Source organism: Anoplophora glabripennis, unplaced genomic scaffold (genome assembly GCF_000390285.2).
Source record: "Anoplophora glabripennis isolate ALB-LARVAE unplaced genomic scaffold, Agla_2.0 scaffold176, whole genome shotgun sequence".
In the NCBI taxonomy this organism is placed as follows: Eukaryota; Metazoa; Arthropoda; class Insecta; order Coleoptera; family Cerambycidae; genus Anoplophora; species Anoplophora glabripennis.
The window spans coordinates 770,774-897,735 of record NW_019416336.1 but is presented as its reverse complement, the minus strand read 5'-3'; the positions used below and the strand labels follow the sequence as shown (position 1 = coordinate 897,735).

The window sequence follows — 126,962 nt, the reverse complement described above, 5'->3', positions numbered from 1 at the left end:
CAAGATTATGACTTCTATGAATATACGGGGTGTTCTGAAATCCTGGAGCTCGCTCGAAGGGTGGAATACGACATATGAGTATTAATTTTTTAAATAAATATAGTAAATTGCTCAGAATTAATTAAAAAATATACCTATAGTAAGTATTTTATGTCAAAATGATTGTAAACACTAAAAGTTTGTAAAATTAGTAACGGACTTGATCAAACCAGTGTTTAATTTATTATACTGTCGTAGGTACATCTTATGAACGGGAGATGCATCCATAATATTTCCTAATAAGTTACTGAAAAAGAAGGCAATTTTAAGTTAAGTATTTAACTCATAACATCATTTCCTATTTACTCTTTCAATTTTCCTATAAAAGAGGCCAATCATCAATTGTAAATCAACCCGTACGTCTTAGAAATAATATAAAAGCTACTTCGTTAATACGTTAAGTAATTATTACATTTTGTTAATCTGTACTAAGACAATTGTCCTAAAACTGATTTGAAATCCAAAGAAAACGACTGCCTTTTATTTATCCCCCAACCCCGCTGTTAACAAGAGTAATGTAAATAAATTAAAAATTTAATTAGACGGATATTTTAGTATCGAATTACCAAAAACCCAGCCGCAACCGAGGAGTGGCTTTTAAATATTCCGTAAAAGTCAAGGATCGGTTCCGGATAGTAAAACTTTTTTAATTTATTGGCTTACTTCCGACGGCGCCAGTGCCTCAAGACACTCATCTACCTGGACGTGGTGTGGTATTTCCCGTGCCGTCATCCACCGAGGGACGTTAGGAATTTGAAATGACAATCGGACATTATGAATGGAGCGGTATCTGCTACCCCCCCGTCGACGGCCAACCCCCTACCTGTAGGCGATGATCACCCTAAACTGTTGATGCTTGCCTTTCGGATTTAAACAAAGTATTAAGATTTGTAATACTAATCTGTGGCTTTGAACCGTGGCTTCAGATGTTGTTCTAGGATTTTATATCTGCTTATTGACCTAATGACATAGGTACTCTTGGAAAGGACCTGTTTATTATTTTGTAGGCTTTAATTTAATCCTCACTGTATCAGATTTAAAAATAGTTTTTTGATAGTTCCACTAATGAAAAAAGGAGTTTAAACACTGAAAAAACAATTAGTTTCCATTAAAATAACCCGCTGTTTTGAGTGCAGTCAGGTTACATCTATGTTAGTGCTACATTACGATAAGCCATTTGTATTTAACACAAGTCATTTGCTTTGTTCGAATTAAAAAGTAGCAACAGTTTAAAACAATTATTTTATATTAACCTATCAGACGTTGCAATTAAACTTTACAATAAAATTATGCCAAATATATAATTTCTTAAATGTAAACCATTTGAACATAAGATTTTCCATAGTAAAAACGTAACTTCTAACTATAGCGCATTAACAATAATTAATATAATGTTTTAAATCTGGACTGATAAATACTTATTTAGATTTAGTACAAACAAACACGCTTTAAAATAGATGTGAAAATGAGGATCCAGATAGTATTGACGAAAACTATTGCCGGATAGAAGTGGAAATAAACATAAAGATCATAAATACTTTTATGAAGCTATTTCATAATGGGTTGTTTGCCACCTTTTCAAATGTTGCCATAAACTAAAATAATGTGACACAAGTGAAACGAATTTGCTTACTATGCCTTAATTGATCCATGTGTTAACAACAAGCTCAACTAAAATCTCATATCACTGACCTTATTTTATTTAGTAATATAGAGATAGAGAGGAATTACACAAATAAGATGTTTTCTGTAGGTCTATAATCTAGCGCGTTACAAGTCGATAATAGTGGCACAAGTTTTAAATATTTTTTATCAAATGGAATTTCATGTAAGGGGTTATACGCCAGGAAAAAGAGCTGGGAAATTACCATTTCGCGACTTTTTGTTTCGGTAAACTGAATTTATCATTATAGCTGCAAAATATTATGTACAATAACATATTAGTTTCCATAGTCATAAAAATAGGGGGCAGATTTTTTACAGGGTGGTTAATTGTATAATTTTTACGTAAATTCATGTTTTTCGCTTATAACTTTTTCCGTTCATTTCCACGAGAAAACAGTCTTCAAAAGACCTACAAAACTAGACTTCGAGCGTCAAAAAATATTGATTAGATCAAAAGTTATAAACAGAAGAAGTTTATTTATGACTTTTGTTCTTTGAGTAAATAAATATTGAAGTAACGCATACAAAGGGAATTATTCACTATCTTAAAATTGTTTGCCAACCTAAATACCAAATATTAACACTAATTAGTTCCCATTTTTTGTGCATGGTTTTGTTTTCTATTAACTTAAACAAACGTTTGCTTCAGTGGCGGGTAGTAAGTTTTAAATTTTAAAAGATTATATTAAATCGTAAAAACCAAGAGGTTTTTGAAAAATAATTATTAGACAAAAGTTGTTACTTTTGACGAGTTAAATGCGCTATTAAAATTTTAGAATTTATTTTTGGGACACCTTGCGTGCATCTGAAAACTTATTAAACATTTGTCTTTTAAAATTGACTGTAATTGATAAAATTCACAATTCACACAAAAGCTAGATACACTTTTAAACATTACAAATTATCAAAGTTGAAAGATTTATTATGTTGTAACTTTTTTGAACATCAATTTGAAATATATTTTTCCGATATAGAAAAGGTTCTTTATAATTGCTATGTACCTACATATTTTTTAGTAGCATTTATTAAAAATGTGTAAAAACTTTCATACAAGTTATGATATAGTTATGTTAATATTCGAAAAAGGAATATAATTTCTTGTGTTAGATATAGAATTTCAAAGTCAATAATTAACAGGTCTAGTTGAATCACCTGTAATAGAGAATTTAGGATTATTTATGTTATCTCTGATAATAAAACTAATGAGCTCTTAACTTACCAGATTATAGGGATCTGGAAAAACCAACGATTTTCTGTAAGTCAGGGATTGTGGTTATGACAAAGGATAAATCTCACTTCCGTAGGTACCTGCCCGTTTGAAGGTAGAAAAGTAATTGTAGCAAATTGTTGAAGTAATTAGGTACAGTACCTAGTAGTACTTCTTAAGTTCCTACTAACATTAGGTATTATATACCTACTTATCTTCTTTATTTTGTGGTATATCTAATATCAAGAGATGAGTTATACAGAATAGAACATAGGTTTATTTACCTTTTATTGTCCTTCAATTAATTACAATTTTTAAATCGCTTTGAACTTTATCGGAATGGATGGAAAAGGGATTTTCATCAAGATACTTTTTATACTGGATGGTTAGATACAGAGGATTAACTCACTATTTTTTTAACTGTCACTATTACTTAATTTACAGTTTATGTTTCTGGTGACTCAGAGGAAAAATATCAACTTTACGTTGGAATAACACTCCAAGTGATTCGTATGTGTCCAGAATCACAAGTGCTATAAGCATTTGACTCAAAAATAAAATTGGGTAAAAGTATAATAACATTATCATTTACTCGAAATTGAAATTACTAATTATTTGTATCATCATTATGTAGACATCATTTTTAACCTTAACTGTTAATATGAGATTTAAACAGGAATTAATTTTTTATTTATTTTAATGTAAAATCAGATATTTTGACACATAATATATGTTTCTCAATATACACGACCTCGCGCTTTGCATACACAATTTAACTGTAATCAGCGAATAAAAATATTTGTTGAGAATTTTTTCACTTCTACTAAATAAAGTAGTGTATTAAGAAAGTTAAGTACGTCAATGGTATAAATTTAGTATTTCTTGCTTTACATTGGTTTTTGGCGATTTGTTATCACTTTCGTAAAAAAAACACAATTGTAAAAAACAGAAATGAATGCTATACACGCACAATGAATGTAAAATTAGTGGATTCCAAATTATTTTCTAGTATTATTTGGAAGCGTTGGTTGGTAGTTTATTTAATTGTGTTTTTGAAAATTAAACACTATGGTTTATTCCATTGCGGAAAGGGTAGATATCATTTCGCGTTACTTTATGAACAATAAATGTGCGAACAGAACAGCTCAGCTATTTAATGAACAACATCAAGATCGACATGTCAGGAGGAAGTATGTTCTAGAGTTAGTAAAAAAAATTCAAAAGACTGGGAACGTAGCCAATAAAAAACGAGAAATTGAAAAACCTATAGTTAATAAAGCTAGTGAAGTTGCAGTTTTGGGACAAGTTCATCTTGATCCTACATTAAGTACGAGGCAGCTGCCATCTGTGTCTAGAATCAATCGAACTAGCATACAAACCATTTTGAAGAAGAATAAATTCCATCCATACAAAATACATTTAGTCTAGGAACTTCATGAGGATGATTATGACCGCCATTTGCAATTTTGCGAAATAATGAGTGAGCTAGCAGGGAACGATCCACAGATCCTTTTTAACATCTGTTTTTCTCATGAATGCAGTTTTTTCTTGAACGGGACTGTAAATCGTCACAATTGCCGCTATTGATCCGATTCAAACCCAAGAGTTTTTCAAGAGGTGCATACACAGCAACCGGAAAAATTAAATGTATGGGCTGGAATTTTCGGTTCCTTTTTTCCACCTGGTAATTTGACTGGTCAAATATATTTGCAATTACTGGAAGACGCTATTGACCCTGCCTTTACTGATATTATTGAAAATGTTTCAGAGTATGATGAAGATCATTTGAATTTTCAACAGGACGGTGCTCCTTCACATTATGCGTTAATTGTCCGTCAGTATTTGGACCAACGTTTTCTACGGAATTGGACTAGGAGAAGAGGCAGCATTGAGTGGCCTCCACGATCACCGGATTTATCGCCCCTTTATTTCTTTTTGTGGGGATACCTAAAAAATAAAATCTATAAAACACAGCTAGCGTCGCTGGAAGATTTGCGTCAAAGAATCGTCGACGAATGCCGTCGAATCACTCAATTGGCCACCCTGTATGTTCCCACATCCAAATATCATGATTTGGAAATTTATAGATTGTCAGTCAACAAGATACATTAAAATATACACTATATTATTAAATTCCATTTCTTGAATCCCATTCACAGTGACAAACAATAGGTAGTTATAAATTCAGTTGGCCTTAATACCGACAAATTACAATTTTTGTACCTTTGCATAAACCTTTTAATTAATTCTAATAGATTGTTATTAATTATTAAGAATAGAATATCATATGAATGTATTATTTACTGATGGTTTTAGAGAACATTATGTGTAAAATCAAATTATTTCACAACAGTGGAATTGAAATTTTCATAACTTTATGAAAATTTGGAATAATATAATGGAGGTTCAATCCTATTTAAAGAAATTATATAATACCTACTTGTACTTAATTGAGTACATGGTCTACCAAAAAATACTTTTCCCAAAATATGACATTACATAGGTACTCAATGAAAAACAAAGGCAATTGCAATCTTTATAATCGCAGTTACCTAAATTATAAATATATAATCAGAAACAAGTAAAATTGATAAAGTATAATATACATACTATTTACTTTAAATTGACAAGTCTGGAAATTGTCAAAAACGTATACCAATGAAGTATTTTAAAAGATGAAACGGGATGTTCCGAACTTATCAATAATGAAATATTTTATTGCTTCGTAAAAAGCAACAAGATCTTTTTACATCTAACATTTAGAATTCTAGAATTTAATGAGAAAACTACACATTTATTTATACTAAATCAATCAAATTTTATTAGCATGCACCTTCATACATTAAATAAGTATATATACTTAAAGAGCAACTGAGGTTGCCATAAACAAATAATTAGTCGAGTATCCATGACCTGGAAACTTTAATCATTCTTTAATGTTACTTTTTTCTTAACTTCAGTAATAGAAGGGTAAAAGGTATAATTCATTATTTATATACGGTTATTAGCCACTTATAGATATTTCAGAGTTAACTTAATGTTATGTTCACTAAACTTGAATAAATATCGGCATTTTTAAGTTTTTAGAACTTTCACTTATCGCCATTTGTAAATATCGACGTTAGTGTGTGCAGTTGGGTGTTACGAAATGTTGAATTCAGATTATTTAACTTAAGTAAATACCTAGCACTTATACCTGAAACAGATAATATGTTTACGACAGCAAAGATTGTAAAAGCAATTATTTTATTAGTATGCAAAATTTAGTATTATGGTTTCTATACTTTTTCTCAGAACTCACAACAAAATATTAAATTAGTTAAGAAAAAAAAATCTAGGCATTATTATTTTGAAATATTTTTACAAAAACTATCTTTGTAATTTAATATTTTTCCGAGACATATTAAGACGTACTTAAGTGAACAGAAAATAACATTAAAGCTCGAAAAAGATCTAAAAAAAGATCTAAATGACACTTATTCTCAAGAGTAATATAGGTCTTACAGTAAGCTACACTCTAGATGTCTATGTGTAAAGGACAAGCAAAGTTCAATATGGTTATTATTGATGTTTATCATATTCTTCAAACTTTAAATGAAAACATACCGAGAAATTTATATAATTTACATAAAGCCATACTATTTACTTACCTCAGTATTTGTTTATAACATTATATTTACGTAGTTAAAACACCGTGATAATATTACGCCACAAATGAATCTAAACATGCCTACTGAACAACTAGCACTCCGCACACGCGCGGTAACATCACACCGTTAATCTGATTGGTTGAACCAAATCATAAAATCAAATATAGTAAGAACATATAAAAAATTTGAAATAATATATTCTAAAATATAAAAGTGCAACGTAAAAGTTAAGAATACATCACAAAAAGAAAATCCACACTCAAATGTGTAATTCTATATAATGGATGGTGTATGTTCAGTTCATTTACATTTTTTGTGTATAACATCCTATGTGAATTTCCACAACTTTTATCAGTGTAGATTTGAAGGAATGCCAGTAACATATTTCAATATTCCGTAAAATTTGTGTCAGGTTATTATAGGTTACAATATACAGGGTAGCCCATCGAAAACGTACCGCAAGGCATTACAGGGTAGTAATGAACTTTTCGGCAAAATCCAAATACAGGTAAAGTTTGCTTCTGAGGGGGACAACTTTTGGCGCAAAAAGCATAGCAAAATCTTCAACCCCCTAAGTGGGGGATGCCATCCCCCAAATTTTTTTAAATGGGAATGGAGGTCAAGTGGGGGATCATTAGAAAGGGCTTTTAATTCTCTATACATCGATTCTTACTTTTTGAAAATCGATCCATTATTTTAGAAAATATGCAGCTTTGAAAATACGAATAATATTTTTGACGAGAAATGCGAAAATAGATTTAATTTTACTTCAAAACTTACGGTATAAGCTTGGTAAATTCCTTCAAAAGAATTCGCTGTTTTTTTTTCTGATTTGCGAATTCTTTAGCCTGATTTTGGTGAGCAAAAAATTGTCCGCTTTTTGTTTCGTATTTTAGATAGGCCACAAGAAGTTGCTAGATAACTGTCTTGTGACTTGTAGTTGAATAGTACCAATACTGCCGAGTCTTTTAAATTGATTAATTATGGTGTACTCAATTCCAGAAAGAGTAGAAATTATTGAGCTTTTTTCAAAAACAATGAATGCGGAAATCGGGTCGCCGAACTGTTCAACCAACGGCATCCTGAGAAACATGCGTCTGAAAAAATTGTTCGCGAATTGGTGGCCAAATTTCGCGAAACTGGCTCCGTTCAGAACAAAAAGAGGCAGGTTGAAAATCCGGTACTAAATGAACCTACGGAAATAGCGGTATTGGGGCAAGTGGCAATGGATAGTACGCTGAGTACAATGCAATTGGCTACTGCGACAGGAGTGAGTCGTACAAGTGTCCAACGAATATTAAAAAAATTCAAATTCCATCCTTATAAGATTCGGCTAGTGCAAGAGCTAAATGAAGACGATTTTGATCGTCGTTTGCAATTTTGCGAAATAATGACTGAACGAGCGATAAACGATAATTTCCTCTTTAATGTGTGTTTTTCGGACGAGAGTACGTTCTTCTTGAATGGTTTAGTGAATCGCCATAATTGTCGTTATTATCCAAGGATTTTCCATGAGACACACTCCCAACACCCCCAGAAGTTGAATGTATGGGCAGGTATTTTTGGAAATTCCATTGTAGGTCCTTTTTTCCTTCCTGGAAATTTGACAGGCGATATGTACTTACTACAAAATGTCATCGACCCAGCTCTAACAAATATCATAGAGGACGACCTTGCTTACAATGAACACGAACTGATTTTCCAGCAAGACGGAGCTCCTCCACATTACTCGCTCAATTTGCGCAATTACCTAAATGAGACGTTTCCAGGACGCTGGATAGGACGAAGAGGTGCAATTGAGTGGCCCCTCGGTCACCCGACTTAAATCCTTTAGATTTCTTTCTCTGGGGGCACATTAAAAGCAAAGTTTACAGCACTCCACGTGATACCTTGGAAGATCTGGGGGGACGAATCATTAATGTATGTCGCGAAGTAACACCGCAAGTGCTCCAGAATGTTCGACAACGGTTTGAAGACAACATGTATCATTGTATGCAAGTTGGCGGAGAACATTTTCAGCATTTACTTGACTAATACCGTAAGTTTTGAAGTAAAATTAAATCGATTTTCGCATTTCTCGTCAAAAATATTGTTCGTATTTTCAAAGCTGCATATTTTCTAAAATAATGAATCGATTTTCAAAAAGTAAAAATCGATGTATAGAGAATTAAAAGCCCTTTTTAATGACCCCCCACTTGACCCCCATTCCCATTTGAAAAAATTTAGGGGATAGCACTCCCACTTAGGGGGTTGAAGAATTTGGTATGCTTTTTGAGCCAAAAGTTGTCCCCCTCAGAAACAAATTTGACCTGTTTTGGGTTTTGCCGAAAAGTTCTTTACTACCCTGTAATGCCTTGCGGTACGTTTTCGATGGGCTACCCTGTATTTATCTGACAATTTTTGTATTATAAAAAATATCAGACGACATGCCGTTTGTTTGGGGCATCGAGCGTTACTATCTTCATTATTTTCATTAATCACGAATAATTATTAAATTTAATTTTATGTTACAAATAACGGCTTTTATACCGGATGTATTAGTCTGCCCCGAATATTTACGTATACAATGTACCTACAGAATGTCTTAATTTAACATAGGTATTATAATTGGGGCAATTAAGATACATAAACCAAAAAATATTATAATTCCATGCATTAATAATAAAGATCTCTACGGTGCAGAGTACAATTGTTTATAAAAAATATGAATTTAGACTGCTTTAATGATATCATTTCGGTGAGATTAGTGCTTTGTTGTATTTTATGGAAAATATTTCGACTCAACGCTGATCCTTATTGATAATTTTTTTAAATTTTATAATACATGGTGTTGAAGGCACACTAAAGTAATTGCATTCTATAACACTACTTTAATTAAGATATCTATAATAAATGACCACAGAATTCATTCTAGAAATGTGTTTGTAAGAGGTGCAACTTAAATATTTGGAAAACTTTAATCACAAGTTAATGAAAAATGATTATATTAATATATATATCTGGAAATAATTCATACATAAGTACGCGTCTAAAGTATGGAATAAAATCAGTAAAAACGAAACAATTTTTTTTGGGAAAAATCCTCGAACAGGTCGATTTTTAATTTAAAAAATACATATACATGACGTCGACATTTTTTAAATAGTAACCCCCTATTTATTTTCTTGATTCTGAACGATCGTTTCATTGTCGATCTGACAGTATTAAAGTGTTGGCATCTTACATAGGAAAGTTTTAAAGTAAATGACGATTGAATGTTAGAAAACCCAAATCAAATAAAATAAAGCAAAAACATTATCAAATTTAGTTTTTCGAAATGCCTGAAGTTTTTTATGGATCACGTATGCGTAGGTGTAAATCTTTACAAAGTGTCACTGACATACCGACTTTCTAAGTATTGTAAAGAATGGTACAGTGAACCGTCAAACTTGCAGATATTGGAGTCGGGAAAATCCTCATTGGATGGGAGAGACACATACCCAACACAAACAGAAATTAAATGTGTGGGCTGGAATAGTTGATAACAGAATAGTAGGGCCTTTCTTTTTGAAGGAACCCTTACAGGAGATAGATATTTAGAGTTTTTACAAAATGACCTTGTTCCAGCGCTTGCAGTAATTTTTTCTAACGATAATGACCCTGATATTCCTGATGACACCATATGGTTTCAGCAAGACGGTGCACCTCCGTACTATGCGCGCTCTGTTCGAGATTTTCAGGACAATTGTTTTCCTAGGAGGTGGATCGACAGACGGGGACCCACGAGATCCCCAGATCTTACACCCCTGGACTATTTCTTATGGGGCTACTTAAAGTCCAGAGTGTACGTTAATAGACAACATAATTTAGAAGAACTCCAAAATTGTATTATAGATGAAATACACAGAGTTACCCCAGAAATATTAATAATGTACAAGAAGAATTTCTACACAGACTTGCGTATTGTCAAGAAGTCGGTGGGTAGCAATTCGAACACTTAATTTAGGTAGAAAACTTAATATACTGTATTTAAAATAATAATTATTATTATTATTGTCTTAATGAATTGTATTTGCTTGACAAAGGAATTGTTATTATTTTAATGAATATAATTTACGTTTTCTAACATTCAATCGTCATTTAGTCGAAAACTTTCCAATATAAGATGGCAACATTTTAATACTGTCGGATCGATAATAAAACGATCTTTCAGAATCAAGAAAAAAATAGGGGGTTGCTATTAAAAAAAAATGTCGATGATCATTACTCGAAGACAAATGACGGTTGAAAATCGCCTTTTATGCTAAAATATGTATTTTATAAATTAAAAATCGACCTGTTTTTTTTTTCCAAAAAAAATTGTTTCGTTTTTACTGAGTTTATTCCATATTTTAGGCGCGTACTGTATATTGGTGAGTGTTCAAAAAGTAATGAAAATAGTAGTTTATTATCGTTATATATAGTAATAACTTGATTTAAAAAATAACGTATTCTTGACATTTTCAGACCAGAACCTTTACAGGAAAGAATATTTTTCTATTTATCTTGGAAAGGGTACATTCTAGCCCCATTGTGTAAAGCAACTGAGGACAATCAAAAAATAAAGTTCACATGAAACTGTTTTCCTATCAATAATTAAAAAAATACAAATATTTCTTTAACATTAAACAATTACCATGCGCCGTTTTGGTTTTTTTAGTTATTTATTAGTTAATTCAATTTTTGTAAGATTAGACTAAAGAACGACAACAATACTGTTAATGTGGCATCATCTAACAACTGTAAATTTCTATATTTGGTACATAATAAAATAAGGTACCTTTGCAGACACAAATTTTTGCGGTTCCATCGATTGCAAAGTGACTTGGGTAGAGTAGATATCAAAATTTTATTAGGTAGTTTATTTTCTGCCCAAAATTCTATAGGTATCAATAAGAACCTACCTAATAAGACATAAATATAACTATAACTAATAGTACATTTACCGACCGATATCCTCTTTATATACAGGGTGATTTCACTTTAAACACAGAAACTGCAGAGCTACATTCATTATCAAAACATAAGTAGAGTTTGTTCTATACATTTTTCTTCCTGCGGGATTCCATATTCGAGACACCGGGTGTTAAAGCTTACAGAAATATATATTTTTTCTGCCATGCCCTGTATCTCACATACCACGTCCCCTATGAAAAAAGTTTATAGAGCAACCTCTACTTATTTTTTTTGGCAACTAATCTGTTCCTGCGTTTCTGCATTTAAAGGGACATCACCCTGTATAATGGCAATGTCTACCCTTTAAAAACAATTGCCAACTTTCTAATTAATACAATTTTTCCCTCATATGAAATCCTGCGTTTCATTTTTGATGCCCTATATTAAGCAAAATAGACTATAACACTAGTATTAAACAAAATTCTAATGTCAACAGTCATTTTTAACATAATACTTTTCAGGAGTCTGTGTTATAATCATGGAAAAAGTATTGCTTGCCCATTTTTGGATAGTACTCGCAAGTACACTGTTATGTAGGTATAGTTTTTAATTATGATTCGTTTTTGGAATTTCATGACTGTACATGTCCGTAAGTATCTCAGAATTACTCATTTGCCTGCATATTTATGAGTGTAGTTTGAAAAGTCGCACTCGGATCGTGGTTACTTGAAAATTCAAAATGTCGTACAAATATTATGCCCGGCTACATCACAAGGCATTGTCTTTCATATTCTTCTATTTACAGCTCATTAAAAGGCAGTTGGCTGCAATTTGAATTCCGTGTCATGCCTTCATTGTCTTCGGTGAATGGACCTACCGTATATAAGTAATAAATTAAAAACAAACGCTGTATTTTACAGATTTAAACAAAGACCATTATGAACGGCAGATAAAGTCGTTACAAAACATCCGTGAATCGCAGGTATTGTTTCGAAATTTTAATTTTTCTCGGTATCTTGTGAAGAAGGTCCGGTAATAACGATCCTCACCGTTGCCAAAATATACGCATGAAGTGTTTATATGGTTGGGAATTATTGTTTGATATTTAAATTTTATTGTATGTTTCCGTTTGCGATAAACGCTTTTTTGGGAAAAACATTAATTATGAAATAAGAACTGCATTGTTATAGGCATACCATTACCAGAAATGATTTATCACTAGATATTTTATGGTCAAGAGATTGCTAGATAGGTACTAAACAGTTATATTCAAGAATATTAAATTTCAATTAACTATACAATAAAATACAGGGTGTGGTGTGTATAATCTATAAAAATTAAATTACAGCTTTCTAACGATATTTGTAATAGAAAAGTCTTATACGAAAAAGTTCTATTTTTTGCATTTTTTTTTTCGTAAATTAAAGTTCAATTATGGATCAAAATATTTTTTCTGGGACGGTCCTGTCCGTGTGCTGTACGATGAGTTACGTGCTGTAGACTACCCGCGTAACAAATCGTCGTTGAAAGATAGAAAGATACTTCGCAATTTTCAATGAAAAAGTATAAACTAAGACATATAGATATTTAAAAAAAACTGATATTTTCTTATTATAATAATAATTAATAGTAATTACTATCTTAAATGCATTGTTGTTACTGCAAGAGTTCGCAAACAAAACCACATCCGTAAGCATCTGTAGTTGCCAACTGCGTGCACTAAACAAACTCCATTAAAATATGGAATAAAATGAAATAAAACTTACCATTTCTAGAAAAAATGTTGAAATTGATCCCCATTAGCGCGGATACAGGCATGGCACCGACGCACCCAATTTTGGCGAATATTTTCCCAAATTCCAGGTATTCCCCTAGTTGTGTCAGCAGCTTCAAGTATACGGTTTCGCAATTCTTCCACCGTAGCAATTGGACTATTGTAAACCAATGACTTCAAGTGACTGTAAGATAAAAGTCCATTGGAGTTAGATCGGGTAACCGAGGTGGCCAAGGCACAGGATCAAAGCGTCCAATCCATCGCTGAGGAAACATTTCATTGAAAAGTGTCGTTATTTCTCGAGTACTGTGTGGAGGAGCCCCATCTTGAAGATAACACATGTGTGCCCGAACTTGTAATTCCACATCGTCCAATAATTCAGTCAATCGGTTCTCAAAAAGTCAGCATATGTTTGTCCATTTAGTCGTCCTTCAAAGAAATAGGGACCCACAAGTACATCGCCTATTATACCAGCCCAAACATTTATCGAGAAGCGATGTTGACAATGAGTTTCCCTAATTGCCTGAGGATTTTCATCGGCCTTTATGTGCATATTATGGAAATTCACTTTATCACAAGTAAATGTCGCCTCATCTGTTACACAAACATAAGCAGGAAGGTCTACTTGATTGGCACATTGCCGTAAAAACCATCTGCAGAAACGTATTCGTTGATCACAATCCCGGGGTAAAATCTGTTGAGCTGGTTGCAGATGAGAGGGGTGCAATAGCTGGCGCCTTAATATGCGATGTACGGTACGAGATGAGGTTCCTATTTGCTGTGCGAGTTGTCGAGTACAAATTGTGGGGCCTTCGTTAAGATTTTCCAACACTGCATCTTCAACATTAAGGTTCATTTACTGACCACGTCCTTCTCCTCGAAGAATAACACTTCCCGTATCTCGCAGCCGCTGAACGCACTGTAGAATTGTATTTGAACATGGGGGGTGACGTTGTGGCCATCGTTCCCGGTACAATGAAGTCGCCGCGAGCGAATTTTCTCCGGCTGCACCATACACTAACACCATATCGACACGGTCGGAAATAGGGAAATAGTAAATGCATTGTTTTCTCGGTTCATTATAAAACTAGTTTGTGACAAACTAAAAAATTAAGCAAAGTAAGAAATAAGAATCTCGTTTTTAATGTAATCGACACGCTATTCTCATTTTTTACTTCTTTATAAAAATTACACTGTCACTATCGTGGAACAAAACAAAAACTTTTGTCTGAAATCTTTCACTTTTTAACATTGATGGGTCGATGGACGATGCTTAATATTTAATAATTAAGTGAATAATGAATTCAATACAAAATCAGTTGACTGCACAAATTTTTTGACAATGTAACCTAACATTCTTTTAGTATCATTAGATAGTATTAGATTTTACCGACTTAAATTATAAGGTTGCATCTCGGGTCGCATAAAAACAGTTTTTAATAAATAACATAGGGTCGGCCTTCAGTTTCGTTCAATAAAAATGAACTTTGATTTACAAAAAAAAAACGCGAAGATGGAACTTTTTCGTATATAACTTTTCTATTACAAATATCATCAGGAAGCTGTAGTTAAATTTTTATAGATTATACACCCCACACCCTGTATAATACTATACGTATATTTTTGAAGAACTGATAAGACTAGAAGCTACTCATGGTTATCTGCTTACCTCTGGTTAATTTGGCCATTACAAAATTTGTTAATCCAGGTATATGGTATAAAATCACGTTTTCCCTTTCCTATGCCGTCAAAAATTCATTACAAAGGAGAACACTTCAAGAATACTAAATAAACAGAGATAATATAGCAAACTCCTAAACCGATAAGAATGCCTTTGAAGTAAAAGGAAACTAATCTGAATACAAGGACATATACAGTTGTCGGTTTTATTGGTACAGTCTTCAATATTTTTTTGTGTTGTTCATCAATGGTTCAGATAAATCCGACCTTTTCAAAATGTTTAATAGCAAGAGGAAACTTAAAAATTCATGTTTCAATCTCCTATTACGTACATTAAAAGTACCTACATTATATGTAGGAGCTGTATCAGTCACGTGTTCGAAATTTATTACCCACTTAGTAATTAAGGCGACTCTGAGATCAGTACCTTTAGCAATTTGCATAGGTTATCTGAACACTTTTATTCGGAGTTCTAGAACGAAGTCGGAATTTGCATACAATAAGTTTTGATATCTTGGTATAGCTAGTTAACACGGTTACGTAAAATTTGATAGAAAGTCTTTTATAATTCAATGGATAGATCTAGCAAAACGATATTATTTCCATTTTTGACATTTTTTGTGTAGGTGTACTTATGTTTATCTAAAATGTAACTTAAAAACAAAATAGATAATAGTGAATTAGCATTTTTAAAGATTTAGATAAACAACTTTAGCGACTGTTTAATAAAATGGTTTAAATTCTTGGTCAAATAAGATAAATATTGTGCAAGAGAAATAAGTACCTATTTTCACCTGAACATCATCAAAATATTGTTAATTTTAGTTGATCACATAGGTACTCTTTTCGGAGGTTATACTGATATGATAATTTTCCTTGATGTTTTAAATTCCATCAGAATTATTTTGAAGGTTTCTAAGTGGTTGACACCTTTTCCAGATGTGCTTTGGAAAGCCTCTATAGACTTTTTAGTGTAGCGTCACATATTTAGGCAACCCACAACGAATTATCATAGTTGAAATTTGCTTAAAACTTACAAAAAACGATATAAAAGAATATTTCTAAATTTAAATGAAGTAAAAATTTAATATTAGCCTGTTATTCTCAATGCTCATGCTCGGAAAGAATAGCCTCATACGCAGGCGAGATATTGTTGATATGTTATCACTGTTATCAGCGTATTTTCTCTTGTTTTGTTTAACATTGGCATTTTCTAGTTCTAATAAGTTATTGTTTTTCTTGGTGTTGTGGTGTGTCAGTGTGTTTATCGAGTATTTTTTTCTTCATGTGGTTTATTATAGAAGTACCTACTCTTAACCATAACCAAACATTCCTTGAATAATATCCTGTTGCGAGGCTAGTCTCCTTACATTAAATTATTTTTAATGCGCATGCTCAGTAACATTGATATAATTTTAATTTATTAATTACTATAAAAGTCAATATTGTTCTATAAATTTAAATATATAATTTCTATAATTCTATCAGTTTGTCACTTAGGGTTTGAGCTTTTTAAATATTTCTAATATTGCCAGAATATCGCAATATTTAAGGTCACGACAAAGAAGCCATTTTTCTTTGGTCCAAAGTACATAAGGTCGAAAATCGATCTAGTAAAAAATTGAGAAATTCTCCATGACGATGTGCACTATTAGATGGTCTATTACATATTTGACGTAAGTGACGTCACTACTAAAAAGGTCTATTGTATTTCAGACTAGTCAATTTTATATTGGAAAAATGTAATCTGAATATAAGATTTGTCACATGCACTTCATAAAACGTAATATGAATATCAGATTATCCAGAGAGCGTCAGAAGAGCGTTTTAAAATAGTTAGTTTTATTTAATTCAAATTATGTAAATTTTAATTCAGGTTAGCTATTTCTATACCTATTAGAATATATCACTTGAAGTGCCAGATATAGGCTACAATCTAGACATATAATTTGATCAAAATCATCAAAATGTTGACATCAAGGAGCACAAATAATACGTTTTCTGTTTAAAGCACTGTACTGAAAGAAAATGTAGAGATGATAAAAAATCTTACGAACCAAATGATGACATGTTCTGATCACAGCGCTATCTTAAACTTTTTAATTGTTTCTCCAATAAATTGGTTTACTATACCTTCAATAATATGGTACAAATATCGCCGACTAATATCCGCATTTATGTTTACATTATATGAGTCAATTACAAGCAATAAAAAGCACACGAAATTAAATTAGAAGATAATGATATCATTATCATAGTCAATATAGTAAGTAAGACTGTTAAGCTGCTTTAATTGCTACTTTAAATATTTGTACTAGGTATATCTGATTTACATTCTAATGCAATTTGAGGTGCCTACTTGCTCAATAGTTTATAAAATGTTTTTTTTTTAATATATTCCCTTCATTATTTTGTAGTTTATTACTAACTTCAGGAATCATGACCACATTGTAAAAAAATCAGTGTAAGTGAAAGCAATAAAGCATTGAGGTAAATGATTGAGTACATTTTCACTCAATATTAAGTATTTTGATAATTTTAATCATTTGTGATAGTATTTGAATAAAAACTAAGTAAAAAATTACTTAATAATAATTAAATTTAAGTCATATTAGAGAAAAAGTCAACTCTTAATTCATTTTACATACTCAGAATAAAGTCGAAAGTCACTCACTTGATAGTTAGCAGAAACTCGGATTTGTGTAAAATTCACTCACTTCTGTTGCAATAGAATCACTCAGTTGTGAATAATATAATAAAGTGATTCCAATCGGGTGTGGACAGAAATTGATACATTACTGAGTAAAATTGAGTGAAACTGAGTGAAATTGAGTGAAATTGAGTGAAATTCTAGTTGTTTTCTTTGCAGAATACCTAATTACAAGCATAATCATGAGATTACAATGTAAACAAATCGGTCTGAGTGAAAGCTGAATGAATCCATTGAGTGAAATTATTGAGTACCTACATTTTCAGTCAATTTTGACAATTTTACTCATTTTTGATAATATTTGAAGTGACACTGATAGTTTCACTCATAAAATTTTAGGTTGTACTCATACTAATAGAGTGAATTTTTCAGTCAATCGGATGTGGACAGAAATTGATACATTATTGAGTAAAATTGAGTGAAATTGAGTAAAACTTTTATACGGCGTAGTTAAAATTTATCCAGTGATTATTCTAGTTGTTTACTTTGCACAACACCTAATTATAAGCATAATAATGATTACAATGTAAATAAATCGGTCTGAGTGAAAGCTGAGTGAATCCAATGAGTGAAATTATTGAGTCCCTACATTTTCAGTCAATTTTGATAATTTTACTCATTTTTGATAATATTTTTGAGCTGAAACTGATAGTTACTCATAAAATTTTAGTTGTACCTACTCATAATACCTAGTAGAAAAAAATTTCACTCAATCGGATGCATTATTGAGTGAAATTGAGTGAAAATAAGCCCAATTTTTCTTACAGTGTACACTTTTCTTACTCCAAAATATTAATGGAGCTAATCACTTTTGAACCATGATTGTGTTTATTCAGTTTTCTGCAAAAGAAGATGAATTTAATTATGAATAAAATATTCGGGGTCTGAATGGGCCAGGCAGTGAAACTCCACTAAAGATCGACCGATCGGAGTGGAAAAAGGGCAGGTCCAGGATCGCGCTTTATCAAATCGGCCCGAGTTTATGCCTTGTCCATTTAATAAACATATCTAAAGTATATGCCCTCCGTATCTTGAGCGCTGTAAGGACACGTGTGACAATAAGAGCCAAACGGCACGAGGTGCAAAGTGGGTTTCCATGTAAAAAGCGGAGCATCATTCGTCCGAATCAGAATACAAATGATGTGAGCGATTCATTCCGACAAACACCTTGTATCCAATAAATTCAGTTAGCGTTTTTGTTGCATTGAAGTGGGATTTGTCCGGATCTGTGGAGCCCCATAAACAAGATAGTCACGCGTGTTTCCCCTCACTTTACACATTTGGGAGGCCCAGAACGCCTAAAGGAGGTCCTGGAAGTGGTGGGGCACCAATTCTTCTCTTTGTTTGGGCTCAGGCTCCGGCTTTTCCGTGTAGTTAGTGGTTGTAACGTTCAGAAACGCCCAGAAGTACGGGTGAAGGGGGCGATTCGTTTCCGTCGCATTCACGACTGGCTCTCTGGCCCAGTCGCTATCAGATCGCCTCGGTGCACAACTCGCTTAGTGTTTATTGTTTATGTTGATGTTGCGACGAGGATTGTTTTCATCTCTCCCGAAGACATGAAGTTCGTGTTGTGCTTATGAATGGATTAAACTTGTGCTGTGAGTGACTTGTGTTCATTATCGTTTCTGTTTTCGGACTGTTTGGACATAACCGCACCATGGCTGCCTATGCTCAATTCGGCTACTCTTATCCGACGGCCTCTCAGGTATTTAATTTGCAAGCAACTTCAAATTTGACGTGTAAAATATGAATTAAGTGGCCATTATCTCTAAATGCTCCCATACCCTCACAAGCATCGGTAACATTAGAAGAAGAAAAAAAGATCCGCTACCACTTGAACTAATTATTCAATGAGTGGCAACTTCATCACTAAATATAGATTCAATGATACGCTTGCACAAATCTCTAGCCAGTAATCAGTATTTTCCCATTTCACGAATTATAAACGAAGATAAAAAATCAACTGAATTGTAATAAATGCCAGACTTTGACTTGGGTACTCGACAATGCCTTCTTCAGGGACTTCAGGGCACACTCGACTTGGCACACCCGTCGCTAACTAGTCACATCGCTGTACAATTGATTACTCCGGCAATTATCACTAACAATAAACATTGTGACGGGAATACATTTCACTCGCGTCACATAAAATCAATAAACATAACTAGGTGCGCAATTGCGGCATTAAATTAATTTAAATTATATTTATTAGACCGTGCTTCCTCAATGTGCTTAAGATAATCCGATATTATATCCGGCCAACACGGTTCACTTGCATACGTAGCAATTAATTGTATATAAAATAATTGCAATTAATCATAATTAAGTTATTTATGAAGACTCGCCAGAAGTGTTTTTTTATTTGAATAATACAAAGAATTGACACTTGACTAAACTCCAGATAATCATCATTGCTCTGACAAAATTTGAATTGGACAAAAATTTGAAAAATGTGATGTCTTATTTCACCAAATGAGTTGTAAGATTTGTATCCCCTTTAGCAATGGGAATTTAGAGCAAATTAGTATTCTCTCTATGTTATTTGACCTCTAAACTATAAGAAAATTTTGAGAACGATACGAAGAAATAAATTTGTATTTATCTTAACGCTAAGAAATATCTAGATATTTATTTCCTTTAGAATTAGGTCCTTTGGTCGATCAGTATCTATTACAAATATAGTTTAAAGAAACCGTGGTTATTGCAATGTTATAGTCAACCAAAATTTTTGACACAGAAATGGAACCTTTTAAATAAATAGCTAGTCGTAGGGCTTTCGTATTTCAAACGGATAAAATTCCGAGATAGCGATAAAAATATGTTCATCCTCTTTTATATAAGCCAGACAATTAACGGAAAAGTATGTACGACAGAAGCAGACATTCCCCGCGTTCGCTAGGAGCTTCTCCTAATACAGCGCAACCATGTTAGCGCTAAATAGTAGAATTGGATTCGTAGAATCATCGCGGCAGTCGGTATAGTAATTAGCGATTGGTATTGAGCTCACGTGCGTATAAGAGTTGAATAAACACACCGAGGGCCGCAAACATTTGCCCAGCACTTCTGATCCTGCCAATAATATCCATCAATCTGGTCTTTCTGTGCCTGCCGACGCAGTGTTGCGGCAAACGGCGTTTTTATTTTTAATTATTCACCTATCGATTTTGTTCCGAAATTACTTTTATTAAAATATGAATTAGGGATTACCAAAAAAGTACGTAAGAGAAGTGCTTTGTTCCAATAGAGCTAACTTTATTAATGAAAATAATGACATAAAATTTGATATCAGTTTAGTAGGCATTTTGTGTACAAAAAGGGAAAAGATAAAAATCCAGACAGTGCTATTTTATTAAAATTATATCGCGTCGATAAGCATTTAGATCAGTGTTTAATTACAACTACCTCATAGATACAAAAAACTAAAATAAAGGAGAACATTTTGTTTACTGATAAACGCACCAGTTTTCACTGTGTCTGATTAAGTCCTATAGAATGTTCTAAGTGGCCAAGTCGATTAAAAAATATATCGACATTTTATTATAAGTTGTTTTAATCCAACTTGATGACACAAAAGACTTTGAAAGCAATTGCAAACTTCGTAAAATTTTCATTTCGATTTTTGTCATTTAATTTTGCCAGCAATTTAGTCCAATTTTCTTTGCCAAAATCTCGAACGCGTAGAGAAATTGTAGCCTGCATTTTGCACAGGTATTCACATATAACGAGATATAAGAAATTTAAAATTCACGCACTTCTTTTTTATTGCTCTTGGATTTCTTTTTTGTGTATTTGATTTAATCGGTAAACTGCAAGTTGTGGCTGGTTAGTTACTACAATGAAATATCAGCTTTTTAAAAGTGATCGTCCGACGTTCGAACTTTTCCTACATTTAAACACGTCCGTATCTCAGCCATTTAGATAATTACGTCCTTAACATTTCCCATAACTTGCATATACCGTGTTATCATAAGCCATTAAAGATTTGTTCAATAAAATCTCTACATAATTTGTCTGTATTAAAAAACCTGGACAGCCATACATATCCAGTAATTTATATTTTGTATAAATAAGTAATAATTATCTTTCCATGCCCCGTACAAGCTTTTAGTAAACCTACGGTCCTGAGCTTTGTGAGATGCATCGTAATAATTTATTTGAAATATAGGTATTAAAGTAGTCATAAATTCGTTATTTACAGCCACATCAAATAATAAATCGACTGCTGCAAGCCAATGACAATAATTAAGAATCCTTTCGAATAATTATGGAAATTAATTCGACGGCAAAAATTGCAATCTGGTATGGGATCGAAAATTTTAATAAACAGGGAAAATATATTTACGTCGGTGATCGATAAATGATTTTTGTACTGGTGGAGTGCTATTATAACACGACGGGTAAATTTTATTTGTCGAAAATCCAACGAACAGATGTTACAACTATAGATTTTATCATTCATTATATGTAATGTGACATAAAGTGATGGAGTATCTTGCTCAAATGGGATATTGATGTACACCCTCTTCTGAATTTGTTTTCTGAACAAACACTGGAAGAGGCGTCAGAATGTATACTTAATGGAGTGATTTTGAATTATATTATTATTATGGTTGATAATTGGCTGATAAACCCATAACTTTCTGCCTCGTGTATGTTTAGTCATTATTAAAATATAGAAAATTAGCAAGCCTATGAATATCTTCAACCAATTAGAATTTTTGACATGCTCACAAAGCCAATACCCACATTTCTGATCATTTCAAGATTATTTTAGTTGTATCTAATTTATAGTTTGAGTAGATATATGAACTAGAATATGTACCATACATGTCTGCAAACTTGAAGAAGATGCGAAAACTCAATTGGTAGATTTTTTTACAAATAGAATATATAATTTTTTTAAATAATAATAATATATATATACTTACTGACTTACCAACAAGACATGAAGAACCATTTTTGGAAGCGCTAACTTCGCGGCAATAGAATATACATATATATATTTTTAAACCTACAGACTTACCACACTGATACGATAACTTCTTTTTTGGGACCGCTGAGTCCACCGATACCTCTACTTCTGTTTACAATTGCTTGCTTAGAGACTGCTGTACATAAAGATGTGGAGCTAACTGGCAATTTTCATCAGCGCTTGGATGTGTTCATTAATTTACTGATACTTTATTGATGAGCCTTTTTAATATGTTAAAACGCTAGTAAAAGAAATGATTTCACTAATAATGTTCACAATAAATACTCACGTTTCCATAATGAAAGCTGAAAGTAAAACTGATGATTCTCTGAAATACTTGGCGATTTCTCTGTTTGTAAGGACCCTGTTTAAAAATATTTTTAATATAAAACTGATATTGATAAAAAAATTTAAATACTAAACATTTCATTTCTGATCTGATGAAGTGGATAATACAAAGCATGAACTGTCAAAAATTAAATCCTACTATATTTTGTTTTTTTTAACCAATGTATTCGCTATACAGATAGGTACCTATATAAAAATTTATTTTAAATTAGTTGTAATATATTTGTCATTACTGAATCTTTTTATATTAATCTTTACATACGGGTTATCCAAAAATGAGTTTACTAATTAAATTAAATATGATGAATGATTAATCTTGGGGATATATTCGGCTAATTATGCTGGAATCTCAAATAAAATTATACACTTATGAACACATTAAACATACTTTAAATCTTCTTGTATATCATAGGATGTTCAATAAATACATTAACTTTATAAATGGTCAATTTTTAATAGCCTAATGAGTTGTCTGACTGGTTTAATTGCCGGTGAAACTAATTAGTATGGGTGTATACAGAGCCAACGAATTAGTGTGTTTTTTCTTTGGGAATTTTCTGATATTGGTATGGATAGATACAGACCAAATTATAGTGGCGATATAACTTTACGATTTTAATTCAAAGTTTTCATTTTTGGAACAGAATTATCTCCAAATATCTTCTAAAAAAATGGAGATATTGAATTGAATCTTTAAGAGTAAATAACTCAACTCAGTGGCGTAAATATGAATTAGGTATAGCGATTAAATTATCTCAAAATTTATGGCACGCTACTAAAGCGAAAAATATTTCTATGTTTGAAATTGTTGCCATTTTAATAAATAAAAATAGTAGAGGGCACTAATTTAAATTTAAAATCGATATCGGAAAGGGGTCGTTCAAAAAAATATCGTTGTTTGCTTGAAGATACCCTTCTATGTAGGTGGCATATAGTCATTTAAAAAAAATAAGTGTTATACGTGCCTATTTATTCATTTGCATTGTTACATACACGAACAAAAATAACTACATTATTCAGGATTGCTGTACATTTTCACTTATTTTTTTTACTTAACATTACCCAAAATTTATATAGGTACTATGTTATTAGCAATACCTACGAGAATTTTTTCCGATATGTTAAAAAAGACGTGGCAAATTATGAATTTTGAATAATAAACAGTTAGTATCAAATTAAAATTTAAGTACAACTACCACTAAAATTTAATTTTGTAAAAAGTACATAAAAATGTCTACCATTTTATGAATAAAGAATTGTCCATATATGAAAAACTTTCTTCGATATCTCAGGATCAACAACCCTTATTTTAATTAATTTCTCAAATTTTATTAGACATGAAAGTTTTCTACGTGAGCATATAAATTATCCCCTAAAATATGGTATTAATCTCATGCTCTGTTATCAAAATATGACCACTTCAAATTACACCAGTCGCTACTGCAAATATGACAGATATGTGCGGAAGAGGAAACAGCACATTATTATTCTGAGACCATAATCGTATAAAACTTTAAATTTTTTTATTCCCAGATTAGCTCTAATCAAGGGAAAAGAAATTCAGAGACAAAAGTTTGGTAAATCCAGTGGTGTAGTTTTTCGCGAAAATCTCATTTTTCGTAAAATTGTGTCAAATGACAGAATATGCAAATACATACAAGGGTTAACTTTTTGATTGACCAAATTCACTCGAGTCCTAAAATGCGTAAATTATCAATAAAGCGAAATTAAATTCCAAACTTTACGAGCTCAGTGTATAATTAAAAAAGGTGAAACTAATTCTCTTTTCTTCGGATACTAGACCAGAACATCATTCATAACTTTAAATGTCGTTTATAGAGGTATCTTGTTAAAAAACTTTTGGCAGTAATGGACACGGAAGAGATACTACAAATAGCAGAAAAGAGCATTACGGCATATCGATTTCAACAGTTTGAAAAAAATTGTTACCTGTAACGGTAAAAAAATCTGTTACCTAAAATGTGCTTAGTCTGTATGATAAGTGAATGCGATATAGACGATGATATACCATGTCACCAATTAGGTTTAAGAACATCATTGATGGTGATTTAATTATTGTAAATTCAGATGTCTCTATTATTGATTGTATTGATGAAGTCTATGTTCAAATCCAAATTGAGGTTGAAGAAGAGAAATTTGTAACTACGATTTCGAGTATTTCAGAAGCCTATAAAATATTAAAAGACCTTGAGTGAAGTAAACATATTTAACAATGAATGAAATGAAACAAGCAAATAAAAGGATTATTAAGCATTATTTCAAATAAGCAATTGATCTTTGTTTCCAGGGATATTATTGCCAAAACCATACACAATTGTTTTTTCTTCCATGTATGTACATTGTTTTTAAGGAGGTAAGTGGATTTTACCGTAGAAGTGGAAGTTATTGTGGACAACAGGAGGTACGTGAGGTACCTAGCTTACCATTTGATGATTATATTTTATTAATTATTATGAATGAATATTTATAGTAATTGTACAGTTATTGCATTTATAAAAACAACAACATTTATAAAACCTGGATAATGATTCCCCTCGCGTTTAGTAATTGTCACATTTTTCTCAAAATTCTTTGACCGTTCCATTTCGGTCACCGGAGGCTCAATATTATCTGATTGATCCATTAAAACAACACAATGCGACGTACTAATAGAACCTGGAGTTGAAGTGTCACTGTAAAGAATCATGTTGGCTATTTCATTTTTGTTACTTAAACTGTCAGCATCATCACTTTCTGCAGTTGAGACTGATTTCCATCCCCCATGTCTCTTGCTAACACATCAACTCCTGTAGCCAGTAACGTTGCCGATGTTCTTCGGAATGAATGGCCTGTATATGTTTCAGGATGTTCTATTTCAGAAACTGTGCAATCTTATTAGGAATCATAGAAGGGTATTCTTGCCGACTGATTGGTTGTAACATCTACCTGGTTGATAGCGCATAAAGAAGCGTGAAATTTCAGTTTTAATTTTCAATCTAATTTTGATATATTTCTTGAGAATTTCTAGGCGAGAAACAGAACCCAGACTAGAAGTAATTGTAAAGTACGTGACATACCATTTTTAGAATCTGGAATAGTAACTACAATAATGTCGTCGAAATTTATTAAATTGACGTTGTCCAAAGTAAGTGTACATAACTCATCAGAACGGCATGCTCCTGCAATACCGTCACTTCATTAGCAATCTGCTATTGGGTGCCTAAACGAGAAAATCGTTGACTTGTTCTCTTGTAAAAATGTTTGACTTTTTAGGTATATAGCCGTCATTCTTACGTTTGAAAAATGCTCTCAGTTGGGGTATTTTGATATATCCACGTTCTCCTCTATGAAAATAGTTGACTTAATCATTAAGTATTCACTCCACAAAAAGTTCCACTTAAAGTTCTTGACTTCTCCATCAAATATGCTAGCAGTGACATTTCAGAAACACAAGTATTTTTGTTCTGGCACCATTCTTTGAAATTTCTACATGCTCGTTCGTAGCACACTTTCGACTTCTCGGGCAACAAAAATTCGCAGGCACTACACTTTCTATTTGAAAATCACTCATTTAGAAATAATAATTCAAAACAATCAAAATTGTAAACTTTTATGTAGCTTTGTTCATAAACACCTTAGAAACGACAAAATTCAAACAACCAAGGCGACTTTGCAAGATTTCGAATAATGTCAGAATGAATTGATTAAGAAATGTAAAAAAATAAAACCTTATCTTTATTTCATGAACCATAAAGAATTGTGGGAGCAGATACAATGTTATACACCACGCAGCAGTTAAGTATAATTTACCAGTCTCGGACTCTATTGCCAGCCCTCGCTCCGCTCGGGCGTAAAATCGCCTTCGACTGGTAAATACTTACCTCCTTTATGGTATAAATAACTATTTAGTTACGGACATAAAAAGTGTATGCTATTTTAATTTTTTTTGTGTATTTTGTATTTGTAATTTCGTTATTTGTTGCAGCTTCTAGTGTCCGGCCAGCCAACCACGAACTCCGGTTCGTCGCCGGTGTCGGGCGGAGGCTCGCTGAGCCCCGGAGGCTCCGCTGGAGGCCCTGGCGCCCTGTCTCCGGGGGGCACCTCGAGCACCGGCCCAACGCAGTGCTGCGAGTCGGGCCGGCCCCTCGTCACCGACCCCGTAACGGGTCAGAGTGTCTGTTCCTGCCAGTACGACTCCGCCAGGTTGGCAGCCCTGCAATACCGGAATGCCAGCGTTGGCGTGTACGGAACCCCCTACCCCTCGACCGACCAAAATCCATACCCCAGCATAGGCGTCGAAAGTTCGGCCTTTTATTCGCCCTTGGTGAGTATCGCGCTCATATTTCACTTCAGTTTGTTTAAACTTGTAGTGTTTGGCTTTTATACTTGTATGGTACTTAATGGATTATGTCCTGTCCACTTTAGAGGCTTTTCTGGTGCCCGCAGACGGAATATTGATTTGTTTTTTTTTTTGTTCCGAGTCCTTTGTACTAGACCGACGTGGATATCGCGACGTGCCCGTCTGTGATTTTAACATAATTAAATATTTTCCAACGCTGGGATTTATTTCCCTCTATCTTGCCGAGTGTATGAACTTATAAAGATGGCCGTTGGAACTTTATCTTTTGTTTGTGCTCGATAACGTGTCATAATTATTAAGGTCGCAACGAACACATAAGCACAATGGTCGTAAAATATGAAATAGTTTACATAGTCCAGGAAATATAGAGTTGGACGCGACTTTTTGTTTCGGCAAACTGAATTTATCACTATAGATGCTAAATATTATGTACAATAACAATCATATTAGTTACTACAGTCATAAAAATGGGGGGAAGATTGTTTATAGGATGGTTAATTGTATAATTTTTACGTAAATAATAAAAAATAGTAAAAAATAATTTACGTTTTTCGCTTATAACTTTTTTCCACAAATAAAACAGTAAAGTTCTTTTTCTTCTTCAAAAGACCTACAAAACTAGCGTCAAAAAATATCGATTAGATCAAAAGTTATAAACAGAAGAAGTTTATTTATGACTTTTGAATTAAACATTTATAAACTACGTTATTATTATCAGAACGTTTTGGCATCGTATCCTCTCATTCCTTATCACTGTCTAATAACTGCAATCGGTAAGTTGAATAGTTTACAAGTTATGGCCTTATAAACGAATTAACTTATTATTAGTCTGGACGATCCCGAGGATCTTCCACAATCGCACTAATTTTTTTCGTGGTAGATTTCATAATAATATATTGAAATCTGTCTTTTTTTTAATTTCTAATTTGCAACCTGGAAATATTTTTTATTTTTTAACCTTAGTTGCAAAATACGGCGTACAAGCGTGATTAAGTTAAAAAAAAATTGTCAAGATTCGTCGAAAAACAACGGAGTTACAGACTGTCAAATATATATTTTCAAACGAATTTCCCTTATTTAACGGCAGGACTATGAATATTATCGTAATTTTCTTGAGAATCGCTGTCGTTCGCTTCCCCCACCCTTCCGCCGCGCCACGGCTCGCCTAAAATCCAGCGACCCACTATAATAATAATAATATCTCTACTCCTCATTCTAACTACGAGAATTTGCCCATATGTCGGGGACTTGTGCGGGAGAGGAGCCGGCATATTATTATTAGGCAGGCCGCATTTGCGCCCAGGAACGACTTATGTTGGTAGGCCCTAACCACACTGAAAGAAATGCGTTTTATTCTTTATTAGAATTCTATATACCATTATAAGACCATTGTATACTATATGTGACAGTTAAACAGGTGAATATTGGATATAAAACGCGTATTGCTAGCACAGTTGTACAGTGACTATAAACCTTTTTCTTTATTAAATTATTGTATAACTAGTACACAACGTTTTTTATAACCTTTACGAAATAATAGCAATAACTATTAAAGTGTTCCATATCGTTATTAGAACATCTAGTACTGGTTATAAGTTTTATAATAATAAATGTATTAAACTGTTGTATACTCTGTATGAGTTAAAAACATATGTCATTAAGTTTTCAGAAATTTTATTGGATAACTGTAATTACAAGCTAAGGTTCTAATGTAAACAAACATAAAACATACTTTTAAGCATTAAAAATGATGACAAATCGCTCCCAAAACTGTCCAGTTTATTTTCTTAGCAACGATGCACCCGTATTTTCTTGTATTACATGAGAATTTGCACTATAACTCTTCCACCTTAAGAATGAAGCATCCCCAGAAAGGTTGAGCTTCTTTCCATATAATTTTATTTCCTCTGGTTGATTGACTTTATACCCATGCTCTTCTTTGTCACCGTTAACCTTCTGTTCCTCCATCTTATGTAAAACTTAACATCAGCGATTTCTAATAGGACCTACAAAATAATAATTTTTAAGATTTAGACAAGATTTACATTTGAAAAAACAAAACAATTACAAGCCATAAAACAGTTAGATACTTACATAATAATTTTCCATTTCACACAACGCGATATGATCATGTATCCCACAAAACATGTGCATATACTGTCCATTTTCATCAAACTAGACGTGTGTAAGTCGATGCACAGCGGACTGTCGGAAATTTTACGATTGTTGTATTTTCTCTTCTTGAGTAAAGATAATAAAGACGTTGTGGTTTTGTGTGTTTATTTTGACAATGATTGAACATGTATGGACAATAAAAGTGGACTGTATAAGATAGTTGAGTACCGTTCTGCTTCATGCATAGCATGCTACTGAAATCTTAGAAGGGATGAGCTCGTGCGGCGAACCCTAAATCAGCGGCTGGAATAGCCAGGTTTCTTATTGAGTCGGCGCACTTCGCTCTCGGGTCTGACATATGATTATTATTACAAGACTATGAATATAACTTAACAACGATCATAACCGATTATGCACCGAGAGGTGACGATCACTTAACCATTATAAGATGCGTTTTACACGTTAAAAACGGAAACATATTCAGTATAAGAACGAATAATTCTGTTAATACAATTGTTATATACAAATTCGGATACTGGTCTTTATACAACAAATCTTCCCTACTATACAACTGGAATATAAAGTCTATAACACCTAATAATGTATAAGTAATTCATTATAACCTTTATTTCATAGATGCATAAGGTGTATTAAGCACCTTCCAGTTAAACTGATTGAATAATGAGTATGGAGATGATTGCTTTTTTTGACTGTGGAAACTAATATGTTATTGTACATAATATTTAGCATCTATAGTGATAAATTCAGCTTGCCGAAACAAAAAGTCGCAAAATGGTCATTTCCCAGCTTGTTTTCCTGGCCTATACAGAGCGCGGGGCAATTTTTATTCTGATTTATTACCGAATTAAAGCGGACTTAATCATCGCCTTTTAATTACCTAATTATTTCAATTAAGTATAAATGCACTTCTTGCGGCATTGAAATTGCGCCAACTCTAATTAAATTAAAAATAACCCCGTTTAATTGCACAGTTTCTTTTGCCAATCAACATCTGTTTATTAAAGATTACATTGTTAAGAACATAATTAAGTTAATTAAGGCCAGATCGGACGAATATCCTCTATTGCCCGGAAAAAACACCAACCGCTGTTCTCGTCGAATAAAACCACACTAACAATGGAGTTACGGCGCATGGTTCATTGTTTCAGATATTAAATAAAACATCCAATAATACTTTAACGGCGCAGTAAACGTAAACGCGCGGTGTAAATGATTGTTTAATAAGTCCGGTAGAACGCAGCAGGTCTTGGGTGGCCGATGGTTGGACGTAATTACTCTTGGCCACTTATTACCACTTTGCTGATTACCACTGATTACCAGCTCACGGATAATGCTATCATCCAGACGATAAAATGAGACAAAGAATGGAGTTTACGATTAACGGCCAACCGGGTGTCTTTATTTTATATCAGGACCATAGGAGGGACCTTTTATTGTCCATTATGTGGTTGTTTCCGCATTTAATTTAGTTTTTGTGGCGACTCATTCCGGCTCGATACCCAAGATTAACCCAAAACATAAAATGGCCGACTCAGTGGGATTAAGTTTTGTTTTTTTTTTTAATAACTTTTATTATATTTAAGAGCAAGTACCGGTTTAATATTATTTCCTACGCTTGATATTTACATTTGATGATCATTCAATCAGTGTAACATGCATGTATAAATATTGGGTGTTTATAGACTTAGGATTTTTTATGGTAAGCAAGTAATGTGTTATTAATAAACATTTTCATTAATCAGAATCGTTGAAATAGCGAAACTGTGCTTAAAATTTATAACAATTAAAATTAGTAAACTTATTGAGAACCCCTGGATACGTCCCCTACATAAAAACAGTCGTGGCCATAGATAGCGCGCATCCGGATTTATTTTGTAGTTCGGTTATCATCAGTTCTATTCTACTTTTCATTACCTGTTTTTGTTTAAATTTTAAACAAAATTACCAGTGACAGATGTTTAACTGAAGTTATTCATTTTTCTGAATTTTTAATTTTAAATACGTTTTCTTTTTGTGAACAGACGGTTTGTCTGTATATGGCCTATTAATATACCAACTAAAAATAAATGGATATGGTGTTAACACATGGAAATGCTGCTGAAAACTGTGAATTAATTGCACATTTATAAACAGAGTTAGTTGAGCTATCTTTGAAGTCAGCGGCTCCAAAAATGTTTTTTTTTAATTATTGTGGCAAATCAGTAGATAATAATTCTAGAAAAAAAAAGATTTGTTTTTCAATAACATTTTTACTAATAGAATTTTCGCAGTGGATTTATATATCCTTGGTTTTCGAAGAGGTACATATAAAAAAAGTGTTTTCTATAAATTGCAAATTGCAAGAAAACCATTGAAGGGATCAAATGTAATATGTTGCTTTAGATTTAGATAGATACCTATGCACATATTATAATTTTTTTAATACGAAGTTAGTCAGCAATTCTCGCTTTGCAGATTTTCGAATTTCACTATTAGGTACCTATAATGATAAATCACTAAATATTTTTCAAATACATATGTGTTTTTACTGCATAATGCTTCTTTTGCAACTTAAAATAAAATTTTAAAAATGTTTTATTAACACCTTGAATCTCAAAACCCATTCTCGTGAACATATTTATAGAATAGATATTAATTTGTGAAGTAGAGAGTTAAATAATGGACCAGCACTTCATTTTACATTCTGTTTTTTTTTATGAAAATAATTTTTCTGTTTTCAAATTTCGTTAAATAAATAACTTCCTTAGCAAACGAAAAGTTTAGAAAATCTACATAAATCACATTGCTTTGATTTCTCAGTATTACTGATTAAAAACAAAAAAATAATAATAAAAAACAAGAATAAACAGATAGTCGTGATCTTGACTTCTACTTAGTTCAATTAAATTGGCCTTTAAATCGCAATTTTGGTCAATTTTCCTGAATTTTTTATATAAGTTAGTTTGAGATATGTAATAATAATAAGTGACAGTAATTTTCTTTCAACCCCCGAGCAGGGGTGAATAAAAAGATAAAATAAAGGGGTTTTTCAAGATAACTCAAAAGGGGCAAGAGCTAGAAAAAAAATCTTATAACAGTGGTGGATCATAAAATTCTACATAAAAATGGTCTATTGGCTTTTTCTTGTACTATTAAAATTAGCAGAGTTAGGGTGGCTTGAAGTGAATGCATGATTTCAGTTATTAAAAAAATCATAGGCAGAAAAATGAATGAATTTTATAATTTTTTTTTTCAATCTACTTTAAAAAATGCAGAGAAATAGATATATTTTTATTTTTAATAAAAAATTTATTAACAATTTCAATTTTTTAATCGTTAATTTTTATGATTTAACACTAAAACACCTTTTTTCTATGCCATTCGATTGATTATTTAAAATAGTGAAAAGTTGCTTTCGAAATTTTTTTTTACGACAAAGATAAAAAATCACGTTCGCTTTGTGAAATTGTTATAACTTCTTTATTAAAAATTAAAAGATATATCTATTTCTCTCAAAAAATTATAAAATACATGAATTTTTCCGCTTATGATTTTTTTAAATTTCTGAAATCATCCCCTAACTTCTAGTCTCCCTAAGTTTGTTAATTTTAATAGTACAAGAAAAAGTTAATAGACCATTTTTATGTAGAATTTTATGCTCAACAATTTTTATAACAATTTTTTTTTCTAGCTCTTACCCCTATTGAGTTATCTTAAAAAATCCCTTTATTTTATCTTTTTTCTGTCACTCTGTCATAACTCTCACTTATTGTTATTGTATACCTAAAACTAACTTATATAAAAAATTCAGGCAAGTTGGCCAAAATTGCGATTTAAATGAAATGATGAAATGGACTATACTACGAGTACTTACCACTCTTACATAATTGTTGAATCTTTAGCGTATTTTAAAGTTACAGGTATATACAGTGTGTTTCATTAGCTTGCACCCAGCATCTATGGCTGTTATTTGTCGGAGTTAAAAAATGCCTGTAAAGGGCGTATACATTTTTTTAGAGGCAGAATTATGCTTCTGATCAATCAAACTAACATTGTATCGAGGTCAAAATAAATCTACTACTGTCTTTTCTATGGAACATCCCATATATTTCTTCACAGTTGGAAATAACCTCTATTACTAGTATTACCTCTATTACCACTACATGCGATTTGATTGGTTCATCACTTTATTATGTTGTCCAACATGAATCGTCTAAAAAATAGTATTTAGGTAATAAATATCTAATTTAAATTTAAAGTACAGGAAAATACAGGTCAGCTTATTTCATCTGACCAATGAGTCATACGTTATACTTTCTCGCAAAAAGTTCTGGAGCTGGTATACAATTTTCGCTTTCTTTCCCGATTGCCCTACCGCTCGATCGTCCGACTTTTTCTGTATAGTGCGCATCTCTCTCGCATTTATACATCTCACAGATCATATTAAAAAAAAACTAAGCCTTAGACTTATTTGAATGATTGCACAGAACAATATTTGTTTTCCATTATAATTTTCCGATAAATAAATTTTAAAAATAAATTCCCGATTTACTCTGTATCAGACACATGAATATTTGTTTCATTTTCTTCTTCATATAATTCGCGGTGAGTAGTTTGAAATATATTGGGTTTTCGTTCGAAAATATACGGCCTTAATGATGTTTCCATTAAATATACCTGTACTTGTATTAAATATGTACTAAAACCCTAAATCAATACGCAACTGCCTCCAATGAAATTTATACCTTGCGTTTTAATTAAATTTCGCTTAATAGATGGTACTCGGTATAATGTCCGCTCCTGGCTACAAGGCGATAATCAGTTACCGCGTCCTGATAAAGTTTAAGTAATTGGGCTCGGTGCCGCTGCAGTGTAATTTGCCATAATTCATAATTGATGACGGAATCGCAATATAGCCTGTAATTAGTCGCTGGTCGTCGAGATGCTCGAAACTGATTGGGCGAGGCTATAAATCATACGAAGATCTAATCGGGCCATTATCCACACAGACGAAGAATCAATAACAATTATAAATTGTGTTCGTGATAGTTGCATTCCGTTTCACGACTGATGACTTACTCGTATCGCAACCACTATACGATTGGCCGCGTTGTTACTTGTAAGATAAATTTATTTGAATAATCTCTTACATTGTCGTCACGTGAGAAAACCAAGTGATTTCGCTTGGGCAGGTTTTAGAAAAAAAACAGAAACTATTTTCTTGAAACTTATTAGTTAATCCCCAGCATGAATTTAAGGTTGCAAAGCTAGTAACACTAATCATAATTTATTATCAAAGTCAGACATACCTAAGTACACGCTTATGTAGTTAGCATAACCTTTAACCTTTACAATTAGTTACTTTCAATGTTACTACGACATTTACACAAATACGTATCTCTTCTGACATAATTTTAAAAACGACGTTCTTTAACATCTTTTCTAAAGCTGCAACAAGTCAATATTTTTGTAAAATGAGTAGACATACATTTAAAAATTTACTCTTTTCGTGAGTGGAAGCAATAAAGGTGAATCCATTGAGTGAAATGATTGAGTCCATTTTCACTCAATATTGATCATTTCGATCACTTTACTCATTTGTATTTTCACTCAAATATAGGTACCCGTTAAATAAATTCTCATTCTATGGTTGTCGTGCGTTGTCTGTTCCCATTGGCGTGGTGTATGGCGTGTAGCGCTAGACAAGTGTCTGTTTATCCGATTATTTTAATGAAAAGTGCGTTTAAATGCAGTGGTTTAATTACAATAATTAAAAACAATGATATTTAAATTAAAATTTAAAGAGAATATAAACCAAGTGTGAGTAAAAAACTAATCAATAATAGTTAAATTTAGAGAAAAAGTCAACTCTTAATTGGTTTTGCATGCTCAGAATAGAGTCAAAAGTCACTCACTTGATAGTTAGCAGAAACTCGGATATGAGTAAAATTCACTCACTTCTGTTGCAATAGTTTCACATAAAATTTTAGTTGTACTCGTACTAATAGAGTGAACATTTCACTTAATCGAGTGTGCACATCAATCGATACATTATTGAGTAAAATTGAGTGAAATTAAGTGAAATTTTGTTTACAGTGCAATTTTGGATGAAATAATAATTTTATTTCCTTCATGTTGGCAGTTAAATTTCGGTTCTAGTAAAACATCAAACTAAGGTAGTAAAATCGTATCGATTTCTTTGAATGTACAAATAAAATAGGATTTAACACGATACATTATTATTTTGATTTTGCTAAAAGGATGACTTTACGTGTGTCTATTTATAAAATTAATAAATCTTGCAAAAAATGAATGATTTACTTCATGTATTGTCTAATCTAACTCATTAAAAAAAACAATTCAAATCAGAACAATTGATATACGCTCTTATTTTTGGCGCAACAAGAACGTGAATATTGATTTCCTCATATACACTGAATTTGTTATGACTACGGCACTAGGTACTTATCTTATCGCACGGGTGTGTTTGATCACAACCGATGACTGCCAAGAAGCAACTGTAACTGTTAGGAAGCTGTAACTTATAGCACGACTTAGCTGCTGGTGGTGTGCACATTTCTTTCAATTGATATCCGTTTTCAAAGTACACCAATCTCGTCTACATATCGTCAAATGATGATGATTTCATGAGTCATCCTGACTTTTCCCATATTCCCAGCAAGATAGCTGGAACTCACTATTCATAACGATATTTTTGATCATTAATAAAGTGACTCAATGAGATATTTGGACCATGATGTATTTAAAAAAAAAACATCGATGTTACAATTATTTCTTATAGTTTAGTAGTCTAAGCATTATTAATTATATAACACTGGTTAGTGAGAAACAATTTTAACACTGATGTAACTTTAACATAAAGATCTATCGTGCTTAATGTCAAGAAATTATACAGGGTGATTCAGAACTTATCCAAAAAAAAAAAAAATCTAGATGTACAGGGGACCCATACAAATACAATTTTGTAAAGAAAAAATCAAAAAGGGCAGTTCGAAAAATGATTTAAAAGTACACTTCTGCACGGCACTGGAAACTGGTCCACTGTAAAACCTGACCTCGCGCAATGCGATCGGCATGGCAGTGTGATAAAAACAGACAAAAACTTTCGCAAGGAAAGAAATATGTAAATATATTTTATCGCACCTATTTTATGTCGGCAAATTCAACTGCTTTTGCCTTTATTAATTAATAAAATTAATTACAACAATTGTTCAAAATTTTATCCACCAATGTGTAAACACATTTGGGTCCGTTGTACTCAGTTTCTACGAACTAACACAAATGTTGTCTTGTTTCACCATAACACAAATGCTTCACCATTAATTAAAACTATATCCATCAACTCCCGAGTACACGCAAACCATTTTTTGACACAAACTACCCATTTTTGACACTAACTAATAAAAACCTATTGTAAACACCACAGATAACAAGTAAATATCGCAACGACGATTGCAAAATCCGAATTCAGTCGGAGTCGCTAAGGCCACGTGGCGAATGACGCTAGAGACTACAGTTGTCCAGCTGTGTAGTGGTTGAATGTACTATAACTTCAATATTTTTTTCTCGGAAATCCTTTTATTTTACAAAAAAATTTTTTACGATATTGATTCCATTTCTCATGCTGCATCTATTCCCAAATTTTTTTGGATAAGTTGCGAATCACCCTGCATAGAAAATTGGCCAAGATACAACAAATTAGAATGTTATTTACGGTTCAATAGATTGTTAGTCATTGAACTATCATGTGTTGTTATAATTTACATATTATATTTAATATTTTTCATTTACACTAAAAAAAGATACCTTTTAAGTAACCTTAGTGCGGCGTGGAGTTTAACAGGACCGTAGTCAGATTACGAATGAAAATATTAATATGTTTACAGAAAATATGTTGCAACATAGTACTATTACCAAAGAGCTAGACTACGTAGAGGATAAAATAGCTATAAAAAATGAGATCACTTACCCGATAAAACTTAGTGTTGAGACAAGGCTTTTGTGGCATGTTGGAAGGAATTAAAACATTTGCAGAGAGTTCATAAATGATTACAAGTAACAGAAATTTTATTTCCTTCACGTGGGCAATTAAATTTCGGTAAAATTAAAAATTATTAAAAGCACAATATAAAGATTAAAACACAACATTCTGTTTCGCATGCTGATGATTGGGATAATAATTTTAATAATAGATTTTTAGTTGACAATTCGAATCATGCAATGTTGGTTGCCTAAGCTCGGGGTCCACGTGGCTTGTGATCATTTAAGAAGGCTCTGTATAATAATTTTTAAAACTTGTGTGTGATTTATCTACTGACTTTTATGAAAGGTATTATTACCATTGCTTTTTTAGTCAATTTGTTTTGTTCGAAATCAATATTACATTCCAGTCGCTGACATTTCGCTTGTCCCGGTCCAAACCAAAGGAATGTGCCAATGACGGACGGGAATAAAAGTGATATCAAATTTAAAAATAACACTTAGAAACACGGGACATATATTATCCCTGATAGCGGTTGTGTGAATTATGAGTCCGAGTCTCTCACCGCGCTGGGCGACCGAAGGAGCAAAAACGATGAGTCGTTCGAAAAGGTGCGTTATAAAACAATGGTGTGACAATAAAAATTCAATTTCTACATTCCACCGGGTCGGCCGGTAAAGTCTGCAATCCGGCGACCGCATGCCTCGGACAAACTTCATTGTTTGTCGTTTTTCAAGTCCACGTCCTCAGACTTTTACAACGGATATAATTAGTTACTTCATCCATTATTTCAAGTCGCCGCGACATGGGTATATATGGCGACAACACTCGCACTATATGTAGAACATTGTTCAAGAAATGCGCTCTTTTTGTGGCTTCTGAAGTGTTATATATGAAGCTGAATGGCGGCGGCCGTTGCTGGTATTGTACGCCGAGGTTTTTATCGCGCTCATATTCCAGCGATGTTCGCCTTGGTGTCAATCCTTGTACTCCGGGAAATTGCTACGTGGATTTGCTACAAACGCCGCACATTACGCAGTGCAGTACGGCTCCGAAAAAAGTGCAATTTCGTTGTTCAAAAGAAATATATTTCTAACGTTTCAAAGGATTTAAACAAACTGCCTACCTATGATTTATTCACTAGATTTCCATTAGATACATTTAATACGACCGCCAAAGTGTGGTCTTGAATTTATCATCACTAGACATCGGAAACTTTGTGGCGAAAATTAAATAAATAAGCAGTAGTAAGCGGCAATACGCGATGTAGTAGCAGAAATAGGCTAAATCTGTGGTCAGGCCGTGTGCTGCTCTATGCTTACGATGCTACTGATTGCCATAAAAACACGCACCATACACTCACACACGCACAAACGACAATGAAATACACGTCCAACGTCTCTCAGCAAAAATCCTTGTTCACCGAAACGCCAGGCGACGGGGCAAGCATTAGGGTACCGCTAGATACGTATCGAATAAATTGATCGATGCGAAGCTTCATTACTAAAACGTGAAATAGTTGATGCTTCGCTACCATTACTAAAAATATATATTAAAAACTTATTTTACTATAAAATTTAGATATAAATATCTGCTAATGAAGAGTTTTCATGACTATATGATTCTTTGGTCATTAATATAATAATTTTATGAACATTACTTTTCACTAGATATCTATTAGTGGCGTTCTTTTAAATATTTAGTTTCCTTTACTTATTTTTACATTTGTGTGAATGTTTCTTTAGCTATAAAAAAATCTCCAGCCAAACATATTCCCCAGGGGTTTAGTTTTACAAACATAATTTATATGTAATGAAATATCACATATTGAAATAGACATTTTGTAAGTACCTACATAAAATTGAAGTCAATTAACAATTCACAAAAAATTGGTAGCAATTTAAAAACCAAATTTGTTGTTATTGCTGCTACTACCTGAACTTAAACTGTTCATTATTTCATTGAAATGAAATTAACAATTCTAATAAAAAGAAGACCAATCTAATGCTGTGAAAAATATTATATTTTTTAAATCCGGTATAAACAAATCCACATCCTTTACATTTTCGATACTGTGGATTAACAGGAATCTAATTTCAAAACTTGATATAATTTAATCAAAATTCGCTAATTCAAACTAGCTATAACACTAGCAAATACATTTTTTTATTATTTGCTGTTAAGATTTGATTAGGACAAAATGTAGACATATAAAATATCCTACGAAATCAGAATATATTTTGCTCCATTCTAATATGTACCTCAATAGCAATGAAATAAATCGCGATAAAAAGGAAAATCCACTTGATGATTCTCCAACATCCAATTGTTAGGCTGGCCTGACATAATATTTTATTTTATTAATTTTAAACACAAAACACAACTACTATTTACATTCCGTTCACTGTTACCAACTACAAACTAAATCCGCTGCACTGTACTTTTTGAAATGTTGCAGTGATCGACAACGCACTGAGGTTGCGAGAATTTGCGCCACACTATCACTCATATTTTCGATTGAACAGTCAGTACGAGGTCGGCTTGTTTTTTTATTGTCTACAACCGAACCTGTTTGTGTTCAAAGGCACCTAATCTTTTCACAGCTGTTTCATTCGGAGCGTTCCTTCTACTGAAAATTCCACGTAATTTGCGCATAGCCGCAGCTACACACTCTCCGTACTTGTAATGAATTTTCAGAATATTCACTCGCTCATCCGTTCTATAGCACTCCATTTTGTCTAACCGCATCATGTTTACTACAACATGTAATCCTGCACAATGCTGCCAACCCTTTTTTGTAAAAACATACTTAAACCATAATGCAACATAAGATAACTCAGTTCAGAGAACAGCACAAAAAGTGTTTGGCGTGTTGCAAATACCCTTTTTAAAAGTTTTTTGTTTGTCTTTCACACCAATTTATTTAATATTTACCCGCCCTAACACAAGTTTGTCGCAGTAACCAGTACCACCAAGCTCGCATAATTTGCTTATCATATTTACTTTCTTTACTTCGATAAGGGTAACAAAAATCTCAGCGTTTTATAAATCATGGTCCTCGTAGGAATTCCATATTTTTATAATACTCAGTCGATAGATAACCTGTTCGATAGTGATAATAACCATGGATATGGATAGCAGAACAGTTCGGGCAAGTGAGTGATGAAACTGTTCTACATATGGAAATTAATTTATGTAAAACTGGAAACCTGCACGTAGGTGTAAATAAACTTGTTAAACCAATTGCTAGGAACTTGTTACACTAATTTCAATTTTCTACATAATAAAAATATTTTAGTCGTGTTAGCAACTCGGTGTTAAACGTTACTAATGGAAAAATAATTACCCGGGTCTTCGCCTTTCTAAGACTTGCATGTTTGAATTATTATGCGAACAAATCGCGAACCGTTTACAGAATCACCTACTAATGTTGGTAACATAAAACATAAAATTTACAGCGATTAAGCTACAAAGCGGCAGAGCCAGTTGTTGTTACTTTTGTGTACTTAACTTTGTACAGAAAAAATGAAAATAACAATAACAATTATTGATAATAGTAATAATAACAAACCAATAAATAAAAAATCAAATGCTGGAAGTGTCCACCACCTACCCCAATACACTTTACTGTACACTCTCTTAAATATCTCTGAATATTAAACAAAATATCCCTATTATTTTTAAATGCATTCGCGGCTACGTGTATTTTCTGCCGCAACTCCTCAATAGAATTAATTTCTTCACGATACACCACATCCTTCAAGTTTAACCGTCCTGAGAAGTCCGGAGGGTTTAAGGTGGCCATATTCCTGGCCGAGAAATAGTGAAATTTCTGGCGTTTTTAGGTACTGAAATCTTTAAAAGTAAAACGTGTAGAACAAAAGTAAGCACAAAAATAAAATCCTTGATGTTTTGTTTATTCATTGTTACCATTTAAATTTACTCAAATAAAATAATAACTAAAAAAAAGCGTTTCTAAAACATGCGTTTGCTGTTATTCTAACCCCACATTTTAAGAATTATTTTCACGTACTTATAAATAAAAGTAAACAATTTCATATGTAGGACTAAGCAAGTAAATGTTATAAGAATATTTACATGTGGAATTATATATAAAAAAGTTAGTATTTTCGTAGATTTCAGTACCTAAAACCTTGATGGTCTAATCGTTTTCTGCACATGTTTATTCGTTTTACTGCGGCGCCTTTGAAAATCCTCAGGTGGCATGACATAACATTCCCATTATTTGATAAGCTTTAGATTATTCAGTTATTAAATGTTTGAAATTATTTGTCTTTGCGGAAAGCACTATTTAAAGAATATGGGGCTCTTAAGTCTGGACTCGGTGGCCAACTAAATTCACCCCCACGGCCAATCCACCGATGAAGAAAATGTTCATTTAAATACTGGCGTACTGGCAAGGAAAAATGTGGTGGCGCACCGTCGTGCATAAACCACATACTCTCTCTCAAAGCGAGTGGTACATCATCTAGAAGCTCGTTTAAATTATGTTGAAGTGGGTGGTAATTCAAAAGGTCCCATGAAAAAAAAAAACAAATTAAACCACACCAAATATTCGCCTCAAACTCATGCTGAAAATGTCTATCTTTTATAGCATGTGGATTTTCGGAATCCCACAAATGATTGTTCTTCCAATTGAAAACTCCCCTGTTGTAAATGTCGCCTCATCGGTAAATAGAATCTTATTGAGGAAATCTGGGTTTTCCGTTTGCATTTGTACAAACAGAGCAAATTGTAGGCTAGCTGGTAAATCTTGAGGCAATAACTGCTGAACCAGAGACTATAATGCTATGGATGGAGCATTTCTTTTCTCAAAATTCTACAAATGGACTATTGGCTTATCCCCGTTGCCGCTCTTAACCGACGAGTACTCATACCGGAATTTTCCGATACAGGAATTAAAATTTCCTGTTCTTCGTGGACTGTGATAGATTTTGGAGTACCGTGGTTATTTTTTGGTCGAAATAATCCAGATTCTCCTAAGCGGTTGTAAAGATTTCTGAATTGTTTATAAGTAGGTTGCAATCTACTTGGGTACAATTGTACACATCTTCGGCCGCCGCATCTCCATTAAAATTAGCCTGAGTAAAAACACAAATCATATCACGCACGTTGGAAAAATGGTTATGTCCTGGCATCTTTTGATCACTACCTAATAATTTTGTACGAATAATAAATCACACGCACGCAAAATACGCTGATATTTATCGACATGAAAATTTGACGCAAGCCTACTTAGACAAGAAATAACAATATCAGCGCCTGAAAGAAAATCACCACAAAATACATTGAAACTTTTAGATGCAAATAACTCAGAAACCGATAAAGTTAGACGACCTAAACAAGAGTACTTTTTTATGTAGAATTGAACGTTCTTTTAAATTTTTAATTTTTTTTAAAAATATGTTTTGATTTACTTAAATAATATGGTGAAACTAGCGCCCTCTAGGATCAACGTCAAAATAAGCTTTAAATTCGTAATTCTCACTCCAAAAAACCCAACACTGCCAATTTTCAGAGTCATACTGTCAAAATTTTCTCAATTATTGAGAAATTTCAGAAAATAAAATTTAAACCTTGAACACCCTGTATTTTTTAAACCAACGACGTTTGTACCTCTATAAGACGTGATGAGCTCAAACATAATATTTTGGTGTCTAGTATCTCCAGCTTAGTGTTGACCAATTTTTTCTGACTCAGCCTGTATATGGAAAATTTGCATGTTTGAGTGATGCAAGAAAATCACCTTCCAAACTTGTTAGTGAAATACACCACGAAAATTTATTGCGGTTGCAGTTGCAAAGCGGCAATTTGTAGTTGTTGTTCTTGTGTACTTATAGGGAAATTGAAGTGACTTTATGTGAATGCTTCGTTGGAGTTTTCTCCTTTAACACGAAATACGACCTTCTAAGAAGCAGAGCCCGTGTGAGCCGTGGAAACCGTGTTGAGTATAATCGATACCGCGTTGGATTTCAGGTTGCAGAAAAGGTGTTTGCTCCGGCTTATTTATGCTAATCGCAAACCTTTCGATAACTTTGAAAGATTCAATACTAATGAGATAAGATTTTTACACAACGGTGTTGAAATTTCAAATTTATACGGATTGTCCGGTTTTTTTTCTGCAAAAATTTATGCGCGGCCAGAATCCAGGTATACTCGAGACTTTTTGTTGTTTTGTGCAATAAAGGCGGCTGTGGCTATATTTTAGGTCACTTCGACGTAAGTGGCGGGCTCCCATTATTGCTTTCGGATAACTGAAATAATTGATTTTATTAGTATCTGCCTTCGAAAGTATGTTTTGGCGTTTTCTATTAAGTTGTTTTTATAATCAATCACGCATACTTATAATACGTTTGTAATATTCCCCACTTAAATATTATTGTTCATAATAGTACTAAAAACTCAATTTTTTTTTTTGGTATTTTGTATCCATTTAACGCTAATGAGCTGCTTATGGATTAAAGAAATACCTAAGTAATGAATATGATTTTTTTATAAAATGATTCACTATTTTTGCTAGCCTAAATATTAAAAATCACCAATTAGTTCTCACTTTTGTCCTTTGTGTTTAATAACTAATATGTAATTCAACTATACGTTCAATTTTTTTGCTCCAAATATATATATTTTTTAATTATCTTGAAAGGTATTCGAAAAAAGAATTAGGCCATTAGTCGAATTAAATGCGTGATTAAAATTTAGGCCCTTATTTCTCCCTGTATCTTTTGTACGATATGTAGTTTTAAATACATTACATTACTTTTACATTAGTCCAGTATTCTATTACGTCTCGCAAATGCTTTGGGTATATCTAGGTGTTGACAGAGAAGATAAAACGTTCCATATTAACTACACTGAAAAAATTATGGATTATTACTAGGCTTAGTGCGGCGCGGAGATTAACAGGACCGTAGTCAGATTACGAATGAAAATATTAATATGTTTACAGAAAATATGTCGCAACATAATACTATTACCAAAGAGCAAGGCAAGTAGAGGAAAAAAGTACCTATATAAATTTAAATGACGCCACTTACCCCATAAACCTTAGTGTTGAGACAAGGCTTCCGTTGTATATTGGAAGGAGTTAAAACATATTACTACGTGCTTCTCTAAGTTTTCTTTAGTGAAACGGCGACGTTTATCACTTAATATTAACTTGTGTAGGGAAAATGACCGTACAACGTCCACTGTTGACAATGGGACAGTATGAGAAATTGTTGAGGCATGAACTGGTGATATGTACCAGATATAACTTTAGACATGTTTTCCAAAATGGTGTATGCTGGATTTTTTTCCAACACTATTTGTCAAACCACATTTGAAATAATTCCCGTCTATTCCTTTTCTCTGTTGGTATTTTACTTCACTTTTTCCCCCAACTAATAGTTGTTAATGTTACTATTTATAAATAGTTATTTAAATACACAGGGCGGATACAATTCACAGCAGACGTAAAAAAGAAAGGTATCGACGCGACACCAACTACTACAAGGTTCCGTAAATAACTTAACAGTTCAAAACGCGAGTCAGCTGTGAAGGCCACCGACCCCCGCGCCGGCTCTGTCAGACTCTGCGCGTGCACTAAGCCTAATTATTACATCTGCATATCTACAACGCAACAGAAAATTAAATAAATTGTTCGCACATAATAAACACATACATTGTGAAAAATAAAGCGCTTGGCTATACTATTTCGTATTTCTGGGCATATTCTTACATTTTACTATATTGTATTATACAGGGCACTTGCAATTTTGGACACCGAAAAATATCTACAAGTGGCTTATTAACCTAAAATAGCAACAAAGTTCATATGAATGAAGATCTGCAAATGTTTCCGTTGCGTCTATAATTATTTATTTGTGTCTACAATATAGAACATTTACAAACCAACACAAATAAGTTTTCATCTGAGAGAGCTCCGCCTACAAATGGGCACTGACATTATAACACCAGTTTTTATTTTATCAATTTTTCCCCCTCTTTGTATTTCTAACGGCTTTTGGGTGATCACCTATGGTGATCACTGATCATTTCCAATAATAATTACTCATTTTTACATGACTATTTGAACGAGATATTTAGGAGGAACGTTCAAATATTTCTCTCATCGTTTTGTTATTTAGGTACTAAATTTTCCACTAGATAAAAACACTAGTATTTAATACATATCTCTAGATCTAAAAATGATATAGTCAAAATTGGAATACTTGAACGAAATTTGAAAAAAACTATATTTTAAACACTTATTATTAAATAATAATAATTAAGTAATAATTAAATAATAGAAGGCATATCTGCAGCTGTGTATTAAAAAAAATCTATATCTAACAAGTATTTAATAATATTATTTAGTAGATAGATACTTACTGGTATTTCCGATATTATTTATCTAACATATATTACATAGTTAATATTTAATTTAACTTTTCTACTTTTTGAATGGTGGGGTTTATTTAGAGTAGAACAAACGAGTGCATGTTGAGTTAAAAGTAACACGGATCAGGATATTTTCTTAAAAATAAAGGTTATCTCGTTCAAGTACCGAAGATAAAACACGTATCAGTTGTATATATTTTTTTTTTAGAAAGCGATCTATTTTGTAAATTGTTTATTCTGGAGTGTGTATCACCTGGAGTAAGCAATAATCGCACCGCTTATTGATAAGGCGAATGTTATCAGTGTTTGTTTAGTTATCGGGCCGTGATTGATTCCTTTGTCGGCATTTAATGGCGACATAACAACCATTATCGAGAACAAATTGTGTACAAAGCAAAGATAACTCGAAAGCTGGAGGTGTCTCCACTCTGTGTATCAAAATGGCGGATTCTTGTGACCGCATAGCAGTTTTTAAGTTCGTTTTTTGTAACTTTTTATTTGCACATTTTGTTTTAAAAGTAAAAGATATCCTTCTAAAATAATGTTGTCGAACCTATTTAGTTCCATAGTGTCATATAAGTCATTATGAGTATTTATTAGGTATTCGTAAATAAAACAAGTTTAAAATTTGCATTCCAATATTTTTTTCAAACTGCTACAGGCTGTAGTAGTACTCTATTGGGCTATTTTGCAATGATGGCCTAAGCAACAATAAAATACTTGATTTCATTTTCGAATTACAACTTCGACAGGGAAATATTCCTCTCAGAGGAGTAATATAATAGATTAACTAGGTTTAAAAATTTTTTCCAGAATTTTACACAAATGTAAGTTTATTTGAAAAGGAAATTTAAATATTTGCGCAAAAAAAATTGTAGTAAGACAACTTTTCCTCTATAAATTAATTTTTTTAGTTATATTTTATGAATCAAAATATTAAATCTAAAATTTTCAAAATCAAGTTCCATGTTATTGTCAAAAGTTCCATAGAATTATTTAAATTACCACATTTTAAAGTCACCAAGTCAGACCTATTTTTTGTAACAAAATGTTATTCCTACTTGTACTTATTTATTAAAATAGTTAGAAGTTATTTGTAAATTAAAGACGTTTAAAGTTTGCGTGTTGCATGTCGACTTATTTTCAAAACGGTAATAATTGCACTACGCAAAATTATCGCTAAACGTCGAAATTGACAGCACAAAGCTTAAAAACATGCTGTTTGTGCTTTGTGGTTAGTAAATGGATGAAAGTGTATGTCATTAGATATATAGGACAAGGGGGTCTGTCTAATTGTGGACATTGTCCACAGTATTAGGAAAGTTAGGCCGTCTGCAGACAGGGGGCGTCCCATCAACGTCGTAAGATCTAAGAAAGCATGTCTTAAAAAGAGGCAAATCGTTACTTAATGTGTTATAATAGGACAATAAAAGTATTACATGTAAAATTTCACTCAAATTTCACTAAATTTCACTCAATAATGTATCAATTTCTGTCCACTCCCGATTGAGTGAAATTTTCACTCTATTAGAATGAGTGCATCAGAAATGAGTGAGTTTTACTCAAATCCGAGTTACTGTTAACTATCAATTGAGCGACTTTTGACTCTATTCTGAGTATATAAAACCAATTTAGAGTTGACTTTTTCGCGCTAATATGATTTAAATTGAGTTATTATTGAGTCATTTTTTACTCAGACTTGGTTTTTAATTAAGTAAATATTGAGTGCAAAAATAAATCACTCATAAATGATTAATTAGGATATACAGTGTTGATTCACTTCGCGGGGGTCTCCTCCTATCCTGGCTGAGACCCGCCAGCTGAGACCCGCCGGCGCCGGCTAAGGCCTGTTCTCCTGGCGATCACGCTTTTCTGGAGCATCTACCGGACCCCTATCAACTGTGGTCGAGATTACAGAAGCAATATGTAAGTGGTGCCATCTTTACGACGCAGCGCCATTCAAATTACTCGAAATTAATATACATTTAATCTCACTCAGTGATGAGGACATTTACTCTGATTTAGGTACGAGTACACCAAATACGAGTTTACGTGAAGAATTTATTTAAGGAGTACCTCTATATGAGTGAAAGTACACAGTTTTAGTTCAAATATAATCACAAATGAGTAAAATGATGAAAATGCTCAATATTGAGTGAAAATGTACTGAATCATTTCACTCAATAGATTCGCTCCGAACCTTTATTGCTTTCACTCACACCAATTTTTCTAGTGTAGTTTTATATTGTTGTGTTTCTTGTTTCTGAAATAAATCAATAGTTAACTGATATTTTTTGTTTAATATCTATTTAAAAATTCATTTTGGTTAACATTGCAACAGGTGACAATGATTTGGTTGATCCAAAATAAATCAAAGAGTGGCATTTGATTGGCTGTAATGTAATGACTGTAATAATCTATATAATATACAAGCAATTTGTCTCAAAAAGTGGCATTTCTATACTCTATTTTTCTAATCAAAATTTCAGCTAAATATGCAATAGGTCTAAATACATTTCTGGAAATAGCTGTTTAAATGCAAAGAATTTATGTATGAAAGAAAATTATATAATAAATAATATGAATTATTTATGGAACCACTTTTATAAAAAATTAAGCTTGAACTTGTTCTGTGAAAATACATCTACAGTAATATGAGATTTTAGGATAATTTACCACCAAAACATAAGCCGTAGTAAAAAATCATAACACATCTGATGCGGTAAAATATCTAATAACGAGATTTTTCATTAAGGTGAAAAAAAATCACAGTAATTAGTTAAAATTAACACTCCTGAGTGTCAGTTTTAATCATTCATTTTAACGAAATTATTTTTATTTGAGGATATGATTTCTCGACTCCAAAATATCTTTTATCGTTTTGTAATACCTAATTGACACTAATGCATGTCGTACTGATACAACTAATTGATTTTTTAAATGCCGAATAAAGGTTAAAGTTGTTTTATTTTTAGCCACTTTTAGGTAAAATATTTATTACAGTCAAGTGTGTGGATAAATACGAACCACTTTGGCATTATTTCGATCTAAAGTCTAACACATGTTTTATTGTACAGGAAAATACTCACATTTGAGTGCAGACAGACCCAAATAGCTAAATCGTTCGTCAGTTGTCTCACCTATGACATACTGATGAGAACTAATTACTTTGAAACAGGATTGACGAATGTTCTTAGCTGTTTGTATGGCATTCTAGGTAGTAACTATCACTTAATTGGTATATTTTACATGTCGAGGTAAATTTTATACCGAAACAAGTGAGTTATTTATCCAGTTTGAACGTTATTTATTCGTGCGAAAGCTGCATTATAATTTACTAAACGTCAGAGAATGTAACTATAAGCTTGGATGTCGATGTAACGATACAAAGCAATTTAGAACGTCGCATATGCCTGTGTGCATTGTAAACACAATAACAATTATTGAGAATTATGTCATTAAAGTTAAAATTATATGCACGCCATGTCGGTAACTCGTGCATGTTTAGCACGGACCAAACTTTGGGCACTCGTGTCAAAAATAACTGCTACCGCTCGCAGTTACTTAAAAGCAGTTATAATAAAATGTTTCCCAATTGGCTTAAACAGTTCGTAATAATGAAAAAATTTAAACATTTTTCATAGGATATTACGTTATGATCTATAGGAATAACTTTACTTTGGTATTTCAAAACCATTTAATGTTTCAACATTATAACGAGGTAGCGGTAATTTCGTATCCATTAGATTTATATTATGCTCGTTTGAGTGCAGAGTCTTTGACAGGCTGATAGGTACGTAACTGATGCAACTTGATACCGCTAAGAGCAGTTTGAGAAAATCAAGTATGGTGTAATACAAGTAGGCAAGTCTCCGCGACTCCCAGGTAGAACCACACACATTATCTCGACGTGTTAATATGGCAATTTAAGTTCATATTCGATAAAACCATCGTAAATATTTTCAGAAAAGAGTATTAGGTGTTATTACGTTTTATTTTATCAGAAAAAGTTGCTACGCCACTGTCACCAGCATAAAGAACACATAACAAGTTTCTGTTTAAAACAATTAAATTCTTTTTGTTACAGAAACCTCTTGAAACGAAGAATTAAAACATCATCTATACTCCGCGGTCGAAATTATAGAGAGTGACTCAGACATAATATAGAAACACTATTATCATAATGCGTATAAAATATAAAATGATTTTTATACGGTTCAATATTATTTATCTTTGTGCCGCCCGCTACGCACATCGACAGAATCTATAATCGTCTATAGACTGAGTTACACTGAACGTCGATCTATATTCTATCTCTGTCTTTTGCACTTGGTAGGGAATAGGGAAATTATTTTTTAGTGGGTGTAAACGGACTTGATTTATCCGTCCTGAGAAACGTCATAGCATAAGCGTAGACGAGGGGTTTAGTTCCATGGCTATAATAAATTTATAAATTAAAAAAACACAACTGGGACGTTTTAAAATGCTGTAATAATTAAAATGGATCAAAGTGCCGGTTATAGCAAACCGTAAAAAATATTAGATGTTATGTTTTATTATCTTTTTTCAATATTTTCTATATCTTGTTGCCTTTTACTCAGACACTCCAATGGATTTTCGTTCCCGGCACGCTTCATCCCCCTTACTGGTCCAAAAGCTAGCGATGAGTCACTCTCTATAATTTCGACCGCGGAGTATAGTCACTTATACAGGGTGTTAGAAGTTTGACATCCTTAATTTTAACATACAATTGAATACATTAAAATAAACAAAAAAACCTTATATGACATGGGTCTTAAACTCAACCATTTCCGAGAAAAATATTATCAAAATCAACTTGATGAATAAAAGTTCGATTAATTAACGAATATTGACATAACTGTGTGCATAGAATACCATAAAATACAATTTTTATCACTTTTTTGAACTTCTTTATGCTTAATCCTAAACAATAGTTAGCGTAGTAATAAATTTAAAATTCCATAAATCTCATATCGAGCAATGTGACAACGGTGCGGCGCAATTCAGTTGGTATCTGGAATTAGACCGCGTCTGAGTGTTTTTTGCGTACCACTATTTCCTTTTCTTGAGGTGTTTTCCAGCGAGTGCGCGAAAATTGGATTCGAAGGTGTCGTGCGTGCATTGGTGGTGGAAATTTTGAGCATATGTTGTAGTTTGTTTTGTATTTGTGTGTTTAAAAATTACTGAATTTTGCTTTTTAGTAAGTACCAAAATTATTATTTGGATGTCAAGAATCTTTGGGTAGTTAAGTTAAAAGTTAAGTTCCTGTTTTAAGAGATTCATAATTACTAAAATTCGACCTAAAAAGCACAACACTATCATTTTATTTTATTTATTTTAAAACTGGAAAACAATTGTCTTGGAAATTTACTAAATGTTGTTTACATTTTTTCCGTAGGACAAGTCTGTCGTGTGCACACAGCTGTGTAGCGTCAGGTTAAGCGCTGTTGTCACGTTGTGATGAAACTCCCCAATATTAATATTCGCTGTATTTTGAAAACTGTTAATCTTACTCCCCTGTAATATACTTTTTTGTTCATTTATGATTATTCTATCACATGTTGAAGTACTGGCAGTCAAACTTCTTACATGTTGACAAGTTAATTAATACATCATGTAAAAAAATTGATTTTTTAAATTTTCTGCAACAAGGCTTGAAGCCAATAATTTTCAAGGACCAAAAACAGAGGCGTAACAGTTTATTGTTAAAAAATTCGTTATACATTTTTTTATTTATGTACACTTGTTCTTTTTGAATACGTGTAAACAATAAAATTAAAACATAACATTCTGTTTCAACGACTGTGATTGGTACAATTTTTCACGAGATACTATTCAACCAATCAGCGATCACATTATCTCGAGCATAGACCGGTTTGTCATTGTTCGTTGTAAACGAATCATTAATATTGGTGATACTAGGATTTAGGGAATTTTTGCTTGCCAGTACCAATCGTGCAATGTTGGATTGCCTAAGGTCGTGTCTTTTATTTATCAAGGCTCTATACAATTTTAATATTTCCTTGGAAAGGTACGATTTTTCTGAGTACGAAGATAAAAAAGGAGATGTTCTTATATATTTTAGTAAATACACATGTTAAGTAACTAGATCGCCTTCTTTTGAAGAAAAAAAGTGTGTATTTTCTTCTTTCACTTATTGAAATCAAATATCTGCTAAAATACTTGTATTGTAAGAATGTGCAAGAGTGAAATTTATGCATAATCCAGCTTCAAAGCGTATGTATAATGCTTATCTTTTCAGATATCTACACCACACTGTGTCATTTTTGAAAATCATATGTTTATTTTCTGGGATATTGCCCACTGATAAGAACTATTATTAATGTATGCATTAATACTTTTTCGGCGGTGCATAAAAAATTACACATTTGTTTCGTTGCTTAAAAATTAATTTAAATTTTTGTAGAACATGAAACCGCAGTGCAGTGCGAACAAAAACTATGTTGTAGATAGCAAAACAAAAAATTACATTATTGTAATCAGTTTTAATTGTGTAATACTATCATTTTAAAATATTAACGGAAGTTGATGCGACCATTGATCATGCGAAAACTTGTCTACAATTAAAGTGGCTAACTACTGAGCGAAAATTAAACTGTAATATCAGTGGATATAGGTAGGTACTAGTGGTTTTGCCCAACTATATCACTCATTGCATTCTAACCAGTCATGTCATGTTTCGATTCATTTTTGTCCAATGATGTCACTATTCTATTTAAAAAAACTTACAGTTTACTAAGGATTTATCGCTGATAAAACCACATATGACTTTATCAGTGACAAAAAGATCACCTATTGCTAAGCAACTGAATTGAATTTTATGATATATGAAAATAAATATTCATTCATTCGTGGGGTATTCATGTCAAACATCATTCGGAACAATAGTTTTGTCCAAATATTTTTCTTGACACTGTTCTACCGAAAAGTAAAATCACTCTGGGATGTGTATATTGTAACAAATTGGAAATACACAAAAAATTTATCACAATGGAAATATTACCTGACCGAACTTTAGATCAAAAATAAAATTAATTAAAATATAGCAGACAATAAAATAGCATAAAATTGTTAATACAAAGACTCTGAATATAAAATAAGTATCAAATAAGAATATCATATAGTATAAAGGAGATAATTTTAAATTTAACTCATAAGTGCAAAAATAATTTAAAAAAAAAAACATGACATCGATAATTGCCAGACCCAGTATAGTAAGAAAACAGAATTTAAACCCAGTGTGACATATATCAAAAGAAAGACAAATATCCATAGATGAATATGATATGCATAAATTAGGTAGACGATTAGATGTAGAGAAGATATTTTCAATCAACTGAATACAATGATGAAATTTTAATATCAAATGTCAAATTAAATTATAAAATTTAGCACATGTCAAAACTAAGGTTGGCTTTACAAGAACCAGAATATGACCTACAAAAGAAAGAACATAAATAAAGAATATTTCACAAAAAGTACTAAATTTATATGTTAGAAATAGAAAGACATTGTCACAAATGTATTAGATGTAAGTAGTGAGGTGAAAGTGTAGTGAAAAAGGTATGCCCAAAAACTGGAAACTATATGAAGGGACCTTAATAAAAAAGGAAACACTAGAAACTTCCAGAAGGCGAAAAAACAATTGTTTATTGATAGTTACGGCTTGGTTTTTTTATTGGGAAGAAGCCAGATATTAGAAGTAGCTCAGAAAAATCATAGAATATTTAAGATATAACAGGCAGAAAGTAAAATAAAACTTACCAGTGATCTTAAAAATCGTTTATCTTCAAAATCTACAAAGAAATTCATCAGGCAAGAAAATTTTTGTAACCCATTAAAAGGCAGTATCAAGAGTATTCCAGTGGCCCATAATTGGTAATAAAAAACCCATCGTTCCAGCAAGGAAAGCCGAATCCAACGATCAACAGGTACCTTTAAAAATAAAAATAAAGTGCACAAAATAAATAAAAATTAAATGCTATAGCTTAAACAATTAAATTGTGATATAGTTTACCTTATAAAAGAAAAAAAAGGTCAAACTAAATAACAGGACTTACCTGGAAAAGGCCAAAGATAAATAAATCCCAAAACCAGCTTTTAAAACCATCCTAATTTGAATGAGCTCAAATTAATCTCGAACATTGACGGCCATTTGTAATTAAATGTCAGTTTTATACTATTAAGGGTAGATATTTAAGTTATGCAATACAATATACGAGCGAGTGTTGAAAGTAGTATTCATAAGTAAGTCAGATAAAAAAATTTTTGAAAAGAAATTAAAAAACTACCAAGCTCTTGTATTGTAAAAAGTGTAATAGGATAAGGAAAAGTAATAGCAAATAAAATATTCTTTATTTTTGTTCAATTAGAAATTAAATTATATGAAAATATTTCTGAAGGAAAAGCCAATCAAGTTAAAAATTTTCTTCTGTTTTGTTTTTGTTATGATATAATCACGATAACTGATAAATTTTTTTAAAGAAAAATATAAATATTGTAAATTCTTAAACATTCTATTTTTTCTTGTTCTGTATGCTACAAGTCCTGAAGTAAAGAAAGTGAACCGACTCCTGAGATAAGACTTAAAGCAAAATCTAAGTGGCAGCTAGCAAGGGTATATAAAAAAAAATAATTAGATATACGAGGTAAGAAAGAAAAGAAAGGTGTATTTAACAATGTACAGTAAAATCTAAATAATAATTACAGAAATAAAACAAAAGCAAAAACACAACACTCAATACATTAAACACATACATTAAAATAAAAAAACTAAAATTAAATTCAATATTCAAAACCAAATATATCCATAACAATATATATTTTTAAATTGAGATAAAATAAATTAACAATGAAATAAAGGTTACACCGTGATTTTACCAGGAGTGACAATAATTAAGTTATAACGTCCTATGATATACCTATACGATAATTTGGAAATCAGCAGCAGACAATTTTTAACATTAAAATGACTTTTAGGTAGCGCAATTGATTATTTATTATTTATTTTACGTTTAATAATTAAATATTTATCGTGTAACTGTGAAATAAGTAATTAAAAATAAGTGTCTTTTTTTCAATTTTTTTTTAACCTGTTAGAACTGTTGTAAAACAAATTTCCGGCACTAATAAATGGAATTATGTGACTGAAGGTTGTTGTCGCGATTCTGATTGAGCGTATGTAAAACATTTTTAACCTAATTAATAACGTTTTGATTAGATGTGCATATTTTTTACACTTTATGACACTAAGGAAAAAATTATAATTGATGAACTGGCTCTGCATGGAAAAATTTTATACTTATGTCCTAATAGAATTTATTTACTAGTTGCCCCGTAATAATTGACTTTAGAGAAGAGAGTTAGTAACTAATGGAGTCAAATCCTTCGAAGTGGCACTAAGATCGCGGGCGGGAATATTATTTTATGAATACAGGAAATCAAATCCGTCAAGTGAAAATAGATTTTTTCTATTTTGTTGTTAAACTAAACATAAATACATAAATGTTTTTACTAAATATAACAAATGTTATGCTCTCATGCAAAACAAACTTTGTAATATTGAAAAAAAATGGAATATTTAGTTAACAATAATTTATTGTTAGATTTAATAATGATAATATTAGTAGAAGCAGTTTTAGAAATATGGTATTTTAAGTAATTAGTCATCGCGATTTACTTCTATAAAAATAATTCTGTCAATTTTACTCAATAATTTATTAATTTCTATCCGAACTCGATTAAGTGAAATTTTCACTCTATTAGTATGAGTCTAAAATTTTATGAGTGAAACTATTGCACAAGAAGTGAGAGAATTTTACTCAGATCCGAGTTTTTGTTAACTAAGTTAGTGACTTTTGACTCTATTCTGAGTATGTAAAACCAATTAAGAGTTGACTTTCCTAAAATATGATTTATATTTAACAATTATTCTGTAATTTTGTACTATGAAAATTTCCAAGGGGGAGCGGCGCCCGAAAACCCCCCGCGCCGGCCGCCACTGCATCCATTTAATTAATATCTGGACTGGTTTTGCACCACTTTATATTCTCTTTAATTTATAATTTAAATGTCATTGTATTAAAGTCATAAACTGATTAAAGGAATTGGTTAACTGATCGTACAAATAAATTACCATAACCTATAAGGTACGTACAGGTATGTAAGTATGGGTAACAATTTAACTATCCGTTTATTTAACTAAATATTAATCAAGACTATATAGGTATTGTTGGTATTGTTTTTACTTATTGTAATCAAACCACTGCTTTTAAACATAATGGGGACGATGGGAATAGACAAAGACAACGCACGACAACCATAGAATGGGGTAAGGTCACTCAATAAGGACATTTACTCCAATTTAGCTACAAGTGCATCAAATACAAGTTTACCTGCAGAATTCATTTAACGGATCTATTTGAGTGAAAGTATTCAGTTTTAGTCGAAATATCACAAACGAGTAAAACTATTTTGAAAGGCGATAAAATTGAAATTTTTTTCAGAGAAAAAAAGGGTAGTTTTGAAAAAATAACTGTTTTTAAGTGATTTACAGACTACACAAAAATTAATTAGAAATTTGTCTCAAAAAAAAACGGTATGAATTGGGATCGAAATCTGGTTTGGGTCATCTTCATCGTCAACTTTAATTTTAATTTAATTAAAAGTTGATGAACAGAAGCATAAGACGAAAAAGCCGAATCGTGCTGGAAACTATTGGATTTTGTTTTCTTCATTGTCCGGAAGATTTTTCAAAAAAACAAATAAAAAAACTTTTTAGAAATTTTTTTATTTTTATTTTTTTTTTTCATCAATTTAAACGTTATTTGCGGTAAAAATGTGAGAAAACCTGAAAATTTTTTTTTCCCATTTTAATCATGATTACGAAGTGTTAAAACTCAGAAAAACGTGACCCTTTAATTTTTTCCTAAAGTTTGACTGTTTGAAACAAAGAAACGGTTCCCCAGATCATAATGAAACTTCACATGGTTTTTCTGGGTATATGGAACTGTAAAAGTCATGCTTAACATTAGTCATTTCGTGAACATTTCTAATTTAGCCGTCAATTTTTTAAAAACCCGTATATTACCCTTTTTTTTCTTGTTTTTTAAAATACGTGTAAAAGATGGAAAAAAAACAAAATTTTCCGGAAAGTTGCGGCAGCACGTTATAGGAAATTTATTCCAGTTTTCGAAACGGCCCTTCAATTCTCTGTACGATCATTTGTCGAGGTATCGATGATTGAAGACAAAAGGATCCTTTTCCATTAAAAGTATGATATTTCGAAGAAAAATGGTTGCATCGAAATTAAAAAAAAAGGAAATTGAAGCTGAATAAACAAGCTATCTGGTCCATGCAATGGCTTAGCTGGAAAAAATTTTTCCAAGTCCGTGGACTTGCAAATTTGCAAAATTTTTTTGTCGCGATGTTTCTTAGAATTACATGATAACCGTAGCCCCTAAAGAATTTCGACCGAGAGATCTAAGAACTAGAATCTTAGAGCTTCATAATGCTTTTTTTTAATTCCCGATATGACCATTTTTCACCTAACTAGAGTCTGTCAAAAATCATGGAAAAATTTTGGAAATTCTTTTGACCCTTTAATTTTTTACATTACTGTATTATATACATCTCAAAACGAACAAAATAGAAGAAAAATATTTATGGTATCTTTAGTTTTTGCCAAGTTACAGGTATTTGAAAATTGTTTACTCAAAATATTCAAATGCTCATAATTTCTTGACGGGTTGAAATAAAAATTTGAAAAAATTCATGAACGCTACTCTAAATGGGGACTAACTAATCCCTAATTCAGGAAAATTAAAAATGGTTGGGCCACCACCTTAGCGATTTGCCATGAATGTCCTATATTTGTTAGGTAATAAAATTGGTTTAATTAATAGTAGGTACCTACCATAAAAATTAACTTTTTAAATTACCAAGCAGATGTTTAAGAGGCAGCGAGGGGATTAGAGGGAGAGAATCTCCTTACGGCAAAAAAAATCGGACCCCATCTGCAATCCCGGCTATTTGATAGATATGATTTCGAAATCCACTTTATATAAGTGTTCCGGCCCAAACCGAAGTTCTAAGGCCTACGAAGTGAAGCCACTCTATATTTATTCTGTACGCGTAAATCTTCCTGCGGAAAGACGACTTGGGGAGTACGGTGGAAGAGACCCCTAGGGATCCGAAAGATGGATGGAGGGTTTCGCGCCTCGCGCCGTTACGGCGTCTATAAAAAAGCCCATTCCAAACCACTGTTCAGTAAATTACCGACATTATACTACAGTAAACACCAGTCAATTGATACTGCTCATTTCGCTCGTCGTGCTCAAGTTGCTGTGCATTTACTTGCGAAAAAAGCACTTGTTGAAATTATTTGCTAACGGGAAATTCCCAATTACTTGTGCCCGGCTTTCTCGTTCTTTATATCTGCAAGAAACACTAGTTGCTCCGCTTGGGCTCACCCACACCGTTAAGCTATGTATAAAAATATAATTGCAGGAAGATTCCATAGAGACTTATCCAAATATGAATGGGCACTTCCCAATATTAACCAATTATATTTCACGTCTTTATTGACAATTTGTACCAATTAAGCAAAGAAATTAAAGAAATCTATGAAATTTATTGAAAACATTAAAGTTATGTAAAATAATAATTGAGTGTAACTTCACACACACATCACACTCAATAATGTATTACTTTCTGTTCACACGTCATGGAGTGAAATTTTCGCTCTGATAATGTGAGTATAATGGCAATTTTATAGTTGATACTATTAAAGCAAAACTGACAAATTGTACTCTAATTTGAGTCTCTGTCTCTCGACAGGTAGTGACTTTTGTGTTATGTAAGAGCTATTTAAAAGTTCTGTTTTATTTTCTAATTATTATTGAGTTAACTTTTACTAAGTTTTAGACGCCAAAGACACCTTATTTCATTTTTTATCAATTTAGTGAAATTATTTATCGAGACTTACAACAAATGCAATGAAATTGTTTGTGTAGAGTTCTAAAGTGTTATTGTAATCGTCATATCTTAACAAATTTTCTTGAAATATGTACTTGAAAAGAAAGGGAGTAAATAACCAAAAAGGAAACTCTAATTCAGAAAACTTTTTATTGAACAAAACTAATAGCTGTTTTACATTGACAATTTATTGATCAATTAATTCAGTCGCTTCATCAAGAAATTGGACAAGTGTAATGACCAAATCTGCTGTCAAATAACTTCATGAATTTATTCATCAAGTTCTTGACGAATTAGAGCATGTTCTAATTTTCGTCAATTTCTTCGTGTTCGGAAGTACCAACCCAACAGATTTCCACCCTCGGATAAGTAATGAGGTTATGTAATTGGAATATGTAAATAATTGTGTGGCCTCGTACTAGTTTTGCATTGTTTTTACTGATTTGTTACTTACAAACACTAATATTTATATATAATATGTGTCAAAACGGTACCGCTGTTGTATCACTACAATTATGAGTGGAAAGGTGACATTTTTGAAATTTATTTGCTTCTTTGATTGGTTGGTAGAACCGATTCATGCGTCAGAAAACTTGATAAAGGCTGTAGCAGTGTAAAACCACACAGTTTACCAATAAATTCGTCAATTAATTCATGAAGAACTTCGTCAATTTATTGTCAAAATCAATAGAGTCAAAAGTGACTCAATTGATAGTTAGCAGTAATTCGGATTTGAGTAAAACTCACTCATTTCTAATGCAATAGTTTAATTCATTTGTACTCGTACTAATAGAGTGAAAATTTCACTCAATCGAGTGTGGACAGAAATTGATACATTATTTTGATAAATTTGAGTGAAATTTTTTTACAGTGTACATTTTACAAAACAGAACTGAATTTAAAAGTTGGTACAACCAAAGCTGTTCCTTTACAGCACTAGGGACTGCAACATATTCGGCTTTAGTGGTCGTCAGAAAAACCCTACTTTGTTTACTTGACCACGTAATTGGACCATTACAAGTCTTCAAGATACATTCACTGGTAGATCTTCAGAGTCAGAGTGTCACTGGTAAAGTGAGTCAGTATATCCTTAATAGATACTGTTTTCAGTCTATTTTTCATCCCTGATAGAAATACTAATTAATATTTCACAAGTCGCTTCATATCATTCGAATGTATTTAAGTATATCTACGTACATATGGATTAAGAACTCCCATTGCAAGTCGTATATATGGTAAACTCGCTATGCTATGAATCAATGGCTTGTCGATAGGGAGCTTCATTTTATTCTAATACTGTTTCCGTTTCTAGTGATGAGTCGCAATGTGGATCTATAGGATTATTGTTTGTGTTACTATCTTCCAGTTCGAATCATTTAATAATCTGTCTCGCATTTTCTAATAAATGTTATTTACTTTTTTAGATTCATTGCCTTTCATTTCATAGCTCTTTTTGCAAATTTCAATTTCTTGAGAATTACCTCTTTGTTGAACCATCAACAATGTTCCAAAGCCTTAAGACACATTTGATTTTAATTTTTCGTTGCAGTTGTTCTGGTTAAACGTATTAATACTGTCGGTGTCGATATTTATTTTGTTAATTTTAATCACGTAGATCGAAAGTTATGAAAAAGCAGGAGCGACACTTTTTAGACTATATTTTTCAATTAGTACGACATGAACCTAAGCACATAACCAGTTAAAGTCCAGCAGAACACATTATTTTTGTAGAAAAGCTTTATGTCATGAACTAGATAAATTACAAAATACATAATTACTAATTCTGCTTTAAATTTCTTAAATGATTTCTCTAGGACTAAGGACTGGTGACGCTGCTGGTCTGTTGGAAATGGTTTTGATATTCTATTTCTATATTGCAGGCATTTTGAACTGTTTTAATGAAATTTCTAATCAAAAATATTTTAAATGTACGATTGATAAGGGCATCTATCAACACTGGGAACTTGCACGAAAAAAATACTGTTAGAATATTTAAAAAAAGGATATATATTCATACAGAACAACTTTTGTTAGATATAGAATATTCTTCGGAAGAAAAACAATTAATTTTACTATAGTATACATATACCTAATAAAAAAATTAGCAACCTTATGACATTATTATGTGAAATCAGTTCCATAAATTATTTAATTTATTTATGCGTGTCGATATTGATCATAAATAAAATAAAATAATCATAAAATTGGCTCCATTAAGTGTAGTCCTTTCAACAGGTATGTAAATTTTTTAAAAATTGAATTCATAACATTCATTATTTTTCGCACAACATCTGTGTATGTTAATTCTTTTTTAATCTATGTTATAAGAATCGATTTTGATCTTGGTGCATATACATATATGATTTATTTTAACTCAATTTTCCTGTCCATTGTAATTTGATCGACGAGACATTTGATTTATCGAAATAAAAATATTCGTATAAATAATGATATGCCAAAAAAATTATTTAAGTAACATTAGAAAAGTTTTTCCACCAGGTGAAAAAAAATCAATATTTGGTCCAAGGTCAGGACAACGTGGATATTCTAACTTTTCCTATTATTCCATTTTTGCAGCAGCTTATAGTCTTATAGCATGTGATAAATACCCCTATTTGGACCAGACAAAAAATAGCACACTTTTAAACATATAATAATAATAATGCTTTATTTCAAACATTATGTATAAAAGTCAAAACCTAATACAATGCAAATAAAAAGGAAGAAAGAAAAGAGAATATAAGTGGCAGCCTTGATTCAACCAAAGCATAACAAACATTCATTAATTGTTGAGTAGCCAGCACACACTTAAAATTCTGAACATAAACAGCAAAGAATTCAACATTGAAATTAAACTGGAGCAATGCATCCTCGATTCCAGATTTTCCCCAAAATAAATGCCAAAAAAATTAACTAGTTTAGAAGTACTAGAAATATCAGTACCACCTAGAATTACACTGACAAAGATATTATTATCAAAATAATAACAAATGTATCGCTGACTTTTTATGACTGAGTCTATATCATTAATGTAAAGTATGCAGAGCGCAGGGCCCAAAATAGACCCTTGTGGGACTCCCATTTTGACAGGAGATGTTTTGGAATTATGAATTCAACGCTTTACTTAAGTCACAAAAATTGGTTACAGGACACCTGAATCTGTCAAACTATCAAGAAAGATATAAAGATCCTATTCCTGTATATATTTTATGCTTTCAAAATCAAACATATTCCCCCATTGTACACACCGAATAATCAGAAAAGAACTAAATTACGTCGATTTTTACTTTAAAGTGAACGAAGTTCAAAGTCGTTATGTTCCTTCTATTAAAAAAAAAACATGCATGAACGAATAAAAATGCGTGTGGATGGCTTTCCTAGATAAGACAGAACTCTAAACGCTGACCGATGGTATCGTGGTTCGCGGTCGTGCTCGTATTAATTTCTGCGATTCCACATTCAATGGGTTGTAGATAGGGTCGATGAGCCGGATAAACCGAGATGAGATGTGCAAGAAATGAAATCAAATGAAGCGTTTACGTATGTTGTAGAAGCGACCGGATAAATAACGAGATCGACGCTAAATAACCGTGCTGCCCGAGCAGTGAATGGCATATCGCAGATGGTATCGGCGGCCAGGTCACTGTTTTAATGCGCTATAAAAAGCCGGTGACGCCACGGCGACATTTTTTACTATCCTTCAGGAGCGGCTCCTCCGCAAGCGGTGTAGAGCCGCGGTACCACCGAAATTATAACAGAAATATACCAGGAAAACTAAGCAACTAAATATTTTTATGAAAATTCGGTGTAATGAATATAAAATTACAAAGGTACACAAAAATGTCCAAACAAAAGTCCATTTTCGAAGGAATTCGATGAGCTGAACATGATCCTGTAGTTAAAATTCATGATTTGCAGGTGAATTTTTGAGAAAAGTGAAATTTTTGGGTGAAAATTTGGTCAGAATTGATTTATTCCTAAATTTTAACTGAATATATCATTTTCGTAGTATTTTGAGGCGCCGAACACGATACCATTAGTAAAATTTACCATGACCTTGATATTTCTCAGAAAATCCACTATCTGAGTGATAATATTTAGGAAAAAATCAATTTTAGGAACAATTTTTACTCAAATAATGGATACTAATAGAAGAAAATCGGGTGTGGACAGAAATTGATACATTATTGAGTGAAATTGACTGAAAATATGTCAATTTTTTTCCCATACGTTTCACATAACAGAAAAATTTAAACTTTATCAATTTTGTGATTATGGTACGTTTTACTGTTGATATTTTTTTGTTTTGCTTTTGATTTGCTATGCCGATTGTGTGTAATTTAACATAGTCAACAAACGCTACCACTACTTTACCTGACCTAACCTGACTTATCAGTTTAAATTTAATTAACATTGAAGATGTTTAAGGAATTGGTAATGTAACGCTATAATGTTACGAAAATATGTATGTGGAATTGAACATAGTAAGTATAGGACGTTATAAACTTTCAAAGCGTAACAGATGTTCAGTTGCAACCACTGGGCGCAGGCGTGGTCCGATCGGCGATTTGATTTTATATGTTAGGTCGAACATTCCATGATTACGGGGATTGTAATAGGGAGGAAAATGGTTAACTTCTACATTTTGCCTATTTTTACGAGACTCTAACAATGTTTGAACTATTAGATTTGTGCTTAAGGGCGGCAAATTAATATATAATTTTCAAAGGTAAAAACAGGGAAAATTTGTAATAATGATTTGGTAGCATAAAATGATATGTCGATAAATAAGGCTGTAACATTTTTGGTAGTTTTCTGAATTGCTTTGTGATTCTGGGACTCAGTGGTCTCTTAATTTGCGGCGAAACTGTCATAATCCAATATCTCTTTTTTACACTACATATCATAAAATGGTGGAAATATTCTACAGGCACTTTTTGAAATAAGGTATATGCCGTGACAAAAATAATTTTGAGTGCCAGAAATTTGTTTAGAATTGCACCAATTTTTAATGAGGTTAGTTTATGCTAGAACAAATGCGAACATATTTTTTTGAACTCACAAAAATAGCGTTCGTACGAAATTTGGTTGTTCACGTAAAACCGAAGTATTACAGAAAAATTCTAGAGATTCGTTATCAAATTTGATTCTTTCTTGTCGTTAATTATCCCGCGTCCTAAATTACTTACACTGTAAAAAAATCTGTATAAGTGAAAGCAATAAAGGTTCGGAGTGAATCTTTGAGTACATTTTCATTCAATATTTTGATCATTTTACTCATTTGTGATTATATTTAAACTAAAACTGAGTACTTTCACTCAAATATAGGTACTCCTTAAATAAATTCTTCACGTAAACTCGTATTTGGTGTACTTGTACCAAAATCAGAGTAAATGTCCTCATTACTGACAGTGATCCTACCCTTTTTCATATCCAGATGCATTGTTTTTGTCTGTTCCCATCGTCCCATTAGGTTATCTCGTGACCGAGGCGTGGTGGATGGCAGTATGGCGTATGGTGTGCTTTGGAGTTGGACAAGTATCGGTTTATCTGATTATTCTAGTGAAAATTGTATTTAATGGCAGTGATTTAATTACAATACTTAAAAGGCAATATATTAAGTCTAGATTAATATTTGGTTAAATAAACGGATAGTTAAATTGTTGTCTATAATCGAGACCTAAATTATTGTCTCTAAAACAAATCTGTGTTGAAACCACCATGACTGTTTAGTAGTTTATGACAATCATATTTAAATTAAAATTTCAAGAAAATATAAAGTAGTGCAAAACCACTCCAAAAGTTAATAATATAGAAGCATTTATTAAGTAAATTGTACACATTAGTAGACTTAATTTTTAATAACATGGCTTTTAGCTAAAAATTATACAAATTTAATAAATTATAAAAAAGTTATTGCAAAATACCGATTTCCATCTCTTAACTTCAAGGGTTAATATAGAATATAAAAAAAGTGCAGATTTGGGACATTATATCTCTCCTAATTTGAAGGTTCATCATTTGCAGAACACGCTGTATAGCGTCTAATTAATTTCAACGCTATATATCCTAATTAGTCATTTATGAGTGATTTATTTTTGCACTTAAAATGTTGTTAATTAAAAACCAAGTCTGAGTAAAAAGTGACTCAATAATAGTTCAATTTAAAGCAAATTAGAGAAAAAGTCAAATTTTACTCAATCGGGTGTGGACAAAAATTGATACATTATTGAGTAAAATTGAGTGAAATTTGAATGGAATTTTTTACAGTGTACTTGATTTACACTATAAATTAAAACTTACTCTTCATTTACATTACTTTTTAAAATTTATTTATTGCTGGGAAATGCAGGATGTAACATTAATAGTAATAATTTTTGAATAATTATTTCTTTCCATGTTCAGTTAACGATATGATATATAGCCGCACTAATTAATTATTGGTAACTCTAACTTCTGCCACAAATGAACGAAATTCTTGAGAAAGTTGACAGGCATTTTTTGCATAAAAAGTGTGAATTTAAAGTTTAACAAAATGAAATAAGATATATTTAGTTTATCTTATTTTTATACTTTCTATGTCACTGACAATACTGTTTTTTACTTTTACGATCTTCGCCCGGCTTACAGGGGGAAAATTTTCACATATTGAAACTAAAGGTTTTTTTCTTAAAATCTGCCGTGCGGCACTCCCAATAAAAAATACCACGGGCCGCCACTGCTCTCCTCCAAGGTACTGGTTGAAACGGTGCATTCGAATGCCGAACTGGTCCGGTAATGAATCCATAAAACGGCGGGGGAATTTTATATTTTTCTGTTAACAACCATTTATTTTATTATTATATCCGAATTAAACATGCTGAAGTTTTAATATTACTACCTTTAAGTACTGCGGGAGCAAGCAATTAAACGGATGCTCTCGATTATAAAATTTAAATGTCGTCTTAAAGTTTGTGCGACACAACGATAAGCGGCGACTCGGCGTGGACTGCCAGCCGCGTCAGGAATCGATCCTGCGGTCGTGAGAAACTCAGCGAGCGGCGACGGCGACAGGACTGTCTCTTGGCGGGGGTCCCAGCCCGATTCACACCGCAATATATAATTGACACAGGCCCGATGTGCTGCGAGACTGCTATTAAGAATCAGCGGACCTTCCACGCTTTCAAAAACAGCTTGTCCGTTATAGCACGAGAAAATATTCTGCTGTTCGAAAGAGTGACTAAATTTACACTATTAATGTTGTATTATTTCGACAGAATAAAATTCAAAATTGCCAAATCAGATTGTGTTTTGATCCTAACACCAAGAAATTTAGAGATTTCAAAGCAACTTAAGTATATACAGGGTGTCCCATATGCACATGATCAAAAAGGTACTGTGTCATTCTTTGGCTCAAAAGAAAACGATCTGACCTAACTTCCATTAAGAAAAAATGTCTGGCACCTCTGCTATTGATTGTCAAAGTTCTTGAAAAAATTACGTTTTTTGTAATATCTGGAGAATGTTACAATGGATTTTAACGAAACTTATTCTTTGGCTTTCACTTAACTTCCATTAAGAAAATATGTCTGACTTCTCTGCTACTGACTGTCAAAATTCTCGAAAAAAATTATGTTTTTTGTAATATCTGGAGACTGTTAAGATAGATTTTAATGAAACTTGCTGTGGACTTATTCCTAAGTAAGACTCATGTTTTAATGAAGCAACTGCGTCCTTCCGCCTTGGAATAGTTGTAAATTTTCGAGTGTCTAGGTACAAGAATTATCAGAACTTTTTATTTGGCCGCTGTCCTTTTTCGATATTTTCGTGCTCTTGGTAAAATATTGTAGCATTCGTAGTTTTTGTGCAAAAAACTGTTTTCAATTTTAGACAATCATTATCATTACCACTCAAGTACAACAGCTACTCACTACAATCACTACTATCGTAGTAAAGGATGATATATATCATTTTATAATAAATGAATTGTCAAATTTTTGACGATACAAACGTAATACGGAACGATCCAGAAATGTAGTGAAGGGCTCAGTTCAATTTCAATCGAAGGATCCAGCTATGCATCCAAAAAAATGGCGGGTATATCGAACATGTCTTGTAATTTCATCATCATCGATCATATCTATGTATCATCCAGTTTCAATAAAGACAATTACTGTCTTTCCTAGGTACGTCTTTACATTTTTTGTGTTAACAAAAAAAATCTAATGAAATAAAATGATACTCGATCCGTCGTATCGCGACAGGCTTTAAGATTGTGACCATTTTACTTTTAACATTGATATTCTAGGTAAAAAAATTGGCATAATTATTATTATAGAAAGCCACTTCTTGTAAAAGGGCAGATTTACTGCGATACGTCTAAAATTATCAAATCGCAACGAAACAGAAAATATTTTTTTGCATAAAGACTGTGAATGTTACAAGATTTTACCAAGAGCACGAAAATCTCGAAAAAGAACTGATGTATCAATAAAAAAAAAATTGATTCCAGCGACCAACTAAAAAGTTCTGATAATTCTTGTACCAAGACACTTAAGAATTTACCACTTGCCCAAGGCGGATGAATGCGGTTGCTACACCAAAACATGAGTCTTGCTTAGGAACAAGTCCACAGTAAATTTCATTAAAATCCATAATAACATTCTCCAGATATTACAAAAAACATAATTTTGTTCAAGAACTTTGACAATCAATAGCAGAGGAGCCAGACATTTTTTCTTAATGGAAGTTAGGTCAGATCATCTTCTTTTGAGCCAAAGAATGTCGCAGTACCTTTTAGATCAAGTGCTTATGGGACACCCTGTATATTAAAAATAATACACTGAAAGAAAACTAAAATTCGACTTATTTTCACTCTATTTCAGTTAATAATGTATCAATTTCTGTTCACACTCGATATAGTGAAATTTTCCTCTATTAGTTTGAGTACGACTAAAATTTTATGAGTGAAACTATCGGTTTTAGTTCAAAGATTGTCAAAAATATTTTAAAATTATCAAAATGCTCAATATCGAGTGAAAATGTACGCTTTCACTTAGACCAATTATTTTACATACATACATTTTTGAGAAATTAATCTTCTTTGCGATTTACGATGTGGACATTTTCTTTGATTTTGTCGCGACACGTGGGCAAATATCAGCCTGAAACTAATTGTAGTTATATTAATTACTATATGATAGATAAGTGTGCCATCCTATAGCCACTTAATTTTATACATTTTCTTCAAACAATTATTTAATACAGAGAAAATAGTAGTCCCTAACTACTACTTCAGAGCTACACAACTTTTTACATTTACATTTTTTTACAAACAGTTCTAAATGTTTTGTGCATCCAGTGGATTTCATCAAATTCTTGCAAATTAAGTTCAAATTAGTTAGCGAATTATCTAGACATTTTTTTATTTTATATACATTTTGGCTCCTTGACAAAATTTAATCACAGATAATTGTATTTATAAGATACTTGTACTTATCTATTCCAATGTGGTAAATAACTTGAATTTAGAGTTGCGTAATACTAATTTATTTATATAATTCTGGCATTACGAATTTAATTCTATTTTCTATGTATTTTACGTCCAGCCAATTATTTACACAGGAATAATAATCCTAAAACTAAACAGCAGGTAATATTGCCAAGATGTTCAACACATTTATTTTTTTTAATTCGCTTAATGTTTGCTAGTATACCTACAGTACAGGATATATTTAAATTATCTTTACATATTCTACCACATGTTCTTTAAACCAAAATAAGTCTATTTACATGGATTTACCTTATTAGCATAAATGTGTTTAGTTTTTGTAATGTGTATTTCAATAATTTTATGAAAAGATTAATACATGCAAATAAAGATATCGTAAAAACTGTTCAAATGTTTTACATATAGACAAAGGTTTATACAAGGAATAATATTAAATTTTACTCCTCGCATAATTTCGTTATAACCTCTAAGGTTTTTTGTTTCACCTTGAATACGTTTTCAAAGTTCTTCTTCGTTATTTACAGATGTCTTATAAACTACAAACCTAACTAAAAAAAATCTAATGTATGGGGCACGCAGTATCGACAGTATCCAAAACCCAATACAGACATGCTTATTCGGTCATAACAAAACATTTAAATTTTCTAAATTATTGCAATATTAGTTAAAAAACTCTTGTACCTGCATAAGAATGTTGTGTGGAACTTGACATTCATTCTATGACGGAAACTTTACATTTTTTGTTAAGTGTTTTTTGGATCTGTTTTGTTGAATAAGAAATTAGAGTAGACAAGAAAATACGTTGAAGTAGTGAAATAATAGAACCAATTAAATTATTTGAAAGAAAATATTAGATTTTTTTCAAGTACTTGCCAGCTTATTTGAGTAACTGTCACTTGATTGTTTTGAAAAGAGAGAAATTCTAAATGTTATTTCTAGAATAACAGCTATCAACATTAAGTATTATTTTTTTGCTTGTTTATACTGACCCTACATTAAGCTTAATATATGTAACATTTTGGTGGGATTTACCATTCTAATGTTTATACCAAAGTAAATATTCTCATGCCGTTAATATTCTCATTTTGCTATTCATGCGCAAGCCACATGTAGAAAGGGTTCACCCATCAAAACGACCATTTCAAAAAAATAAATGACTTTACTACGCCTTGAAATATTACAATTATCTATGCGAGCTGTCTAACTAACTACTAAACTCAGTATCCCCACTTTTCGATTATGTTTAACATTAATAACCATAAAATTGTCCACTTAACCGAACAACATAACACGAGTATTTCCTTGGAGGCTCTGATGAAGCTGACATGCCTTATTTCCTACACTCATACTAACTAACATGTCGAAATAGTGTTCGAGAATAATTTTCCCTAATTTTGATCAGTGAAAGTTGTTAAATGGATACAGTTAGCTAACAATGTTCATCTCAGTGTGGACCCAGGGTAAGGACAATTTAGTACAATTTGTGGGCAAGCAAACACTTCGTTTGTACGTATATGGACTAATGTTTACCATAGTTCCGGTATGGGACTTATTGACCCCCTAATTCCCCAAATATTCCTAAATCGCGTAAATCTTTTTAATTTTATAAAAAAAATTTAAAGATCTACATTTTAAGTCCATCTAGCTCTGAAACTAAGCACATTTGTACTAAAGTTTATTTAAATCTACTTATCTTCATCGAAACAATATGTTGTAGGGAGAAGAATAGATGTAAAAATTTCTGTAAAAATTGTTATTGCTGTTTGAAACGTAAACAGCTGTTGTAACTAAAAATAAACAAAGTAAGAATCTCGTCGAAAGAGTTGTAATTCTAATTATCGGTTCGGTGAAATAATTGGCTGAAAATGAGTACCTAGGTATTTATTTTCCTGCCGACGACAGTGTTTCTAGTTTAAACATAATCGAACGTGATCATAGTTTTTGCACGAATGTTGGAATTTTCCATCGTCACGACGTAATTAAATAAACGCCGACGATAGGCAACTAACTAAATGAGTAATTTTCCTTTCTAGAGCAATCCCTACGCGCTGAAAGATGCCAGCGGAGCGGCCGACATGTCGGCGTGGACAAGCGCCGGCCTCCAACCCACCACTGGCTACTACCCCTACGACCCGGCGCTGGCGGCCTACGGGTAAGTCAATTAACGCCTTAATTACGACCTAACAATCTAACAGTACCGTATACACAGTAAATTGAGAAACATAGCTTTCGTTCATGCTGCAGTGCCCCAAGAAAATTCCGTTGGCTTTTAGATTTATTGCTCCTTTTACGGAACCACTCCGTCATTTGGATTAACAATTGGAAACGTGTAATGTCGTGACTAGTTTGTCATTGTATTATTGGCGGAATGATTTTGTCGAGCGTGTTGTACGGTACGTTGCATGATTCAATGTGCGCGTCCACGTTCCTTCCACATAAAGCGAAGATCTGGTGCTGATACCGGCGATATATCAGCGGACATGCTGGTGTGTTCCCTTCCTGTTGTGCCGCGAGTTCACCACTGTCGCGTTACTAATCCGCAGAATAATTGCATGTTACTTTTACGTGTATATTCGTTCCTATTCCACGCTATCTCGGGCTGGTTTATGGACGAGAGGAGCGCGCGCGCTCGTCTCGCGGGTATCTTTCGGCCTAACGCAATACAGGGTGTTTCTAAAATAGGGTTCCAGACTTCTGCTGCGTTTATAACTCATTAAAATAAGCCAAAAAGTTCCTATTAAGTTGTGCCCTAAAACGCATCCTTAGGAAGTTATATGCCCTTAAAAGGGCTCAAACAAAACTGTTTTTTTTCTGTTATTGACAAAACGGTCGAAAATAAACAGAAAAAAAATTATGGGTCTTACATAACTTTTTACGTTAAATAACATGGGCTACTCCGTTTTTCGACATGCAAATCATATGCGTCCCATTTAGGTTGGTGAAGGGGGTTTTCGGCCCGTAATTTTTTTATTTCAATTTTTTTACAATTTTCTCTACAGATTTATAAAATCTTAACAATTTTACGTAAAAAATATTATCTTCGTCCTAATCGATATTTCCAATGGTTTTCGAGTAAATTGAGTTTGAAAATTGCTCTTCTCTTTAAGTTATTATGCCAAAAATTACAAAAATCTGTTTACCATGGCAAATAAAAGACACTGACGTTGCCACAACGCTTAACAATTTAAGTTATTGATAACCTGTCAATTGAGCATTGCAGTGTTTAATTAGCAAAAGTGGTGAGTGGAAAATTTAAGTATACAACATTATTGCAACTCTTAAAATGGAGTCATATTCAAACACGGTAATGGCAGATATGCACTTTATGTACGGTCGTGCGGCTGGAAATGCATCAGAAGCGAGGCGTCTGTATGCGGCAGCATACCCGAATAGAAGACTTCCTTCTCGACAGGTATTTCAGAGGATCCATCAACGTTTAAGAGAAAATGGTTCGTTCCAACCAAGAGTAAATGATCGTGGCAGAGACAGATTTGTAAGAACACCGGTGATGGAAGAAAATGTATTGAGAGCTGTGCAGGACAATCCAAGGGTTAGTGTAAGAAGTGTCGCACGTATGCATAACATAAGTTTTTCTGTAGTTTGGCGAATTCTTTGCGAACAACTACTTCATCCTTTTCATATCCAGCGTGTTCAAGCTTTAAATCCGAATGACTACGAACCACGTCGGCAATTCTGCCAACGGTTTTTGCGAAAATCGAGGCGGATTCCGAATTTTGCATCTCTTATTTTGTTTACGGATGAGGCTTCAGTAAAGATGGTTATGTCAATTTTCATAACACTCATGAATGGGCTGATGAAAACCCACACAGCATATTTCAGTCCGACATCAGATTCGGTTTTCCGTCAACGTTTGGGCAGGCATTTTAGGCGATCGGCTAATGGGACCGTTTGTGTTGCCTAATCGATTGAATGGTGAGGGTTATTACAATTTTTTAGTTAACGACTTGCCAGGACTTTTGAAAGATGTCCCTTTAATTGAACGTCAAAGCATATGGTTTATGCAGGACGGGGCGCCACCTCATTAGCTACATAATGTAAGACAACACTTAAATGAGTTGTATGGAGAAAAATTGATAGGCCGAGGAGGTCCTGTTCCCTGGCCTCCACGTTCCCCTGACCTTAACCCCCTGGACTATTTTTTGTGGAGTCAACTTAAGGCAATGGTTTATAAAATTCCAATTGAGACCATTCAGCAACTACGGGAGGAAATTGAAACCGCGTGCATGGAAATAAGGCAAACACCTAGAATTTTCCAAAGAGTTCGCAAATCATTGAAGCGTCGAGCTAGATTATGCATCGAAATGCAAGGTGGTCACTTCGAGCAATTCTTGTAATTTAACTTATTATTACTAATTTTAATCCCATTATTTTCTATTTCACATTTAGCTATTGTCTGCAGTTAGTTCTTTAATTAGTAAGTGTAACTTTAAATAGTCTTAGTTTATGTCCTAAATTATTTATTAAATGATCGGATCCTTCATAACTGCAATTTATTTCAATAATGTTACTGAATTTTCAAACTCAATTTAATCGAAAACCATTGGAAATATCGATTTGGACAAAGATAATATTTTTTACGTAAAATTGTTAAGATTTTATAAATCTGTAGAGAAAATTGTAAAAAAATTGAAATAAAAAGAATTACGGGCCGAAAACCGCTTTCACCAACCTAAATGGGACGCATATGATTTACATGTCGAAAAACGGAGTAGCCCATGTTATTTGACGTAAAAAGTTATGCAAGAGTAAGACCCATAAATTTTTTTCTATTTATTTACGACCGTTTTGTGAATAACAGAAAAAAACAGTTTTGTTTGAGCCCTTTTAAGGGCAAATAACTTCCTAATGGTGAGTTTTAGGGTACATGTTAATTGGAACTTTTTGGCTTATTTTAATGAGTTATAAACGCAGCAGAAGTTTGGAATCCTATTTTAGAAGCACCCTGTATTCGTTCCTATTCCACGCTATCTCGGGCTGGTTTATGGCCGAGGGACCGCGCGCGCTCGTCTCGCGGATATCTTTCGGCCTAACGTAATATAGAGCGGGAAGCGGCGGCTCAGCGAGTAGCATATCCGGATTGCGCTGCGGCTAATTCCTGGTCGCGGAACGAGCGCCGTCGGAATGGCTTCAAGACAAAATGGCTGAAGAGGGAGCGCTATTGATTGGCGCGTTGTTGCGGCGTCGCGGCGCAGGTGGCGGCTGCCATCGCAATGCACCATTCGTATTTATCGGTTCCGCGACCCGCGGCCGAACGCTTTTGCGAACCAGTTCCCCGCGGTTTTGTTCTTATTCCAGAAACAACGTTTCCCGGTAATTGGGCGAATGCGTTACGGACCGCGCGGCAGCTCCTAATCTGACAGGTTCCCGCGATCCAGCGCTGGGCGGCAAAAAGAGCTGACTGAATAAATAGTTTGAAATGCGAGGTCCGCGACAGGGCGGACAAGGAAAAAAACCGATCGCTCGCTCAGCGGAAGTGTATCAATAATGTCTGGGAATCGAGGGAAACTTTATTTTTCCCGTTTTATTGACGTCGGTGGCCGCCTTTCCCTTGTCTGTCGAGAAAAAGTAGCCGGTTTAATAGGGGTGAAACCACTCTGGCCGTAATCAAATCCCACTAAAGGGGATAGCGAGGGCGAGCAACACTACATCAGTCTGACAGCTCTGCACAAAGAAATCCGCTATTAAGGCAATTCTTTAGGGGGCAGCGCAGCGTGACAATGTCAATTAATCCACAGTAATTTATGAATTTTACAAAATAATATTGTGATGAGAAACAGAAAAGTACACTGTAATGAAGAGGTATGGTAAAATTCCTCGAACTTACCATGATAGCCAGTTGCTGTAGAATGTTTAAGTAAAATTCATGTATAATCAATATACATGTGTCCCGCATAAGAACCGACACAGGGCAGGCGCTCGTAGGGGTGTCCAAAATATTGTAATTTAACCAAACTTACTTATATACAAAGTTGCACCCCTGAGGAATTATTAGCCCTCAAACTGGGGACCTAAATTTCTAAAAAAAATTAATATCTCTGCAACACTTTACCGTAGAAGAACCAAATTTGGTACATGATTTAGATTTATTACTGGTCTTCTTTGGCTATGATTTAAAATTAATTGAAGCACTACAAGGTGTTCATTGAGGATGACTCACCCCTAAAATTGTACCGAACATTTATTTCATTGACCGAATTGAAAAATAGTAATATTAATTCACAGCAGAATTTAATTTTAAAAATTTTTTTACCCTTGTTAAATTTTAAAAAACTTTATGGTTTTCAAGAAAAACCATATTAACTGACACAAGATTTTAACAGTGCTCATTAGAAAGTAATGCAAAAGTCAGTAGTAGGCTTTGTCTTTCAAATTTGAGAATTGGCCAAATAAATTTTACTTTACTTCTATCCTAATTCTACAAAAAGAAAACAAGTGCCTAGGTATGATTTTTAATTGTTAGAATAAAAAAAGCTTTAGGTACTAATGCAAATTGTGCCTCTATTTGACTAAACCAGATTTCCGGTTTTGTTATCCAAAACGGTGGTAATTTGATGACAAAGATTTTGTTGTCAACATTGATAGCTTCATTAATCATTTCATTTGTGTCATTCATTTTGAAGTATTTAAAAATAGTTAAAAATTTAGTTTAGTTTTGATATTGAGAGTAGGTTTATATTGTGTGTAGCAACCTTACCACAAGAATCAATATATACCTATTTTTATTTTTAAATGTTCCGATTTCTCTTTCTTCACTCTTCTTACTGCTTCAATTCAAAACTGAGTACATTCACTCAAATATAGGAACCCGTTAAATAAATTTTGTAGATAAACTCGTATTTGGTACACTTGTAACTAAATCTAAGTAAATGTCCTCATTATTGAGTAACTTCACGCCATTCTATGGTTGTCGTACGTTGTCTTTGTCTATTCCCATCGTTCCCACTAGGTCATGTGCTGGTGTGGTGTACGGCGTGTAGTGCTGAATAAGTGTCCGTTAATCCGGTTATTTTGGTGAAAATTATGTTTAAATGCAGTGGTTTGATTGCACTAATTAAAAACAATAATATATGGAGTCTCGATTAATATTTGGTTAAATAAACGAATAGTTAAATTCAACCGAACAGAAACATAATGTATACTTGTGACGTCCATTTTGCAATATCTACCTAAATCCCAGAGATTGCCTACCACTTCCTGGATACCCTGTATGACGTTTAATTAATTTCAACATCCTGTATATCAAATTAACCATTTATAAGTGACATATTTTTCATTAAATATTTAGTCAATTAAAAACCAAACCTATGCAAAGAAAATGCACAATAACAGTTAAATTTAAATCATATTCGAGAACAGACCAACTCTTAATTGTTCCTAAATGAGTCACTCACTTGATAATTGGAAAAAACTCACTTCTGCCGTAATAGTTTCATTAATAAAATTTCAGTTCAGTTATACTCGTACTAATAGAGTAAAAGTTTCACTCAATAGGGTGTGGACAAAAGTGGATACATCAACAATTTGAGTGAAATTTCACAGCAGATTAATTCCGCAATACCATCGGTTTAAAAAATGACATTATAACTATATTTTAAACTTAATTCATCCGCTTTTTATTGATTTATATGTGTTGAAAGTGAAGTGGTTTAGGTTTAAAAAAACAATATCAAATTCCTTTCTCTTTGCAAAGTTACAAGTCCTCCATTTTAAACTGTCTTCAAAATTGAAATGTTCTAACAAGTAGCGCAGAGTGATCTAATATTTCTCAAAATCCTCAATATTTATGCTACCATGTTCGTAGTTTTTCATTATGTGTCTATAAAAACACACTAGTTAGTTTTTCTGAAAATGAAAACAGGCATAGAGTACGACTTGCTTGTTCGAACATTGAGGGAAGAATTAGAGAATTTTAATGAATCGTCAACTGCCAGAGGTCAGTTTTAATATTATCGAAGAGATTATTGGCATATTTTATGACCATGAAAGACGACGACCTACCGTTTAATATTCGTGAAAATTTTAAATACAGGGTGTGTCAAAATAGAAGGCCATACCATTAACCACATATTCTTTGGAAAAAAGTAATGCGACTTTCCTCATGCCATTTTTTATTTGGGCGTCCCTGTTTCAATATACAGGGTGTTAAATTTACATTTTAAAAAACTATTTTTGTTAATAATCCCATTGTTTTGTAAGATACACACTTGCAATTTTGCACGTACTTTTATCTTATTCCGGCACACTTATCATGTAATTTTGGTGTAAACAATCGAAGGGCGAATGGAGGTAACTGAGAGATGCAGTACCCTTTATCCCCTCCAATTATTTCTAAGTAAGCCTATGAAGTTTTTTCTGAAATGAAATATCGAACGTAGAATTTTCTTCTGATCATTTTACCTCTTTTGTAAATTTTTGTTTAAATGCTCCGTTTTGGAGAAAAACGACATGTATTGATGATAACAAATGTCTTAGCGGCCGATAAATGTCAGGAAAAAATAGTGAGCTGTGAAAACAAATGTCCATCTTGTCAACATAATGACATTAGTTACTATTAGTTCTTTGATTCGGCAAATCGAGAAGTTGTAAGTGGTTATTAAGTTTTTAATTTAAGACAATATGGCTAATAGGGCGACAGTAGTTAATTTGACTTTTGGAGATATACCAGATATGCATTTATTAAACACTGACTACTTCTCGATTTGCCGAATCAAAGAATTAATAGTAACTAATGTCATTATGTTGACAAGATGGACATTTGTTTTCACAGCTCACTATTTTTTCCCGACATTAATCGGCCGCTAAGACATTTGTAACCCATCAATACATGTCGTTTTTCTTCAAAACGGAGCATTTAAACAAAAATTTACAAAAGAGATAAAATGACCAGAAGAAAATTCTACGTTTTATATAAATAAAACCTGCATAGGCGTACTTAGAAATAATTGGAGAGGATAAAGGGTACTGCTTCCCACAGTTAGCTCCATTCGCCCTTCGATTTTTTTCACCAAAATTGCATGATAAGTATGCCCGAATAAGATAAAAGTACGTGCAAAATTTCAAGTGTGTATCTTACAAGACAATGGGATTATTAACAAAAATAGTTTTTTAAAATGTAACTTTAAAATCCTGTATAGAAAGAATATGTGGTTAATGATATGGCCTTCTATTTTGGGACACCCTGTATATCAGTGAGGCGTTCAAGTATTATTACATACATAATTTTTTTTTATTTGAACATTGTAATTTGAAAACAAAGGGAATCGGACATAAAAACGAACTTTTATCTTAAAGTCACTAGTAAAACCAGTCCTAAATTTTTTCACCATTCATTTCTATACCCTACAGTAGCTACGGTAGTAGTAAAGAACGGATTTGTTAATTTTTCCATTTCTTTGCCAAAGTTGCTATTTGTAATGTAACATAATAAAATAATACAAAAACTGTTGTACAGCAGATACAACAAATAGATTTGTTTGACCTTTTTTACGACACAGTTTTATATCAGCTGTCTTGAAAGTTGCTCTAACTAGACTTCCGTGACGCTCAGTATTTTTATTAGGGAAACACCTAAAACACACCAAATTATTATGCGTACGTAAATTTAACCTTATTTTCATAAATGACACAATTATGGCTCACGTATAACGAAATTTATGGTTACAGATACGGTGCCGGGTACGATCTGGCGGCGAGACGTAAAAACGCGACCAGAGAATCGACGGCGACCTTAAAGGCATGGCTGAACGAACATAAAAAGAATCCCTACCCCACCAAAGGCGAAAAAATCATGCTGGCCATCATTACGAAGATGACTTTGACGCAAGTATCGACGTGGTTCGCCAACGCCAGGAGGAGGCTGAAAAAGGAGAACAAGATGACGTGGGAACCGAAGAACAAAACGGACGATGACGACGATGCCCTTGTGTCTGATAGCGACGACAAAGACAAGGACGATGACGAGAAACGCGATGATACAGGTGAGTGTAATTGGCTAAATCACGTATTAGTCAATTATGGTTATTGCTACTCACTTTTCCATATACCGTACGCGCCTAAGGTATGGAATAAATTTAGTAAAAACGAAACAAATTTTTTTTGAGAAAAATCCTCGAACAGGTCGATTTTTAATTTAAAAAATACTTATTTTAGCATAAAAGGCGATTTTCAACCATCATTTGTTTTCGAGTAATGACGTCATCGACAATTTTTTTAAATAGTAACCCCTATTTTTTTTCTTGATTCTGAAAGATCGTTTCATTGTCGATCCGACAGTATTAAAATGTTGCCATCTTACATAGGAAAGTTTTCTAGTAAATGACGATTGAATGTTAGAAAACCCAAATCAATTAAAATAAAGCAAAAACATTATCAAATTTAGCTTTTCGAAATGCCTGAAGTTTTTTATGGATCACGTAGGTGTAAATCTTTAGTGTCACTGTCATACCGACTTTCTAAGTATTGTAAGCGATATAAAAAATTATTGTTGAATTTAAAGTATTATGGCACAATTAACTGTCACACAAAGAATTGAAATTTTAATTCTTATCGGATGCTGGGATAAGACTAGAACACAGCAGGAAGTTTGCGATTTATTGAATGAAAAACATCCAGATCGCCGTATCAGCCAATCAACAGTCAGTAAGATAGAATCTAAATTTAGAGAAACTGGCAATGTTGTAGATATTCCAAAACCTGGACGTCCAAGCGTTAGTGAAGATCACAAACAGAACATTTTGATAAGTATGGTAGATAATCCTCACAATACTTCACGATTGGTTGCATTAAGTAATGAAATTAGTCAGACCACAGTGCTACGTATCGTGAAGAAGGAAAAATATCATCCCTACAAAATTCAACTTTTGCTGGAACTTAATGAAGACGATCCCGACCGCCGCTTACACTTTTGTGAAATTATGATGGATTTATGTCAAGTAAATAGAGATTTACACCGGCAAATACTTTTTTTAGACGAGGCCACGTTTTGTCTTAATGGTACAGTGAACCGTCAAACTTGCAGGTATTGGAGTCGGGAAAATCCTCATTGGATGGTAGAGACACATACCCAACACCCACAGAAATGAAATGTGTGGGCTGGAATAGTTGACAACAGAATAGTAGGGCCTTTCTTTTTTGAAGGAACCCTTACAGGAGAAAGATATTTAGAGTTTTTACAAAATGACCTTGTTCCAGCGCTTGCAATAATTTTTCCTAACGATAATAACCCTGATATTTCTGATGACACCATATGGTTTCAGCAAGAAGGTGCACCTCCGCATTATGCGTGCCCTGTTCGAGATTTTCTGGACAATTGTTTTCCTAGGAGGTGGATCGGCAGACGAGGACCGATAGAATGGCCCGCGAGATCCCCAGATCTTACACCCCGGACTATTTCTTATGGGGCTACTTAAAGTCCAAAGTGTACGTTAATAGACCACATAATTTAGAAGAACTCCAAAATTGTATTATAGATGAAATACACACAGAGTTACCCCAGAAATAATTCATAATGTGCAAGAAGAATTTCTACACAGACTTGCGTATTGTCAAGAAGTCGGTGGGTGGCAATTCGAACACTTTGTTATTTTTTTAATGAATAAAATTTACGTTTTCTAAAATTCAATCGTCATTTACTCGAAAACTTTCCTATGTAAGATGGCACCATTTTAATACTGTCGGATCGAGAATGAAACGATCTTTCAGAATCAAGAAAAAAAATAGGGGGTTGCTATTTAAAAAAATGTCGATGACGTCATTACTCGAAAATAAATGACGGTTGAAAATCGCCTTTTATGCTAAAATATGTATTTTTTAAATTAAAAATCAACCTGTTCGAAAATTTCTCTCAAAAAAAATTGTTTCGTTTTTACTGAATTTATTCCATACCTTAGGCGCATAAGGTATAATAATCCCAGTTGGTTACTTTGTTTTACTTAGTATGTGCCAATTTCTGAATTTCTGTACATATTTAAATTAAAGACAAAAATTAAATTTGAATTGAAAAAATATTTCATCTATTGCATGATCCCTTCAATTCCCAATAGAGCTATATGTTCCCTGCGCGCAGAATTTCAGTCTATTAATAAGCTTACGCCCCTTTTAACGCTCTTAATCTGATCACCGTTTATGCGAGTTAGCCCTCGGTGATATATAAGGAAGGACCCCTCCTCTGTCCCTAGCTCTTAATTACTTCAAGAGATTCACCCTCCCGACTTTAAATCATCCAAAAATATTGCTTGCAGACATCCACGGTCGGATAAAGTCGGAACAGAACGGGAAAGACCTGGACGACGACGACATGACGGACGACGATAGAAAAGACGACATCCTCGGTGGAAACATGCACCACATCTTGGGCAACGGGTTCGGCCTGAAGCCGGAGATGAAGACGTCCGACTGCGGCGTGCCCTTGCCGCCGTCCAAGCCCAAGATATGGTCCTTGGCGGACACCGCGGCTTGCAAGACCCCACCACCACCGCCCTCCCAACAGCAACAGTGGCTGGGCAGCAACGGGTTCGCGCTGCCCAGCTCGAGATACGGCGGGAGCGGTTTCCTTCCTAGTCATTGCCAGCAGGGTTTTCCCGAGGTCCAGACGGACACACCGCCCCAGACGCCGCCCAGTATGAAGCTGCCCAGTGTCGCTGGTAACTTGCTTCCCGGACAGGGGCCCTGCATAGGGAGCTCGTCCGCGAACAGCGGTTACTCGCAGTCCGGCTTCTTGGGCGGCTTCGGCAGGCTTCAGTCGCCGCAGAGACCGCCCCCGCCACAGTCCGGCCAGATGCCAGCACCATCGACAGACAACGCTGCCTTCAAACCCTTCTACAAAAGGTAAGTAGAATATTTAATCTGTATATTCCGTGGAACATGGTATATTTTTGTGTAAGATTCAAAACTCATCAAAAAAAGAATTTGAATATACGAGGGACTATTACTAATACAATTTTGTAAAAAGGAAACAAAAAGAACAGTTCGGAATTGATTTAAAAATCCACTTCTGTACGGCACTAGAAACTGGTCCACTGTAAAACCTGAGCATGCAGTCGGCGATCGGCAAAGCGGAAAAGTGTAATAAAAAATAAACGGACAAAAATTTGAAAAAATTTCTTTCCGAGGGAAAGTCCTACCCAGTTTCTACGAACTAACACAAATGTTGTCTTGGTTTACCATAACACAAATGCTTCACCATAACACAAATGTTGTCTTACTTCACCACAAATTAAAACAGTATCCATCAACTTCGGTTGCTATAGACGAAAGCTATTTTTGACACTTGAAAAACTAATGTAACCACTATCGCAAAAACGTTAATACTAAATAATGAAGTAATTACGAACGGGTTCAGGAAAGGTGATAGTAGTTCTTGGTTTAGCAACGAGTTATCCCAATCGTTATGAGTTCATTCTCATTACTTATACGTTTTCAATAAAGAACCATTAATCACTGATCCAGAAAATCAACTCTGTTGACGCATATACATATACTGCAAGTTGATTCCGAATTATTCGCGAATTACTTGTTGGAACAAACCAAACCTAAAGGACCTCAATTATGGCATATATTTTTAAAAAGGTCCTGTGACTTTGCTTTTGTTCAATTTAAATTGAATATAGTAATAAGTACAGACAAAGCCGAATTGCCTGAGATGCTACTCAGACTGAATAGAAAGTAAAAGAAAGTAAAGTATTTCTAGAGTTATCATAACGAGGTAATTTTTATAGAGACAAAGTTAAAGCTACGAGTATACCTACTTATTTGCACTTTTATACTCGGTGCAAAACATAATCCTGTGAACACTGACTAACTTTCTGCAATTGTGGCTCATTTCCACCCACCATGTCTCTTGATTCCTAATACATCAAATCCTGTATTAGTCAGTAACGTTACCGATGTTCTTCGGAATGAATGGCTTGTATATGTTTCAGGATGGTCTAGTTTCAAAAACAGTACAATCTTATTAGCAACTATAGAAAGAGTAGAACTCAGACGAGAAGTAATTGTACATGTACGTGACATGCCATTTTTAGATTCTGGAATTGTAACTACAATAATGTTATCATCGAAATTTTTGAAACTGACGTCCAAAGTAAGTTTGCTTAACTCATCAGAACGGCATGCTCCTGCAATGTCTGCGACGGTCACTACCTTCATTAGCAAATATGTGTTATCGGGTGCCTGAACGAGAAAATCGTTGACTCGTTCTCTTGTAAAAACGTTTGACTTTTTACGTGGATAGCCGTCATTCTTACGTTTCAAAAGTGCTCTCAGCTTGGGGTATTTTGATATATCCACGTTCTCCTCTATGAAAATAGTTGACTTATTCATAGAGTATTTACTCCACAAAGTAGCCGGTGACTTTAAAGTTCTTGACTTCTCAATGAAATATGCTAGCAGTGACATTTCAGAAACACCAGCATTTTTGTTCTGGCACCAGAACAGATAAAGCAGATAAAACGTTATACACCCCGCAGCAGTTAAGTATAATTTACCAGTCTCGGACTCTATTGCCAGCCCTCGCTCCGCTCGGGCGCAAAATCATCCTCAACTGGTAAATAATACTTACCTCCTTTATAGTGTAAATAACTATTACAGTAATGTACGACAAAGGATTTTTTACTTTTTATTATTGTTTTCTTTTATGTAACTCTCAAAATATTCATAAAATACATTATAAATTGCTCAAATATTACCAGAAATACTTTTTAGGAAATATTTAAAAGTGTGGGATTGAACAAACAATGACATTGCAGTCACATGCGAGCGTAATAATTATATTTAACACTGTCCTCGAAGTACGACAAAATATTTTGCAAAATAAAAAAAGTGGTTTTGCATGATTACGTGTCCCAACAAGAATATTGTATTAAAAACATAATATATGAGCCTTTAAACAAACGTAACAAAATTGTTTATGTTACAGCACTGGAATTTGTTCATTTACGAAGCATTTTCATGAGCATAATTTATCAACCGAATACACGACTAATTACCGTATTACAGCTGAACAACTTAACTCATTTAATTGGTAACCTAAAAATAAAAATTTCAGATCCTTATCGTCGAAATTTCGTCTGCGGTCTGGGAGTTAATTTCAAGTACCTACACCGCTAATTTATTTCTACATCGCCTTTGAAAAATAAAAATAAAGCTGTTTCCGTACTTCTCATTCTTGAAATACGTGAAATGGAATATGCATAAAAACAAACGAGTTGGCCGTGAAATTCTAATGTATTGTATTGCGAATTTTGCCGGCAGAACAGTGACGTACCGCGGTAAAAATTTGGGCAAGGCGCAAACTATTTTTAGGTACATAAGTATATTTGGAATGAGTTACGGGGCATAAAAATTTCCAAAGTTATTGAAAAAAAAACTGGAATGAATAGAAACCTAATAATACAATCTTTTATCCCTGCTATAATATTTAATTATTATATTTATTTAATATTATTAAATGCGCGAAGCGGGAAAGTAATTGATAATAAAATAATGAATACGTACATCTTTATATACTTAGATAGATCCCAATATTTAATTTTAATTTTTCTAAATAGATGTCACAAGGTGTGTAAGTGTCATTGTTCAAGCATCTAAATATGCAACACGTAGCTCGTTCCTTATTTATTATTTTTCTAAAAAATAACCGCTGAAATTATACAAAGTTGAAGTACTATGTTCGTCAAATATCTTTTGATACTTAGGCCTATTTGACATTTCAATGCTTCAATTGTTAAACAATTTTTTTGTAATTCCCACGACATCGGGTAATCACCACTTTTTGACATTTCAAGAGACTTATCACATTCATTTTGTTTTAAAGAAGGACGGAAGACATAACATCTTTGGAAACGTCAGTAAGTTTTAACGAACGGCATCGCAACCAACCCGAAATTTGAAGTATTGAAACATCAAAGGGGTTAAGTGCCAAAAAGTGATTTCTGAGAAATTTGACAAAAATGGCATAAAATTTGAAAATTTTTGTAGCCATACGTCCAAAAATCTAGGCACCTTCAATAATGTTGTGTGTACAGTGCCAGATGATGTGTACTGTAGTATAGAGAGCAGTAGAACTACTGCAGGAAAAATGAAAAAAATTAGATAGGTGCTAGTGTTCCATATTTAGCTGCTTGAAGTTTCTTATCGAATATCGTATCCCAAATGCCCTGCAAATCCAAAATACTGACTTCCCTAAGATCCTGTTATATTCTTTTTTCAGAATTAAACGTTTGTGCTAGGATACGACTTAAAACTATATTTTATAAATAAAAAAATATAAAATGCATCGATTATCAACATATATTCGCCGACAAAACCAACCAATCTGGTAAAATAAAGACACTTTAAGACAAACAGTGGCACTTACAGCTTTTACCATTTATTATTTAGTAGAAAAATTGTCAAGTATTGGCATTCGCTCTCAATACATGTAATTCACACTGGTATTTTGCACTTTTATATAGTATAAACTCAATTTTATGCAAAATGATTTCAGTCCCTTTCACATTTCAACGCTTCAGTAGGGAACTCGATTATTTTTTTAATTGTCTTGTAATAAGCAGTACAGGGTGTTTCAGGATTAAGTCGACAAACTTTAAGAATATTTCTCATAAAAAAAATAAGAAAAAAATCAAGTATAAATTTTTTTCCAGAGACGCTTCATTTTCGAAATATAGGGTGCTAAAGATTTTTAAAAAAAATTTTTAAATAACTAAATCAATTTTGCCATGAAACTATAAGAGTTGGGAAAAAAAGTGAATGTACACTTTTTGTCAATAACAAACTGTTCTATCTAAAAACAGCATCATTTTTTATTTTCAGTAGGTCCGTATTAATTTTTTTATAATTTAAAGAGTCTGAGTCCCCATAACTCCGCCACTGGTTGCTTGCGGAACTTCTACTTCTGTGGAAAAATGGTATCTTATAAGAAAATATCATGCCAAATTTGGCTTAAATAGCCTTCTTCAATTGGAAGTTATTTAAAAATTCGAACTCTTTTAAAAATCTTTTAACGCCCTATATTTCGAAAATGAAGCATCTCTGGAAAAAATTTTATACTTCATTCCTTTCTTATTTTCTTATGAGGAATATCTCAAAGTTTGTCGACTTAATCCTGAAACACCCTGTATAATCATGTAGTGAAAATATTAGAAACCTCTTAAAATAAGATCCACTTCTTATTTGTGGAAGGGCGAAATGATCGGTGACTATTAGACGCCTTCATTATAGCCATCTTTCTCTATCGCACGAATTTCTATCTATCGCTCTCACGTAACGCCCGATGAACCATGAGGACTTTCCGACCCTGTATACTACATATTTATGCAATTTTAAAAGAAATTAAACCTGAACTAAGCTAAAATCCTCAATCACCATAATTTTCGAATTACGCACGTTCCAAACTTATGTTACTGAAACGCTGGTAGTACAAAAGTTGTTGTTAATTAAAAAATAAAAAGGAACTCACGTAATCTAGATCCGGACCAGCTTATCTCCTCATTAGATGCTTATTTACCTAATCAAATCCGTATAATAATTCAGATCTATCGCCGTCCATCTGTTCTCACAATTAAGAGTGGACAACTTATCCGGCCTGTGTGTTCTAATTGAGGTTTTTTTTTGTTCGCAGCTCCCAAGGCATGAACGGAGGGTTCGTGTCGCCGGTTTGAGCCGCTCCCTGTTGGGCCTCGTCGACTCATCTGCTAGGTAAGTGTTGCCCACGCTCGAATACGCTGAATGAGGAATGCCCGCAGTCGCTATCGCCACCTCGGTGACATTGACAAATGAAGCGAGATTCTGATCGGTGAATGGTTCTTGCGCGGGCCAGCCACTAACTAGCCCGCGATGTGCCCGGGTCTGCTCAATCGGACGCAAATACGAATTCGCTCTCGGGAAGGTTTGGGTTGAAAAATCCAAATATCCAAATAAAAGGAGAAACATTTTTATTTTATATTTTACGGAAAAAGGCACAAACACAGTTGATAGAAAGTTTGCTTCCATGAGACTGCCATTTTTTATGTCTAGATCCTAATTTTTACTTTTTCGAAAAAGTAATACTTAGCCAAGGGCATGCCAAAAAGTTACTTCAGTTTTTCAATAGAACAATTCGTAGGTACATAAAACTGGTGTACCTAATTTTTTAATAACGTAATATATTTAGAAAAAAATATATAATTAAACATTATTCGCACACTTCTTCAACAACATCCACACAAATTTGAAAGCGAGCAAGAAATTCATTATAGCTTAGTCTAATCTCTCCTTAAGTTATGGGCTGTACAGCTTTTCTAATACATTGGCCGATATTACTGTTCAAAGGTCTGTTGTCCACGATCTGTTTGAATTAGCCCACCAGGAGTCCAAGTCCATGATTGTTAAATCTGGACACCTTGCGGGCTATGGATATGAACCATATCGGTAAATTTATCGACTGGGAAATGTACTCTGTAACCGCGTCGTAACATTTACAACACAATGTGTCGAACAACCGTCTTGTTGAAAAGGTATTTCGTTACGTAAACTTTAGAACATGTATCTTCAAGGAAACCGCACAGCAAACATTTACTTTTTTGAAATATTCTAGTCCACATAGTATTCTAAAATGAGGATTTCTCGGCATCCTAATATCGCAAATGTTGCGAAGCAACAATGCTGTTTGTCGAAAAAGTAGGTTCGTCCGAAAATATAATCTGTTGATGGAACTTTAGCTCCATACCTCTGATTCACAGACAACAAATCGAGCCATTTGGTTTCGTCACCTTCGCCTGCCTTTAAAGTGTGGTCGAAAACTGGTTTTTATGGCAGAATTTTATTTTGTTTCACAATTTTTTGCGTCTCATTTGTATCACCTTAGGATATTCATTCACTGACTGTAGAACTAGCATAGTAGTGGCATCTTCATCGTCATAGTTTTTCTTTTGTCTCGGTGTTTTCGACAATGACCCTGTTCTTAAAAATCTTTGAACTATTTTATGTGAACACTTCTGTTTCGTTGAATTCTTACGTTACTTGATGATAAATGTTATCACCCTTGCCATAACATTCTATTAGGTTTTTTTGATGTAGTGTCAGCAATTTACTGTTCGGTTTATTAAATGATGTACAGTGACACAATAAGCAAAGAATAAAATGTCATAACGTCAATGATTATGTAATTAGAATTCTATATTTCTATAGAAAATGTCTTTCTTATTGGAGAAAATTGTTTCTTCATATCAATTGTACCCATCGACAAATCTTCTAATAAACAGTGTTTACTGATTTTGCCATAACTTGGAATTCTATATCATTTTTCACACCTAAACATTGTGGAAAAAGTAGGCTTTTTTCCGTAAAATATATAATAAAAAAGTTTTTTGTTTCATTCACTGTAACCGTGGACATTCTGTATATAGAGAGATATAAAGGGTGACGATACAAAAATTTAGAGTTGACCTTTTATCTGTCGTGGTTTAGCCTGCTTGAATTTAAATTTGTGTCATTCGTTTCTAAAAATCAAGTATGCCCTGGATATTAAAAAACATTATTTTACCAGTAAAGTGCATTTTGTGTAAAGATGCGGTAAAATGTTATTGGGAAGAGTAGTTCAGAATCATAATTATGTGTGTCAATCCAAATATTGAAATAGGCCTAAGACATTATAATTTTCCCCACATGCTTAGTTTATCATTTTGAGAAACATTTTTTAATAACATTTTGTTGTATATCATACATTACTATCGAAAAAATAAAAATCAGAAGCAGAAATACTTAGTATACTTAGTCTAGAAATATAGTATGCTGTATACTTAGTCTAGATATAAAAACGATAAAAACAATATGAATGCTGATTGAGATATTGCATATTATGTTCGAAGATAAAAACTTTATAAAGAAAAAACTTCAAATATGAATGATAAATAAATATTCTAAGTAGTACAGATATTTTCTAAGAAGGCATTTCTTTAGATAGAGTCATACACTTAAATATATATTATCTTAAGTTGACTCCAGATGATAAGCTCACTTGCCAAATATTTGTCAACCGTAAACAAATGTCGTATCGTGTGGATGATGCATGTCGGTATACTCGAAATCATGTCTACACTTGCCAAATACAAACGATACACTAACTTCAATAATGTCATTTCTACAGACTGAAATTCCTAATTTCTCTACATTCCTATAAATAAGAAATGACAAGTGTGCAAGGGTTGATTGGTACCTGTTTCTCTCTTGCACTTGGCAAGGGTATACCTTTGAATAAATGAAATTTGAATACGCAAAATTTATCAATAAAGTTCCGTGTCACTACATATCCTAGGGGTTTTGAAGTTAATGTTAAATATTTATATTTAGAGATCCAGTATTATCTTCTTACTTCAGTTGCTCGACAAGTAATCTCCTTCGTTGTTCTTTCTTTTTCTTTTGCTATTAACATACATATTGCACTGGTGTAAGAATGCCATCTCGACATCTTAAACTTTTCTAGTTCTCCTTCCTTCTTCCATGCCTAGTGATTGGTCCTGATAAGTCCCATGGTACCGCGGCCTCATTGGGCCTATTGTGCGTCCCACTACTAGTCCTATTCAGCAAGTAGTTTTGTCCTTTTAACAAAATCCAAAAGCTTCCTTGCTGACACTTCTCTCAGTTCCTTGGGTTCCAAATAGGGTCCCTCCAGGAGCGTCATTCTACTACGTGCGAATCTCGGGCACTCGCCCAGATATGCAGAGAAGTTTCATCCGCCTTTTCTAGTTACTTTGAATATTTCGAAGAGAAAATATTGATGAATTTTAAATCTTTCATTCTTACATGTAGTTTCGGTTTTTCCCATCAACAACTGAACCGCATAGTTGACGATACCGGCGCTATAAACCTTCTGATAACTGATTTGATTCGTTTCTGAAGACAAACGCTGATTCAGATATCGCACTTATGCCCCAAGGTCAATCCCATTTGAACTTTTGTCTAGCGAACTTAGCAATCGGTATCACGAAATATATTTTACATCCGTCTGATACAAAATAACTTCAGTTTTTCTGTCCAATTACGTCGTCTGAGATCCTAGGTAGAATCCAAACATCTGTGACACCTTTAGAGCTCACACCGACAGGATTGCCACTTTTATTTGGAAGGATTTAATGAGGCCGCCACCTCCTCAGTCCAGACCTGACCGGATAAACCTGTCCCGCTGAGAACCCATTGTTTTAAATCAATATCCTCTCTACACACCCTTTCTATTAGAACAAACATTCGTCTGACGTATTGTTATGGCCCTGTGGTCCGCTGCCTCACTCCCGCTTTTGTCATTAAACGTTTACAATTAGGTCCGGACGCGATAGCATCGCACAACGGTCGCGAGAAAAGAACACTCTTAACTTCTGACATAATAACGTTAGATTATTATTATTATTCAATTTAGTGACGTCGGAGGTGGATCCATGATAGGAAATCTGTTGGTGCTAATTCCTAATTCTTTCTTAATTTCATATAAGTATTTCTCTGTTATAGAATGAGTAGAAGTATCTGTTAATATGGCTTTCAAATTAACAAACGGTACTTAATAAAAAACAGAAAAACAACAAATGAATAATTAAAAACAACGACAACAAAGGAATCTAATTTCAGAACATACTTCCCTCCTCGGTATTTTGATATTGAATTTATTTAATCAGACATAACTCATCACAACTTTCAAAGTTTATAGATGAATTAGGGTAGGAACGATGAATTAGGTTAGGAACTTTAAAAAAGATTAATTAGGTCAGGAACTTTTATAAGTTTCAACTTAGGAACTTTACAAGTTTAAAGATGAACTTAGGAACTCCAAAAGTTTAAAGATGAATTAGGTTATTGTTAAAAAATATAACTTAGTGGTTCTTTTTTGGTACTGTCGTATATATAACGCAACTTACATATTTTGTTAATTTTCAAATTTATAAGTTTATGTATAAAAATTAAAAAAAAACACGCTTTTAGTGACGTCATTTTATTTTCGCATTCTTCTCAGCAAACCCTCTAATTTGATACCCATATCATGGGAGTGCATAAAAAATAACTGGTCAGAGTCGGCCATATTGGATTTAGAATGACGTCACTTAGCTAACCATGCATTGTCATCTAAACTAAACGTATATGCAAAATTTGATGCATACAAACAAGGCAAGTTAAAAAAGTGCAAAAACGTCTATGATAAAACTATCTAATTGTGGTTCATTGCCATTTATGGCGAGTGTAGGCAAAATATAACAGAGCAACAGAAAGACATTAGATCTGCTATAGTTACCTAAACCACATATCTACCTAAACCAAACAAGTCAGGAAACTTTGAAAATTTAAAGAAGAGTTTTTTTACTACGAGGGAGTTTGATTTCACAGTTAAACTCAATTATAAAAAATTCTCATACAACGGAAATTTTACAACAGCAACCACAAAAGAAGTAAAATTAAAACGTTTGTATCTAGCTGTCAATTGTTTATTTGTTCTATTCTTTAATTTACGACTGAAATTAAATTGATATTAAAAAATCGTGTTAATGAAGAAGCAAAATAGATTTTAAGACCATTTCCGTTGAAATTTGTGATATTAATTTAATAAATTACATCAACCAAATCATAAAAATTATTTCAAGTCTTCTCTAAGTAGGTACTTTAAACTATGTTTTATTGTTTGAAATGGCAATCCAGTTTATTTTTGGGCGGTTGACATTACAAGATACACGTTTCAAGTATCTCAAAAACTATTTACTTTTCGAAATTTATTTTATATTAATTTTATTGGTAAAAAGATAATCTACTTTCTATTAATTAATTTTTTAAGGTTTTTAATTAATGTCATAGGAACCCTGTCTGGCTTTTCCAGAACTAAAAGGTCTCTTTCAAGTTCAATCTGAAGAGAAAGTTACATGTAGAACACCCTGTAGATGTTTCGGAGTGAATGTTCATCAGCAATATCGAAGTTGTAGCACCTAACTTTTCCTGATGATTCTGCTAAGCAGATGTTATCTTTTTACTTTTCGTCGTTTTGCTTATTATCATGTGTATTAATTTCTGTATTTTTTTTGTTCCAGATATGCACAACTGGATGGTCGATGGAGGGAGCAATAATTAATGGGCAAAGTGCAAACAAACAAATATATAGTGTGAGTGAGGGACCCTCGTGTTGATCGGATGGAATCTGTTGTATATTTGTGTAAATGCATTTATTTATATCTGTGATAAAGAACAAAAGAATGTCGGCCGCTATGATGTTGACGTCTTTCAGCGATGGGACTTTACTTAGAGGTAGTTTCTTGAAAATAGAAATTGCTCGCACCTACATTTGTAAATTGTTGTGTATCATCACGAGTCAGCATAGTTGTACTTTCGGGTTTCACCTATTTTATTGTTATGTTCTTTTTAAATAATTAGAAAATTGTTGTGTATAAAGAGTACCATATCATGGATTTGTAAGATTATAATTATTGACTAACATTATTTTTTGTTGGCTGTTAGCCTAAAGTTGTAAATTATTTTATCTGTTTGTAAATAGATCAGTGTATAGAAGGATATTATAATTATGATTGTCTTAATTAAAATATTAACAGAGACTATATATTAAAACCCTATATTTATTATTACCTCCTCAACAATCCCCTCCTTCCACTTTCAACGACACACGCACACAGAGAACAAATAAGTAAGTATATTCAAAAATCGAGGAATTGTTCAAACAGTACTCACCAAATTCTAAATTTATGGCAATTCGCATTTTTCCACATTCAAATTAATGTTCATTCGAGACAACAAGAAAACTTTTAAGATAATATTTCTGTGCATATTTATTATTTATTTATACAAATTAAGACATCAAAGCCATACATTTTTGTTTAAAAATATGAGTGTTGAAAGCTGAAAATGTGCCAAGAAATTGAATAATGATTTAGTCATCGCCCATTCTGCAGTGCTGAGTTATTTATTATGTTTGGACATCAATTATCCAAGAAAAAAAATGAATTGCAAGCAAATGGTAAGTATACAAAGGATATAATAATGAGAATGCTTAAGGGTCGTCTAAAATTACTTCTTTACCTCTGAAGTACAGCATTTCAAAGAAAGAAAGTGACCATGATACAAGATGTTTATCTCTGTACACAATTCGTGCAAAATGTCCCAAAAGAGAAAGTAGTTTAAGTGACGTTACACAAGTCTGCTTGAAAAACAATTTTTTTTCATTCTTTTGTACAACTGTGATATTTGACGTCACACAAAGCAAAAAAAACCTCTTGGAACTTCATATTTCATTTTTTTCTCCGTTACAGACATATAGCGCCACCTCTGATTAATTGCACTAACCTTATTCTTACTGTATCCACATAAGGCAGTATGAGGTTGCAGTAAATTCAAACGACTATTAAGAGTCATTTCAATTTGACAGTGCCCCAAGATAAACGCATATAAAATACAATTAAGCATTAAATATCAAATAATTTGCAAGCTTGCAACTTTCTTAGATTTTTCCTATGTGTGCTAACAAGAAAAATTATTAAAGTTACAATAAAAATACAAAATTAGGTGAGTATTAAAGAATTTAAATAGTTTTATAGATCTGATCTAGTCTAAAGTTATTTTTATTTTCAAGTGCTAAATTCCAAAAATTTTCCTAAAAATCTTATCAAACGAAGTCAAACAATTTCTTTGGTACAAAAAATCTAGCTATAGATAAGATATAGATCTCGTAGGCAAGATTCTTAACTGAAAAAGATTAAATTAGTTTTTTGGTAATGTCTGAGGTTAGATATCTTTGCATACCTTGATTTTTGGTATCAACGAACTTGTTAGACTTCTTTTGATAAGATGTTTAGGAATTTTGTTTGCATTTGAATTTAACACTTTCAAAATAAAGCAAAAGTAAAATAATAATAATAAAATATATACTTATTTAAAACAAAATTACAGCACGTAAATTTATTTGAAGTTCCAAATGACTTAATCAATTTTAATAACTTCAAATTGCTAAACTGTTTTTTAACTGTCTTTTAAAAAATGTGATGGTAGTCAAGGTGATTCTGGCTAATATAGTTTGTCATACTGTTTCAAAAAAACTATTTTGTTTAACAAAAAATTTGATTCAATAAAAGTTAATTTAAGCAAAGGTTTCTTTTTAACAAAACTTTGATTTGATTGAATTTCTGCATCAAGTTACTTTTTAAGTGCTTGGCTATGAAGGAAATATTCCTTTGCATTACTTCATACAGACGAACTGAAATAGAAAGGATATAGTGTGAATACTTGTTTATGGCACATAAATTTATCGTTTAAATAAATTAAAAATTAAATATTCACATATCTACACTGGTTCCTCAACTTTTTGGATAAGAAGAAGACTACGTATCTGAGGGTTGAGTATATTAAATATTAAACAAATTATTAAATAGGATGAAGACTTTTTCAATCTGATATATACAAATCCGGTCGGGAACATACTGCATTATTGATCTACTATTACTCTCTTCTTCGATATGTTATTTCGATGTAAACGATGCACATTTTTTAATTTTCAATATTTCCAAGATTTCAGTTATTGGATATTTTACCCTTCAAAACTGAATACATGACAAGGTAAAGTCACTAACATGACCATATTTAAATATTTACAATAACAGTACTTGTAAATGTAAATTCATTTGGAGTACTTATAGGAAGATAAAAAGGTGATTAATTAAAAAATTAAGGATTCAATTTCTTCTAAACTTTCCAGGTAAACGGTTTGTGCTAAAATATTTTATATGCGGTTGTTGCTACGTCGCTGGTTTAGATTGTCTCACGTTTCGAGAGGCATATTACTAGCTTCTTCAGAAAAAAACATTGAAACTATTCCTGGAAATTATTCAACCACTGATAACTTAGCCATGGTTTTTAAGATATTAGTGTTCAATTGAAGAATTTAATTCAACTGGTCCTTGTTTGAGTATTTCATTTCTCATTATTTACCCCTTTATGTTTGTGTGGGGCATCAGTTCTTTAGTTAAGTTATGTCCAACTAGGTTCCCTTACACTTATGTGCCTATGGTTATAGTTAATTTGATATATCTATGCTTTATTATAAAATAAGAAAATATCTCTTTGATTCGATGGGCCTAAAGTTAGTTTAGTCAACATAACTCATTTGTATAACTCAGTATATTGCAACTTCCATTGATTTGAGTCTTCAAACAAATGTTGTACTTATACACGGATTTCTAAAAAGGTTTCTATAGATTTATTTCAAATTGAATTACTATGGTATCGCTAATAATTCGATTGACTTTTTAGAATGTTACTCGTATCTTACTAACAGTTGTCAGAGTCTTACCATAGTTACAAGTCTGCTGAATATATTACACAATCTGGTGTATCTCAGGGATATAGATTGGGTGTTCTTGTCTTTTATTAAGGACATAATGACATGATTTGGACATCTGTTTTCTCTCAAATTTCATGCATAAAAAGTTATACAGGGTGTCCCATATAAAACTTTCCACCTGAACATTTCGTTTTACATAAAGTTTTGAAAAAAATTCAAAAACACGTCAATTTTTAATTTGAGGACATCGACTTACATCATGACTTATTTTGCAGTTGCCACCCCTTCGTAGATCGAAGTATCAACTTTAAAATTTCAAATGGCACTACAGGGCGTGTGATACATCGTTTGAAAGCTCTTTTGATGCTGACTTTGAATCCGTAAAAAAAAATAATGCGTTTTCAAGGAAAAAACATTGAAATTAAATTTTTGGAATTTTGTATTTTTACATTTGAAACTGTTTATAATAGATGCTCAAATTGTGCACCCAGTTGTTCTTGGCACATATGGAGCCTGTCTACGAAACATCTCCTTACATTTGCAAAAACCTCTGGAGTTAAATTTCGACATTCGTTTACAATACGTTGTTTTAAATCTTCAAGATTTTCGGGTCGACTTGCTGATTTGAGAAAAAAGTCGTTTGGCCTCAAATCAGGAGACCGAGCTGGCTATTCTATAGCCCCACGCCTACCTATCCATCGTCCTGGAAAATTCTGATCCAAATAAGTCCGAACTCGTCGCTCAAAACGAGGTGGAGTTCCGTTTTGCTGGAACATCACAAGATCTAACATCATGTAAATGAAACTATCTGTTGAATGGTATAAAATAAAAATAAAATAAAGTAAAATAATTTATTTCTACTATTTAATCTATCATCTGATCACCTATCTGAAAAATCCAATTTATGGTTTATTTTTCTTTCATGGAGCAGATCATGTAGATATAAGTTATATAATTTGTACGTGATACGGAATCGGCTTTATTACTTTGATGTTACAGCTGCGACCCAAATAAATTTTGGACTAATTAATGGCTAGTAATATTTTGTAAATGCTGATCAACTAATTAGGGAATATGTCGGAAGAAATATATTTGTTTCAATTATTTTAATAGATCGTATTTATATTAAAATCACCTTGTCTTTGTAGAGGTACGATGGCTAAAATTCCTATACTCAAATTATAATGTACGTCACTTATTTACATGTGTAACAGCTGGATTAGTGTTAATCCATGTCCAGTAAAAAAACTGACAGCAGGATTTGTCTGTGAAATTTATTGTGGTACTTATTATTTATTATAAAAATTAAAAAAAATAGGGAAAGACAAAAATCGATTTGTTTTTATTAGAGAAATAGGAGACGGATATATGATGTCCTGCAATTGTTTAAATTTATATTTTCACAAGGGGTGTTTCATTATAACATACTAATCAAAGGGGGTAACATAATTAATCCTAGGGGTAATAGAACATGAAAAAAAAAAATTTCCTATGAACTATAGATCTAGGGTCTTATTTCCAAGATAAAGGGTGTTAATATTTTTAATAAATTACACCGGTATCTCGGATATCAACAATCCAAGAACATATGGTTATAGAGGAGGTTATACGCAACACAATGCTGCCAATCGCATATCACAAAATGTCTCCATCAGTTATGTAAATTAAAAAGTTCGGTTATTTTCTGAACAGTCCTCGTATAATAGTAAGAATGACACAACGGAATTTTGAATTTTTCGGCGTTGTACATCGTGCACACATCTTGATTTGTGTACCTACAGCAGTTAATTTATTAAGCAGATACCAAAATAAAAACAATAAATTGTTATGGCAATATCTTAAGCGAGTTCTAAGGTATATTAAAGGTACTACTGAACTGAAACTAACTGATTACAATGAAATATTGACAGGTTATGTTGGTGATGATTGGGGAAATAATGAAATTGACCGGAGAAGTACTACAGGCTATATTTTTAAATTATTTGGAAGTTCTAATTTGATGGAACACAAAAAGGCAAAATTCAGTAGCAGTTTCATCAACTGAAGCTGAGTATATGACTATGTATGAAGCAGTACGTGAAGCTTTGTGGTTAAAATCACTATTAACTAGTATAAAACTAGAAATATCGAAACCAATTGTTTTATTTGAAGACAACAATAGCAGTATTGCAATTGCAAACAATCCTGGATACCAGAAACGGTCATATAGACATAAAGTAGCATTGTACCCGTGAACAAGTTGAAATGAAAATAATAACTCTAAAATATATTTCTACAGGTGAATAATTGGCAGACATATTTACAAAACAAGTTCATGCCGAGAAATTTCAAGCAATAATATATAAGTTAAGATACTGAATAATCGCTAAATGATCGGATTTGGTTATTTTTCTGGGGTTTTTCCCAAATCCCAAGCAACGAATGTTGGACCATAATAAATATAATATAAGATTACCCCCAGAATTAAATAAAAATAATAATAAAAAATGTTAGACATCACATTAATTTTATTATTGTTCTTGTAGTATTATAGGGTTTGTTTTTTGAAGGGGAGTGTTGAAAGATATTCAATACTTTGAATGAGTTTATATTTCTCAGCTGAAGGTTCAAGAGTTCTTGCTCATAAATTAAAAATGCTTATAAACAATAATACAGACGTATATTGCAGCACTAAGCTTAAAAGAGAAGTTTTAGTTTTCAATTTGATTTGACACACAATAGATGTGATATCTTAATAAATGAATAAACAATATCATTTAATTATTAAAGTGTTTTAGTGCTACCCATAATCCCAACAGGCGTAATGTTAAATTGTTTGTATTAAATCTACTTAACATGTCAGACTGCTGAGTATGTAACGCGACACATATTGTTAAATTTAATGGAGACATATTTAAGAAATTTTCTCTGAACTTTTTCAAAATTTAGTGTGTGAGTATTGGATTCCAAATGATGGGTGCGTACTCAAGTTTTGACCTGACAAACGCATTATACATAACAGTGGCAACTTCTTTAAGACACAGTACGATATTTGTTGAGATAGAATTCCCAGAAGACCTCTGTGTCACCTACAACATAGAAAGGCATTGGTGGAGTGGCGTACACAGTAACAGCTTGCAGTACATACTGTGTTTTGCAGTTACGACGTCGTGTTTGGCTTATTTTTTTCTTGGAATTTTATCTCAACAAATATTGTAGGGACTGAAACATTTCTTATAACGAAATCAAGACTTTCATTAGCATTTAATATGATGTAATTCACGTGACGAATAAATGTGAATTTTTTATCAAAAATTATATGCAAATTTGTCCATCCAAACTCAGAGCAACGTGACAGAATTTCTATTCCTATATTGTACTCGCAAATAATAAGGTTGAAATGTTTTTCTATGTCATAATACAACAATATGGATATGTTCAGTGGCAGTCTAGTATTTTGACACCATCTTGACAGATCCTTTTTGAAGTAAATGGTGTTTCAGAAATAATTTCGTTGAATCCGTCTGTTGGTGCAATAGGCACGTTCCAGAGAAATGCCGCTAGTGGCAAATGCTTTGTTGTTAAGTTTTTGTTGCCATGGAACGATGATTCTTATGATGTTGCGTGTCGCCTGTACAGAAATCATTATAATGTAGTTACAATAACATGGTTTTCTAAGACAATCGCGGTCAAGCTCAAACAGTGTGAGCGCTATTGCCATATGATGAGAACATTTTTAAGACCTGCAATTCAGAGATACGATGGCTGTAACAGGAACACTTTGTTCCAGCAAGACTTCTCATTCAACGATTCAATCGTTGGATGCTCTTCATTAGTTATTCCCAGATTGGTTAGTCCCAATCTGACTCCAGCCAATCATTTTCTTATGGGGTTACCCTCAGAGTAAAGTATACACCCCAATTCTGCAGTATTTGGGAGAACTGAAACAAATTGCAGAAGAAATCAGCACCATTCCTTATGCAATACTTCAACTAGTTATCGCGAGCTTTACTTCGCGATTAAATGAATGTGAAAATATAAATGGTTCTCACTTACCCAGTTGCTTTGGTCACAAATAAAAATGTAATCATTAAGCTTTCTTTTAGAATTAAATTTGTTTGTATAGATTTGGAAATAAGAAAATATTTCTGAAACGTCCTACAACACAGTCACTAACAGATATGACAGAGGTAAACAGTTTGAAGTCATTTGCACATAAGAGAACATTAGTTTAATGAATATATCCAATAGTAGCGGGCTAAGAACTGAACCCTGAGGTATTCCCGAACAATTTTAGTTGACGTAAAACCAAGTTTCGGAAAGTTTTGAAAAGTCTATCGACATACTAAAATTTTATAAATTAAGCAGACGAATTATGCACAATCATTATTATTTCAGTTATACACTATAGACAGTTTTCCATTACTAGTTCAAGGAATTTACGTCTTGGGCGTAGAATTCCTAAAAAACAACACCAACCTTCACTCGGGTACTTAACCGAATGGTGATACATCAAATCATAAGGTCCAAACTGCTTTAAAGTTTCTCCGCATTAACATTTCACCTCCGCTGATCGCTCCTAAATTCCACAAAGATTATTTCTGCCGATTTCGTGAGTTACGAAAGTGCGCGCCATTAGTTATGGCTTATGCTAACGGCAGCCGCTAATGATACGATAGCCAGTCATTAATACGCATTAGTGTCGAAGGATACCCATGATTGTCACTTACACGCCCATAGCCATCTCGGCTGCCCAGATTTACATTACTATTTACTGGTTGTTAACGGACATCAAACAACGAATCATATTTCATTTCAATGGGCGATTATTAATTGTTCCCGGTTTTATCTCTTCTAAAAATGGAAGCCATCATTTAATTTGCTCTCCACAAGATAAGACGTTCAAATTGGCGAAGCTCGAAGTCCCCAGTCGATATTTGGCAGTCGGCCTTTTAATAAAGCATTGAGAAGGGGCTGAGCCTCAAGGAATTTTTAACTTTTTTCAGAAGTACATACCTTTTAACGCGCAGGGCGTTCCAGGTGTAATTGGCGAATCTTAAATTTGAATACTGGCGGACAAAATAAAAAAATGCTGCGAGGGAATGACCGAAAATGAGACGCAGGGTGTTGAAATTTGAAAACAAATGTTATATTCTAAAATATTCCTGAAAATGCTTGACGTAGAATGATGAAACTTTGGCTGGTGAAAACCCCAATTACAGGAAACAGAATGTATTATACTGGGTGGCCCAATTAAAACAGGCCGATTTTTAAAGGTATTTCAATTCTCTACACAAACATGCTGCCATTTTTTTGTTCTGGCACCAGATGTCACATCAAATCTGAATACCTAAATTAAATCCCTTGTACCTGACAAACTGCTGTCCATCTGACAGCTACGATTTTATAAATTTAACAAGATTATTAGATAACCCAACACTATCAAGTTTTTTAAGCAATTATAGTGATAGGATGTCTTTATAGCCAAATTTTGCAAATTTTTACTCCATTTCCTGTATCTGTTTTTATTCTTATTTTCACTAATGTATTTTATTTCTGATCGGATGGTTAACCCAGAATTAAAATTGTTTTTAAACATATTAATAAGATTCTTAATGCTACAGAAAAGTAATTAGAAAGACTTACCTAGATACTTTTCGTAGCACGTCTTCTGTAGCAAATGCAGACTTTGCAAATTTTCTGAAACCACAAGACATATTATAAAACACTTAACAACAAGTTTTACTTACTATAAAATCACTTTATTATCGCATCAGTCTAAGACAAATAAAGGATGTATTATATTTTAGTTGACTTGTTCTGTGTTACTTTCAAAAAAAAGGTTATATGTATATTTATCTTAATTTTAAGATTTTCGCTTATTATCTTATATAGGGAATATGTTGTTAAAAAAATATTATCTTTAAATGATAGGCATTTCATTGCCTGTGAGAGATAGACTTTATACTACAACAAAATTTCACTCAAATGTCACTCAATTTTACTCAATAATGTATCAATTTCTGTCCACACCCGATTAAGTGAAATTTTCACTCTACTAGTATGTACAACTGAGTACTGCATCAGAAATGAGTGAGTTTTACTCAAATCCGAGCAGTAAGCTAACTATCAATTGACTCTATTCTGAGTATATAAAACCAATTTTAATTTTTTACTCAGACTTGGTTTTCAATTAACTAAATATTGAGTGTAAAAATAAAACAATCATAAATGATTAATTAGGATATACAGTGTTGAAATTAATTCACTTCGCGGGGCCTCCTCCTGTCATGGCTGACATCCGCCAGCTTAGATCTGTCGCCGCCGGCTAAGACCTGTTCTCCTGGTGATCACGCTTCTCTGGAGCATCTAACGGGCCCCTATCAACTTTGATCGAGATTACAGAAGTGATATGTAAGTGGTGCCATCTTCACGGCACCACTCAATTTACTCGAAATTAATATGCATTTAAACTCACTCAGTAATAAGGACATTTATTCTGATTTAGATACAAGTGCACCGAATACGAGTTTAGGTACGTGAAGAATTTATTATATTTGAGTGAAAGTACTCAGTTTTAGTTTAAATATAATCACAAATGAGTAAAATGATTTCATTCACTGGATTCACTCCAACCTTTATTGCTTTCACTTACGCCGCTTTTTTATAGTGTATTCTATTCATTTGAAAATTCTGTTACTTGCCAATGAGCGACTTTATTTTTTTATGAGTATATATAGTTTTCTCTAAAACTATTATTTAACTAATTTTATGTGAAATTAATTAGACACGCATTAAACATCTGTTTAATTTTGTGTCAACTCATTTGACATTACAGTAAAAAAAACCAGAATTTTCAGAATTTGAGGAAGTTATACGCCTGTGATTTTAGCAGCGCGATGAAATTATTAAAGTCGAATTTTATGCATATTCAAAAGGGTTTTTGTAAAAACTATCAGTCTTATTATCATCAGTATTATTATAATTTAGTAAGTTATTATTAAAATGCTTAATATTCATTAAAATATACTCGTTTAATTCATTCTGTACTGTTTAATTTACACCAATTATTTGAGTATATTATCAAAATGAAGGGGTGACTTATGAACTGATTCCCTTGAGTTTAATAATTTTGTACTTTTAAAAACATAATCTTCCTCGGAAGATTCTAAGTCATACTGTTAAGTGACTTAATCTGATTTTAAAGGCTATTAAAAAAGAAAGATGTATATACATATTGCACAAGACAAGGGAGTAACAGTGACGTTGATACGAACTTTGAACACCTTCCGCTGTTATTTCAATTAAATAACTAAAGCAATATTTTTTTTTCTTTAACGATTCTTATACGTTCTGGAATTTTTATAATGTTTGTCGCAAAATATAGCTTCTGGTCCAATAACAAATACGATTCAGACTTTGAATTTGGTAAATTACAATTCCCTAATAGCATCTAGTAATACAAAATCTGAGCGGTTTCAACTATCAAGAGATACACAGCCTTTACTGAAAACCTGTTGCAAATTTAGAAAGACCATTTCCAATAAAAACTTTTGTAGTGCAAAATGAAGCATACTGTTCACCTTTAAAAATGTTAGAAGCATCGTTAAATGAAACTGTACAAGAAAATCAGTTTAACTCAATGTTTTGTATAAATCAACACCTATTTTAATGGAAGATAGGCAGAAAGATACAACTTTTTATATTTACATTATTTTAACTCTTGTGTAATTAGAGCTAAATAACTAATTTTCATTACAGTCATTGCTAATCAATTTCTGCACAGTCTTTGTTTTTTTACTATTACTCGAGAATGGTACTAAAAAAGTAAAGAGTCACAAGAGTTTTCATTGCAGATGGTCTATCCAAATATGTAAAAGAAGGTTCCCTGTGACAACAAATAATATCACAATGTTTTTCGACGCTATTGATAAGACGTTTTTGTTAGCTGCTTTACCTACTGCACTGTACCACTTCGAAGTCTATCTGCAATAGACTGATAAAAACTGTTCTTCATATGTACTCTTTATGATAATTTTAGGAAAAAATGTTTTTCCTGTTGTATAATTTGACGAGAGAAGTTATTGCTGGATGTTCGTGGCAACTTCACTGTTTAGGCCAGTTGAACGCGACTTTTTGTTTCGGCAAGCTGAATTTATCACAATCATAAAAATGGGGGGAAGATTGTTTACAGGGTGGTTAATTGTATAATTTTTACGTAAATTCACGCTTTTCGCTTATAACTTTTTTTCCGTTCATTTCCACGAGAAAACAGTAAAGTACTTTTTTTCGTCTTCAAAATACCTACAAAACTAGCCCTCGAGCGTCAAAAAGTATTGATTAGATCAAAAGTTATAAACAGAAGAAGTTTATTTATGACTTTGAATTAAAGATTAATAAACTGCGTTATTATTAACAGAAAGTTTTGGCATCGCATCCTCTCATTCCTTATCACTGTCTAATAACTCACACGAAATCTGGAATCAGTAAGTTGAATAGTTTACAAACTATGGCCTTATAATCAAACTAACTAATTACACAGGCCAACAAGGAAAAAATTCCAGAGATCAGACACTGCGTTTCCGAATGCATTTGGCGCGCTGAATCCGAATCTGGCCTCAGAATTGATCCATCACCCTAGGTTTCCGAGATATTCTAACCTACAAGTGCAAAAACACGTATTTTTGCTATTTTCAAGGTTATGTAACTTGGCGAAAAAAATTTTTTTTCTCAAAACTGAAAATATCATTGGAAACTACTATCTTTCCCCTTCAAAACGCATTTTTTTATTTGTAAAAAGCTTTATTTTTCGCGGAGATATCGTCGATTAAAGATGATCAGTATAGCTACCTTATTAAACCATGGCTCGACCTATAACACAATTAATGGGTATTATGGGTTATTGGGTAATAGGGCTTGAAGTTAACCTTCCTGACGATTAGGGCTCACAGCGCTTAGTGTTGTGGGGTTATAGGGCTTGGGATTAACCTTCCAGACATATAGGGCTTGGGGTTAACCTTCCTGACGATTAGGGCTCGCAGCGCTTAGTGTTATTGGGTTATAGGGCTTGAAGTTAACCTTCCTGACGATGAGGGCTCGCTCCGCTTAGTGTTGTGGGGTTATAGGGCTTAGAGTTAACGTTCCTAACAATTAGGGCTAGCAGCACTCAGTGTTATGGGGTTAGCCATGATGTAATAATATAGCCATACTGGTCATCTTAAATTGACGATATCTCCGCGAAAAATAGAGCTTTTTTCAAATAAAAAAATGCGTTTTGAAGGGGAAAGATAGTCGTTTCCAATGATGTTTTCAGTTTTGAGAAAAAAATTTTTTTCGCCAAGTTACATAACCTTGAATATAGCAAAAGTACGTGGTTTTTACACTTTTAGGTTAGAATATCTCGGAAACCTAGGGTGATGGATCAATTCTGAGGCCAGATTCGGATTCAGCGCGCCAAATGCCTTCGGAAGCATAGTGTCTGATTTCTGGAATTTTTTTTTTTTGAAATTTTGTCGGCCTGTGTTATTAGTCTGGACGATCCCGAGCATCTTCCACAATCGCACTGTTTTTTTTTTCATGGTAGATTTCTTAATAATACATAGAAATCTATCATTTTTTTTTTTAATTTCAAACTTGCAACCTGGAAAAATTTTTTATTTTTTAGCCTTAGTTGCAAATATACGACGCACGCGCGTGATATAGTTATATATTATTACACATTCGGAAAGCTTATGAAACGAGCTTTAAGTTAAAAAAAAATCGTCAAGATTTGTTGAAAAACAACGGAGTTATAGACTGTCAAATATATTATTTTCAGGCGAATTTCGTTTTTTTAACGGCAGGACTATGAATATTATCGTCATTTTCTTCGGACTCGCTGTCATTCGCTCCCCCCACTCTCCCGCCGCGCCACAGCTCGCCGAAAATCATGCGACCCACTGACTTTTGACAGTTTCTTATGCACTTAACATACTTCCACAAATAAAATATTTTTATCTGGGAAAGTACACGGGTTGCCGGTAATGACAGTATTTCTTTTTGCCGCTACCAACCTAATTTGTTTAATAATAGAGCGTCAAATTTGACAGTCTGTAATTCCGTTGTTTTTCAACGAATCTTGACGATTTTTTTTTTAACTTAAAGCTCTATTCGTAAGCTTTCCGAATATGTAATAATATATAAATATATCACGCGCGTGCGTCGTATATTTCATTTTGCAACTAAGGCTAAAAAATAAAAAATTTTTCCAGGTTGCAAGTTTGAAATTAAAAAAAAAAATGATAGATTTCTATGTATTATTAAGAAATCTACCATGAAAAAAAAAACAGTGCGATTGTGGAAGATGCTCGGGATCGTCCAGACTAATAACACAGGCCGACAAAATTTCAAAAAAAAAAAATTCCAGAAATCAGACACTATGCTTCCGAAGGCATTTGGCGCGCTGAATCCGAATCTGGCCTCAGAATTGATCCATCACCCTAGGTTTCCGAGATATTCTAACCTAAAAGTGTAAAAACCACGTACTTTTGCTATATTCAAGGTTATGTAACTTGGCGAAAAAAATTTTTTTCTCAAAACTGAAAACATCATTGGAAACGACTATCTTTCCCCTTCAAAACGCATTTTTTTATTTGAAAAAAGCTCTATTTTTCGCGGAGATATCGTCAATTTAAGATGACCAGTATGGCTATATTATTACATCATGGCTAACCCCATAACACTGAGCGCTGCTAGCCCTAATTGTTAGGAACGTTAACCCCAAGCCCTATAACCCCACAACACTAAACGGAGCGAGCCCTCATCGTCAGGAAGGTTAACTTCAAGCCCTATAACCCAATAACACTAAGCGCTGTGAGCCCTAATCGTCAGGAAGGTTAACCCCAAGCCCTATATGTCTGGAAGGTTAATTCCAAGCCCTATTGCGTTATTGGGTTATTTGGGTTATTAGGGTTAACCTTCCTGACATATAAGGCTCGTAGCGCTTAGTGATATTGTGTTATAGGTCGAGCCATGGTAATAAGGTAGCTATACTGATCATCTTTAACCGACGATATCTCCGCGAAAAATAAAGCTTTTTACAAATAAAAAAATGCGTTTTGAAGGGGAAAGATAGTAGTTTCCAATGATATTTTCAGTTTCGAGAAAAAAAAATTTTTCGCCAAGTTACATAACCTTGAAAATAGCAAAAATACGTGTTTTTGCACTTGTAGGTTAGAATATCTCGGAAACCTAGGGTGATGGATCAATTCTGAGGCCAGATTCGGATTCAGCGCGCCAAATGCCTTCGGAAACGTATTGTCTGATCTCTGGAATTTTTTCCTTGTTGGCCTGTGTAATTAGTTAGTTTGATTATAAGGCCATAGTTTGTAAACTATTCAACTTACTGATTCCAGATTTCGTGTGAGTTATTAGACAGTGACAAGGAATGAGAGGATACGATGCCAAAACATTCTGGTGATAATAACGCATTTTATAAATGTTTAATTCAAAAGTCACAAATAAACTTCTACTGTTTATAACTTTTGATCTAAACAATATTGTTTGACGTTCGAAGGCTAATTTTGTAGGTCTTTTGAAGGCGAAAAAAAAAGTGCTTTACTGTTTTTTCGTGGAAATAAACGGAAAAAAGTTATAGGCGAAAAACGTGAATTTACGTAAAAATTACACAATTAACCACCCTGTAAACAATCTTCGCCCCATTTTTATAACTGTGGAAACTAATATATTATTGTACATAATATTTAGCATCTATAGTGACAAATTCAACTTGTCGAAACAAAAAGTCGCGAAATGGTCATTTCCTAGCTCTTTTTCCTGGCCTGTGTTACGCACTGTAAATCTCTGTGGTAGTATTAAGAGATGTTACTAGGAGAGAGCAACGTCCGTAGTGTAGGAGGAAAACGATTATACTTATTACAATGGCGTCAGACCAGGTGAACACGCATGATTTTTATAACTCTATGAATTTTTAAATTCAAGATCACTACACTTTTTATCGGTAGACGCGTATTCCTTTCCCCTGTTTTATGACGAAAACCGTCTGGAATAAATAACTGAACTACACGGTCCTACGCGCCGGTTCCACAAATAAACTTTTTATTCTTATAATTAATTTCATTACAAAAACAACAAAAGTGTTTCAACGCGGAACATTTTTATTGGCCAATAATTCAGTGGGGAACTATTAAAAAACATCGCACCGCATCTCCACCGAGTCTATACGTTGGATTCCTAGCCGGTAACTATTTTTAATTTCGGTCGGCTCATGGCAGGTGGTGCACAAAGAAGACATAAATACAGACATGTGATACTGGTCTCATTCAGTTTGGCAATCCGTGCTCACAACAAACAAGAAGATAAATGATGTACACCGGCCATTTATCGTCTATCAATAATATAAATTGTCTAAATACGATTATATATTTTAATTGTGCGGACAAGTGGTTTTATTAATGAGTCTCGGGAGAGGAGCTCGACCCACACACGCGCCAGGTAGAGCCCCGTTCGGTTCTGTTGAACTTTAGGAGGGAAGTCTGTTGATGTAGATTTCATTGTTTTCTTAGTGCTGTTCTGACATTTATTATTAATATGCATATAAACAAGTTGCCTTACTCCGCTTATGAACACAGCTTATTCTTTAAGAGTTACTCCTATTTACATAAGAATATATAAATTGAAACGGTCGGCTGTGACAGTATCCTTTACGTACTGCTGGGAATGGAAATAACAAGGTTTAAGTACCCGGAACTTATTAAGTAAAACTGGAGATTAATATAGCTGTTATATTCCGACGTAAAATATATTACACAAATTTTTTAGTTGGATAGACATTTTAGTCGTATTCGAAATACAAAATATCACTAAGAAACTAGAAATTAAAAGCCGTCAAATGTTTATTTTATTTAGAACTTGTTCAAAAAGTACTAAATATTTCATAAATACATATATTTTATTATTACCTCTCACATGTTTTTACTCTTTATTAAGGCACATTTATTTATTAATTTAGTTTTTATTTATGAACTACGTGTCAAAGGTGAAAGCAAGAGTACAGAATGTTTCTCTGAATGATTACATTATTTGAGAATGTAAACATATCAGGTATATGTTTTTCTATTAATTGTTTGAACATTTCATTTTATTTTCAATAATTCTTACTAGTGTAGTGTAATCCAATAGTAGTCATCGCATGCAGCATAGAGTAGTTGTTTCCTGCAGTATAGTCTTTCCGAAGTCAGTTGAACATGTATAAAAACGCCTAGCAATAAAATTTAATTAGTTTCATAGGCGTCCTTAAAAAAGTTTTCTGCTAAAGGTAAAAAGTTAATAATTTGTATATAATGTGTAGGAAAATTCTATTATATGTTAATCCTCAAACAATTTTATTATATTGATGGTAAATTTCGTTTTGTTCCGTTTCAAAAGGTCTCCAAAATTACATGTAATAATATTAATATTAGTAAACAAAATATCTCTCTTATTTCTCTCGCAATCACCTGAATTACATCAAATTCCGCATTGCTGTACTGCACTGCAAGCTATTTGTTAACAACTGAAATTATGGCCAGGTCGCCCGGTGCGGCTGTGTTTGTGCCGCGTTTGCCCGCGCGCTCATTCAACAGGATGACCAGATCTGTATATGGGCTTGGCTAAATAAATATGGGAACAAATTTTTCAAATATTTCAATGCCGACTTGCTGCATCAGCGACCGAACCCGATACATACTGCCAACCTCTAGACTGTACCAGCAGTTAGCAATCTTGTCTGTGAGGTTTGTTGTCTTTTACATACCCACATTTCTGGTATCTAAGAATGTTATTTGACTTCATTTGATAGGATTTGTTTGAATTAGCTTAATACCTTAATAATGAGAACAAAAACTAAATATTCTTGAAAATCTTTGTCAGTAGGACCAGAACTGAATGGGCTCATTTTAGCTCAGAAAGTGTACCTCATAATTAATTAATGCGTAAAAATCTGATTTTCTTTCAACAGCTTCTGCCTCAAAATAATGAATGAAAACGGAGCGCGGAAATATGCATCGAAGCCATGTTGTGACGTCATATCACTTCTTAGCAGCTAACCCACACACTTAGCTTGGACCCACTTACATCACTAATTAAAACAGAAACGTCATAACGTTTTGATAACTCATGAGGGTAGATTTTTCGGAATGTTTACCATAATTGTACACAGAAAGAAATGGGCTTATTTAACAGTTCCTCTAGAATAATATGTATACCTCATCTCATATTAAAACTTTTGATAACTACATTTATTTAAAAACACACTCATCTTCATACTCACTATTCAATGAGTTTAACTGGAAAGCGCTTAATACACCTCATGTGTCCATGAAATAAAGGTTATAATGATTTAATATATTACCTATTTGTGTTATAGACATTATACTCCATTTGTATAGTAAAGAAGATTTGTAGTATAAAAATACAAAGACCAACATCCCAATCTGTATATAATGGCTGTATTGACAGAATTATTCGTTTTCGTAATGATTAGATTTCCGTTTTTTATGTAGTTAGGTGATCCCTCCCAATGCATAATCGGTTATGATAGTAAAATTTCCGACAGTCCGCTGTGCATCGACTATTACGCTTCATCTAGTTGGATAAGTATAGAAAATTTTTTTGAAATACATGATCATACGGCGTTGTGTGAAGTGGAAAGTTATATAAGTATCTAACTGTTTAATAGTTTGTAATTGTTTTGATTTTCCTTATTTAAATACTGTTTAAATCTTAAAAAATATTATTTTGTTTGATGTTAAGCTTTACATGAGATGAAGAAATAGAAGGCTAACGGTGACAAATAAGAGCGCGGGTAGAGTCAATCAACTAGAGGAAATAGAATTAGAAAATAAAGTCACCCTTTCAAAGTATGTTTCATTCATAGGACGGAAGAATTATAGTGGTGCATCGCTACTAGGAAGATAAGCTGGACAGTTTTGGGATCGATTTGTCATCAATTGTAATACTTGAATATTTGTTATATATATGTTTACATTAGAATCCCAGCTTGTAATTATAGTTTTACAATAAAAATTTTGGAAATTTAATGGCATACCTTGTAACTCATAGAGAGTATATGTATAACAGTTTAATATATTTATTATTACAAAACCTATAATTAGTCTTCTAATAACGAATATGGATCACTTTAATAACAGTTATAAATACCATTTCATAAAGAGTATAAACAACGTTGTATAGGTACTAGTTATACAATAATCGAAAGAAGTATTTTTTGTTGCCATAAATAAATAAATAAATTTATGCTTTTTGGTGTAAATATGTAATTTTTTTATTTATTTCTAAATTTAAATTAAAGAGAAAAGTAACATTTAAAACGTCTTTCCGTACACATAATTATTTAGGTACATAAAGGGTGATGCACAACTTATCCAAAAAAATTTGGGAATAGACGCGGCACGAGTCAATATCGTAAGAAAATTTTTATAAAATCCTTATAGTTTCCGAGAAAAAAAAATTATAGAAGTTTCAACCATTACATAGCTGGACAACTGCAGTCTCTAGCGTTATTCGCAATACGCGTGGAGAGCTAGCGTCAGCGACACTGAATACTGAAATCCGATTTTACAATTGTCGTTGCGATAGCGTTTAAAAAGTTTTTTAGTAGTTAGTGTCAAAAATGGCTTGAATGTATAAGAACTCGGAGTTGATGGATATCGTTTTAATTTATGGTGAAGCAAGGCAACATTTGTATTATGGTGAAGCATTTGTGTTATGGTGAAACAAGACAACATTTGTGTTAGTTCATAGAAATTGAGTAAGATAGACCAAAATGTGTGGCAAAATTTTGAACAGATCAGGTATGTCAAATTATTTCATAATTTAAAACCACAAATTAATTTTATTAATTACTAATAACAATAGCGGCAAAACAATTAATTAATTTTTTTATATATTTTTTTTCACAGATGGCAAAGTACAAATAAAGGAAAAATTAAAACTATGCCACAAATAAATAACTTGAGACAAGAGCAAGAATGGTGTGACGTGTGACGGATATAGTGGTGACGTCACAGATAGTGGTTACGTCAGGGATAATGGTGTGACGATACAGATACTTGGGCATTGTGTGCTCGCACACTTGCTTCAGCAATTCGTCAGTTTAGTGCCAAAAATCGGAATAAATAAACAAAGTTCGGTTATTTTCTGAACAGATCTCGTATAAGGCATCATAAGATCGAATTTTTTTTTTTGAATACCCGTGAATTACAAAACAGTAAAAAGGAGACATCTCTTTTATTCATTTTTTATTAATGTTACAGTTAAAGACTACTATCCTTTGGATGTTAATAATCGTATTATTCGTATCAAAGAGACTTTTACATCTCATTTTTGTTAGTTATGTGTATATAAATAATTATATTCAAATGTGATTTTGGTTTTGGTCAGCTATTTTCTATTCAGTGAAAAAATAAATGTCTCACTACAACTATTACTTTGTATGTAAAATCAAGATTTATAAATAATTTACTAATCTTTTAACAGTAAAAAATGTAAATTTGTCATAAAGTGGTGATAATATTGTTTCCATTTTTATGGTTGATTCCATATTATTAAGACACATCATTATTTTTTACGATATTCGGAGAGACTACGGGGAAACTAAAAAACCAGCTTCGGGCTGTGTGCCGTTACCTTTAAACGTGGGTATTACCATTACAAGAGTCTAGAATGTCCAAATATTACCTAGGTGTCCGCAGGGGGCAACTATTTGACAAGCTATAATCCCACCGTTTAAATTTCTAACCACGCGGGGTGTTTTTAAGAAAAATTTGTAAAATGTCAACATAAATTTTTATTTGTTTTTTCGGGTTGTATAATTAACATTTTTCGAACGTCCCATAAGTAATACCGAGAACAAAATATAAATCACCATTGTAGCGCCTGCATGGTTCTATTCAGGACTGAAGGAAATATTATTTACTTAGGTACATAAATCAAATAACTCAACATTTCTACTTGATTTATCTTCTTTGTGTAAATATCTTTTACTGAATTATTATAAATACATGCGTGTATATTTTAACTTATTTTCCTTAGCTCCTGCACTTTTTTTTCTCTTCATTAATCTCTGCTCGAGGTGAAGCAAAAACTAAAATATAGAATTGCTGAATGAAAAATAATGATAACTACATTTCGACTATAATACTATATTATTAATGCAAAATTGAAATTTTTACCATTTGAAAAAATAACCCTGAAGGGTAATTACTAGGCTTAGTACGGCGCGGAGTTTAACAGGACCGTAGTCAGATTACGAATGAAAATATTAATATGTTTACAGAAAATATGTCGCAACATAGAGGATTATTATCAAAGAGCAAGGATAAAATACCTCTATAAATTTAAATAACACCAGTCATCCGGTAAACTTTAGTGTTGAGACCAGGCATATTGGAAGGAGTTAAAACATATTACTACTTGCTTTTCTAAGTTTTATTTAGTGAAACGGCTACACTTAATATTAACTTGTGTAGGGAAAATGATCGTTCAACGTCTACTATTGACAACGGACAGTATGAGAAATTGTTGAGGCATGAACTATATAGGGTGTTAGGGTATATTATGAAACCGTACTTTTTCCAGTGGCGTAGAAGTTGGGGAGAAAAACACCCACTTCCCCTTCAAAATCTTCACCAATTATGACTTTGAAAAAAATAAATTTTTTCTCGCACAGAACATAGCTTATTATGAGTAGTAAATGCTTATAGAAGCTGTTTTCTGTACGAAAAACGGTTCCGGAGATATTCGCAAAAAACGAATTTTTTTTTACAATTTCAACACTCTGTATCTCGAAAATTGTGCATTTTAGAGGGTAAGTTAATACAAACTTTTTTTCAAATTTTTGGGCGAGCTATCACATCCTGAAGTCCTGCGCATATATTATGAAACACCCTGTATATTAATATATTTCCTGGTAACTCCTGATATGTACCAGATAAAACATTACATATGTTTTCCAAAATGGTATATCCTGAATTTTTTCTAACACTCTTTGTATTTTTTCTTTTATCGTACTACTGACTGGGCGTATATTATTTGCATCGTACGTATTTTTTGTACATCATTCATTATTATCAAATTGTTCATTTAGGGATAGTCCATGTGATTCCAATTTACGGAATTACGGAACTTGGGGTTTATAGTTTGTGTGATGCAAATTGTTTGAAAGAAAGGCGTCTGTAAGTTCATAGAAAAATACAGAGACTTCACTAGTGGACGCGGCATGGTTCTTCAAATGCCTTGTCACTTTAGTTTTGTCACAAGAATTTATAATGCGTTCACAATTACAAAACAGGTCATTTCCTTTATTACGTATGTCCCTGTAAACTTCGTGATCACTGTCAAATCACATTTGAAATAATTCCCGTATATTTCTTCTTTCTTTTTGCATTTTACTTCACTTTTCCCCCCAACTAATAGTTATTAATGTAAATTATGTTACTATTTATAAATAGTTAATTAAATACACACAGCGAATACAGTTTACAGCAGGCGTAAATAAGAAAGGTATCGACGCAACACCAATTACTACAAGGTTCCGTAAATAACTGAACAGTTCAAAACGCCAGTCAGCTGTGAAGGCCACCGATCCTAGCGCCGGCTCTGTTGGACTCTGCACGCGCACTAAGCCTAGTAATTACTTTCTTAATATCACTTAAACTTTTTGCATATACAAATTTTCTTAATATTGGGGCATTACGACGCTTTTATTATTTCTCTGTCGAATGCGGTTAATTCCAAGAAAATGACGCAGAGGCGTCTTCTTGGAGTTCTATCTCAACAAATATCGTACGGACTGTATTTAAATTATCACATTCCCTTTGTTTACTGTGAAATCGTATAACTTGAGTTTCCTTAGGATTCATATGGAACTGATCTAGAGAAAAATAATTATTGAACAACGACAAAATTTGTTGACAGTTCCCTTGGAACAATCCATCAACTGTATTAGAAAGATTAGACAGATATACGTTATGTGTTCAATATCATTTATGTAAAAAAGAAAAATAATGGGGTCCACGATGGAACCTTAAGGAACACCCGTACTTACATGTAAGCACTTTGATAATACACTTCTCACTAAACTTCTAAGAAATGTGGCAATTCAGGTGTCATTCTAATATCATAAATAAAACGAAAAGTAATAATTCCTGTTCTACGTCTACGTTTTTGAGACAGGTACAGAAATAAATAACTTTTTTCTATTTCACATAGTCATATATCCCATTTTTAATTTTGCATGAGTTTGTTAAATATGTTTACAGTTTGTAAAAATAGCAACAGCACTTGAATGCCTCTCAAAAAAATTACACATCTGCTTTTATTAAAATGTTTACTGTGTTTGAAAATTGAACAATTTTGTTTCAATTTATTCTATTCCTAATTCTACTTATTTAACCTAATAATAAGAAATAAATAAATACAAAAAATATTCCAGTAAACAAGTTATTTTTTGCGAACTATAATCTTGATAAATTATATTAATGTTATATGGATAAGAGAAACGAGAACTTGTTCTGTGTCCTACTTACTTAAATCTTGATCGTAATGCGGATATTTGTCTGTTGTCGTATGCTATATGGAAATTTGTTGAAAATATGTAGGTATACATATAGCTACCAATGTATTAAGTGACACTTAATGAAAGCTTACTATCAGATCACAACTGAAGATACAGAGCACTATTATTTATTATCAGGCATTGCGTATTCCAAATTGTACAAGGTGCTTTTAAAATACAGTGACAAATTGAAATATGTAGTAGATAAAAAATTAAGGTTTAAACAAAAGATGCAATAGTCTAATGGAAAAATGAAATTTAAGAAAGTTTTTTTATTTGCAGAAAAAAATATTGTCTTTTTCGGTAAAATAATACATTTTTGTGATAAATATCGGCAAAAGTGTTGTGTATTGTTTCCGAATTTATTTGATATAAATTGAAATAAAAAAAGATAGTAAGAAAATCAGTAGTAGGGAATCCTTTAATACTTAAGGATGCCCTAACATTCATGCAATAAGTAATTTTGATAGAAAATACAGATTTTTAATTAACGATTTTAAATTTTGTATTGTTTTTATTGTTGCAGCTTCATCAGGAGCTGTCTTTTGCGTATGATTTAGTTGGTCAGGTTATGTTAACATTCAAAGATCCATACATTCAAAGGTCGATCTATTCCTGTTTTATCAACCATATTCAATGCTGGTCCGCCATATTGGATCCGTCATGTTGAATTTGCAATTCTGAGTTCGTATTGGCGATCAGTAACCTTTAAAACCCCCAGGATTCCATTAGGGATTAATCTGTGGAATTTTTTAAAATATCGTTCGGCATATTGGATCCGCCATGTTGAATTTTGCAATTCTGAACTCAAATTCCTGGTTAACGAACCTAAAAACTTCTATATAGGTACCAAATTTTCCATTATTTTATTCATTTCTTGCAAACCTGAAGAAATATGGTAGATTTATTTGAGGTTAAAAAAAAAATTTGGTGTTCTGTATGATTCTAAAGGTGGATTTGGATCAGCGAGCCCAATTACATATAGACGTTCAGAAATGTGAAAACTATATTTTGTTGTTTTTTTCTCATACTTCGTCTATTTTTGCTATTTTTGACCTATTTTTTTGAGATTAGAAAAAAATGTGACGTGTTGGCGCAATTCTGACAGTGGATTCAGATTCAGCCAGTCAAAATACTATAGGATATGGCTAGTTTGGTGAAAACCATATGACACATTTTTGTGTGAGGCTGTGTTATTTTTAAAATATTGCTCAACAAGGAAAGCGCGTTGTTTTTTTCATGTAGCACTCCATTTTTAATAACACTCAACTGTCAGCTGTCTTTTTTTTCGTACAAACTACACACAAAATACAAACTCTTTTCTACGAAATAATATTAGTTGATTTTAAGACCGCTCTTATCTAAAAGCTTTTATCAACATTTTTATTTTCATTATATTAATTGATACAACATATAAGTTAAATTAAAAGCAGTTTATGAGTCTTTTAAGATGTTATTTTAGAAAAATGTCTCCATGAAATTAAGGCAATCAAAAATACATCAATATGAATACCACTGATGAAGCTTTATATGGATCTGTTAAGCCATATTAGAGGTATTTAAAATAATGCGCTTTTGGCACTGTACTTTTGCCATGACGCAATTTTTTACTAAGCGCTTTATAGACCCACTCCCATAAGGTGTTTTTTGCGTAAAATTATATTGTGTGCTTTATTTTGACATATTTTAGAACACCCTGTATAGACGACGAGAAATTACCTTTTTGTGTTATTGTTTCACTCAATTATATTCGTAAAAGAATAAAAGTACTGCCCTCTACTTAGTTCTAAGGTCAAATAAATATTACCTCAATGCAATGAGATCGGCCAAGATAATTCCCAAACTGGCAATATAAATCAAAATTAATAACCCCCGACACTTATAAAAACAAAGGGTATTAACGCGGTGTCGAATACACATGTCCACTTCGTAATAATATACAATAAACACCAAATGACTTAAACGTTGGACTTACTAAAGATAACCGCAGATACATATGTAGATAAACCTGACAAACGCAATAGTTAGTCAAACAATGAGGTAGTCAAGTCCAAAACTCCATAAATAACACTGTAAGTGGCGGGGTGGACGATCCAAAAGACCCCTCGTATCCGTGGAGCACAGTGGCGCACTGGCCCCCCGCTGAGAACCCTTGCGGCTTAGCCGCGGTGACTGTTACACTGATAAAAGTAATAGTGTGAACTAAGTTTTATATCGAGATTATGTTTGACAGATCAAAACAAAATACGAACATATACATACGGGAAAAGATGTTTGTTTTGAAAGGTGACAGGAAACTGCCAGCCCTGTTTTTGATTTAGTTGAAATTTTCAAGGTCACTCCAGAGTAATTGTGATGTAAAAAGAAATAAAGAAATAGTAGTATTGTGTGAGAAGTTTTGTTGGAAATATTTTTTCATTTGATGTCAATTTTGGAAGATCTTAGAACACCAATAATATATGAATTTCTTGTTTCAAACATTACACAGCCCCACAAACAGAAATCGAAAAGTCCTTTTTCTAAAACTAGGTAACCTTTATCATTTTGGGGTCGCTGCTCACGATCCCAGTGTTTACATGACTCCTCACGTCTAGATCAAGGTCAAATGAAGGTCAAACATTCGAGTGATACAATCCGGGGTCAAAAAATTGTATCATTCGAGTTAATGTGTTTGACCTTCATATGACCTTGATCTAGACGTGATGGGGTCATATGAACACCAGAATCGTGACCAGCGACCCCAAAATCATGCCGGTCAACCGGTTCGAGACACATTTCTAGCTAAGATATCAGCCGAGAGATCAAAAGAAGGATTTGACCTCTAGATGACCTGCAAATGGTCGGTTTTACTAACAAGTCTAAGCGTATTTGGACGTAAATTTTTTCGCACTTTCAGAATCCGGGGTCAAAAAAATGGTATCACTCGAGTTAATGTGTTTGACCTTCATCTGACCTTGATCTAGACGTGATGGGGTCATATGAACACCGGAATCGTGACCAGCGACCCCAAATGGGGGTCAATCGATTCGAGACACATTTCTAACTAAAATATCAGCCGAAAGATCAAAAGGCAAATGACCTTCAGAGGTCGGTTCTACCAACAGGTCGAAGCGTATTCGGACTTAAAATTTTCCGCTCTTTCAGAATCCGTGATAAAAAAATTGTATCATTCGAGTTAATGTATTTGACCTTCATCTGACCTTGATCTAGACGTGATGGGGTCATATGGAAACCAGAATCGTACCTGGCGACTCCAAAAACATAAAGGTCACCTAGTGTTCGATTTCTGTATGTGGGCCTGTCTTATTGACATTTAAGTACATTTCTAAAATATAAATTAAATTAAAAAAATTTTCAAACAAACTTCCTGTTTTTATACGATTTGTAGGGAAAAATATAGGTAGATTCACATTATAAAAAAATTAACTGACCGGGAAATGTCCCTGATAATGACAATGAAATAATAAAAAAGGTTTCTTGCCCTTCGAAACAAAAAATTCTTTGATACATTTATCCCAAAATCATTTTTTTCCTGTTTCGTTTGAGATTTGTTAACTTCAATAACGAGAAGTAAGAAAAAGAAAAGTGGATTATTATGCTGTAACTATGAATTATATTAATAACTGTCTAAAATAGGAAAACAAATACCAACATTTTCTTAAGGTAGATCTTTTAATCGCATTACAAATACGGACCAATTTTTTTTCAAGCTTTTATAATAGCCATTTTTCCCCATTCCTTTCAAAATCCAGCAACTTAGGCAAACTGAAACGAAGTCGTTTTCATGATAATTAAATGGGCATTTCAGTAAAAACTTTTCAAAAATTCATTAGTAAAAGATATTTTCAAGAAATAGTTCGACGGGTGTTTTTATTTTACCTTATTCTCTTATAGGTACCTTACACGAAATTTAAATTTGGTATATGTTGTCATTTCCAAAATTTTTCTGAAAAACTAATTTAAACTGCATGTAAAACAATCTGAATGTCTGTAGGTTTTTTATTTTAATTGAATTATCTTATAAAGGATATATGCTACCCACCCAAACAGAATATTAGAGAGCAGACTCAAAGGTGTGTTCAAAACTATGCAACTGCTAATCGAACTGACCTAAATCAGCAACATTAAGCTGACAAGACATGGAGACATTGGTTTCAATGAAAAACAGAAAAATTTGGAAAAAGGAGATCAGGAATGATTTTCCTATGACCAAAGCCAGTGGTTCGTATTCTTTACAATCTAGCTAGCAGGTTTTGGAGTAACATTGTAAATATTGGTAGTGTCGACTAGGATAGGCGCAATCGAAAGAAATGTCGGATTTCTCTCGATTCAGGGTGGGATAACGTTTCTGCAATACGATCAAGGGAAATATTGGCTAACATAGTTTTGAAATTAGTGCACAGAATAAAACTGTTTGACGAATAAACACATAGTAGTTAGCACGGTGGACCAGAATTGACCACAATGGTTCAGGATTGCCTGGAAAATCGAGCTGTTGTGTAAGAAATGAAGGAACAGAAGATCTACAGATTTCTATGATTTCCTTAAGTTTCGTTATTTATGCCGTCAGTATTATCAGAGGAAATAATTAGCTTGTGAAGTTGAAGGGATGAGCAGCGAAAAGTTATGGAAATCTGGAAAATGATGGGACATCTCGAAGGAGCATTTAGCTTTACTGAAAAAAGACAGTAAAAAATGCAGTAAACGTTAAGCAAAACCTGACGTCACAGAGAATAGAAAAAATACGTACACTTCAAATTTTGTTAATTCAGGTCGGAATTGAAATTTGTGGCAAAGGCCCATTAGTGAAAGAATATTTAAAATTTACATTTCTTTGAGTGTGACTAGTCAAAATACTTTGAAAACAACCGTAACTGATAACCATCTCGGTCGACTTTCTCCAGTTACACCGGTCACAAATTTGAATATGTTAATTTTCGAGTATTTGGACGAAATTTATAGTAATGCTTTTGTGGGGGTCGGCGAGGGCGCGACGCTATTGAAATGGGGTGTCGACACGACTCTGTCACGTTTAACACGGAAAGCTTAGTCTTGGTTTTATTTTTATATATTTGATAGATCACGCCATTTTGCCAACACACTATTAGGCAGGTAGACGAAAGATTCATGGGACATAAAAGTCGAGACAAGGGTAATTGTGCTCTAAATGTCTCATCGTAATGGAAACTTTGAAAGGGCCTCCTTAATTGTGTCAGGTGGAAAGACTTCTATGGAGGTCCTCGTGTACTGTATTAGCCGATATGATTTATTTATTTTATAAAACATTGTAAAGAATTTGTAAAATACTGGAAAATATATTAATACTGACTAGATACATATTTTCATGTTTGAATAAAAATAATATTGGGGTTGTTACTGGTAAAAGTTATGTTAAATGTAGTGAATACAATAAACAAGGACCGGTATGTATTCAAGTTATTTACAAAATTCAAAAAATTTTCACCAACTTTGAGGCCATCTAGCGACCAAATTTCGGATATAGGTGAATATTAGCCTAAATCTGCCTATTTTGAGTCCACGAATCTGTGGTCTTTAGTTGTACCTACGCGTTATTCTGGGACACCCTGTATAAGTTTTACGATAACAGTTTTGAATATGTTTAAATGCTACTGAAAAATTGTAATGTATTTGCTACGTTATAGCAAAATAATTTCACTAAATACTTAGAACTGTATTTCTTAACTATGGTGTCAGAAGAATTAACAACAAATGCAGATATTACGTCTAATTAACTTCATGTTTTTTTTTATGGCAATAAGATTGCATTATAGTTAAAAAAAACACACAAAATTTCAACCTTTCAAATAGTATCTATACAAATTTATGCAATTCCTATAAATTCTCGATTGAAGTGTAAGTACATGTATTTCTTAATAACTACATTCTATAACACTGAATGTGATGAAGATAAGTTTTAAATGTATAATACAACACATACAATATTTATCCACATAAAAAAACAAATACCGATAGAGCTGTAGCATATTATAAAATGTATATATTTTTTATGTATGAATATGGTGACAAGTTTTCACAATCAGATTTAAAATGTGTTAGTAAACAGTAAGTAACACCAGATATTCTGTATTTATATTGTTATTAATTTACTCAGAAATATATACCTATCTTGGTTTATTTAATAGAAAGTTGACAATATGTTAAACTATAAGTAAATGAATGCAGTTCGTTGTCAAAGGAAATAACTTCGATTAATTCCGTATTTATACAAGGCGTTTTTAAATGAAGTAGCAAAAATGGTACCAGTGAATGTAGAGCCAAAAATAAGAGGAATGAAGTAAAAATACCATATATGAAAGTTGCACCTCTTAGGCGATATAGGTACTCTCTTAAAGGAAGGGATTGAAATTGAAAATATTTTTTTTTCTTTAACAGGGGGAATGCTACAGACACGAAACTTGGTATGAGCATCCTACTAATAAAGAGACAAGTTTTCAATATTTTTTGATGATTGGCGTATTTTATAAAGGAGTGAAACAGTCAACCCTATTGCAATATTTTATTAGAAATTTTTTATATCACGCAAATTATTTATTTAAAAATATTTATTGGGAAGACTGATTTATTGCCCAACTTTTTTACCTCTTGTAATTTTTGATAAAACCGAGAGTTTTCTAGTAGAAACATTAGATGCGTCATGGTTCACTAAAGGGGTAATTGCGAAAATTTGTAAAAAATAAAGTAGGCGGATGTCATAACAAATAAATTGTTATTTATCATATTAATAAACTGACATATTCTGTCAATAAGCTGATTAAGACATTAAGAATAATTTGCTATTAATTAATGAAAAATGTTTGATAACTTATGACTATGGGACATGTATTAGGTAAAGTTATTTATCTGAAATAAAATTGAATACAAACGAAAAACAAGAAATGTGAAATTAAATTTAAAGAATATTCTCAAAATAATTTACATTTTGCTTAACCTAATACGTCTGTTGAAGTTATAACGCACTCGCACAAACAATTCTTAGTTATTGCGAAGGTCATCTGCTGCCTGAAATATTCTTAAGAGTAGTTCTTTTAAGGAGGCAACAGGAGTGGCATAAACAATATTTTGTTTGTGTCTCCACAACAAAAAATCCATAGGCGTTAGGTTAGGTGAACGTGCAGGTCAACAAACAGGGGCATCACGACCACGACCAATCCAGCGATTTCGATAATTTAAATTTAACCATTCTCTAACGGCAAATGTACTATGTTCAGACGCCCCATCGTGCATATACCACATCACCTGATGTGTAGCGAGGGGTATATCGTCAAGTAATATTGGAAAATTTTTGAAAAATCTAAGATACTCGGCCGCTCCAAGCCTGTGTGGAAGAATAAAAGGACCTACTGGAGTATTACCTACAATTCCCATCCAAACGTTTAAACTGAAATTATGTTGACGTCTTGAAACAAATATTTCATGAGTATTTTCTTCATGAACCTTATGAAGGTTTACTGCACCTACTCTAGGAAAATTTGCTTCATCGGTGAAATATATATTCATTAGGAAATTTAAGTCATGTCTGGAAATATTAATATACCATTGACAATCAGAGTCATTCAGTTCTTACACGGGTTGATGGCGAAAAGAGTATAAAAGATTTTCATGAGCTACATTCCACACAAGACTGTGAGAAACTTGCAGTTGCTTATACCACAGTCTTGTTCTAGATGTTCCAGTATAACTTCCTTAGTTTCAACAGTTCGGACATTACGCCTTCTTCTGGCACCTTCACGATTGGGCTGAATTTTACCGGTTTCTCGCAGCCTTCTTTCCACCGAGGCCAATGTTTGTCTATGAAGAATCGCTCGGTTTGTATATCTTTGTTGGTATAATCTTACTGCAGCGTTACTATTTTTTCTGGATTCGAAAAATACTTGGAGCATGTCGACATATTCGTCATTGGTATAAAAATGAGAGTAAATCTAGGAGAGATGACGCATCAGGTGAGATGACGCACTGCTCGTTCTGGCAACACCGGTAATTCTTATTATGTCGTCACATATATACGTATCAAATACAGTTATATATGAGTAGTGTTAGTGACGGTATTTTGTTAAATTTATTGATTTATTACATTAAATATTTTTACATCATTTAAAGTCAGAAAATATACAGGTACGTTCAGTTATATTTTTATTGAGTATTCAAGGATTCTGTTGTAGACAATGAGTAGTTAAGTAGTTCTAACCTCAATTTCTCACATTTCCTCTAATGAATTTAGTTAAAAGTTGCTGCGTCAACTCACCTTATACTGTAAGGTGAGTTGACGCACGTATGCGTAAGGAGAGTTGGCGCAATGATAGACACATCGTATAAAATTTTATTTTGTCAGAAACTTTATTAATTTATCTACTATATATATATCTATTTATAGCATACCGACGAAATATAAAAGAAATGGAAATGTTAGAAGAGGGGAGGAGAACAGTTGTCTAGAGCAATCAGTGCTATCAATAGAGATGAGATTGGTATTCCTGAGGCAGGTCGCGAATTCAGTAGTCCCGAATGCACTTTGAGACGCCGAAGGAAATGTGAAGACCCCAAACTAAACCGTTTGAACCTTCAAGTACACTAGGAGCCCACAATAGGATAAATTAGTAAAGTAAAAGTTAAAAACACATGAATTTGTACCTACGAGATACGTTATGCGCTTTATGGCTTTTGAGTTAGCAGAAAAACGAGAATTACCATACAATTTCAACAGAAAATCTCGCAAGGCAGGCTATGTATGCATGGTTAGATTTTTTTGAAGAAGAAATAAAGAACAATAGGTATGAAAACAATAACGATTTCGTTCAGAGTATATGCTTCTTTGTCTAACTACAATAACGAGTATTTATATTTATTATTATTAATAAATTTCAAAATAAACCAAAAGTAAATTATATGAAGTTTTAATACAAATTTATGAAAAAAATATGCGATCGTTTAACATACTGCGTTATCTCTCCTCGATACCTAAGGTGAGATGACGCAGTCATAAGAAAAAAAAATGTTAGTTTTTACCAAAATCTCCGACATTTTGTCATACTTGAAGTCATATATTAAAACTTAGTTAGCTCTTTTAACGCAATCTGAAGTTCTGCTCTTTATTTTCACATATGTTTTATAATTATTTTAAAAAATGTGCGTCATCTCCTAGATTTAGCCTATTTGCCATAATTATTCTGATAATAAATTAATCAATTGGTACTAATTATTGGTTGACAGAAAGTGTCAATTTATTAATATGATAAATAACAATTTATTTGTTATGACATCCGCTTACTTTATTTTTACAAATTTTCGCAAAAATTTTGAAATGTGAAATTTTTTCTAAACAAAGTGGCGTTAATTTTTGTACCACATTTTTCAAATTTCAATAAATTCTTAGTAAGTAACAAAATACCATATGTAGGTATTTCTACTTCACTTAAAGCAGAAGAAATAAAATAAATATCACAAATTATAATAAAATACAAACAATATAAAATGTGTGTATTTTGTGCATGTCGATTAACTTCTTAATATCTATTTATTCACATATCTATTTTTAATTACTTCGGCGTTTCAGAAATTTCGTGTATCCTCAATCAGAAGTTAGCTTACGAAGCAAAGATCGGATATCTTACACTTAACTCGACATACCGAACAGATTCTTTTGAAAGATTTGTTCCCATTCGACTAATAATTTTGTATGTAAAACAAACTATAGATCATCGACTCTAAAGGGGCCAGAGTGACCATTACCAGATCATCCTAACAATACCGGTGTGCACCATGTGGATCCTAAAATACGTCTTCCAAACAAAACAGTGACACCACTGACCATGGCATTCTTCTAAGAATACCCGGGGAGGCCCCTAGGAGGAAGGAAGTGACCCCTACGGCTAGGCCCCTCCGCTCCAGAATAAGCCATAAAATACGAAAAATGTCAATGCGAACATAACCCACCAAATTAAGATTTAGTCCGTCCACGATATTTATTACAATAAACTGTGTCTGTAAACACTACAGGTTATCAATCGTGGCGCGGTACGGGCCCAGTCGGCGGGCCCGTCGTAAACAGACAACAACGACGTTCGCTGTCTTAGCCAATAATTATTTAACTTTTTCACGATACCTTGTTCTCCGGTAACCACCATAAATTATTGGGACGAGGTAGTAGCCGAATCGCAAGGAACCCACGCTGACTGGATATTAAGTTTTCGTTTGTTTTTATAGAATGGACTGTCATTAAAATAGTGGCTCTCAGTTATTGCAATCAATGCACTTAACACTATTTTCACTAGATTAGCTGCTTTGAACTTTTCGCAAGGAAAATCATATAAATATATCTCCAAAAATTACATTTTTTATACATAATGGCCGCCGAGGTATAGGAGGAGTAAGAGACACGTCGTATATGAATTCTATATAATTTTAAGCAAATATGAATCTATTCACTTTTCCCGAATTCCCAATGGTTCTAGAAATATCGCGGTTTGAAGTTGCCAGGTCGTATGAGCAGTTGCTAAAGTGTTAATTACATTGTTGCGACTAGAGCGCTTAGAAAAAAATGTAGTTTATTTTAATAAAACCGCAATGGCAGTGTAATTATTAAAACTGTTCAATGTGACCACCGCCTTGAGCAATGTATAACTTAATCCTCTGTTGAAGCTCTCGTTCCCAAATGTAGTTCTCCTTATTGTTTTTTCACCTCATCAAACGCTGTATGAATCTTCTCAAAGAGTTGGTCTCTGAAATTAGGTTTTCGCCTTATATATATAGGGCGAAAATTTCCTAATATTTCTGAGGCGAAATTTAAAGAAGATGGACTTCAGATTCGGACATTTTTCAAGGATGCAACATTCATCACTACAATGAGTAGTGTTGAGAAGGGTGCTTGGACTAGTTTTAAAGCTGTAGCGACAAGATTATAAAAGACTTCCAAGATCTGGGATGTTTGATGAATACAAGTTGCACTTCCTAATTGGAAATAAACGAGTGAAAAATCATACGTCTAGTGAGGTGGTAGAATAATTTGATTTTTTATAACTTTCGTCGATCGTAAATGACGTTTTTTTGTGAATTTTGACCTGTTTTTTGAATTTTCCCGAAAACTCGGACCTGTTGGGCCAAATCTGAAGGCAGATTCGGATTTAGCGGAAAAAATACCTGAAAATACATGGGTCTGAACTTATTAACTTTACGCTTCTATATCTCAGAATCTACACAGTAAAATGCTGTCGTATTTGGCTAAAAAGCAAGAGAATACGACGTAGTTTTTATGTGTGCAAGAATTTGTTGATTGCATAGAAAATTCCCTGGGCAGTAATAATAACAGATAATTGTTTATAGAGTAAAATGTTGAAAAATTAAAAAAAAAAATTCTAAATGGTTATAAAAGTGTAAAAATAGGTATTTTTGGTATTGATTATTGTTTATTATGGCAACAAGTATCTCTCACGGTACGCGATAAACTTTTTGAAATTTTCGTTATTAACAAACCTGTCAATCGAAAACCACGCGACGATCGTTTTAGAGTAGCACTTACATACGTTTTAATTATTTGTTCACAAAGTTTTATCAATATTTATAAATATTTACTTATTATAAAAATTGCTTCAAATATACATATGATTTTCTACTACTTTTCGCCCATTGTTAATGCAAAATTCAACATTTTTGATTCGCAGTTGTAACTTTATAGAAAATCGTCAAAAAATAAAAATTAAAGAATGACTTTTTTATTTATGGCTTACTTGGTTATTTTTCGTTCTTTTTGTATATTTGTTGTTCCCCTGAATTTTTAGCAATGGTTTTTTGGAATAGGCAAACTCGGATTCTTATTCTACATAATATTTGGGATTTTTCTGTAAAACAAAATAGACGACTTAAAAAATAAACACCAAAGCCTACTTTTACTGCTCTACCGCCTGGACTATTGAAGAGGTAAGTGTTTCCACATGTCCACACTTGAAAAATTCCAACGGGTTGAGATCCGGAAATTGCGATGGCTAAGCAATTGAACCAGCACAACCTATCCGTCGATTTGGATTGCTTTCATTGAGGAAATTAGTGACACCTCTTCCATAATGGAACGGAGCACCATGTGAAAAGAACATCGTCGTTTGAAAAGGAATGTCCTGAAGTAGTAGATGTAGATTGCTCTCATAAAAAGCCCGGTACTTCTTACTGTTCAAATTTCCGTCGAATTTTTACTCTCTGTATACAGTAAGGCACTTTGAAATTATGGATGTGAAGAATTCAATTTGGAAGTGTAGCTAATCTCCCTAGCCACCTTGATTGATAATTGAAATATTAATCTGAACAGTCTATGCTATCGTTAAACGCGCAATACATGCTAACATCGCTTTAATAAAAAACTCACTAGGTTTCTTAGTAATCTCAAATGTATATATTCATATTTGTACATGTCTGCCTCTGGTTTAAAGCTTCGCATCGATCAATTTATTCTATCCATATCTAGCGGCACCCTTATGCCTGCCCTGTCGGTCGAGGAATTTAATAGCATAATATAGATTACTACTATTTATTTACTTGATTGGCACCACGAAGTTCTCGATGTCTACTTATTGTTGACTATTTCAAGGATGTTTATTCAGATATAACTTTAATTGTAAAAAGTTATGTGTGAAATTTGATTTAAGTAATTTCAATCAGACACAACACAGCAAATATATATATATA

At 32.9% G+C, this 126,962-nt stretch overlaps 1 protein-coding gene across 1 annotated transcript; it reads left to right on the top strand.

Annotated features, from left to right (window-relative positions):
• The first annotated feature begins 19,100 nt into the window (after positions 1-19,100).
• On the top strand, positions 19,101-91,459 carry LOC108905124 (homeobox protein araucan). The gene is made up of 7 exons (XM_018707897.2): positions 19,101-19,344; positions 26,945-27,283; positions 70,380-70,498; positions 78,031-78,344; positions 80,607-81,192; positions 85,985-86,061; positions 91,404-91,459. The coding sequence occupies exons 1-6, from the start codon at positions 19,297-19,299 to the stop codon at positions 86,022-86,024; spliced, it is 1,446 nt and encodes a 481-aa protein (XP_018563413.1). The 5' UTR covers positions 19,101-19,296; the 3' UTR covers positions 86,025-86,061; positions 91,404-91,459.
• The last annotated feature ends 35,503 nt before the right edge of the window (positions 91,460-126,962 follow it).

Excerpts from the sequence above, each read along its gene's own strand:
- LOC108905124 (XM_018707897.2), top strand. The coding sequence starts at position 19,297 with ATGGCTGCCTATGCTCAATTCGGCTACTCTTATCCGACGGCCTCTCAG. Across the intron at positions 78,345-80,606 it reads CGAGAAACGCGATGATACAG|ACATCCACGGTCGGATAAAG; the intron begins GTGAGTGTAATT and ends TATTGCTTGCAG. Across the intron at positions 81,193-85,984 it reads TTCAAACCCTTCTACAAAAG|CTCCCAAGGCATGAACGGAG; the intron begins GTAAGTAGAATA and ends TTTTGTTCGCAG.